The sequence below is a fragment of the Ostrea edulis genome, chromosome 5, assembly GCF_947568905.1.
Source record: "Ostrea edulis chromosome 5, xbOstEdul1.1, whole genome shotgun sequence".
Lineage (NCBI taxonomy): Eukaryota > Metazoa > Mollusca > Bivalvia > Ostreida > Ostreidae > Ostrea > Ostrea edulis.
The window spans coordinates 51,051,028-51,195,206 of record NC_079168.1 but is presented as its reverse complement, the minus strand read 5'-3'; the positions used below and the strand labels follow the sequence as shown (position 1 = coordinate 51,195,206).

Genomic DNA, 144,179 nt, shown 5'->3' with positions numbered 1-144,179 from the left:
TATTTCAAAATGGTGAGCGTGAGTAAAGCCCATGCCGGTTCCATTTTATTCATAGTATAGAGAAAGTAACATACATGGTGGTGCAGAAGGTTTAAAAAAAATAATATTGAATGAAAACTATATTTTTAAAATAGCATAGAAAAATGGTTAGTTACTAATCGAAAATCGATCGGTTTTCTACTCCCGATTACAAAACGATTATCGATTATGATTTTAAACCAATTGCCCATCACTAGTGTTTACTTAGACACATCAGTATACAGGAAGCAAATTGAAGATATACTTTAATTAGATTGCTATACACATACTACTTGTGCCATGTATTTGAAAGTTTTACATGTAGAATTATTAAACCAAGTATTCGGCCTAAAGATTGATACTGAAATTGGTTAAATACAGTTTTTATATAAATTCATTGTATTGATCCTGTTTGTACTGTAGCATTATCTTGATGGCTATGCATTAAACACTCACTTTGTGGATTTCAGAATATTAAGGGACCACACTGATTCTAGTGGAGTACATAGTCAAGCTCTGGATTCACTCCAAGCGAAACTGTCAGAAGTAGAGGCTGCGCTACAAAGAGAACAAGGTGCTCTCAAACAAGTGCAGGTGTGTACGCTTACTAATGATGAATGTGCCCTTGTGTACGTGGGTTGTTGTTCGATAAATTCCTTTCACTCGAACAAGTGCAAGTTAATGTGTAACTGACCAATGATTTCTGTGGAAGACTCCTCTCTGTGTCTTTGGTTATACTTTTGTTTATCATGTTTACAGCAAGAAGCGTCGGATCGACAGAGTCGACTGGAGGAGGAACAGAGGACTTTAGCTGATGCCTTAACAGCTGCAGACAGAAGGGCAACAGAGGAAAAAGGTATATAAAGAACAGGATTTATATTTTTGGTTCAAATTCTAAATATACACTGTATGCAGTACTGAAAGTGCTATGTTGATTTTTGGTAAAGGAAGTAAACAATCTCACAATTTTAAACTCTTGTATTAAATACATGTATATTGTGCATTTACATGTTACTCTCTGTTTGTGCTGTACAGGTAAGGCTAGTGATCTTGCCAATCAGCTGATAGCAGCCAAGCAGAATGCAGAGAGCACTAAACAAGAGTTGGCTGACTATAAAGAGAAGGCAGCAAGGATTTTACAGGTACGCTTGATTAGATCATATTCATTCCAAGCATTCAAATGACTGTGGAATAGAAAATACTGTCACTTGTTTGTAAGATATGAAGTCTTGATGTTTTTTCTAAGATTGTCTTCTAAAAATGTTCTGAAGACAGGCCTTTTTTAAATATTTAGTCCAAGGAGAGACTAATTGCCAGTCTGAGGGAGGGATCAGGGGCCTCAGGGGAATCTGCGGGTGTGTCTAGTCTGGAGTATGACTCAGTAAAGCAGGAACGAGACATGTTTAAGGAGGAACTACAGCAGTACAAGATCACCATTGAGAACATGAGGATGGAGCTCTTGGTAAATTGTGAATTCACTATTATGTGTAGGATTTACAGATGCTAACATTGAAGACTGACTATATGTTATAATTTGGAACTTCTTTGTCTCTTGTTTATAATTTTTAAAAGGGTATTGATGAGGTCATCATTTCATTTGAAGTAATTGAAATTTCCAATAATGGATAATGAAGATCTTTTTCACTTAGGATATGGAGACCCAGCTTCAGCATGACAATGACACTGCTAATGAACAGATCCGATCGATGGAAGACAATGTCCGCAGCGAGAAGCAGAGGAGGGAGGATGCAGAACAGGAACTTTTAAAACAGAAACAGGTAAAGCACACTGATCAATCAAATATTTCACATATGTACTCACTTGCGAAATGAGTACATTGATAGCTCATTTATCAGGAATGAGAGACTATACACATGTGTAATAGGAAAATATCACATTTTACAGCAATGCAGAAGTAGCATGTTTTGTTTATCAACAAAAATTCTACTGGTGGCAGTCTTGTCCAAGTACTGCCTGGAGGTTATAAAACTTTTACAGTACTCATACTCAAACTTAGCCATGTTTGGTTTGAGTACAACTCTGAGCAAGCTCCAAAGCATACTCGAAAATCTTGAGCATGTACTCCATTTGAGTATGAGAACAATTTTATAAAAGTTTTATAGCCTTCACTTTTGAGTATGAGTACGATTTAGAGCACGGAGTTTGAGTTTGAGTATGAAAACGTGCTCAAAAAAGTTTTATAACCTCCAGGCCAGGAAAAAATTCTCAAAAAATATGTGCAGTCTCATAGAAACTTTTTGTGCATATTATTTTGATAGATATGGAAGATTAGTGGAAATCTTTTAGGTTTGATGTGGTCAAGGTGTATATAGAGCGCAAACCCACAACGTCCCATTCATGAGTTTTGAAGGTTCATGATGTGATACATGTTTTTTTCACTAAAAACTATGGATATCAGAATTGCTATTTTCATTATTCTATTATATGATTACTATCTTTATTCAAAGGATGTTTGATTATTTGGTAAATTTATTCGATGTTGATATTTCTTGTGTACATATACTTGCACATGAACAGTGTTTGTACCAGCAAATGAGGTGAATGTAAAAGCATGCTTGATATATGCATAAGTAAAATTACCGGCATGTAATAATAAATCTATACCTATTCACCACATCACTGATGTAAAGCTTTTAATCATGTTTATTAAATGTACAGGAAGACAGCTTATAATCAAAATCCACAAATCATCTATGTAATAATCCATGTCAATGTTACAGAGGATAACTGAGTGCGCTAATTCTTTGTAATTATTTGAAAACAGCATTCATCAGCATCCATTTTGATTATCCAGGCCAAATTAATCCTTTTGCAAGGGCGAGGCCTGGTTGTTCTGTCGAGGTCAAAGTTTCTTTTTCCATACTTGGCGATCCAGTGGATTGATCGTATCCCATCCTGTAGACTCTAGGTCTTGTTTTACTAGGTCTCGCATTAAAATTGAATATTAATCCACATTCCCTAATAAATAATACGAGAGCACGATGTTTGACAGTTTACATATATATGATTGTGTATTACATTAGTGTGAAGTACAACGCTGCATTATGGCTGCACTAAGATATGAAAATCATGTCATGCCAGATAGTGCAGCAGGTCTAACTATGAAGGACACATATTTCACCTGAGTTGTCTGAATTTAACTGCAAGGCAACAATGAACTCATATAAAAATCACCAGAAATAAATGTATGTGAAGTATTAGAAATAATAATGTTGACCTTTGATGAATATTTTTGGATAGGAGCTTCAGTACAACATTGAGGAATTGAGGAAAACCAAGATGTCTTACCAGACTTGTATAAAAGACAGAGAGACGGAGATAGAGAAACTCAGAAATCAGGTAAATATTTCTGAATTTACATGATCAAATGTAACATTTATTAGGTCACCTGAGTAAACTCAGGTGACCTATTGCAATTGGTTTTCGTCCGTCGTTGTCCGTCGTGCATTAACAATGGAACATTTTTAACTTCTTCTTGATAACTACCAGTCCAATTCTTTTCAAATTTGGTATGAAGCATCATTGGGACAAGGGGGGCATAAATTGTAAATTTTAGGACTCCAGCATCCCTGGGGCCCTAGGGGCGGGGCAAAAACTGCCCAAAATTGACCAATTTTCAAAAATCTTCTTCTCAAGAACCACACACATGTAAGAAAAACTAAATGCATGGTGATGTAGAGCAGGAAGGCCTCTACCAAAATTGTAAATTTCATGATCCCCGGGGTTGGGGTTCTGACCCCAGGGCGGGGCCAAACTTGGTATATAGTGTTTATGTGTAAAACACTTGAATAACATCTTCTTTAATACTATTGATATTAGATTAAAAGTAAATAGATATTTAGAAAGAACAGGTAGTCCTTTACCAAAATTGTAAATTTGATGGTATCGGGGTGGGGTCAAAATGGTCAGTTATCAAATGTGTAAACAATAGACATTTTTAACTTCTTCTTGATAACTATCATTCCAATTCTTTTCAAATCTGGTATGAAACATATTTGGAACAAGGGGAACATAAATTGTAAATTTCAGGACTCCTGCACCCCTGGGGCCTTAGGGGTGGGGTAAAAACTGCCCAAAATTGACCAATTTTCAAAAATCTTTTTCTCTAGAACTGTACATGTATAAGAAAAACTAAATGCATAGTGATGTAGGGCAGGAAGGCCTCTACCAAAATTGTAATTTTCATGATCCCCGGGGTAGGGGTTCTGACTCCAGGGTGGGGCCAAACTTATTATATAGTGTTTATGTGCAAAACACTTGAATAACATCTTCTTTAGTGCTATTTATACTAAATTGAAACTAAATGGATAGAGCAGGTAGTCTCTTACCAAAATTGTAAATTTGATGATCCCCAGAGTAAGGGTTCTGACCCCAGGGTAGGGCCAAACTTAGTATATAGTATTTATGTGTAAGTTTGCTGATACTGTATAAAATTTAAATGCGTACTTGCAGATGTTTTAATGTTAATACACCTATTCTTTAAAGCCTTTCATCAGTGTATGCACTTTTGAGAGCAGTGTTGTTTTAAGAACACATCTTGTTTTATACTGTTGCTGAACATTAGAATTTAGCTTAGATATTCAGAAAAGGAAATTTTTTTCTAGATTTCATAGCCCATGGAAGTAGTGATACTTTTTCACTAGTATTCAGGTGACCGATAAGGCCTGTGGGCCTCTTGTTGTAATGAGGAACTCTTTTGATGAGAAACTTATGCTTCATTTTCCTATATAGATACCACAGAATGGATTTGGAAGGCATTTAATGTAGAATTAACAAAAAAATATGATAAAAACTTTGCATTCGTAGTGTACAATTTAATATGAATCCTGCGAAAATATAAACTTTACATACATAGGAACAATTTGATGTGTGAATCTTTAAAAAAAAAACCCAATGTGTATGTATGTACTGAATAGATCACAGTATGTACAAATCTGGAAATCTGGTTCTGAAATTCTGTTTTATTTTTAATCAGATAATGACGAAGTCCATGAGCTCGTCTACCGAGAATGAGCTGGAGGCTCGAGTGAAAACTCTGACAGAGAGTCTGATTCAAAAGCAGACAACTCTAGAGACATTGAGCACTCAGAAAAACTCACTGGCCTTACAGCTGGAGAGACTTGAGGTAAGAATCGTCCATAGGTTAAAGTGCTACATGAATTTCCCGTTGATTGAAGCATTCTACATGAATTAACCATTTATTTACCACAAAAAACTCTTTGTTCTTATCACTGGAGAGAATAGCAGTACATGGAGAAACCTAGGATTACCACATTTTGTAATCAGTATTCTAAATACATTTAAGTATTGAAGATAGATTGTAAATATCATAACTTTGTGGTTAATCCTGTAAGGTGTATTAGTACTGTCAACATTTCAATCCTGAATCATTCAATCTCACTCTTCTGATTTCTTATCACAGCAACAGTATAAGGATGTCCAGTCATCTTCATTGAGGACAAACACAACTGTTGTCAATGTACATGATGATGAGGAAGGTAAATATCACACCAGTAAAACACTGCCCAGTCACAGAGAAGACCTTTTCCTGTAATGGCCACTTTAGTTTTACCTCTCAATAAATACAGTGGAGCCTCATTAATCTAGGCACTTTACAATTTACACTTTGCTAAAATTTTCTGAGACTGGCTTTCCAAATACTTTACTATCTGGATTAATGAAACAATTTTTAATGAATTATAACGTCTTGTAGTAAAAACTGGCAATCCAGATTTGGATTACAATTTTCTGGATTAACGATACAAAATAACATTTTAGATTCAGGTTTCCCCAAAATATGGTCTGGAAGGTGAAGCATCTGGATTGTTATGAGGATTACAGAGCCCCCACTGTACATTCACATGACATATTTTTGTATATACTTTGGGCAGTGCATGTTTTCTGAGAGTGTCATTCAACTTTTCTTGAAGAATTTTTTTTCTTTCATTTTGTTTTGGTGTAATGTTATCCATTAAGCCATACGAAATACATGTGTCTACATATAACCTCTGTACTTACAGTGCGACAGAGATACCCTGGCTTTATGAGGGAGACTGCAACAGATCATGAAGTCACCAAGAAAATGAAAAGGGCTGCCAATGTCATTGACAAATTCAGGCAAGAGATAATGCCTTTTTATGTGTACTGGTATTGTAGAATGGCTGACAAGTTTTGAGGGTGTTTTAAAAGTGTGCTTCTAATTTATTTGTTTCAACATTATCTGTTTGACAGCATAAGACTTGGAGTGTTTCTCCGAAGATATCCCATAGCCAGAGTGTTTATCCTCATGTACATGGTAAGCATTTTTAGCTCATCTGAGTCAAAGAAGTAAAACAAAGGGGGGGAGGGGGGTTATGTGGGTTTTTTCTGTCATAGGAATGTGCCTGTTGCTGGCATTGATACACAGTGTCAAGTTTTATGCCTGGACTGTAATTCATTTCTTGATTTTTTTTCTTTGTGCATGTGAAGGAAATATGTGATAACAAGTTTATTGTGCTGTGCATATATACACATCATTCACACACACACACACACACTCTCTCTCTCTCTCTCTCTCTCTCTCTCTCTCTCTCTCTCTCTCTCTCTCTCTCTCTCTCTCTCTATTTACTGAGTATTGTGTTACCTGGCAGTAAATATGCTTTACAACCTTCATTATGTCTTCTCTCTTTCAGGGGGAGACATATTGTTTTTGTACTTTCTGTCCGTCTATCTGTCACAAATCTTGTGAATGCTTCTCCTCGTATATGGCTTATCAGATAGATCTGAAACTTTGTACAATGCTTCAATGCCATATGTAGATGTGCATATTGTCGGGACAGGAGGATCCAATTATTTTCTTAAAAGTTATAGTGGCTCTAAGAGGGGTGAGGATGTAAAATAGCTTGTGAACACTTCTCCTCCTATATGGCTTATTGGATAGAATTGAAACTTTGAACAATGCTTCATTGCCATTTGTAGATATGCATATTGTCGGGACAGGAGGATCCAATTATTTTCTTAAAAGTTATAGTGGATCTAAGAGGGGTGAGGATGTAAAATAGCTTGTGATCGCTTCTTTTATATGGCTTATCCGATATATACTTGAAAATTTGTACAATGCTTCAATGCCATTTGCAGATGTGCATTTTGCAGGGACAGGAGGACCCAATTGTTTCCCTTAAAGTTATAGTGGATCTGAGGGGTGGAGGGTGTAAAATAGTTTGTGAACACTTCTCCTATATGGCTTATCGGAGTTCATATTGTCCATGTTCCTACTCATGCTTTCTCCTCCATACGATGCAGTACATTAAAGGGAGGAGGTTTCATTTGGAGCACTTCCAATTTGGGGAGCTGGGGAGACATTTCTTTTTAATAAAAACGATCTCCAGTCTTTATCTTTCTTACAAGGAAGTTTTAGGTTTGTAACTATGGTAAAGTTTTAAACTTTATTAAAGAAACCTATCTTTTGCATGAAAATCGTTTTGAAGTTGATCAGAGAAGAATATGGTTTGAACACCTTCAAGGACAGGCAGGACAGTCTGATCATGTGCTGGAAATATATTTTGTCAGAGACTCCATGTCATAATAGTGGCTGTTGTTACTTTAATAGCTATATGGCATAGTAGGCTGTGATGTTATAGCTGTTGGGTACATTGTGATGTCACAGTGATAAGGCTCTCAAACCTGAGCAAAGTAGAAATCATTGAGATGTGATTTTTGGAAGTTTTTCTATTTTACTTGAATTTTCTCTGTCAATTATACTCCATCAAATTCGATAAAATATTCAGAATCAATTTGATTTGTATTATTCATTGGTTTTTGTAAGTGCTAGCAACTTTAAATATATTTAATAATCCCCCATTAATGTCTCATTTTTAATGATTAGCATCTTTGAAAATGTTTTTAAGGTGTCTTTGTGGTGGCATATATATTTTCATTCTGTGTAGGGAAAATAATTTGATGAAACATGTGATTTCAGGTGTTGCTTCACCTGTGGGTGATGGTTGTACTTCTGACATATCAACCAGAAATGCATGGTCCAGGGAACCATGTCCAGCCTGAGCCACCTGCATAGTAGCCACTGGTCACTGGGCAAATTTCATCATTTCAGCTGTGATAACATTTCTCTGTACATTCATGCATGAACAGACATTGCAAAGAATTATTGATATATAGTTCAAGTTCACTATAGTTTGCTGTCAATACAAGATGCATTTTTAGACTTTAAGGTAAAATACTGAAGAAAGCATTTCCTTGTACATTAGTGTCTACAGAGGCACAGTGGAAGATCTGCAACAAAAGAAAAACAGAAGGTAGACAGAACTAATTAAACTTATCAAAACTTCCATGATTATCGTACATCTTGAAAAGAGTCGGAGGGGATATATAAACTGTAGATTTAGTAACACGATGGTTTGAGTGAGTGCATAATGCTGATATAAAATGGATTGAAATACAAGGTATGCCCAGTTATGAAGGGATGCATCACACTGCGATGCTCTTTTTTCATTACCTGCCAAGCTGTTAAATGTGTACATGTATAAGTATATCGCTCCTGTTAAAACAAAACTTCACCATAATTTCTCTTGTTTTTGTACGTTATGCTGTACATGCTTTTACTATTCACAATTCATGTAACCAAGCAATCAGATTGTCCAATATTTTCATGCCCTAGAGATCGAAGATCAGAGAGCATGTTAATTTTAGTCCATTGTCTGTCCACATGTTTAACCTTATCATTTGAATTATGCAAGAGGGATTCATACATGGTAGATTAAAGGGCCATTTCATTTCTCTTCTGAACAGCCACTTGTGACAGGGTTAATGGATTCAAACAGTTTTCCATTAAATTGTTTTTTTTGTGATGTTTTAATTGTAATATACATGGCATATGAAGGAGTAACTGTTCAATTTTTGCCATTCGTTTAGAGGTGCATTTATGTAAAAAAAAAATATATATATATATATATATAATTTATTGTGCTATACATATTTTTTGTGTTCATGAAAATTTTACATGTACATGAAGTAGACTTTTATGTTATGGAATTATTTTCATCATATAAAAAACATGTACTTGTAGAATGCCTTGGAGTGGTCAAAAATATTTGTGGTGTGTATGCATGTACATGTAGATCTGAGAAAGTAATGTCCTTGCTGAAACGAAACAAAGAAAGTTCAGTCTGAAGTAGAGAATGTACCTGCACGACAACAGATTGCAGCACAAGAGCTTTTCATTAAATTTCTGAATAAATGTTGTATGAATTGGAACATTTCTATACCATTACACATGTATTTTATTGATAGTAGGGATCAATGGTCAAGTTTTTACTACGTGTAAAGAAATATTTCTTGATGAACTCCTGTGATAGAAGTTGCTTCATAGCAATTTTTACAATGCATTGCAAAAAAAAGGGAACTAAAATTGTTGTGCACTTTGTTTATATGGTAATGAACTTAATGCATTAAAACATATAAATGGTGTATTGGTTTTTTTTTCTTATTGAAAGTAATATGAAATTCAGTGCATTTTGTTCCACATAATTATTAGAACCCAAACAGTAGTTGAATCAGTGAGTAGCACAGGGTTGGATTTCGAGTTTCAATGATATTGTGTATCCAACTTGGATTGAAAATTAAAGAACCATAAGGCACATTATCAGCCTATAACTAAATAACCTTTTTGTTGTGTAAGACAGTAAAACCAAGCACCAAGTAGCCACAGAGTCAATAAGCTGATTCAGTGCAGTGCAAGACAGTAAAACCAAGTAGCCACAGAGTCAATAGGCTGATTCAGTGTAGGCTTTTTAGGTCACCTGAGTCACTCCAGTGACCCATTTCTATTGGTCAACATCCGTTAACACTTGCACAATTTTATCTTCTTTTTGATATCTACCCTTCTGATTCTTTTTGAATTTGGTATGAAGAATCTTTGGGACAGAAATTGTAAATTTCAAGACACTTGCACCCATGAGATGGGGCAAAACGTGCATGGATGGGGAGAATGCACTTTGAAATATGGGTAGTCTCCCATAGATGTAACTTCACTTTTTACTAGATTCGACACCTAGCATCTAATAAGGGTCAGTGGAGCTAAAATTATAACTGGCATGGTCTCAGCTCCCCTAGGGGCATGGCCAAAACTTTATAAAATGTAATCCAACAGAAAAACTGAGCTTATAATCACATAACAGCTAGGGAGTCCTCTACAGAAATTATGAAATTGATGTTCCTTAAATCGGGTTCATTCCATAAGGCAGTTCTAAATATGTTATATCGGTGAAAATGCATTAAATATTCTTTGTTGCTTTTGCACGGACAAACTGTGTGCTTAATTACCTCTACCAAAATTGTAAAATTTCGATTTCCCGGTGGCTGCAGAACTAGCTCTCTGAGATAAAGTTTGCATTGGATCATTTATTACTTTAAAATTCCCATGAGCTACAGTTCTAAAGCTAGGGTTTAGGCTCCAAGTTGGAATGCATGTACATGTATGTCTCATATACTGACTTTAAACAAACATGTTGCCTAGCTATAACTCGCGCTGACATGGGAAGATTCGGAATTATTACATTTATACTAGTATATTTCTGTAAAAATTTTGCTGCAATCTACAAAAATAGGCCTTAATGAATATAAATGATTCCATAGTATATGTTACATCCCACTGTGTGTCTAGTCCATCAATCCATCCCACTGTGTGTCTAGTCCATCAATCCATCCCACTGTGTGTCTAGTCCATCAATCCATCCCACTGTGTGTCTAGTCCATCAATCCATCCCACTGTGTGTCTAGTCCATCAATCCATCCCACTGTGTGTCTAGTCCATCAATTTGTAGTAAAGAGACAAAAGAAGTCTATGTTTAATGGAGAGATTGATTATGATCAGACAATGTTTAAGGTAGGTCATTTGACCTAGTTGAAATTTACCAGTTGAACAGGAGCATTGGTCTGGGTCATAACAACATCAAAAGATCATATATTGACCAGACAGCATACTGTGATCCTGAACCTAGGTCATTAAATCAAGGTCAACGGTAAAAAAAGTTAAATTGTCTGAACCATAAGTTTGTAATGGAGATAATATAGACTGTACATGGCACAAAATTTGCCCATAAACAAATGGTATGTCATGACCCTGCACCAAAGTCATTTGTCTAAGGTGAAGGGTAAAGAAAAGCTAGAAATATATGTCCCAGATCATAACTTTGTATTGAAACATTACAGTAAAAGCTCATACTTGGTACAAAGGTTTCTTGTGACCTTATTGTATGGGCCACCTTTTTAGATCATCTAAGCTGAAAGCTCAAGTGAGCTTTTCTGATCGCCTGTTGTCCGTCTCCCTTCTGTAAACTTTTCACATTTTTGACTTCTTCTCCAGAACCACTGAGCCAATTTCAACCAAACTTGGCACAAAGCTTCTTGGGTAAAGGGCTTTCAAGTTTGTTCAAATGAAGGGCCATGTCCCTTTCAAAGGGGAAATAATCACAAAGATGTAAAAATAGGGTGGGGTCATTTAAAAATCTTCTTAAGAAATAATGGGCCAGAAGAGCTGAAATTTACATGAAAGCTTCCTGTTATAGTGGGGAATCAAGTTTTTTTTTTTTAAAATCATGACCCCCAGAGGTAGGATGGGGCCACAATAGGGGATCAAAGTTTTACAAATATTTAGAGAAAATCTTCTCAAGAACCAATGGGCTAGGAATGTGCAAATTTACAGGAAAGCTTCCTGACATAGTGCAGGTTCAAGTTTGTTCAAATCATGGCTCCCGGTTATAGGATGGGGCTACAATAGGGGATCAAAGTTTTGCATACAAATATAGGAAAAATCTTCTTTTGAAGAAACACTGGGCCAGGAAAGTAGAAATTTAGATGAAAGTTTCCCGACATAGTGCATATTCAAGTTTGTTAAAATCATGACCCCCGGGGGTAAGATGGGGCCACAATAGGGGATCAAAGTTTTACATACAGATATATAGGGAAAATCTTTAAAAATCTTCTCAGGAACCACTGGGCTAGGATTTAAGTACAAATTTACATGAAAGCTTCATGACATAGTGCAGATTCATGTTTGTTCAAATCATCCCCCCCCCTTAGTGGTAGGATGGGGCCACAATAGGGGATCAAAGAGACAATCTTTAAAAATCTTCTCGAGAACCATTGGGTCATAGAAGTTTACATTTACATGAAAGCTTTGTAACAGTGCATATTCAAGTTTGTAAAAATCATGGCCCCTAGTGGTAGGTTGGGGCCACAATAGGGATCAAAATTTTAAATGCAAATATATAGGGAAAATCTTTAAATATTTGCCAAGGTGACTCAGGTGAGCGATGTGGCCCATGGGCATCTTGTTTGCAATACAGGCACTTAATTTTCCAAGTGTATATAACACTAGAAAATATTTTCATATTGGCAATAACTGGATCTTTACAGCTAGCCATTATACATACACAATGTGTTTCAATCAAGCTGCTGGATTAAAATTCGCCCACTTGCTATGTTCACTGCATTACCCAATTTGCATATTCTTGTGCATGAGCAACTCGGCGCCAGTATGAAGGAATGGCAACTGGGTTTCAAACAGAAGAAAATTTGATAATGAAGTCGTCTGACAACTGGGAGTTTATTGAATTTGACGGTGTGATTCAGATTTATTATTACTGAAAAATTGTTGTTTTTAGTATTACAATTATTGTAAAGTAGATAAATTGATAAAACCAGTCATCTAAGATGACATTCACCATGAAACAAACCACCCATAAATTGTAATCAATCAGAACAGATATGTACGTATGAGAAATTCGTTTCCTGCAAGTACCACCCCATCATGTATCGGTTTTATTTCAATCGCTTTTCTGGGGTACAAGTACTAAAACTGGAACAGCCATCAAACAATTTTTTGCCTATTTGGGAAAAAGTGCATACAATGTGGCCACTTTGACCTACACTTTATTATACATAGGGCTTTTGCACTGCCTCGATTCCTACTTCGACATCTGTCATGATATTCAAACTGAATGTAATTTTACTCAACACCTGCATTCTAATTTTGAATTTGAAAAAAAAACCATCATGAAAGAACATTAGGATGTGTTACAGCAAAGCGATGTGAGCCTCGGGCTTTCTGTTCTCCCTTAATTAAGAATTGCTGTGTACCTTCTATGTGGAAAACTACAGGACATGATAAACTTTTATTGTTGGCCATCCAACTTATACTAACTTCTGCCCATTTATGTGATGTCAGATTGTATGTACTATATGGTTCATCAATTGTTTAACTCCTCTCACAGTTGGCAAATCAGGACCTTTTTAAATTAATATTTCTGAGTTTTGAACATGTGCATGTTGCATGCATTTTTATTTGTAGGAGTTGCAAGTTGTTTGAACTTTGTCATTTCTGTGAATTTCTATATACAGCATCAAAGAAGATGCATGGTTTGTCTTCATAACCTAAATTTCAGTTTTCAAGCTTTAATTTTATTAAGTCATTGTCTTGTATAGTTATTACAGATCTGCATATGAAATGGGCATTGAAGATGTGCATATTACATATGGGCATTGTAAATGTGCATATTACATGGGCATTGTAAATGTGCATATTACATGGGCATTGTAAATGTGCAGATTACATGTGCATTGTAAATGTGCAGATTACATGGGCAATGAAGATATGCATATTACAGGGATTTTGACATGGGTATTGCAGGTTCTTGAACACAAGTCCATTTCTTGGGATTATTAAAAGATATATGGTACATAGCATGCCTAGGTTCGAGTGTCATAGAGTGATTCACATACATGTATACATATTTAAACATTACAATACTTTTCAAACACTTTGAATTCTTGATGTATATGCATACTCATACCACTGCATTACAATATAGTTTTGACTTTCTTGAATGTCCAGAGTGATGACTCTTTGATTATTTACTTGGTTGATTTTAGTGTTAGGTTTCTCTCTGTTGTCATTTGGGGTTCTTACACAAAATTCAGTTTTATGGAATGAATTATGGAATTGCACTTGATAGAACTTGTATTAAAATATGGATCCTATGGAGACTGATGTATTTAGTACCGTTGATGGCACTCTTGGTTTTTATTAAGTTGACTCGGATTATAAACAATGCAGTTACATATAAAAATGACCCCTAAATTTTGAATGATGCATTAGACACTTAACAATTGGTCAGGTACTTGACCTATTAAACATTGCATTATGAATTTCTCTAAAGGCAAAAATCACTGGATACCGCACGGTCATACATGTACTAAAAGTAACACCCAAAATATAATACCATTATCATGAAAATAAAAGAAATGGTTCTTAAATACAAATAGGTATATCAAATACAAGTGAAAGCATGAGTTAGTAATATTAAAAGCCTTTCTTTTTTTTTCAAATCTTTTATTCAATTTTCAGTTTAAGCTTAATTATCTCACAAAAAAACCAGACAAGTACACAGTACATGTATACTGAACATCTACATGCATCTTTTTAACACCTTTAAATATATCTATAAAGTCAAACAACAGATTGGGTAAAATTTTACGAAATGCTGTTGGACACAATTGCAAGTACAAAATTTACACTGTAGTGAATCTTTAATAATGACGTTATCGATTACAACAGTTGGTATGTACTGTTAAGAATGTAATTAGATTACAGTATTTCTCAACGTCCAGCTCCAAAGGGTAAGTGTACAAGGGGTGGAGTACTATAATCATGATGTCCTATATACACAAGACTATCTCCTGGATCTATACCTATACGTGTAAACTCGGGCATTACACTTTATCTAACGTTAATGCATAATCTAAAATAAAAAACCAACAGAATCAAAGCATTTTTTTGATAATCAACAAAACTTTGATAATTGTAGTTCGACAGTCACAAGTTTTATGATACTGATAATATTCAAACTGTATTCACCTAAAATCAGTATAATATATGTTTTTTTTCTTCCAACATTATTCCACAGCATTAATTACGACAATGCTAAAATACAGATAACTTGACTTTATTGTTGAACCTCCAGAAAACGCTCCTGAAAAATATGTCAGAGGTAATGGGAATGTTGCATATATACTTTCATAAACAAGTTGACATTTTAATCAAAATTGAACTGAGGATTTGACACAAATCTGAGTATGATGGTAAAAAAAATCCTTGACAGCTACAAGTGTACAATGTCAAAAATTTAACATCACTAAAACCATATCGCTACACATCCTAAAGAATGGGTGTCTGGTGCTCATCGAAGGTCCTCCCCACTGATGTTCTTCTTCACTCTAAGCAGCATGGTGGTGGTCCACTGGTCAAAGCGAGATATACTGTCATAATCTTTGACCGTGTCAGTAAATTTATCAGCATCCTCCTCATTTATTGCACTTATGAGACTCTGTAAATAAAAGAGTTATCAATAACATTTCCATTACTCTTAGAGAGAAAGAGAATGAAGGAAGCACATGTAATAAATATAATTTCCCTTTAATATCACGTACTGTACTCAAACAAGGAAATGTGTAGAAAAGCAAATATTCTTTCTATTTCCTTATTTACACAGCACATACTTTATGTCAAACAGAGTGAATAAATGGAGATATATCATACCTTGAGAAGCTTGCATTCTCTGGCGTCCCCAAACTGTGGGAACATTTCTTCGTATTTTTGAATGGCTTGCTCTGCATTCAGTGTATCAACACACAAATGACACATGGCTGCCTTGAAGAAGTAGTCCTTAGCACTGTACTTCAGCAACTGATTGTCCATACATGACATACCAACCTAGAAATGGGGATCATTTTTCTGTTACTTTAGTTATAATACTGTGTAGAGTGTTTGATATGTATTTTAATTTGTTAAAACTACAAAATTGATATACAGCATTTGTTTATAATCAAATTTTGAAGTAACCATCTCATAAGATAAAATTCAAAGTTGTTCTTGCTTGAGATATGCGCACGTCTTGTATCTATCTTGCTGTCTTCATCAGAATTTCATTTCAATATGATATATAAATTCAGTGTTCCTTGCTGTATAATATAGAATATTTACATTTCCAATGTTTTTGGTTTTGATACATCTTTACATACAAATTGTAATGATAGCCATTTCTCCACCAATGCATTGTAGTTGTAAACAATGTGCTTATGAATACAGATAAATATAGCACCATGTACAACTATTTTAACAAGTGGAAATTCTAACAAATAGAAAGTAAATATAGCTCATGTGAGCTAAATTTTTAAGAAAATTTCATAATTTCACAATTTATACACATGGTTTCAAGAGAGAAAAAATGTCAAAATTGATATGAAAATAGATTATTGATATTCAGTAAATAGATACCACTTTTCTCTTACATTTCGAAATTGGTAATACTGTAGATGTAAATAATAAATATATACTTCACAACTTTAAAAAAAAACAACTTTCATACTCAGAAGCCACTATCCTAAATCACAAATATACATGTATTTTAAAGTACTCACTTCTTCATAAATAGCTATGGACTTCTCATACTGTTCAAGCTGTGCTGCATATTGTGCAACTTTAACAAGACATTTGTTTGCAGAGCTGTCAAAAGATAAACATATAATGTTTCTAAACATGCTCAAATATCTTGCATATTAGTAGCAATCTAACAATATTAATTACTTTAGACCTTTAATAATGTTTTCAGAGTGCATTTCCCTCATGATTTTCCTTTTTTCCAAGAAGCAAAACACACATTACACTCTAACCCAGAAAGGCAAAACAACATTTCAAAAGACCTTATAAGTATTGAACAACTTCACCAACAGTCTATTTGAAGAAAATATTTGAACTCTATATTCTATAATCTACAATAGTCCATTGGACTACCCAGAGTGTACAATAAACCAGTCAAATGATATTTTCACCAGCCGCAGACAACAGTACTTTATGTCGTCTAAGAAGACATTGCAGAACTTGAATAACAAACAATCTTACTAAAGTAGTAACCCACCTGTTAGACTCTTCTCCTTTATAGTAATCTGCTGCATGTTCATAACTTGTAATTGCCTAGACAAAAATAAACAAATGCATAAATAAAATATATTGCATACACATAAATACTTTTGAAATATACATGTATATAAAAGTTGTTTGTGTGTGGATAACATTACAAACCTTCTCAATGTCCACCATTTCTGTTTCATATATTTCAGCAATGGAGACATGGTGTTTAGCTGCTATGGTAAATCTACCCTGTTAAAAAAAAACCAAAATATAAATGTACTAAATGTGTTCCATTTTAAACACATGCATTGTAAATCACTTACTGTACATGCATACTTCTACAACAATATTTATATGACCTTGAATTGTTATATTTTTAAGAGGGACATAAATAATCAGGAATGGTAAAATTGTTCATCATTTTGTCTATATACAAAATCATTCATGAGAACATCATTTTCACATCAAGAAAACCTAATGAATTCACACAAAAAAAAAGTTCTGGAGAATGAAAATGAATTTCGGTGTACTTACACTGATGTACTAGCCAACAGTGTCTGTCAGAGTAGTTGTTGTATCATGTTATTCATAACCTTACACTATTAATTTTAATCAGAAGGCACAGTCACTTACCATATCAGTGTAAATTTCAACAGCCTTCAGTAAACAGTTGATTGCCTCTGGAAATATATGCAAAATATCAAAGTAATTATACAGTATATTTTTTTTAATGAAATACATGATGGCCTCTTCAAAGTTATCTCTACTTTGTTATCAGTGATTTTTTTTATTCATCTGTCTGATACTTGTAAGCATCAAATCATCAATTTCTCTCTCTGATCTGTCCCAATCTTTTCTCAAGGAGCTACAGTTTTGCAGCTATATAATTTAAGAATGACATGTATATTTCTTTAACAAATATATTTTTCATGGTAAGAGCACATACAGAACATATCAAATTGTCTAGTGTGGAAGAAAGTTTTTTATGCCTACCATTTGGGTCTGCCTTTTTATAACACGTGCCAGCATTGACATACTCTGTAGCAGCCTGGTGTTTGCTGCCTAACTGCATCTGTAACACTGCTGAGCGACAGAATGCTTCACCAGCAGCTACAATAAATATTACCATCTGTCTAAAAGCCACTAAACAGTTTAAATCTTCTTGATAGCTTGTTTTAGTTGTAAGATTTTGTTTTCCAGTGCCAGCAATATCAGATGCAATATTTTGAAATATTAGGCTAATAGGCTACCTGAAACTAATAGTTCAAACTCATTAAAACACAATATTCTAAAATACAGACTCAATGAAACACCTGTAATAAGAAGAGAGAAAATGACAGTCCAGACCAGAATTTGAACCCAGGCCCTTTGAATATCTAGTCATGTTCACTAGAAAATGACAGACCAGACCAGAATTTGAACCCAGGCCCTTTGAATATCTAGTCAGGTTCACTACCAACTGAGCTATTGAACCCAACTAGCTATCATATTCATCCCTCATGAAAGGTCTTTGCCCTGAAAACTCAAAACCCAGTATCTTTATCCCCTAGCAGGCTTCTCATCTGTCAGTTACTGGGGCTGGTATGTAGCATCAAATGTAACAGGAAAAGAGAATAATATATGACCAACCAAATTGAACCAAGGCCTGTGAATCCATACCTGGCAACCTTCCAGCACAGAACCTCTTGCTGCTTCGAAAGTTTAACCCTGACCTACACTTGGATTTCTCGGATCTTATTACAGTAAAACTCGAATATAGCGAACACGGATATAGCGAAATTACGGCTATAGCGAAGTGAAAACGATTTCCCCGGCAAATTCTTTATATATTCTATATAAAAATCTGCGTCTATAACGAACACGGATATAGCGAATTTACGGGATATAACGAAGTAAATTCCTATTCCCCTTGAATTAAAACTGAACGTAAAAATCACCTTTTATAACGAATTTATTTTTTTCATTTTAAACTCTTTGTGATTTTTAACAATCGTTTTCCATTGACATAAAGGATTCAAACTTATTACAAAATTTCCGTTTGTATTTTTTGAAAAAAGGTTGTTAACGCAAAACAATACTTACACATACGTTTAGGAAATATATTGTCGGTATTGTTTACTATTCTCGTTAATTAAATTTGATTGCATTTATTTTTTCGTACACTCCTTTATTTGTGTAAAACAACAAGTAAATGACAGTTGCAATAGACTATACATGTATGTATTGTGCAAAATTGTGTTGACATTTCTCTCTCGACATGTTCTTGCATGACTTAATAATCCATCAAGATAAATTATCATATATAAATCATTGCGTATATTTCTTGTGTAAAAATATTTCTTCTCGAAAATATATAGGCTTCATTTCTCTTAAAGACAATACAAACGCAAGTACATCGATTGCTGCTTTCTTATATAACTGTTATACATGTAGAACAAATCAGTTTTATAACGAATTCGTTATATTTGAATTATGAATTCGCTATAAACATATAGCGAATTACGCTTATAGCGAATTTTTATAGAGGGTCCCCAGAAATTCGCTATATCAGAGTTTTACTGTATAGTGTTTTTAATTGCATGCTGTATCTCAACATGGCATAATCCATTGTGTCAACATAAACATGTGTAATTACACAGACAATAGGCCACAATAACATCCTAGCCACCCCCCCCCCCCCTTAAAATACCTAATGTCATTGAAAATCAACAGGTTTTTAAAGTCAACATTGATTCAACTCAGTAGCTAGATCTGTCCTTGTAAATGTTTGCATTTGGGTCCATGAAGGATTGTGAATATTAATTGAAAGTACAGGCTGAAAAACACAGTTGAAAATAAAATATCAGAAAAGAGTAGGCCTAAAGTTCTCAGCATTTATCAAACCCAGTAAACTTGTCATTGGTTGTAACTAACTTCATGCTGTGTGAATTTCTCAGTTGCTTTTGGGAGCTAAATTACAAAGTAAAAAAGCATGTTAAAATGGATTTATGCAAATGAAAGGAACTGATGCCTGACTATTTTCTGAATTAGTTCATTCTTAATCTTGATCTAGTCAGATGCTCTATATTTGCCAAATGACCTATCTGGCCACCACCACCTGAAACTGGCTGACCAACTCAGACCATTATACTCTCCAGACAACAAACATGGTTTTACTGCAAACAAATTAAGTGGAGTAAGATTTGAATATTTATACACTGTATCAAACATGATCTTTTATAATATTTAATATCTAACATATCCACTTGTTAGAATAATCTAACTGAGTCTTGGGACAGGCCCTCACCACAGTTAGAATGCCTTTCATATACTCGTAATACAGCAGAAAATTGCACACTCACTTCAAAACAATTTTAAAATCGCCAAAGAATAAACATGTAAATTTAAATTAAAATTTTAATAAAACTAACCTCATTGATAGTTTGTAAGTCTATAGTATTATTTAAAAATTGTAAAATAATACTGTAAACTGAACATTTTTGAAATGTCACTTTTTTCCATTCAAATTTTATTGACTGCCATTTTCCCCGATAACCATCGAAACACCCTGCAGTTTTCGAAAACATCTGCTTACCCAATTGGCAAAGAACTGCCCACTACCATATAGGCTTATGGAAACCTTTTGCAAAAACGGCTTTAATACAAACAAAAAGTGTATGATGTGCTGTGGACCAATAAATACCCTGTACAGGCAGAGATAATCCGTAAAAGGTCAGACTTCCTTATTTGAGACCTTATGCTTATTCGATGACAAGTTCCAGTAGAATAATGAAGCTGTAAACAGCAGAATTCAAACTCGTAGGTTTTAGTTCTAAGCTATTCAGAATGGAATTACTGGTGAGTGAGTCATGAAGGTAACTTTTTCGACGTATTAATGATATGTGATACACGATTTTACTGAAACATGTACCGATTACATTTTTCATTTTTGCGGGTGTATGGAATGCATGCTATCATCCATCGTCGCAAACCACGGGTTATTGTTTCATTCTATTTCACAATGTTTGTGAAATAGAATGAAACAATAACCCGTGGTTTGCGACGATGGCTATCATCAAACAGGCCTTGTTACAGGGTCCATAGGACATCATCATTACTTACCAGCCCATTTTTTAGCCATTTTAAACATATTGGCTGCTCTAACAAACAAATCAGCAGCATCTTCTACTTTTGATGAACTCCTGCAAATAAAAAAAAAGATGGAAGTTCGTCTGCCATGTTTTTGAAAAGAAATAAAGCCAACCCCCTTTATAGCAAAGGCGTTTGAACGAAGTTCATTTTCTTAATTTCTACTGTCATCAATTACCCAAACAGTGAACTAAAGAATCCTTTAGAAGAGGAAAGCTTCTTATCTGCCTCTAGCATCAATTCTCGCCCTTTCGCCTCGTTGTCAGCCATAGTGAAATACTTAAAATTGACATAAACTTGGTACAAAATATATTTTTACGTCTGTGTCACACCACTATTTACTATCGACATCATCATCATAATCAAAGTCACAAAATCCTTTACTACAAGGCACTTTACTATTTGTTGTGAAAGCGTGCACAATACCTTGACGATATTGTAAAAATGAAATATATAACGGTCAATCCGAATTGATACATGTAATGTAAAAACTAGATAATGCATTACACTTTCACTATACATATGACAACTTCAAATCATATAAAGTTCCATATAGACGACACCACATCAAACCGTAATCATTCGAGGACAGACTTCTTAGATCCGCGCCACAGAGTATGTGTATACGGCGCGGATCTAGAAGTTTGGAGCGTTCGGAGATTTCGCAATCATCCGAACCAAGAATCTTCTGTAAGTTGTAACGAAAAACCAAATTTTGGATGTAAAGTTTCCTATCAATCAAGAAATATATGTATATACACATGAGTTTGCATTTCAACGTGCTTTCCTTTCAAAATCTCAAATGCTATTACACATTTACTTCCATTTGGGTAAAGCTAAATTAATGATTACATATGTTGTATTTTATAATGCTTACATACTTCAAAGAACTTTATCAAGGAAGCGAAGCATAAATTTGTATTTTCTAGTGCAGGCGTTGACACAATAAATAACCCTCACTGCCACGGCCCTGAGCACAAAGCATAGGTCTGAATTTGTGACATCTCAATATGAGTGAAAAGTTCTTGACGAGACATAAAAAGCAAACACTCAATCAATCCAACTATAGCGTTGTCTAAGAATCACGTATTCTGTAGGGAGTTGGTTGGTTCGCTGCCAAAGGTTCTGGTTGCTGATCCATCGTAGACGAGAATCTAAAAATCTGGACTTTCTTGACTGTTGCCACTGTTGTCCTCCAGGTTTCAGCCTCGTAGAGAACTGACTTGACGTTTGAGTTGAACAGCCTGATCTTGGTCTGCAGAGTCGGCTTATTGGAATTCCATATCTTCTTCAGTAGTAGGAATGCTGGTCGGGCTTTTACTGACTCTTACATCAGCGTCAGTTTCGCCAAGCTTGTTGACGATACCTCCCAGGCATGTGAAGGATTCCACCTCTTCTAGTGCCTCATCTTCCACCTTGATTGGGTCGCTGCTGACGGTGTTGACCTTAAGGATCTTGGTCTTCCCTCTTTTTTATATTTAGTCCTACTTGTTCCGAGGGGGATGCTACGTTGTTGGTCTCCTCCAGCGTTTGTTGTCGGGTATGGGATAGTAGTGTCAGGTCATCTTCGAAGTCCAGATCGTCAAGTTGCTTGAAAGGTGTCCACTGGATTTCTGTTGTTGTGTTGGCCGTCCACGTCTTCATTATCCATTAGATAGCGAGCAGGAAGAGAAAAGGGGAGAGCAGGCACTGATCCCGAAGAACTCTGGTTTTCACCTCGAAGGCCCCTGTAAGCTGGCCTCCGTGGACTACTCTGCAGGTCATCCCGCACTAAGAGTTGGTGATGATGTTGACTATCTTGCCTGGTATCCCACAGTGCCGGAGTAGGTTCCAGAGAGTTTTGCTGTCCAGACTGTCGAAAGCCTTCCTAGTCTACAAAGTTGATGTAGAGCGACGAATTCCATTCGAAGAACTGCTCATCTATGAGGAGGAGGGAGCTGTCTGGTCTATGCAGAATCTGTCTTTACGGAAGCCTGCTTGCTGGTCCCTTAGGTGAGCGTCTACTTGGTTCTTAATTCTTCCCAGGATGATCCTGTTGAACGCTTTCCCTGGTATTAACAGGAGCGTAATCCCTCGGTAGTTTGCATAATTGCTGAGGTCGCCCTTTTAATATATTATGATAAGGTAACCCTCCTTCCAGTCTGTTGGTATCTGTTCCTCCTCCCAGATCCCTTCAAACATTGGGAACAGCATTTCTAAGATGGTGTTTAAGCCCGCCTTTAATACTTCTGCTGGGATGCTGTTTGGGCCTGCTGCTTTGCCGTTTTTAACTGCTTTATCGCCTTACAGATTTCCTGTCTGGTGGACGTGTTGCATTCTATGGGGAGGTGTTCCTCAGCTGGTGGTATGTCTGGCGTATTGGGTGATGTTGGTCTATTCAGAAGCTCTTCAAAGTGTTCGGTTGCGTTGTAGTTCCTCTCCCATAAGTGTTTTCACTTCTTTGCTTTTCACTGGCCTCTCTGGTTTGCAAAACTTTACTGACAATTTCTTTGTGGTGTTGTACAAGTCCTTCATGTTTCCATTTCTCGCTGTCTCTTCTGCTTCTGATGCTAGATTGTTGATGTAACTTCTCTTTACTGTTCTATTTGCTGGAATGTATTACTCTTGTGCTCTTGTTTTTTCGGCTCAGGTTCTACTGTTGTTGACAGCTGCTTTCTTCTCCCTCCTATTCTTGGATCTTCTTCATTCTCTCTGCTGAAAGTCACTCTCTATGATGGTACCTAACGGGCCCTAGAATGCTACTACAAGTCCCTGTCACTCCTTCCTGCACTTTATTCCATTTTCTGTCGATAGTCTCTTTTTCGATCCCTGCAGCTTATTGTTTAGGGCCACTTTGAATTCCTCTCTTTTCTGTGTATCCGCAGAGAACATGTGTTGTACTTGTGTCTCAGTACTGATGGTCTTGCTTTAGTTTTAGCTTGAGACGAGCTACCAGTTGATGGTGGTCCGACCATCGGGTCAGCTCACTCGCTTCACTCTGACATCCCGTAGAGACCTGAACTTCTTAGCGATGCAGACATGGTATATCTGGGTTTGGGTACAGGTTTCCAGTGAAATTCAAGTTGACTTGTGTATCTTCCTTTATGCGTAGACGCTGCCTCTGACCGATACGTTATTGAGAGCGCACGTGTTTGCAAACCCCCTCCCCATTCTCATTCAAGTCGTCCAGTCCACAAAACCCCATCACCTCTTCATACCCGGTGTTATCATTTCCTAGTTTCGCAGTGAAGTATCCCATCAGGATGTTGACATGTCTATTTGAGAAACTTTTGAGGATGGTCTGTATTGTAGAACCGATATTTAAGATCATCACGCGGTCGTTTGTAGAAGCACAGCACTGCACTACATTAATCATTATTTTCTTTGTCCGGAAAGATGCTGTGATAATCCTTGGGCCATGAGCTTCCCATCCGATTAATGCTCTTTGAGCTGTTTTAGTCAGCATCAGGGCAACTCCTTAAGTGTGTGGGGCATCTTCCTTCTTATGTCCTGAGTACAACAGCATCTCACCAGTCACAAGTCTTTTCTGTCCGGACTGTGTTCATCGCGTTTTGCTGAGTCCTAGCAGGATCAATTCGAAGTTCCGCATCTCTGCAGCTACTTGCGCGGTCTTCCCTGCCTCGTACATGGTCCTCACGTTCCATGCCCCGGTGTTGGTAGCGCTGGTGAGAGAACGGTCGTGGCCTTGTAGCTTTCAGATCCTGATTTTCACCACACGTCGCCATATTTCTTGATGAAGAACCATTTCTTCCCAGGACTAAAATGTCTTTATTTTTCTTGGGTATTTCTGTAGCTTAAATTTTTTACGAGGTGGGGTAGCTGGTCCCATGTACAACCCTCCTTTTTCAGCCGGGCTTGGGACCGGCCCTTGCAGAGTTATGGTTGCCTATAATGATGTAGTAATTAGGGCTTTACGAATCGTGGATATCGGCCTGGGTAGTTCAGTGGTTGGAGCACCGGACTAGTAATGTACGGGTCCTGGGTTCAATTCCCGGTCCAACCATAAATCTCCTCCTCTCTCCTATATACTACATTTGGTGCCGTTGACCACCCCTGCACTGCAGGTTGTCCTGTCAGTGGCGAAAAGAACCTGGGTTGTGTGTGTCTTCGAGTGTGAAGACAAATTAAGGAGGAGGATATAATAATTAGGGCTTTACGGACCGTGGATATGGACCTGGATAGCTGAGCACCTGACTAGTAATGCAGGGTTCCTCGGTTCGATTCTCGGTACAGCCGCAAATTATCTCCTCTCTCCTATATACTACAATGATGCTTATTTCTGAAAGATGACAAAGTAGTTGTCAGGCAGGGATCCAGGATTTTGCATTGGGGGATATTAGATGGTGAGAGGTCTGGGGACCGCCGAGGTTCTCAGCGGTTCAGTGCTGAGCCCTGGTTTGGGCGCAAGGGGCTAATCCTGAAGCTCTTTAGAATTAGCAATTAGAGAATCATATTTTCATACCTTTATAACACAGTAAAACTATATCAAAATGAAATTTAAAAAAAGATATTAAAACTAACTTTGTAAGGTAGAAATAGATCGAAGTGCCTCCAAGATAAAATCGTATAGAAAAACTTTTTTTTTTTTATAATTTTCTATTTCCATACAATTTTTAACAGTTTAGCCCAACCTTATGCCCATTGACAGTAATGAAAGGTGAAGATCATGAACAGGGATCAATCTCATAACTCCCACAAGGAATCCAAAATAAAAAGTTACAAACACGGACCCCTGGATATACCTGAGGTGGGATCAGAAGCCTATAATGTAATTGGATTGTCTACCATCTAACAAACAAGTAAACAACCGACGTGAAACTAGCATAACACAGCCAGAACACCAAGTACATTTGTATTACTGAATAACTGAAAAAAAGTTATTTTTAGATTAAAATCGTTGTTTTCATTGTTTTTATGGATTCACAAGCATCATTGTCGAGGATATTTCGACACAAATTGTCAACATTTCTTTTTCATTATCAATCTGTATGTCCTTGTAAACATATAACAGCAACAGCTGATTAAATCTGTCCTCTCCAGCTGTACTTCTGAGGGATTCTTTAGGTACTTAATGAGGAATTGGCTTTCTTAACGGACAAGATGCAACAGATGTAAAAAGCAAGACAAAAAGTATTTGATAATGTTTGGATCTACATATCAAATGTGTAACGTCGATGGAACTAGGTTTTTCCTCCAGACCTTTCCACATTCGGCTTCAAAGGTGTAGCTCCTGAAAGAATGTCGCTGGAAGCTGACCAGAATCGAATCAGCTGATTTAATCGATCGACCAACAACATTTTATACCATTATCATTTAGAAGCAGTGTATCATTAGAACAGATAAAACTTAAAACTTGAATATCTAAGTTTTCTTTGACATTTATAGTCGGATTACTAGTACTAATATCCGTTTATTTATACCCCCAACCATAATAAATTCCGTAAGATGTGTATTTCTACTTTTAAATCTATTTCAGTGTATGATTTCGAAAGTGACTACAAGGTATACATGAAAAAAATATTGCAAACTTCCTGAGGGGGCATGAACAGGCAGCTCTTCATCACTAGTAATTACTGACATTGGAAATATTTAATATAGAGCTATAGAGCTTTTCTAATTAAAGAAATTTATTTGGAAATATCAAAGGGACTGATTCACGAGTTTTGGAAAAAAAAAAAAAAGTTTTTCATTTCTTATGTTAACCATTAAAAATATGTCATTTAATGTTGACAGCCAAAATTTTGACCTTCTTAATGCAAGAATAAAAGCAGTATTTTAGCACTAACTCTGTGTTATATAAACAAAGACTCGAGTCTTTTTATGTTTCAAAGCAAACCAGTGAGATGTTAATTAATTTTGTGATATAAAGCATCTTAGTCACAGTCACAAATTTAACTTTTAGATGACACATTTTACTTAAAGAATACGTAGTATGATTTCTACATTGTTGGATCTCAGCCAATTAGAGAGCTAGGAATTATTCAATCATATAATAATATATCTTATTCTACTACGGCTCGGAAATATACAGCCGATCGTTTTTCAATATAGCTACGAATTACGTCACTGTGACTTTATGACAGTTTCCAAGATGGTAGGGTATTCTAGATCTATTTTAAAATATTTCAAGTATTTGATTTGATGTTGACGGATTATATCAACTGCTTTGAATTCACAGTCCAAGGAAACTTGTTTGTGCATCGCCATGTTTACAAGTGAATCGATTGATTTATATCGAATGATAAATATTCTTCGGTCATTAAAATTATGAATTTGTAGTACATGTACAACATATATTGATGAATTTCCATGATTATAAAGTTGAATTACCAGTTATCGACTTTATTGTATTAGCAAAATACGAAGTACAAACGAAATGGGTATCAATTTTCTCATAATCTGTTATTACGTATGAAGGTATATCGCAGAATAATGACGGCGGTATTCCTTTGATCTTTGCAATAACCGTGGTAGAAATTTCAATAACATAACATGCTACGTTAAGTATTGTGACGTCATTAATGCTTGAAGTTTTTGTTTGAAATCCATTCTAAATTCATAATTAAAACCGTATTTATTTATCATGAAAGGTGAAGACAACGAACAGTGATCAGTCTTATAACTCCTGTAAGCAATTCAAAATAGAGAGTTGGGCAAACACGGACCCCTAGATATACTTGAGGTGGGATCAGGTGCCCAGGAGGAGTAAGCATCCCCTGTTGACCGGTCACACCTGCTGAGAGCCCTATACCTTGATCAGGTAAACGGAGTTATCCGTAGTCAAAATTAGCGTGCCAAGAACTGTCTGAAACAAGTCAGCATTTGACCCAACGATAGGTCGTATTTGCAAAGTAAATCAAATCACACAGAATGAATTTAAAAGCGAAGTATTTTATTGGGTTATAATATAAGCATTTTCTGCAACAAGTACTCGGCTATATCTGTAACAGCAAATAAATCACTAATACCAGTGGCGAATTTAAGGGGGGGGGGCGCAGCCGGCGACCCCCCCCCCCTAAAAATTTGCAAATTTAAGGTAAATCGTGGTATCTTGTTTAGGAAAATGTACTAAACGATAAACGAAGCAATAATTTCTTCCACTCCCGGAGAAATAAATAGCAAAATCTTTTGGTTTCTTGAAATACTTTATTGGGAGAACTTAATTTTTTTCCAAAAACCCTTAAAATTTGCGTCATTTTTATTAATTTCACCTTATAAAAAAATGATAGAAAATAGTACAAATGACTAAATAGGAGACATATTTCAAGCTCTATAAAACCTGTAAAATTTAGGAGATTCCGGGGGCTTCGCCCCCTGGGCCCCCACCAGTGGCCTCAAGGCGGCCCCCAGACCCCCTGTCTCATAAAGTGGCGCCCCCATAACCACAATTCCTGGATCCGCCCCTGAATACCACTTTTAATTTCCACTTGTATGTTTAAATATTAAAGTAAGATTTTAATGATATCAAAACTGAATTTGTTATGAAAATTAATCTTAAAAATAACACATTATACAGGGATTCGGTTCCTTTTAACCTCATCCACACCACTGAAAATTAAGCTATAGACCAATAGCATATCGTGGTACTTAGTCTATCAAATTTAAGTATGATGCATTACAAATACATGCGTTATCAAAGTTGAATCTTTAAAAAAAAAGTAACATCATTTAAACACAACAGCTCTGAGCCAGATAAACTTCTAAGATCAGCGACACACAAATGTAAAATCTAAGTAAACGTTTATTGCAGGCGAATACACAATGTACAACTAAAGGCACTCATACACAATAAGGGCAAACGTTTTAATATTTTGATTTAAATCAGAAGCGTTTAATTCACATGCCTATTACAATATCTTTTTTAGACTTGCAGAAATGATACCTTGTATAAAGTACTTGGGTTTCTATTGATTTTCAAGGTTACAAGTCAAAGGTCAAGCTAAAAACAAAATTCCAAACAAGATTGAATCTTGATTTGTAACCATTTTTTGATCAAACTTTAATTTAAATAGTATTTTATTATGAATAACAATATAGATATGAAGTAAAAGGACAATATATCATTCAAAGCATAATGATAATATAAGGAGTATGATTAATTGATATGTATATACATAATTGAAATAAGCTAACAAAAGATAAATGAGGGGTGGTTAATGGGAACTAAGGGACACACAAAAGAGAGAAAAAAAAATGAAATCAAATAAAAATAATGACAGAAAAACGAATAAAAATAATGAAAGATAAACGAATAGGTACAACAGGAGAGAACAAAATTTGAGAGTATCGACTCAATAGGATAAGAACAGACAAACATTTTGTCAAACTTTAATGAATAGTACTTTGCATACATATCTTAGTTTCTATTGTTTTCAATGTAGTGTACATTTCTTATTCGGAATTAAAATTCTAAACTTGTTTGTGATCTGATAATCAATAGAATGTGCTTAAATGCAATCTTAGAAAATGTCATTTTGCTAAATGATGTCCTGTCTGTGAGCTCTGATATTTTTTATATGAAGTATATTTACATCAAAAGTGACACAAAACCTTAATTTTACTCAAAATTAGTTTAAATTCTAATTTCATAGCAATTTTCATGCAAAAAAAAAAAAAAACAAACAAAAAAAAAGAATAGAGCGCAATTTTGGACAAACTTCCGTCACTGTGGTGTATTGGAAAAATAAATCTATGGCATGAAAAAATTTTCCAAGCCCGAGTTCTAGAGAAAAATTTTAACGGGAAAATCTCATATACTTGTAGATCCTTGAAGTCGAGTTGGGAAAGAAAATAGAACTAGAACTGTCCTTTCGGGACTTATACTCCTTCCCCACGCCAACAGAAAATGGATACATAGAAAATGGAAACATTCATGTATTCACTGTAAATCAAACTGTACACTTGGTAAATGTTATTTCACTTTGATAAAAAATGTATGTAGAAGGTCTGATTCAAACCTTTTAATTTGGTTTTGATATATTCTCCAGACAAAGAGACCCATCCCTCTTTTAAGCAAAATATAGGAATTAGTATAACTTTCTGATACTTTAAATATTTTAATTCAAAATAAGAAATGCATAATTTCAGTAAAAGCCTATAAATTGAAGAAAAATCGTCCAATCAATCAACACATGGGTGTAAAGGTCCTAACGAACTGTACGTGTTTAATCAAGGATGGTGTTTTCAGCAATTAGTACGTTTCTTGAAGGATCGTGAAGGCATTCGTATTTGGGTACACATGAAGCACCCGGCCATCCGTAGCCTGCTGTCGTGATTTTGAACGCAAATATCCAATGGTGGTCATGGACACGATGCTAGCCAGCAGACCGATCCCGGCAAGGATGATGGAATACGGCGTCTCGATTTCCATCGACATGTTCTCCGCTGTCAGAAGAGTTTGCGTAGAACCAAGAAGCACCGATACGTCTACGTTAGCTACAGACATGCGCATAACCACGATGGCTTCCACTGCCGCTGTAATAAATTCGGTAATTGATTAAATTCAGTAATTTAATTTAGATGTGTTTGAGAAACACACTACCCCCAATGGTGACCACTTACAGATTCTTTTGTTACGGAATCCATCCGATCTTCCATCTTTGCTAGCCAAGGATGACAATCTCTATAGAGAAACACAATGGATCGCCACTTTGGCTAGCCAAGATGCAGAGTTCCGTGCGCTACGAACACTACAAGTGAAGCTTGCGTAAAGCGCCCTCTGGTAAGATAATGCTCACAGAATGTTGATTTGTATAAATGTTTTGTTCAAAACTTTTGTACGAATTATGATTGATATACAAAATAATATATGATGGTGTTTTGAAATTTCACCTTGAAAGGTGGCTAAGTTATTGTGATAGTTTAAAATAAAACAAGAGATAGACTCATCACTTATCAGATTCCTATAAATGGTCAACCATGGGTACACAACATAGAGAAACAATGGGTGAAACTGAACAGAATTTGTGTGTGTAATGGTTATAAATTATTACCAGCAATAAACATGAGGATTCCTCCACACAAAAGTCTAGAGGGAGACCCGAAGTTCAACAGAACAATGAAAAAGCTGATCACGCAGAAGGACACGGCAAACACAGTCTCAATTTGTATTTCCGTTAACGAAGCTGAAAGAAACGAAGGCAAAACACCATAATCAAAGTTTTATCAGAAGCTTACGTATTACAAATCTGAAGAACATTAATCAAGACAAACCACCAAGGCTGAATGTAGGGAGCGACAAATTAACATAAACTAAATTAATTGAAGATATCTTATATTATTTGAAGATATCATCAATTCATATGTTGTGCGCAACAATTCAATAAAATATTTCTTAGAATAATTAATGATATCTTCAATCCCGAATGATTGCACATGAATTGAATTGTTGATAGCATTAATTCTTCTGTTGAATTGATGCGCACAATAATTAAATTGTTGCTCTCTTCATATGAACATAAATTTTTATCAGCAATTAAATGGATGAGAGCTATGATTCAAATGAAGAGAGCTGTAATTCAATTGAAGAGAGCAATAATTCAATTAAAACGCGCATCAATTTAATTCATGGGAGCAATAATTGATTTGATGTGCTCATCAATTGAATTATTAGTGATATCTTCAAATGATTAATGATATCTTCAATGTTTTGAGTTTATGTCAATTTGACATTCCATAGAGGTGGGTTGTTTTACAAAAATCAGAGCATGCATATTCTAGAATTTGAAGAAAAATATATCAAATTCCCATACATGAATAACTTAAGGAAGTTAGCTCCTCATCTTTTGAGCACAACTGTGCAGAATGATATAATTTTATGTAATGATTGATTTATGTAGCTTATGTTGTGTTGACACCAACAGAAAATTCAAGTTTAAACGAATAAATCTTGGGTAAATGCAAAAAAGTAAAAACACTGTAGCTCAGTAACAAGCACTATGACCCCAATTTTTCATTTTAATTTCGCAATTCTATGTAGAAATCAAAGGTACACCCCACCCCACCCCACCCCACCCCCAAATTGACAACACTACAAAACTAATGTATGAACCTCTTTAAAGATACTTTGAAAAAAACTCTGAAGCAACACTCTACAAAATTCTGAGTTGTAATAAAACAGAGCTTCAGTGGCGAATCTAAAAGGGGTGGCGGTGCTTACGGGGGTTGCATCCCCTCTCTAGGTGGAAATGTTTGACAAAAAAGAACCACTGTGAGCCATTGTTAGGTAGGGTCTGTAAATCCCTTTTGGGGGTCTGTAAATCCCCTTGTTTATGAAAAGGTGCCATCTTGGTCGTACCCCTTTTTTAAGTTTTCAGGATCCGCCGCTGAGATTTCTTTTCGTTTGTCGGATCCCCATTCTTGGCAGCTGCCTGATTCTTTAGATTGGATTGTTATTTGGTATAAAGTAGAAAAATGAATATAATATCAGAAAAAAAGAGGCTCATGGGCTCACCTTCGACATCTTGTGTAGATTCAAGCCCAGGACACAATAATTTAACTTTTAAACTTCTAGTGTTTCCACGCTTTGACCTTGGATTTATAGTTAAATTTGAATTCACACTAGGTGAGGATACTTGCATCAATATGTGGATGTTTCTTGAAAGATTTATGCAAAATTTTAAATCCACATGGGGTATACACCCTTACCACAGGCATGATGGAATGAATGTACACTATATGGGGATACGTGTCTTGCGTACTAACTTGAAACAATTTCTCTATGTGGTTCTTGATGATTTTCAAAGATTCTTCCAAACTTTATATTTACATTCTTAATGTTTTTGCCTTTGATATTTTTACAAATCATAATGATAAGTATTTTCTCACGAATGCTCTGTAGTTGTAAACAACCCACGAACTGCAAAGCAATGATCTGGAACGCTTCACGCTGGTATACTTTTCATAAAATATGTCTTTGTGAAGCGTTGCAGTTCATAACCTCATTAATGCATTTTCAAAAATGGCTTATTTCTCACACGGAAAGAGAAAGAATGAATCTACAATACGTGATTGCAAAGATTCAATGGTCGTCATGGACACGATGCTGTATAAAACAGGGCTTGAACAAACTTGAATCTATATTTCAAAACAAAGGTATTATGAAACGTTTGCTTTTCTGGTCAAAAGGTTGTTTAGAAGAACGCTCAAATCTCTTTTCACTATTTCAAAATTATTTTCTCTCTTTATCCATGGATGCTTTCTAACAAGATTGGTCCAGTGACTCTTTAAAAGAAGTTAAAACGTGAAAAGTTCACGTGACAAAAATGACAAAGATGACGATGAAGAAATGCGAGGCAAATTTTGATCAGAAAATCTCACTTGAGCCTACAGCTCAGGTGAGCTAAAGAATTAATTAAATATAACCTACGAAGATTTTCCATTGTCCTTTTGGAGTGTGAAGGGAGTTTGTCGAAGGGTATGTGATCACACTTGTTGTTGTTACAAACATTAACGTAAAAAATGCTCATCCGAATGCTCACCGATACCTAAAATAACATTAAACAATGCAATTGTCACCTGAAAAATACATTCATCAGTTACTTTCGGCTTTATAAAAGAAATGTTTCATCCGACTTTCTATATCTGAAAAGAAATTAAGTTCACAAATTTATTGTGGCATATTTCAGCCTTTAACATAACTTTTGGTCAACGTACATGTAATCATCTTGTCAAGTCAAGGTAGCTATCTCACCAAGTCCATATGAGGTGCAGCTTGATTTCGACACATAATTTTAGTAGTCTTCATCACTTAACCCAGCTGTGAAACTGGTAACCAACACGATATGACGAGATGAGTATCTGGTACCTCTAACAATTTTTATTTAACCTCTGTTGAACACAGCTATAAATACTAGTCAGAATTTCTAACCTGTCACCTAAGATTTATCCACTCGTGTCAGACACATGCTTATTCGGGTCGAGTGGAAGTCGTTGATATTTAAGAAGTAAGTCTTATTCACAGCACGTGCATTTGGGTGGAAAGTGGTGCTCACTTGTTGTAATAATTAAACTTCAACTGTACATAGATTTTTTTTTTTTGCATTCTTTCTAACAGGCTGGTGCTATAAAACATACACCTTTTACAAGAAATACGCTGCATATCAGTCAAGGAATGCGAAATATTCAAGACGACAGCATCGGATGCGAGATCGGTTTTGTAATTTTTGAACGTGTTTCGGGGCAATTGTCACTGCACGAAGTTTCTACTTTGAAACATTTCATTAAGAAATTGCTTTACTGTGTGACCGTCATTGACAATCCAAATCACGTAGGGAAACTGGTATACTTATGAGTGCTGTTTCGTATTTATTGCCATTTAGTGATATAATCCATTAAAAAAAATGTAACATAACCTATTCCAATGGATGATATTACCCATTTGCATTTCGTACTACATCAAAATGAATGGTCCTTTCTCAAGGCAATGTGACTTAAAAAGAAATATGGCAGTCGCCGAAGTATAGGATGAACTTTTAAATTAAAACATTCAAAGAACACTTCTATCTTCTTAGTGTGGCTTCAGTAATGATGATGTTGATTCTGTTACTAATTCACAAAATTTAGAAAATGTAATTCGATCAAAATTCTGCACTTGTTGAATTCTGGATACAGTCGTGGGAGCAGTTGTTATTTGTTGAATTCTGGATATAGTCGTGGGAGCAGTTGTTATTTGTTGAATTCTGGATATAGTCGTAGGAGCAGTTGTTATTTGTTGAATTCTGGATATAGTCGTGGGAGCAGTTGTTATTTGTTGAATTCTGGATATAGTCGTGGGAGCAGTTGTTATTTGTTGAATTCTGGATATAGTCGTGGGAGCAGTTGTTATTTCAAATATGGTTGGAATAGGTGATATCACATTTTGAATAAGTGATATCATCTATTCAAATAGGTGATATTACTTATTCAATTTGAATTGGTAATATCGTCAATTGGTGAAGTCACTTATTCAGATTATGTCACATATTCAAACAAGAGACCCATGGGCCACATCGCTCACCTGAGTCACCTTGGTCCATATCAGAAGACTTTCCATATATATTTGCATGTAAAACCGTAGTCCCTATTATGGCCCCAAACTTACCCCTGGAGGCCATGGTTTTTGCAAACTTGAATCTACACTATGTCAGAAAGCTTTCATGTAAATGTGAACTTCTTTGACCCAATGGTTCTTGAGAAGAAGATTTTTAAAGATTTTCCCTATATATTTGTATGTAAAACTTTGATCCCCTATTATGGCCCCATCCGACCCCTGGGGGCCATTATTTTAAAAATTTAGAATCTGTACTATATCAGGAAGCTTTCATATAAATTTCAGCTTTTCTGGCTCAGTGGTTCTTGAGAAGAAGATTTTTAAAGATTTTTCCTATATTTTGTATGTAAAACTTTGATCCCCTATTATGGCCCCATCCAACCCCCGGGGGCCATGATTTTAACAATTTAGAATCTGCACTACCTAATAAAGCTTATCTATAAATCTCAGCTTTTCTGGCTCAGTGGTTCTTGAGAAGAAGATTTTTTAATGACCCTACTCTATTTTACCTTTTCTTGATTATCTCCCCTTGGAAGGTGGCCTGGCCCTTTATTTTAACAATTTAGAATTCCCTTTACCTAAGGATGTTTTGTGCCAACTTTGGTTGAAATTGGCCCAGTGGTTTTTGAGAAGTCAAAAATGTTAAAAGTTTACAGACGGACGGACGGATGGACGCCGGAATATGGGTGATCAGAATAGCTCACTTGAGATTTTAGCTCAGGTGAGCTAAAAAGTTCTTTCACCTATTCCAAGGATAAATTCAGAGTAATAAAAGGAAAACAAAATATTGGGCCGGATTTGGTTCTAGTCTTTACAAAAAGCCCATCTACATTCGTTCAAGTTTATGACTTTATGCCAAACAAATGCAATAAATTGCTTTTCAAACATCACAATGCCTTTGTGTTGGTATAACAGGGAAGTTTTAACTTACTGTAACGTAGCATGATGCACATGAATTGTTTACGTTACGTTTTATCAGCTCGTTACTTCGAAATGATATTTCATATTTTTGTTATGGTAATATCTGGTTTTAAATAAGCATGTCACTGGTGCATGATATTAAAATTATAGGATAATAGAAATCCGAGGGAGTGTAGTTACTGTTGTGTAACCTTGCAGATTAAACACCTTATCTAAACTTTGCCCGTTGAATTCAAAAGTATACGTACAAAGTACATTGCCAACTTTTGGCATAGAACATCGCCAATAAACACATTTATCACCAGCAAAGATATACACCTGTTCTTCGGTATTTCTCCAACAACAGAATTCTTTCCGAAAGAAGTTCTTGATTGGTAAACACAGCGATTTTGCTTGGCATGCTTTTATACGTGGCACATGTACTTGAGTAAAGTAACAAAATGAATGATTATTGTCCACGGAACAAAGTCTGCTACTTCGAGATACAGTTCCTCTTCATTGCGTTTGTGTGCAGGGAATTTACAATTTGCTTTCATTTAAAGGCCTTTTAAATGAAAGATGGACATGTATATTAACTAGATTATTGAAGGAAGATATATACATTTTTATTAAAAGAAGAAGAAGATATTTTAAAAAAGGTGTTGAAAAGGCGAAATTAAAATCATAATCTGAATAGGTGATACCAACATTTCGAATTGGTGATATCGCTTGATGGCAGTAAATACTGTAGATTTCTTATTTTACACGAGTACTTTTAATATGGCGAAATGGTTCGTATACGTCAAATCGCGTGAACTCGAATTCGCATGTCGTCTGTTAAATCAAGAGTATTTGCATGCATTTTAGCACCAGAAAATTAAAAGTGAGTAGTTTTATTTCGCGAGTGATGCCTCTCGCGAAATTACACGATAACAAATTCCTCGCGTATATTCCGGAATTTACAGTAACTAGATACTGCCATAAGACAGTAACACCTGCATACAAGTGTTTGGCTTTAAATATACTCTATACCAGATATATTCTTGTTGCATATGTCAAGAATATTCTGATAGGCAAGTGCCCTGGGATCATCCCATTAAAACAAATATATTCTTGTTGGACGTGACCCAATGCTGGACCCAGTTGCTCAAAACCTTGGTTAATCTTAACCAGTGGTTAAATCCCTTGTCCACCGGTTAACTTTTAGCCAATTGTTAAATTCTGTTGCTCAAAGGTTAACCAGTGGTTAATTTGCCTAACCAATGGTTAAATATTGACCAAAGTTAACCAAACTGCAGAGGTGGGTTAAGTCATTTAACCAGTGGTTAAACATGACTCCTTGCTTGCTTTTTGATGTAAACATGAGCACATAACACAAGAAACGGGGAGTTTGGAGACATTTTAATCATGATTTCACAGAAATAGAGTAAAAAGGAAGTTGAAAATTTTCTAAAGAATCAGGCAGGTACATCCCAGATCTCATAGAGCCCCAGCTGTGCCGTCTCACCATGTTTTCATTGTAAGATATTGTTTGGTTTCCTACAACATTAAGAAACGTTATAATTATCATGTAATTCAATCCATCTCTTTCTTAAATTTAAAGATTTAACAAATTCATAAACAGAATACATAGGTGAAGTCACCGGGGTAGGGGAGGGAGGGGGGGTCACGGGGTAGAGGGGGAGTAAACTGAGTCCCTTTATCCCTAAGTTTACTACCGCAGTGCACCAATTCCTACCATGCCTTTATGTTTGTACCCCCCCCCCTCTACGCTAAAGTCACCTGTTTATTTATATACCCATTTCATGCATTTCATCTTATTAAATTTTTCAAATCATATTATCATTTGTTTATTTTCAAAAAAACAAATACAACTTTAAAAACTACACAATTTTTGATAAATTGATAATTAAATTAATTTCAGCTAAATGGAGTTATCAATCATGTACACACATATTTTGTATTGTACATAAATATTTATTTATTTTACCTATTCCATTTATTTATCTTAAATATTTAAAAAAAAAAAATGAATATTGATATTCGGATTTTATTTATTGTTGACTAAAACGTATTTCAATTCTCAGTATTTGTATTAAGAAAAGTGCAGTTTTAGTTTAAATAATAAGATTTATAGAATTAACTATAAATCCATTTATTTTAGCCAGACTTAAATATATTTTATTTCTGAGGATTTTTTCGGAAACACTATTCCGGAATCCTACCGGAAATAAGTTGGCAAATAGAATAGCATTTCCTTTTATGACGAGGCAATTTCGGGAGAACGGTGAGATAACAGTCGAGACAACATTTTAATTTCCCATCCCACCCATCCCAAAAAGTTGTAAGAATATGTACTGCGGAAAATGTTTTCAATTTTTCAGGTGAGCTCGATTCTTGGATATAGTTCTGGTTATGGGAAAAGAAACAAATACAATGGAGTGTGTTTGAAAAGACTGTCTTGGCAACTTGGGGCCAGATAAAGTACATTTTTGATTACGGAACACAAGAAGAATGCGCGTCTGGTTCCTGTGATTGGACATTGAATGATTTGATTGGACAATATTGTATGTATTGAATTATTTGGTGACAATTTGGTCACATATATATATGATACACTTTGATTGCCGCTCACCGGAATCATAGTCATATGGTTTTTTGTTTAATTGAAAATTGACATTTTAATGATTGATGTTTGGGGGTGATTGCAAATCGTCTCATTGCCGTCAACCGGAATGAGAAGATCTGCGAAATTTGTTGCTTGATTTTATGATATAACATTAGGCAATGATGTGTTTTTGGCCTGTACCATTTGGGTGTCAATACACAGGTGTAATTTACATGGTAAAATTTTAATGTAAAACTTTAAAATTTTACTCATTGCCTAGTTGCCAAGACCAACAACAGCCACAATGGGGAGGGGGGTGTTGTTATAAAATACAATAAGTGCAAAAAATAAACTTGTATATAGGTAAACATAATGTTATGTCTTTATTTCCATCCCAGGACAAGGTCAGCTTACAAGTACAATGTACACTACAAACTGCTATCATTTTGAAGTTTTGCAAGGCTGGTCTATAATAATACAATAATGCAGGCTTACCGTGAATATCAAGGCCTCCATCCTCAAGTCCTCGTGAAATCCCGATGAATTAATTCACTGATTCCCGGTGGATCTAAATAATTTTCTATGAGACAGGGTTGAGTGACAAAGGAGGTGGACCCCCTCCAGTCTATATTCATTGAGTTTTCTGCATACAGTTTCTTCTCCTTTTGCTTTCGAACAAGTCTTCCTGTACATCTCTTTCACATTCTCAACTTACCCCCCCCCCTTTTTTTTTCCTTTTCGAGTTAACGGTCTCGGTTGACTTCATAATATAACCTGTACAACTAAGAATAGTGTCTCATTAGGTGAAAAGTTCTCTGTCCGCTTCATTAACATTTTCAGTAGCCATTATTGTTTACATGTCCATACGACCATTGTTGAATGATGGGATACTAACCACTGGTTAAATGTACTTAACCGTTGGTTAGTATGCCTCAGATGAGAAAGTGAATGACAAAGGATCTCAAATATCTTCTAAAGGTTGGCTATACCATTTTATTATGTTAAATACTGTTACAGATTCTTTCAAATCTCGCATTGCTAGTTTGGATGAACAAGTATCTAAACTTGTATCTAAAGTATGTTTTAATGAATTAAACTTTAGGATTTCTAAAACAGAAATCTCTGAAACATTATGCAAATTAAAATGTAACAAAAATCCAGGATTAGATAGAATAACTAATCACATGCTGAAACATGGACAAACTGCACTTATCGATAGCTTGCATAAACTATTTTTAAAATAGCTGTTTATTGGGAGGTATTTATCCTAATCAATGGTCATCTGGTATTATAACTTTACTACATAAGTCTGGCGATGCTCACGACCCAAACAATTATCGTGGAATAACCATAACTAGTGCAATAAGTAAATTATTAAATAGTATCCTCAATAGGAGGCTTGACAGATTTCTTGAAAAGCATAAAATAATTAATGAATGCCAGATTGGTTTCACAAAATCTGCAAGGACATCAGATCACATGTTTATTCTTAAAAATATCATTGAAACTTATTGCCATAATAAAGAGGGGCGAGTATATGCTTGTTTTATAGATTTTAGAAAAGCATTTGATACTGTCATACACTCGGGTATCAAATACAAACTACTCAAATTTTGTGTTGGAACCCAATTTTATATGCTTATTAAAAGTATGTACAATAATAGTAAATCATGCATTAAGATAAAAAGTCATCATACAGACTTTTTCCAAATTAAACTCGGTGTAAAACAGGGAGACAACCTCAGTCCCAACTTGTTTAATATATTTATCAATGACTTACCAGAGTACTTCAAAGATGCAAGTGACCCAATAGTTCTAAACAATAAAATAATACACTGTTTAATGTATGCAGATGATGTAATATTACTGTCACATTCAGCAGTTGGCTTACAATGTAACCTTGATAAATTGCAAAAATTTTGTTCTGATTGGTGGTTGAAAGTCAATATTGATAAAACTAAAATTTTAATCTTTAACAAGGCAGGAAGATTTCTCAAGCAAAATTTTATTTTGGAGAAAAGGGAAATACAGTGTGTCCCCTCTTACAGATATTTGGGAACATATTTCAATACAGCTGGAGATTTTTCTAATGCTCAAGAGGATCTGTACAAAAAGGCAATGAAAGCATATTTCAAATTACATAAAGATTTTTTATCATTACAACCTAGCATTAAAACATCCATTCATGTCTTTGATCACACAATCAAGCCAATTTTACTCTATGGCAGTGAGATTTGGGGAATTTTTAATCGCCCTTCTTTTTTCAATCGCAATGATATCTCCTTGTATGATTTTTACTCTAGATTAAAATGTGAAAACCTCCATGTGAAATTCTGTAAATTTATTCTAGGTCTTCATAGAAAAAGCTCAAACTTTGCAACACTATCCGAACTTGGCAGGTTTCCACTACATTTTGATGTAGTGAAAAATATAATAAAATATTTAAGCAGATTAGAAAATCTGGGTACTTCTTTTCCTCTACTAAATGCTGCATACATGCAAAGTAAGCATAATGCTTGTACATTAAAATCGCAGTCATGGTATGGTGTCGTACAAAACTTATTTGGAATTGTTGGAATTAGAAACAATCATATTGCAATCATATAACCTATCAATTTTTAAGAAAAAATGTAAGGAATTGTTATGCCATCATCATTTGAAAGAATGGGGATATGTCAGAAGTTTACAATATGGAAAACTTGAAACTTATGTTTTTAAAACTAATTTTGTTTTTGAAAACTACTTAACACTTTTACCACCTGCACAAGGTAAAGCACTTGCAAGATTACGTACATCAGCGCACAATTTACCAGTAGAACGAGGTCGTTATTCAGGAATCCCTAGACATTTAAGATTTTGTACAAAGTGTTCTTCTTGTAAAATTGGTGATGAAATTCATCAAATTTTTAAATGTTCAACTTATAACTCACTCAGGCAGAACATGTATAGAATTATAAAACAACAATGTGAACACTTTTCCAGTCTTGACAACATGAATAGATTAATATGGTTACTCAATTGTGAAAATACTGATGTACTTGTAGCCGTTTGCGATTTGATTAAAGAAGCAATATAAAATGAAGCATGTGAAAGTTCAAACCAATATGTTTATACATAATTATGCACTCATTGTAAACATGACATGTTGACTTAGTACCAATGCACCGTCCCGTGGTATCTTTTGCATTACAGTCAATCATATGTACTTGTACTACGTGCCTTTTACTATTATTATGTGTCATTGCATATATTGTTATTATTTTCTTCCTGTGTGCATTTCTGACTGTTTTGCATTAGGATACACGGTGGTACTTACATATATTACATCAAGTTATGTCTCATGTTATGTACATTGTCTAAGCTCATACTACTAGTATTACTGTATATTATGTGTGAACCATATGAAACCATGCATATTGCACATATGCACTCATTATAAACATGACATGTTGACCTAGTACCAATGCACCGTCCCGTGGTATCTTTTACATTACAGTGGAGTTAATCATATGTACTTATACTACCTTTACTATTATTACATGTAGTGTTGTTATGTACATGTATACATTTTTTATTTTATTTTTTCTGTGTGTATTTCTGACTGTTTTGCATTAAGATACACGGTGGTACTTACATGTAATACAAATAAGTATTATCATGTTCAAAATGTCTCATGTATGAACATTGCTCATACTAACAGTGCATATTTTGCTCTTGTTTTGTTCTTTTCTTTTTATCATCATTTTAAAAAAAAAAATAAACATTGCACATTGAAATGTTAACAATCATGTATGCCGTATGCCCGAGAGGGCCCTAATTTGGAAATAAATCATATTCTATTCTATGCCCTGGGGCTAAACTCACTTTCAGTAACAGAATTTTGACCAGTGGTTAGTTACTTAGTGGATAGTAAATTTAACCAGTGGTTAGCTTAACCAGTGGTTTAATTTAACCAGGGTTTTGAGCAACTGGTTTCTGTTCGTCAATTCTTCACCCCATTTGTCCCTCAAGATGAAAAAGAAAGTTGCCAGCAACCTGACTTAAGGAGATAGCTGTTGTGACTTGCTGACCAAACGTTATGTGGAAAGCAGAAATACGTCACCATTTGTATACAAGCAACTTTACTTGTATATAACATAGGTAACATTAAGCTTACTTTTTCAGGAATCTGATAATTTGTGTCCTCTAAAGAGTTCCCAAATAAAGATTGGTCATTCTGTAAGGAGAGTAAGTGCATGTGTTGATGAACATGTATACGGATGGAAAAAAAAATATTTGTACATATAACCATCCTACAATAAAATTATGCTTTTAAACGAAATCTCAAAGTCAATAAGGCATATTGTATTTCTAATATCCAGTTTGTTTGTTTTCATAGTAATGCTTACGTTTACGTAAAATGTGTATTGTCTACGCAAAATTTTTGTAAACTTTACTAAACACTGCCGCCTTACCGTATAGATCGCAGGAGGCTTAGAATTGGCAACTGATAAAATGAACCAGCCTGGTGTTACCATGGCAGCCAGCCAAAGGCCAAATGTAAGAGCCACCGAAACCAACGCTGCCACTCCTACACTTGTTGTCATCTTGATATTCTTAAATATATGAACATTAGTGAGTAGTTCATACTTAATACAGATCTGATAACCATCACATGAACATCTATCTACAATCATGATACATACTGAACCAGCAAACTGTGTGAAAATACCTACCAAAGAGTAGAAGTATTGGATCCAAAATCTGAATACGTCTAGATCTTAACTAGGAAGTCGCTTACTTAAACACAACAAGATGTACCTTTAATGGATGCAATTTTCATTGTCCCTTTATTTTGTTATTCTTCTTTTGCGTCATGGACCGTGTCAACCTTCGAGTCAATTATGCAAATAACTGGGATTTTACGTCGAGGGATTTTCCCTGCATTTAGCTCGCCTTTAAAGAACAAGGTACGATTGTATACATGAAAAGGCCCAAAAAATTTCTCTCTATAAAATGTGTCTGGAATTAACCTTAATCAGCGATTTAAGAAAGTAAAATATATGCCAGGTATACTATGTCAACAAAATCATTATGGTATTCCTAATTGGATGGCATTATGACATCATGAATAAGACATTTCCCGCCTTTTTTTCAAAATAAGCCTGAAAACTGCCAAATATCATACATATTATTGCTCAGGAAAAGATGTGCGCATTTGTCGAGCAAAATGAAAATGATATATATTGTGTATTATTTTAAGATGAAAAACATACTTGAATATGAATTTGCTCGACGCATGCGCTGTATGTTTTCTGAAAGGAAAACCCCCTGAATTTGTGGCTATTTTTATTGAAAATGGCATTTCTGCAATTTTTTGCCAACTTCTAGCTCTCATCATATGACACAAATCATTTTGCTGATCAAACTGAGCGGATTTTGGGTTTGCTAATCTATTTCTTATTTCAATGTCAGTGTTTAAGCTCCAAGTGAAATCATCGATATTTTGGGCCAAATTACTTTAGAAACTGTACCTACTCCTTTCATCACCTGCTGATACGGAATATAACTCGTATGCTAAAGAAAATTACAAACTCTTTATCAAATTTTCCCCTTATCTAACTAATTATTTACTCAGGACTGACTACTTCTGTGAACGTGTACTATGCGCTTGCTTTCAGTCATATTGCAGATCTGCAAATTGATATCATTTTGACATTGTAATCTATCATTCAGGTTTTCTTTTTGTAACTTTTATTGCTCATTTGGTGAACCAAATTGGGTTTAAAGTCTTGTCAAGTTTTAAGGTTAATGCTTTTCACCGAGAAATAAGATACAATGAGACAACAAAGGTTTACTGCTGACAAATCATTGGTTAACATAACTTATGCACATGGTAAGGTGTAGAAATAAAGGAAGGTACTTTTGATATTGTCTCCATTACATATTTCTAATTGCAGATTGTAGAATATCTTGATGGTCATAGTACATACCCCCCCCCTCCTGTGTGTACATTCTCGTACATATTTTCTTGCGTGTTACTGTTATGTTGTCGAATCAGACTTTTTTCTTCTAGAAACCTTTCCATCACAAAATAATCCGTTTTCAAACCTTTATTCAGCGGAGATGGTTACATATTCTTCGTTTAAAAATGTTATAACAATGAACGTATAATAGATTTTATGTTTTTAAAATATAATTATGAGTATCAGTCTGGCCTAGATCGATCATCTACTATAGTAGTTGTATAGTTGACTTCCGAAACTTCATTGCGCATGCTTAGCTTGCTTCCGAACCTTCAGTGCGCATGTATGGTTACTAAAATTCTACCATTCTGTCAATCTCTACCCAGAATTGTCGTTCCTTGCTCTCACTTACACCTCTGTTAACGTCTCAAAATAAGCAATGTTATTCCATATGTAAATCCACTTTTTTTACGGCTAATAAAACTAAGAACTATTTTATAAAATATCGGGAAAATGTAGGACAAGCAACAATTTGTAGATTTTTTTCCATTACTATATATTATTCATGTACCTATGTATAGGCCTGGTGCAATAGAACTACCCAATATCAGGGACCTATATAGTATATAGGTCCCTGCAAATATCCACGTTTCAACCCAAATCAATGCTTCTTGTGTCACAAAAAGACGAGACATCTGCTTAATATTTATTTATTTACGTATAATTTTGTAACTGAAGTCAAAACCATACTTTATATGAGCATACGTGCCATTTTACAAAAATCTTGTAAAACCCTTGAGACGTTGACAGAGGTGTAAGTGAGTGTAAGGAACTATAACTCTGGGTAGAGATTGCCATTCTGTAAGTTGCTGTGTGGTAGACCAGACATGCGCAGTGACACCCCTTCTGGTTTCTACCAAAGGCAGTTCGACCATTTGGTTCAACTCTATTTAATTTAGTTGATGATCGAACTAGGCCTATAGAAATCAAATGTCATGTCTCATAACAATCTCCACCAGAGGGCGCTCTCAAGTTCGGAAATTGAGAGTACCTCTGGTAGAAATTGGTCCTATGTACCCAACTAAATCAAAATAGAGGGGACATATCTTTATCATACATCGTGAATCGGTGTGGTGCGGTTAACATTTTATTACAAAGTACCTCTGCCCATCCCCACACTCCTAATAACTATTAACCGCTACCTTAGAACTGCTCCACAGACACATGAAGGTTTAAATACTGTGTGACCGGCCCCTTCTCCTCCCCAATTGGATTTTGTCGACTGTACAAATAACCCCATACTTCCATTCTTTATATGCCCCCATAACAAACAACTTCAGACATTTCGTCCTAAAATAAATTTATCCTTTAAAACCGGGTGAGCTTATTGAACTATGCCTCTTTCCTTTCAGGCTTGTTTTTTTTTAATATTAACATAAATCAAGAATCTTCCACTCCTTCTAATCATCTGATGTGTAGGAAAATCCATGCACATATATTTAAAGATATGACAGTTCTAGTAATATTTTTATGTCATGCTTGAATTATCTTGCCACTGACACATTGTACATAACTTTCGCAAAGCAAAGCTTTCTTGTTTAATCTCTTGTGATACGATCACGGATTGTGAAGTATTTATCGTCCTTTACACTCTGAGGTTGATCTATGGGTGTATAGCCTGCTGGAATCTTCCTTTGCAAATACTTGTATTTCTTCTTATGCCATTTATGAATATAGTTAACCAGATTTTATCGTCGAAAAGTACTTTCCTTCAGTGTCGTCTCCCAATTCATTCTTTTGATGAAGTCCAGCAATACCAGGCGAGTGTGAAGCGAGTATCAATGTTAATTGTGAAGAGGGTATCAGTGATAATGACGTGAAGCGGGTACCAGTAATATTGATTGGCGCTTTCCCGTTTGAAGTAAAGCAAAGTGTTGTCCTATTCCAAGATATATAGTTTCAGTGTTTAATTAAATACTTAATGTAAGGTCCATATTTTTGACCCCCTTCAATTTTTTTTCTGGATCCGTGCATTTCTTCATCAAACTGTACAGACATCATTTGAGATTTATGACTTCCGTTCCAATATATTATTTTCACACACAATATAATCTACATAAATCAAGCCCTTTCTTTCATTCCTTAATTTGGGTGTCAAGTTTCGCAATTTATTAACATTATGTCATGCTTGAAATATTTTTATATTTTGCCCAAGTACTAAATAATGTTACCTGGTTACACAAGGTTTAGATATGATTAGGTGCAATACTCAGATGCGTACTTTAAAAAACAAACAAAACAAAACGCAGATAGATCTAAATGATGTCATTGTCACTATAACAACAAAACGGATTCATTTGATGGTTTTGGCAGGCGGTTTGTTAAGTTCCTCGGGGTTGACGGTGACGGTATTATCTAAAGGTGAAAAATCCTAACTTTAAAAGTAAATTCTATCTAATTAATACTAGATCTTTTGACACGGATCTAAAACGCACGCACGCACCTACCCCCAACCACACATTTTAAGGAAAACTCAGTCAGAAGTTATATTGATATAATTTTAAAAATGAAACTTCACAATAAAAGTAAGTTTAATATGTTATTCTGAATTTAATTGACTCATGGCTACTGCGGAGGCTCTTTATCGGTCTGATTCGCAGGACGCACCAAGGATTTGAAACTGGTAAATACATTTTTGTAGTTCTTATCTTTTGACGCGGAAAAACAATTTTTTTTCTTTTTGTTGCATAAAACGAACTCCTTAGTTTTAGAATTGTTCTCCTGACTGAAGTATTGATACTTAATATTGATTATGATGAAGACAATCAATGCCTGTATCGGACAACATCAAACAATGCCTGTATTGGAGTGCTTTGAAAAGAAACATTGGTTTTTACACTCAAAATGATTGAATTTGAGGTAATTTATTCTAAACGTTGTCACATCGGATATGGTGTAAACTATTCATTCACAAAAATGACCAGAGAAAATTGGAATAGAAACATCAACATACTGTTGATAATTTTTGTTGCAACTTTTATCCATTTCTCAATTTGTTTTTATACGAATCATAAATGCGCTTGAAATCGATAGTTATGTCATTACTTAATTGGATCCGATCAATATGAATAAAAATGAGGAAATTGAATGAGTTTGCAATGCAGCAACCACTATTATGAAACGAAACATTGAATGGGTATTTCTCGCAAATGAAAGTAATATAGAAGAATATTTTCATTTTAAAGTTCCATGACTATCCCAAGAGCAAATACCAGTACTGTGTGGCTCTAGCATTGTACAAATCTCCCAAGAGTCAATGCAGGTATTGGGTGAATCTCAATGGCCAATGCAGGTATTAGACCACTTAACAACCAATGCAGGCATTTTGCCTCTCTTTCAAGGGCCAATGTAGACACTGGACTACTCTCTTGGGAAGTTGGAACCAATGCTGGCATTGAAATACTCTTTCTTGAGTCAATGCAGGCAATGGGCAACTCTGTCAAGAGCCAATGCATGCATTGGGTGACTCTCAAGAGTCAATTCAAGCGTTAGGCGACTCTCCTAAGAGCCAAACAGGCATTGGACCACTCTCTTAAGAGCCAGTTCAGGCATTGGACCACCATCTCAAGAGTCAATGCGGGCATTGGACCACCATCTCAAGAGTCAATGCGGGCATTGGACCACCATCTCAAGAGTTAATGCTGGCGGCTTTGGAGCACTGCCTCAAGAGCCAACGTAGACATTGGACGACTCTGTCAAGAGCCAATGTAGGCATTAGACCACCATCTGAAGAGCCAATGCAGGCATTGTATCACTCTTTCAACAGCCAATGCAGGCATTGACCGACTTTAAAGTCATCCAATGCAGGCATTGGTCGATGCTGAAGCCTTTGTTTCTAAGGTATAAAGAGTTTCTGATATATATACAAATTTCTTTTTTGTCAACACAGTGTGTGCTAGTTTGGTGGATCTGAATGACAAAATCTTGTTGATGTGAAAAATGTCATTTATTAATGTAAATGACAGATAATATGCAATGGTAAATACAACCAATAATAAACAAGATATACATGATGAAACATCACAATCAACATACATTTAATATCCACAATTATATGGCCCACCAAAGATGGTCGATGGGGAACTTAACACCCCCCATATCAAACATTAACTAGCTTCAACATCATCTTCAAGTTTCATCGATCAACTGCCAACTAGACTATTAGCATATCTACCCCCCCCCCCCCCAATTAACAAATCATGCATCAGGGTGGGAGGTGAGGAAATTTTGTTTACTCTGGACTTGTCCAGCCATTAAAAGAAATTTCTTGAATGCGCCAATATGCGCCCTCTATATGCAAAGTTGCGTAACTCAACAATCAAAATTACCTCCCCTTGCGCTAAACATGAACAGTACAAGAGAGATAACTCTAATAAGATATACAAGCCTACAGTTTGCCAAAAATTAGTTTATTTCATATTTCATAAACTCTATTTTGTAGACACAATATTGCGAGGATTCAATAAACAAGATACAGAATTATTATATATTTTTGAATACTTTTGCATAAAGTGCGATCAAGTAAAAATGTTTTTCATCTTCAACACTGGTCTTACAATGGTAGCAAAATCTGTTTTCTCCAGGAATGGCAGGATTACAATATCTACCTGTATCTATACATAACTGATAACAATTATTCTTAGTTTTCTAAGATAAAAGCGTAGGTTTTTGTGAACTGGAAGACACAAATATAGTTGTATTTCTTTTTTTAATGCTTTATTTTCAGAAATTTACAATAACATATACACACATGATATCACACACAAAATCTCACACATGCATACAATCTTTCATACAAAAGCACTTTCTTCATAACTATGATTATGATATAGTATTTGACTGTAATCTGTAAGAGCCTTGACAATAAAATCCCATTCCAACGAGCCAAAAGCTTTTTTCAAAATCTAGTAGGAGCAGTCTAAATTGTTTTTCTTTTCTTAGACAGTTAATAAGGCCATATACACGAGTATTTTCACCAAAGAATCGTCCCTCTCTTTCGATTGTCCCTTATGTCATTAAGAACCTTTTGAATACGGTTGGATATGGTACTGGAACCTATCTTATAGACCAAAATACAAATGGAATACAAGTTATTATTCCTTAGGAATAAGATAGGCTTCATTCAATGAACAATAGATAAATACCCCAAAATCCTTCCAATTTTTAAAAATTATAATTCTACTGTAAAACCAACTGAGCCAGGTGATTTATTGATTTTCATAATAACTTTAAATACTGAACACTCTGATAGCTTCAGAACTCCTTCAGAGTTTTATTTGTGTTTCTAGTTTTTTTGTCATTGTAGTTGAATAATGTACTATGGAATGAGAGTTTTTCACATTGGGTGTTATTAACATGGTTTAATTCATCAATGGTTTTATATACTAAGAAATCATGAAGTTTAGAACCAAAGAGTTGTATCACAGGTAATATTCAACATTCTTTGTTCTAAGCTTTCATTAAACTCTATTGTCACATGATTGTACCACTTCTATTTGCACGTGCCACTGTACAGGAGCCCTGTACGCTTGATTGGTCACTGTGTGGCCGTATTCGAGTAGCTGGCTTTGGACAGTAGTCAGGTTTAGCCGGTCGAAGACAAACGTGTGCCATTGACGACCTATGTTGAGTGAACTTGGGCGTTGTTTTAATATCCCTTGCTATTTGATTTAGGAATAAAATAATATCCTATGTGGACGTCTGAGGCACCTACTCATTTCTGTATATATGATTGTATAGTTTTGAAATGCGACAGCTCAGCAAGTTTTATTTCTTCTATACAATATTTCTGGCATTTTCTGCATGGTATTCAATGGCATTGTCAATGTTCGGTAATTTTTAAATGTAGTAAATAAACGTATATAGTATCAAAGCTTCTTATGCGTATAATATATTTGTAAGACTCTAAAGTGGGGTGGTCACGCCAAAGGCGATGTTCACTGTTCTGTTCACTGGTACCATAATTCGCCGGGTCGAAGGGACGCTGCAGTGACCAACGCTGCAGCAACTGGCTCCACTTGTCGCGGTTGTGGGCAAGTGTCTGGGTTGTGGAGTTCTTTTTGGTCTATTCAGTGATATTGTCTGCCAATTTCTTCCTCTGCGCCGTTCCTTGTAATATGGTGTTGGAGAGCCCATCTGATCTTGACGCATGCCCATACCATCTGAGGTTCCTCTTCTTACCTGTGGTCAGTAGGTCTCAATAGTGCATTACTTGTTGGGTGAAGGTTTGTGGGACTTCTTCGTTGATAATTTGGTTCGTGCCAAGGAGTCATTTGAGGCATCTCATCTCCACTGCCTGCATCCTCCTTTTCAGATCTGCATTCAGTGTCCAGGATTCGCACGTATACAGGAGAATAGAGGTAACCAATGCATACAGTAGCTTGACCTTGGACCTGAGAGAGATGTTTCGGTCTTTCCAGATGCTTTACAGCTTTGCCATTGCTGCTGCTGTTTGTGCAACTTTTGCGAAAATTTCGGTCTTTGAGCCTTCTTCACTGATAATTACTCCAAGGTACTTGAAGTGGTCAAGAGTTTCAATTTCTTTTCCACTGACTGTGATCTTAGTAGTGATTGGTTGGGCACTGTTCTCCATTCCGTATCTGGAGGATGTTTCATCCAGGTGGTTTACTAGGTTAGCCAGTTCCTGCTCATTTCCTACCAGTCCGTCGATATCGTCAGCGAACCTGAGGTTGGTGATTGTCCATGCTCCAATGCTGACTGTGCCAGTGTGATCTTCTAAAGCATAATTCATTATGCGCTGAAGGAAGATGTTGAACAGTGTCGGCGACAGGAGGCAGCCTCGATAGACTCCCGCTGAAGTATGGTACCATTCTACCTTGAACAACTACTGCGCTGGTGGGTTTTGTGTATAGATCCTTGATAATCTGGATAAGCTTTTGTCCTTTGTTACACTTCCTCATTGTGGCCCACAGACTGAATATCTGTTCTGTGGTGATTCTATTTGAGCGAAAACCTGCCTATTCTTCGGCGATGATCTCTTCCGCCTGTGGTTTCAGCCTGTTTAAGATGACTTTCTGCATCACTTTACTAGCATGGCTTATGAGGCTGATCGTTCGATAGTTCTGGTATTGCTGTATATTGCCTTTCTGGGCAGTGTAATGATGAGTGATTGAGTCCAAGGTGTTGTCCAGTCTCCGGTATGCCAGATTTTGTAGCAAATTCTTGTGAGGATATATGTCAATGGTGTCCCCCGTGTTTGATCAGCTCCACTGAGATGTTGTCAATACCTGCTGCTGGGGCCTCCGTGGCCGAGTGGTTAGAGCATCGCGCTAAGAATCACACAGCCTCTCACCTCATAGAAAGTTTCTCAATTTACTTGCGGAAGGTCGGTGGTCTCTTCCCAGGTACTGTACATTGTATCTGGATTGTTGAGTGTGGCGGAAAACATCAATCAAGCTTATCTGCTGCTGTTTTCCCATTTTCAGCGATTTGATTGCTGCCTCAACTTCTTGTTAAAGGATTGTGAAGTCATCCTCCTCCGACGAGTCCTGACTTGTAAGTACGCTGTGGTCACCTTGTGTCTGACGGTTGTAGAGTTCCAAACAGTAATTTGTCCATCTGTCAATGATAGGTTTATCTTCTGTGAGGCAGTTTCCTTCTCTGTCTTCGATGTTATTGACTCTTGCTTGCTTTCGCTGCATGAGCTCTTTTGCAATTTGATAGACTCTTATGTTGTTCTTAGATATATTTTCTTCAATTTTTGTGAATTGTTTCACAATCCATTCTTCTTTAACCTTGTTTATGACTTTCTTCGATTTTGTGCACTGTTTCTCAATCCATTCTTCTTTAGCCTTTTTCATGACTTTCCTTATCGCTTTGTTGATCTCTCTGTATCCCTTGTTCCTTTTGTGTTCTTGACTTTTTAAGGTCTCTTTGTTTGTCACACATATCCAAGATGTTGCCTGTGACTCATGGTTGTGTTTTCCAGCGGTACTTGCCAATTAGTTCATTTGCTGTTTCTATCATCACTGCATTGAAACTGGTGGTCATGTTCTCTACGCCTTCATGGAATACAAGCAGCGCAGCAAAATTCCCTCCGATTTTTGCTTGGAAGGAATCGGCGATGGTAGGATCATACAATCTGTCAAGGTTGAACTTGAGTCTGATGTTCTGTGGTTTGATAATCTTCAGCTTGTTTCTGAAGTTCAGGAGCACCACGTCGTTGTCATTGCCCACGTCTGTCCTCGTCATAGCTCTGTTGATGCCAGATTTATACCGTTTTGTACCAACATGTAATCAATTTGGTTATGATGAATTTTGTTGGGTGTATGCCACGTCCAGCGCCGGGACACCTTGTGCTCCAAATGTTTTTTTTTAATTACCATGTCGTTATAGCTGGCAAATTCCAGTAATTGGAGTCCTCTCTCGTTTGTATTCGCATTACAGGAGGGTCCGCAGAAATTGATAAAGTCTCTCAGTGCGTCACAACCCACCTTTGCATTCCAATCTCCCTGGATAATCGGGATCTCTTTCGTGTTGACCTTGTCGAAGATGCCATAATATTTCCACTTCTTCATCTGATGTTGGTGCATAAGCTTGTACCACCGTGATGTTGAAAGGGGCTAATCTGAGGCGGATAGTTATAAACCGGCTTGATACTGGGCATCATCCGATCACTGAGTTCCTGATATTCTTGTTGACAAGAAAGCCTTTGCCGTTGGTGAGTTTGTCAACTTCACCTCTGTAGTAGAATACATGTTCATCCTTGGTAATATGTTCACAAAAATTCCTCCTACCAGTTATACGTGTCCAGTTCTTGAATGGTTATTGTAATTTCTCTGTTTGGACAAGTGTTCTTACATTCCACGTTGCGATGGTAATGCGATCTCTTCCAAAGATCCTCTCTGTTGGGGTTCCACCAGTAATATACTTGTCACTTCTGCCCTGATGGAAGATAGGAGGCGCAGTCCTTGTTGACCCGGGCGACGACCAATCCGGTGTAGTCATTGGTGTCATGTCCAACATCATGTAGTGTGTCGCCTGACGGAGCCTATCCCTCTGCAGGCCTGACCTTAGTTGATGTCATCCAATATCTGGTGGCTCGCCCTGATCACGGAGTTCGTCTTGGAGTCCTCAGCCCTGGCCGGTGACTTCCTCGTGGAGATCCTTCGCCCAGAGATGCAGTGTCAACATCACCCCTCACATGATTTAGCACGCCAGCTGAGGCGAGATCCCAGGGTGTGGCACTTAGAGTCAACATGTGAGAGATGGCCTGCGCCAAAGTACGGTGGTTTGTTGATGTTATGGGAGCAAAAAGTGCTTTGGTCATGCCAAAGTCCGATGGTCCCTTTCCTATAGATATTCTACTGCCAAAGTCCGATGGTTCGGGGTAAAGTAATGTTTGTGTCGTCACGTTATTATGATGTCATTCCTAACGTCTTTCAAAATCAAACCGAAGAAGTGAAATATCAGTTTGCCCCAACGAAGTTTTTTTCATGTATGAATTGAAGCGGGAGATGAATAACCACAGAACGGAACAGTATTGGTCTGTCATGAGAGAAATAAATACTCAGATTCCTTGTACTATCTGAGGTAACGATTTTTATCAACTCAAACCAAATTACGTGTACATTGCACAAACAATTCGATTAATGATTTTCAAGTGAAAAAATAGCTATCAGAATATTGATCACTGGAACAGTGAAGTACATCCACTGGAACTGTTTTCCAAAAAGCTAACAGCACTACAGGTATCCGACCCCGCAGTGAATGACGTCGTAGATTTTAAATCCAACTAGTTTCCTTCTGCTGGCACCAACGTCTTCGGGATACCGGAGGAAGGGACGGGTAATTAAGATTGACAGGACGATAGAAAGGGCAAGGTTTACGCTGTTGAAGACTGTGAAAACAGCAAAGTACATTTGAAGTCGAAAGATCTGCTTCGCCCAAATATGCTTTAATCCGTGACTATGTATTATTTTCTCTGCACTTGTTATAAATTCCATAACGCAAAACGTTCTATGCAATTTCGGGTTTGAAAATTTTGTGTTTAATAATTAAATAAGTTATCACCTTTCTTTCTGTATTATCGGTTCAGGTTTTTTGCATGGATTTTTTTGGGATGAAACATTGGTATTGTCTGTATCTAAAAACTGTATCCATTCAACTTTGCAAACCAACGGACGGCGTGTCACGCCATCGCGCTTTGGCGTATCATACCATCGTTCGTCCCACACCATCGCAAGAGTGGGGACCATCACACTTTGGCGTGTTATATCATCGAGGTTTGGCACAGACCATCGTACTTTTGGAGTCCCAACACACTCTGGAGTCCTACATAATTATATACCGATACGAAGTTTGTTGACAATGCAATGACTTTTCTTATTACCGGTCTTATGTCCTTCATATTTGAACCCGTATTGTACAAATTGTAGGTGACCATATTTTTTATTTATCATCCATTGGTATGGTCGATTGTGCGTATTCAACCTGATCATATCTACTCGCCACAATATATATTAGACGCTATTCTTGATTTAACGACTAGTGTTCCTGGTTAACTCCGTGAAAACACTGTTTGGGCGTTATCAGGTGTTGTCATCTGGAGTCTACATGTGACAGTCATGGATTTTTCTCTCGATTTTCTTAATTTTTGTACGTATGTAAATAAATTTATATTGTTTCGTTCCCCGATTGACGGAGGTTATCCCTGAGATTTACAACATTTAGGTAGCTATGACAAAGAACCTATTTAAGAACCAAGGTTTGGTTGTGACATCTACCAACATTATTTATCTTCATCGGTGAATTTAATTCAAGAATGTATTTTTCAGATTAGCCTTTGATTTTGCCAGATTGTCCAATCTGAATCAGAAATTAGATGCGAGCTGATATATTTTGACATGTGGGGTATGCCTAATTCAGTTTTTGCAGCTAAGTTGGATGCTTTATTGTGTACACCTAGAATGTTCTTCATGAGGAAAATTTCAAATGGTGCTTTTCCAAAATTGCTGTTTGTATTAGATTAGGAGATCCATGTTTCTGAGGGGTATGTTAAACCTGGAACAGTAATCGATTCATATAGTTTTGACCACAATGTGGATGGAAAATCTGAGTTAAAGGAGAGTTTATATTTCAGGGGAATGCAAGTCTTTCTAGTTGTAACTGTAATACCATCACAAGCAAATTTTAATCTACCATTTGATTATAATGATATGCCTGTGAGAGATTGCCTGTGAAAAATCTAGCTTTAGTAATGGCACATTTCGTGTCGTTTGCGTTACTGTTTACCATGTTCTAAATGGGATGTACACGACCTATTTTTAATTGATTGATATTGCAGAATTTCAATGTAGATTTGGAGTGACAATCATTGACAAGATATTCATTTTAGCTATTGTTTACGGATTTGTTAACAATTCGTTTCAAGGTTTCTTTATCCGGCATTGTTTGTTTGATGTTGAGTATATCCGGTACGTGATATTGGAGTAGAAGTTTTTTAATGTAGGTGTAGATAAGTTCATGTGAAAGCAAGTACCTGTTTTTGAGGTACTTGCTTTCACATGAACTTGGCATTCTAAAATATGATTGAGAGATGTGTTTTTTGATCTGATGATATTCCCAAGACATGTTACAGCTCTGATGTGAAATTCTGCTTCAATTGGCTTTGCTCCTAATAGTAGGTAAGAAATGCTCCTAAGAGTTCGGGAAGTTAAGCTTTGAATAAGTCGAAGTACATATCCGTAATATGATTCGAGAACACTAATCTGCTTCTGTTGTAGCAGAGACGTTTCCATACCTTAATCTGGGTATCACATAATTATGTGGAAAAAAATTTGTAACAATAATCGTGTTAAAATAGTTAACATAGACGTAGTAGTCTGTAAATATAAAGCAAAAATATTAAAACAGATCAACGAGGTTCCAACTAACCGGTAACCTAACATGACGTAAGTACAAGCCAGTTTTACTGAAGTTGTCTTTAGTTCGATTGAGTCTTTAATACTTTGTCAAAATGTACCTTCAAATATGTTTGAAGGCATTTTTTAAATAAATAATTCTCTTTGCTAATTTTTTGAGACGACTGTTTATAAAGTCATAGATATAAGACCTGAATCGTGTGCTGAAGTTGCGCTGTAAATGGATGGTTTTATTAGGAGTTTATCCCGCAGAGTTGGCCTCGGGGCCACCACCAACATATATAAATGTAAACTCGGGGCCACCAACAACATATATAAATGTAAACTCGGATTCCATTTCACGTTTCTCACTTCAGCAGAGATTTTGTCAAAATTGCCATGCCACCAAACTTTCTCAGAGTCACTCTTGAATACTAGCAACGTGTCTGCAAGTGTCAAATAGAAGGATTCCGTTGGAAAATACCGAAAAACAACTAAAACTTGATGTAGTGGACTAATGGGGATGTTTCGTTGACTTTGATATCGCATTTGATCTTCAAGTAGACCCACAATGAACATAATTTTCTCAGGTGTTTTTTTTTAGTTCGTAAAGTTTGGTTTCGTAAACAAATCAGAGCCATATATAACCCATAGATGATTGGTTATCAGCAGCCTGACACATTTATTGAATTACTAGTATTTTAAAAATAAACGAAAATTGACCTTATCTTAATATTAATACAGAAAGACCTTTAGCTTCCTTGGTTAATAAGAACACACTCTCGAAGACCCTATCAAACGTAACATATCTTATCGCACCACATGACGCATTCACAGGGCCACTAAGAATTGCTATGTCCCCATCTAGCATGCTGGGGACAAAGAATAGATGTGAATATTTACCTTGTGACAAAATATGAGAACACAGAAGGATGTAAGGATCCTCGTATTGTTTTTTGCCGTGTTGGGTGTAGGGGCAGGGGGTGTGAGTGGTGCTTTCGATAGTCTGACGTCACGATACCTGTGCAAGTTACAATGTTCGACTTTACTCGCCGACAGTCCAGTAAGTACAATCGTAAATATCATAGTTACATATTTGATTTATGATATTTAAGAGTTTTCTTAGATGTTATCAAGATTGAACTTTAAAATCAATACCTTATGAAGACAAGGAGTGACAAATAATTTTAACTGACATGCCGAATGATGAATGATTAAAAGCACTTTGTTACGCTTCTTTTCAAATGTGTACGTAGTATAACCATGTTCTTATACGATAATAATTTTCCATACATTTGAGTGTACTATTGTTTTGACGTTATTGATGATAATAATTTTCCATAGATTAGAGCGTACTGTTGTGTTGATATTGATGATGATAGCGAGCGATGCGACGAGCTTGCTCCAATGATTACACAATTGAGTCACGTGATTTGCTCTTCAGCTGAAAATAGTCTCGTTCAACCAGACGCTCAGCTGTCTCCGCAAATCAAGACTCATGATAATAACTGTTACTGCTAGGGAGTGCTTGCTTAGTTTCCGTTTGATTCTCTCTGACATAAACAGTCATTTCCGAGATTTGACGTTAATTAGTTGATCCTTCATCAGTGATACTAATGGGGATATCAATACTACATGTACAATTGAAAAACTGCGATCCTTGTCAGCTGGAAGTGGTACTTTCACCCCACCCCCCAACGTAATTTTGGTAAAATTGAATACAAACGGTTTTACCATATCCCGTGGGTAGAACAGCAAATAATTCCTTTCCCTTTACACCAGTTTTCATAAACACTCTAGTTGTAAATCCTTAAGCTTAAACCGCAAATTCAATATATTGCAAATTTCATTAGTAGTCGTTATTTTGGAGTTGTGTTGAATCAACCAATCAAATTATAAACCGATATTTTGGTAAGCGTCGTTCTGGCGTTACAAACATTAAATAAAGAATTTTAATTTTTTTTCTCTTATCATTTAATCATGTTTTTAAAATAGAAAAAACAAATAGTTTCTCACATCAAAAAGCTTCAATTAACGTTTTTGAAAATTTGAAAATTTTGAAATTGCGCGTAGGTTTAATACTCATACGTAACAATGATGAAATCAACAACAAAACTGGCCACGTGTTCATGTTAGGTAGAGTTACTGTGCAGAATTAAATGATGATACGCCAAATTAAAGGTGCATTGGTTAAAAGCTGAATTAGATATAAAGGACGAGAACAAGTTGTGACTGGATGTATGCTGCATTGCGTTCGATGAGACGTTGAACACTGGTTTTGTCGATCGTAGAAACGGTAGAATGCGACTCAGCTCCATTTCAATATCAACCGACAAGTAAAAAGCTCAACACCTCTTCATTTAAATTGTCCTCGATGACTGAGCCCCTTATAACGCAGTTCAATTTCATTAATATCTCCTAGATCAAAAGTCGCTGCTTGCTCCGTCATGTTATCGAACTCGTAAAGCAGACGATACATATCAGGAACTCGTGTTTACAATATGTCTACTTCTACCAGTCAGTGTCCTACGTCATCTAGTTGACTACTCTGCCACGTCATCACTAGGCCTATGTGTGTTGTTTCTTTAAATCAATTTGTATTTTATTCTTCTCTTTCGTTGTTTATTTTTGGTAGCATCAAACGAATACATTTAGTTTACAATACCTGTGTGGAAATTCCCGTTCTATAAATAATGCTAAAATTAGAACGGGGAAGACGCATTCCGGAGAAAAGTAGTCCCACGTGCTTAGTGCAGATGGACTCCGGACGGAATTTGTTTTACTAAGAAATCAAAGGAATTTTCCTCCAATCAGCATCGTTTTTAAGTCATCACTTTAGAAGTTATCAAATGATAATAATTTTCCACATATTTTAGCGTACTATTGTATTGATGTTGTTGATGATAATGATTTTCCATAGATTTGAGCGTATAATTGTGTTACTTGATGTTGTAGTTAATGATGATATTCCAGACCTTTGGGAATACTATTGTATTGACGTTGTTGATGACAATTTTCCATACAAGTTGTTGATGACAATGATTTTCCATACATTTAAAAATACGTTGTTGATGATAATGGTATTCCATACATTTGAGCGTACCGTCGTGTTGACTTTGTTGATCATAATGATTTTCCATACATTTCAGTACGTTTGAGTGCACTGTTGTATTTTCGTTGTCAATGACTATGCGTACTTTTGTGTTGACCTTGTTGATTATAACCATTACTATGATGATTATGACGATGGTGATATGATGGTTAAATATTTTTCTTTTACGTTTGTAGAATATTTATTCTCGCTACTCTTCACTTTGTACACAACCAAATCAACAGTTTTCTTTTGGGTGTCAGGTAAGTAGACAAAATATTCTACATTTATATACTGACTTTACATGCTATTTACAGGATGATCATTCTATCAGATTTCATTTTGCTCTTTACAGGACCTGGGATGCGCTGGGTCCTGCGATTCCATAATACTGATTATTCATAGTAAGTATACGAATTTTCATTGACGTAGTCATTTGAATAATCGTTATAAAGTTATCAGTACACAGTTTCTCTATGTTCTACTATATCACAGTATCATCTTATGCATTACCTCTAAATAAAAGAAATTTTGAATATCAAATATATTTTACAACACGTTACTTGAGATTGGTTAAAGATAACATGGTTACATATTTTATGATAAAAAGGCACATTGCACAAATCATACAGCTCATCCCTAAACAATATGTTTTCATTTGATTTGTAAAACCAAGTGTACTATTTCAAAATTCATTCAAAGGGATTATTGATGTTACCTTTGTAGACTTACTCCAGGCAATATAAGGCACAGGTACTTGACGTTTTGAATATACACTTTATATGATAAAACTGAACTGTCTTTCTATATACAAACTATTTAAAAGGTATATCACGCCACTGTCTTGTTTTTGTTTTACCAGCTGCATCGCTTGCAGTTTTCGGCAAATAATTAGTCATCTACCGTCTAGCGACAACTCGATCAAGGTCTTATCTCTCGAATCGTCATGGTGAACTGGAAATAAAGTCAGATATCGTCTGGTGCTTCTCATTGCAAAAACTCGATAAAGGGAGGGCGGAAGATGACATCTTTTCGAGATAGTCCATTTCCATTGGTCGATAAAATTAAAACGTAATTGAAACATTAGTAAATAATATTAGCGGTAAAATTTGAAAGGAAAAGATGTGGTAGCGAAGAAATGAATCATAAACATCTCGATTGGTACTATATATCTTATTTTTTTCACAAAGTTAAATATGATAACTTCATTTATTCATACATTCATTGTAGTTTAAAATGAGTTGAATGTAAATGTTATACACAATAAGAAAAGTTCACAATTGAATTGACACCCACTCACATGTATGTAGGCATACCCTCAAACGTTCACAGTAATATTTACATTCAAATGTCCTGTCCTGTTTCAGTCGTGTCACAAATGGGTGACAAAACTTTGTGGGTTGGAATCTATGCACAAAGTTCAAACCTCCGGGGAGGGAGGGGGTGGGTGTCATGTGCAATATCCACCTGAACATTCAAATGTTAGTTTGCGGTAGATTTACTAAACTCCCCGAGCCAGCCTGTCCCAAAACCACACAAAATCTTATCGTTTGCAGAGGTGCCACTGCCTTGCATTCAGCGCCATGATCCTTTCCCCCCACGCACAAGCGTCAAAGGGGACTTCCCATTTGTGCTTCCGTCTTTCCTTTATCAAGTTTTTACATGACTTATGAGAAGCAGTATCCGATATCTGACAGTTGATTGATTTTATTTCCGGTTCAGCAAGACGATGCAAAAGCTAAGTTGTTGCTAGACAGCAGACGTCTAATTTTTGTTATAAATCAAACTTTTAGCCGAAAATTACAAGCGATGCTGCTGGTAAAACAAATATATAACAAGATGGCGGCGTCATATACCTTGTGAATAGTTTGTTACAGAAAGACAGTTCAGTGGTATGATATATATTTAAAACGTGAAACATCAGTGATATAAGTTTATGTCGGACTGAGAAAAACATAACGAGTGAGCACGTAGCGATAAATCATTGTACTGGCCTCATCAAAAGGCTAGAACAGTAATGAAGGAATAAAAGTGATCAATGAAATGAATAAAACAACTAATTAATTTTGATATGATGACAGATGTTAATAAATCCGCCAGTTTTCCACTACTCAGTGCCCGCTACATCAATAAAACCGAAATATTGCTCACGTGGTCCTCTCCGCCCACTCCATATTACACAAGATACCTACTCCAGTATCGAAGTTACCAGAAATGGACATTTGTAACCGAGGTACATCAGTCTACTTGACAAGTATTTTTAAAGTATGAATTCGCGGGAAGAATTTTTGTGGTCTTCTCAACAATATTTTTCAAGTTTCGTTGGGATGTACATGTAATTAAATGTTTTAACTTAATCAGATTTATTTAATATATGATTTAATGCAATATATAAACATAGCGATTTTTGTACATTGCAACATTGTATAACACGCCTTTTAAACTTAGGTATTAAAATTATGGGTCAAGGGATTACAGTTTACAGTTACAGCTTCCTATAAATTGTTACACAGTATCATGTTGCTTTACATGGTATTGTATTGTAATTCATGTATATATAACTGAAGGATTTTTACTATTTACTTTCCCATTACGTTATAGGGTCCTGAAATGAACTACACCTACCACAATCCCAATCCCTGCAGCCCGCAGCAGTTCCGTGTGATCGCAGTCAATCAGTACGGGACCAAAGGATTCTCCAACTCTCTGACCGTGTCCGGTAACCTTAAAAATTTCGCATAATCAGAACTCCGTAGACTGAAATACCTTGGGTTCTTGACAATGAATATTTTGCTCCTGGTATAACACATTTTATCACTGTTAAAATCTTTAGGTAACGCAATAAAAGTGGTACAAGATTTTCTAAGGAAACCTTGTGGCGTTCAGAATAAGAATCAAAAGTTTTACCTGCAAGAAACTACTGAAGACAGTTTGTCAGCATAATTGAAGAACCATGTTTTTGCTTAGCTTGCAGAGAGTATATTTAAGAGAACATATCAGTCAGCATTGAGCTTTTTCGTGGAAAGTGCAAAAATTTATATTTACAAGAAACATGTTTTATTTTGTTGACCTTCGTGGTATATTTAGTTTTTCGAATATGTTTCATATTATGTGAATTCTGGAGTTCACATAGTTGCCATGACAACCATCATTCAATATGTAGAAATCTGAGGCTTTTATGAAGGAAATTGTATCTGTAAAGTCTACAATAGCAAAAAGCTAAAAGGCTTTAAACAGTTCAGGAGATATTGCTTAGGTCAACTTTTTAAATGTAGGTCAAAATCCAAGGTCACGGTAACAAAATAAAAAATCTTTCGTATCAAAAAGAACGGTCTTGTCACGAGGAATACATGCGTGGAATATGAAAGATATACCACTCACCATTCAAACGTTATGAGTACAATTAAAGTTTAAGTTAAAGTTAAAACTTCGAACTTTGGGTCAAACTCCAAGGTCAATGTTACAAAATCAAACAACATGACATCAAATGAAATTTATTGCCCCAAAGAATCTATATACAAAATATGAAAACCCTACTTTAAATAGTTCAGGAGATATTGTCAAGGTTAGGTTTTCTTAAAAGTAAGGCAACTCCAAGGTCAGGATCACAAGGTTAAAAACTTAGTACCCAAAATAGGTCTTGTCATAAGGAATACTCTTATGATATACAGACCTGATTTTGCAAGCAAATAAAAAAAGCTGATTTAAAGATCACCCCTAATAGGCCGGGGGCCGGGTCTGAGGGCCGCCTAGGCCCCCCAGTAGCTTTGGGGTAAATGGTGCAAAATCCTGCATTCTGAGCATTTCCTGGCACTTCTTTTCACTTTCAAATTGTCTATTTCTTATACAAAACTTTTATGTTACATATACTTTCTTAATTCTTACATATGTTTTCTTTACCCCTAGATTATCATAGCAATATTAATTGATATGAATTCATGTTTCAATGTAAAAGGGGATTTCAATCAACATAACATATTACATAGACACAACAAGTTACATGCATTTACAAATATGCGTGACTGTATTAGTTCTTGCAGCATTCCAATTCTTAATCCATTTTCTAGTTTGTTTCCTAATTTCAGCCAGTGTCAGTACAGTGATCTGACATGTTTGATGTGAGTCAGTCTAACCTTTTTTGAAGCTTTGTTATAGTTTCTTAGCCTTCCTCTTGGTTTAGACAACTCTTAAGTTAACTGAGAAAGTAAAAATGATATCATGAGCTATCTTCATAGCAATTACCATAACTGAGGAAATTAAGAAAATTCGGGTTATAAAAGTTGGGAGATGTTTACATAGTGCCTTTATAACATATTAATCATGAAGTATTGCTAAATGAGGTGAATAAGGGGGATGACGGATGCTATGACCGTTTTACTATGTTTTCTCATGAAAGGTACTGACACTTATTGGAGGTAAGAATAAGACTTTAAAAAAAATATTAGGGAGACGAATTTCGGTTCCCGCGAGAAGGTACTGATAAATCCCTGTTAATTGTTATCGTAAATCAATGGATTTATATTATTTTGTAGTTACCAGAAAAGCTTTGATTGGCTCTACTAGATTACATGCAATGTTCTTGTTTATGTACTATTCCAGTGCCAATCATCTACGTGACGAGTAATTGATTTCTTTGTGGCATAATTGGCAAAAGCCCTTCCCGCTAACACTAATCATCGTTCACCTTTTCTCCAATCACTCCCATCTCCACGGGGTTTTGATACCTTATCGACTTCTTGAACACTTTTATTCTCCAACCCAGGTCGTAGAATTTTGGCATCCATTACGGATTTTTACCGCGACCAACATTCTCAAGTTAAACTACCAACGATTGGTTAAACATACACTAATAGCTTCCAAGAACCAATGAAATTGCGTGTTACGTCCAATGATGAAAGATAGTATAAAAGGATCTAAAATAGATTCACCGGACAAAAACGGTCATGTATGTCTTTTTTAAAAAAGCGGAATACAAATTTATAAACGGATTGCACAAATTTAAAGAGCGGAATTAAAAATTGGAAGAAAATCAGGACTGGATATACAAGAGGTCTATTCAAAATTATGAGCAAATTAAAATTTCGAACGGATTACCAGACAGAACAAAAACAATACCCCCCCCCACCCCGCATTTAATCAGGGGGGGGGGGGGGGGGGTACATGAAAGAATTGAATCTACACAACTTAGGAACGTTTATATTTCGATATATTTTAATGAGGCCCTGCTACCTTTAAATAGAATTTGTTTTAATTAATTTTCTGTATATTCTCATATAAAACTTTGATCTGCTATTGTGGCCCCATCCTACCCTAGGGACTCCGAATTGTGCACTACCTGATGATGCTTATTATATTGATATGTCTAATCGTGGACGTGCAGTTCTTGAGAAGAATTTTTAAAAAAGAAGTTTCCCTATATATTCCCATATAAAACTTTGATTCCCTATCATGATGTCACTCTACCCCTGGGGTCAATCTGTACTACCTGGGGATGTTCGTATGACTAATCATGGCCCTGCTGTTGCTGAGATGAAGATTATTAAAGATGCTTCCCTATATATTCTTATGTAAAACTTTTATCCCCTATAATGGTCTCACCCTTTCCCCGGGGTCATGATTTGAAAAAACTTCAATCTGCACTATCTGAATATGCTTGCAGATTAATATGAATAATCATGGCCCTGTTGTTATTATAAAGTTTTTTCATATATATTTCCATGTAAAACTTTGATCCCCTAATGTGACTCTACCCTACCTCCAGAGGCCACAACTTGAACAAATTTGAATCTGCACAATCTGTATACACTTGCATGTTGATATGACCCATTATGACCCTGTTGTTGAGATAAATATTTTTTATCGATTTTTCCTATACAACCGCAAGGAAAATTGTAATCCCCTATCGTGGCCCCATCCTACCCCTGGGGCCATAATTTGAGCAAGCGTGAAAATTTTCATCTAATTTTGAACTTTTATGGCCCAGTGGTTCTTGAAAAGATTTTTAAATTACCCCACCCTATTTTTGCCTTTTCTTGATTATCTCCCATTTGAAGGGAGAATTACCCTTCCTTTCAAGAAATTTGAATCTTCATCCAAGAATAATTTGTACCAGGTTGGATTGTAATTGACCCAGTGGTTCTGAAGAAAATGAAACTGAAAAGTAAACGACAACGACGACACCGGACGATCAGAAAAGTTCACTTGAGTCTGTGGCTCAGGTGAGCTAAAAGCCTGCAATAGAAAACATTTTCTTAACAGTTGTAGTATGAATAATTTGTTTCATATTGAAAGCTGCATTTCATGGAAGGCAACACGATTTATACAATGAAATTCCCCAGAAATCACTGTGGTCTGTTTAATTCTTTTGTGTGTAGGTTTCCGCTTGAACCATGCAGGTACCCGGAGATGCACTTTAACATATCCTATGTAGGATGTGTAGCAAATATTGATACAGAACACTAAACGATTCAGTTTCTTTTTAGAAATTTGCAATTTATGCCCCCGATTTTTGTCCGAAAGTTTCTACATGCCAAATTTAAAAAGAATTGGAAAAGCAGTTATCATGAAGTTAAAAATTGTTAACGCACGACGGACAGCGACCAACGCAGACCAATAATAATTTAATATCTCACCTGTCAGAGTGACTCATGTGACGTAAAAAAGTATATTTGTTGACATAATTGGTCTTACCAATTTGGAAGCAGGGTAAAAGAAAGATATTGGTATTTTTACACATTGTGAAAATTGTTAAATTAAACGCTCAAGAATAACAATTCAAAGGTTTTTGTGAGATTCACTATTCTGCCCTATTGGTCATTCAAAATACAATGTACTGGTTGTCATGGTTCACCAATATGACCTGTTTTAAATTTGTATAAACTCCTTTTTTCATGTTTTACCAGATAACATATCTTTGAAATAGGATCCCGATTTTGTACTTTCCATATTTATATACATGTATACGAAGCTCAATGCTTACTAGTATGTTCTCTTAATATCCTATGACAATGGCAACTTTGCAGCCCCAGCACCACCTTCTGCCCCACAGAACCCACAATTGATGGAGGACGCCATGTTCTACAACCCCCATTCAAAAGAGTTCGCTGGTGTCTTACAGGTGGAGGGAATCCAAGGTGTAGTGACCAAGTTTGTTGTTTAAATTTTAAAGACTAGATAATGTACAGATAACAGTGGCTACTAGAGTAGTTTAAGCAACAACAAAAAACACCAAAAAACCAAAAAACACCAACCAAAAAAAAAACCAAAAAAAAAAACCAACAAACAAACAAACAAACAAAAAACCCGCTATTTTGTAAATATAGTATATAGTATACTAGTGTGATTAATATACTTCCATTAGTTGATTTGATTTTTTGTATCTCTTCATTATTTAACTATCAACTTCGTTTTACTGAAGATCTAAGCTTGTCACATAAAATCCGCATGGCTATTTTACGTCCTTTTTGATGGTCCTTGCGCAGTCGCACTATTAAAATTATTGTTTATCAGAATGGAAACAAGAGGATATTGACTATTACCAATGGAACAAGCTGCCTACCATTTACTGTAAAAACATCAACAGTTTTGTAGTGCCAATACTCGATGGGTTATCCTCTAGAGATGCCGTGAGTATCGGTTTTCTTAGACCAACAGACTATATCTGATAATTTTAACAGTTCTCATCAAGCATTCTTATAGAATTGTTGCAAAATTATTACTGAGTATAATTCTTATTATTTAATTATAATGCTTTCTTATCATTTTTTTTAACGTATTTGCGAAAATCGTGATTTTAAAAAGTGTGTGTGTATGTGTTCATTCTAATCATTCTTACTGTCCTATCTATTTGATGGTTCCGACACTATTAGGCTATAAACATAAATATGTTGTTGGGTTTTTAATATTATATATATATATAATTTTATTTTTATGTTAAATCCGGATCCGGAAATAGGATGTCGGTACACTCCACAGGATGGGAATCCGAATCCATTTAGACGGATTTGACTGTGTTTACACTATACAGGTATCCGTTCAGTGTATTTTCCACAGGAACCTGAAGTATGGATATTACCCCCCCCCCCCTTTGATAATTTTCTGAGACAATAATTTCTCTGAAATGTGTGGATTTTCTGTCTATCTCATCCCTCTTTCGATTTATGTAATCGTTTCACGCTTTTTGTAAGCTGATAGTGATTGGCCCTCTACCGGTATAGTAAAATACATTGTAAAACACAGTGTATTTTATTACACCGGTAGAAGGCCAGTCTAAAGCTTACAAAAAGCGTGAAACGATAACATAAATCGAAAGAGGGATGAGATAGACAGAAAATCCACATATTTCAGAGAAATTATCGCCGCAAAAATATTTTAAAAGGTGGGGGTAAACAATATTTATACTTCAGGTGCCTGTGGTATTTTCCGGTTCCTAAATGTCCCTTCATCACATCCATGTCTCTCCAAAAATCTTATCAAGAGATCATCTATTCGTAATCTTTTCATCTTATGCGTAGTCTTGCTAAAAAGACGAAAATAACAAAATCAAAAATCTATCCACTTGACATATTGAAGAATGTTTAACATTGATCAGCATCATCCCAACGTTTGCATATATCCCCACAAACTATAACATAATGTGCTTTTATTCATTATCAGGTACGCGCTGTTTCCAAATGTGGAGTACCAGGACCGTACAGTAACATCACCATCGATTTAACTGGTAACACTTAAATACGTTTTCTTGCTCGCCTAGATATGTAATATTATTGCTCCATCATACCACCGCCGCGATAGTTCGATGACACAGGCAATTCAATCTAATAAGACTGACATACGATTACATGAATAATATGGGTAATATATAAAAATTGGATACATATAAAAGACCTACAGTGTATATGAATGTAGTTCCACCCTACTGTGACGTCATAAGATTTCGCAAAGTCAATGATTTATTAAGATTTATGCATGACAGGAACATAAATTTTGTTGGAGTCTTTTTTCAATAGTTATTGTAAAAAAAATCTTGTTAACAATAAAATATTTCAAAAGTCTAAGTTATATATGAATAATCAATTATATGTTTGAAAATATTGAATCCAAGGGCAATAACTCTGTTTTCATAGAATCCTTTATCAAGTCCATTCTGCAATAGATTTCCTTTATTTTTCACAAACATTTTGTATATATTTTTAAAGAAACAGTTTCTTGAAATTGTTATGAATGCTATTATATCGTTTTAACCAGTTTTTGTGAAATTTTGATAATGCTGTTTAAGGAAAATTGCAATTTTCTGACGTTGATAACAAGTATCTGTGTATTAATTGATAAAAAAAATTATTAATACCGCAACAGACTTATTCTATCATTTTTATTTGTTACTAAGATGTATAATCTGAAGAATCACCAATCAAATATAAGATTGAACCTATAATTCTTATGCACTAAATATCTATGAGGAATATATACAGATAGATAAATATCTATGAGGAATATGTACAGATAGATAAATGTTTGGGATTCGGAGTCCCCGGTATTTCTTTTTCATAAGAGCCATAATATTTTATGACATTTCTAAAGCTTGGTGACAACTGACAATATTCTGGATGTTTATGTACATAATAATATCATTATCCAGAAGAGCAATACTTCACACACTAAAATGAAGTTTTAATATCGTAATTCAATTTGTGGTCAACTCTTTAGGTATGCTGCATTCTTACATTACTGTTTAGATATACCTGTGAGTCGGGGGGTGGAGGGGGTGGTAGGATCGTAGTGGCAATTCCAACTCATAGTAGCAGTATTTATTATATTTTCATGGGAAGCTTGTAATTTTATTTTCCTGTAGCAAATAGTAAAGAAATTTTCACGGTCAGAAAAAGTGCTAGCCCTCCTACCTCCAGATACTACGTGCCTACTTTTTTAAAATAAAAAATCACAGACAATTGTAAAACGACATATTGCAAAAAAAATATGCTGGAGATTCGAATCATTTCTTCAATCACGCTTCCTCTCATGAACGCACGTGCATTTAATCGTCGCATGCATAAACACACATATCAAGGATGACGGTGGCGATGGTTCGATGGTAGCCATCTTACCATTGTATCATCGTGACATCGCGGTGATGAGAAGATGGGGCACATAACAGCAATAGGGTTCGATTTTTAAAACTTCTGAACTTTTCTATTACTACGCTTCTGTACAATAAAGGTTTATGTGTTCAATAAAATTTGAATTTGAAATTTCTGCAGATTGCTCCAAAATCCGTAACTTTAACTGTCAAGCATGGAGAAACAGGATATGTAAGTTCATATGCAATACAAAGATATTTTTCACTAAAAATGTATTTCTATAGTTTAGTCACATTTGTTGCTTAAAATTCTCAACATTAAAAAGTTAGATTTTGTTTTTAATGATCCAATTTTGGTGTGAAATATGCAGAGAGCGTTGATAATTATTCACTGATCACTATCATAAGAACGGCGAACAATAAGTGGCAAGAAATGAAATATATAGCATTCGTGATGCTCATCTGAACACATATTACAGTCAAAACATTTGATGTCAAAAGCGGATGCTAACTCAGCGTGGGTTGAAAAGATCTAGAGCTTATCGCCGCGCATGAGTAAGAACATTTTCAGCACGGACTCTCTTGAAAACATTGGGTTGAAATTCCAAATTTTAAGTTGATTTTCAATCCACTTAGTTTTACTCTCAATGAACTATATTGTTAAACATTTTGTAAAACGTATTAAAAACGAACGTATGAGATATGTATGAGAATAAAACCACGAGGAACATGATTATAAGTTCAATTTATAAAATCCATCTAGTAGTTACGATAATCTAACAGTGTCTCAGGGCAGGCCCTCCCCACAGTTAGAATGCCTACCATATACTCGTAATGTAGCAGAAAATTGCGGATTCGTTCCAAAACAGTTTTAAAATCACCAAAGTTAAACGCGTAGATTTAAAGCTAAAGTTGAATACAACTAACCTCATTGATAATTCGTAAGTCCTTGATACTGGAAAAAAAAAACATCGTAAAATAATATTGTAAACGTTTAAAAATGTCACTTTTCTCGATTCAAATTGACTGCCATTTTACCCGAAACTGTCATCGGAACACTCTGCTGTTTTCGAATACAAATGCTCAATGAAGAACTGCCCACTATCATATATGGAAAACAGTGAACCGTATAACTTTCGGAAAGAGCTTGAAGACAAAATGAGTTTGATATGCAGTGAATTGAAAGACGGAACAGGCAGAAATAATATCTGCAGTACTAAAGGGAAAAGATATGTGTTTGCCAGTGCAATCTGATTAATTTTCTTCATTCAGGCCGAAAAGCAATTTTTGTCAAAAGAATATTAAACCTTCATATTAATTTAATTTGACACAGCAATGTTGACTTAACTTAAATTTCTTAACTTACAGCTTTTATTTGAAACTATAAGTTAATTTTTCTGTAAAATAACGGCGTAGTAAAGATCGTAGTAACATTTTCCGTAAAAGGTCATATCTTCATACTTGGGAGCTGCTCGCGCACGCAATGACAAGTTCCGGTAAAATGGAAGCTGTACACAGCGAAACTCAAACTCGTAGGTTTTAATTCTCTTTCTACACTAATGAAAATGGAATTAATGGCGAGTCAGTTGTGAAGGTGACTTTTTGGTTGTATATTAATGATGTGACATGATTTTACCGAAACATGTATATGTACAGTGTGCAATTTTTATTTTGCTATATTGCGGGTATATGGGACGCATTCTTTCGTTAAACTGGACCCATAGGACATTATCACTTTAACGTTGGACATTCTATTTATCCATCTAGCTGATCACAAAAACTTGATCGGGTTTCTTTTATCTAAAAAAAATTTCCCATTTCGTGCTGAAAATTGTTCTCATTCGTGCGTGGTGATAAAATTATATATGTACAGTGTAGATCTTTTCTCCGTCCGCCCATTGCATTGTGATGTCAAATGTATTGACTATAACAGATGAATATCACGACAGCTGTATATTTCATTTCTTGCCACTTAATGTTCGCCGATCTTATCGTCATACCCATGTGGTTGTCGCGCATTTTATCCAGAATTACATCTACAGTACTATGTTTTTCGTAATGCGACGTAACGATTCTCATGGACACACTATTCCTAATAAATATACGTATAAACGAGAGGGATAAATATAGTACGTCTACTGGCCAATATTTGTGAATAAAATATTGATGAAATAAAACGTTGAAACAGAATAAACTAGAATGAAATATAAAAAGTGTGTTCTTTAAAAAATTATAATTAAAAAAAACAACAACACTTTGATTGTCATTATAAGAAAATGAACGATATTTTGAATATTGATTGACATAATACAGTTTAGTCCGTCTAGATATGGAAATAATGATAGTCTTAAACATTTGAAATGAGCTAAATTTTACTTTTTGGTACACGTTAAGTTTCGGGTCCGTTTTCCGGGGAGTTTTATACAGAAGGGGGGTGGGGTCTATTCTACAACACCGGCGCGAAGCGTTGCAGTTCATACATTCATTTACTTTCAAAACAGAAGTTTCCTTTTTAATAAACTAGTATATTAACTGTTTCATATATCATATAAGTCAATAAACCTGGAAATGTTGAAAACGTCACCCTGACAATGGATCTACACCACCCACACATCTGGTTAAAAGTCGACTGGGAAAAACCTACGGATATGGGTTCTATGGGGGTGATATCGCACTACGTCATGAGGTGGGGAAAAGTCCGGCTCCCAATATTTGAACTGGAACAACCGGAGTTCACACACGATCCTTTCAATACAACGTTACCAAATGTAAGTTCTTCATTGTCCTACTGTTCACATATAGCAATTTGTTTGAATCTGAGAATGATTTTTATATTCATATGATCTTTAAACAGAATATCGTTGAATTTGGAATTCAAGTTCAAGAGGAACCTCACACAAGTTATGGATTTCAGGTGAGCATATGGATGAGTGCTATATGTTTTCGAAGTGGATTTTTATTTTAGCAAATAAGACTTAGTTTCAATACAAAAATATACAGATGACCTTTACCAATGTTTTTATCTCCACAGATTATGCCGATTGCACCCACTCAAGTCTTGAGGCCTAGTGAATATGATATGTATCAGATTTTTGATATTACCCTTAAAAATCGCACATCGTGTCAAAACAATAACATACCAGGTTTGCATTTTCTTGAACGCTTCTTTTCTTTTTCTCCAACTGAGATTTAGTTTTAGAGTTTGATTTTAGAATGTTTGTCAAGTAGAATAATGACAATCCACAGCAATTTTCTCAATCCTGTGATAATCATTCATGTTTGCTGTGAGGAGCAAACGATTCATCAGATTTCCGTAGCATCTCAAGAAATACTAACAAAACATATCCCTATCGAATATAGTACACAGTGATTAAATACGTTTTTCTAGCATCTCGAATATCTTGTGACGAAGACGGTGTGACAGTCGTCCACTTCAGCAACACCCTGGACATCACTGTCATCTGGCGCGTGTCAGGTCACTCCAAACGGGAAACAGACGACAAACAAGGCTTCGACGACAAGGAGTTCTATGAAAAGTATGCCATACAATTAGGGGAAGTGAAACACGTCCCGCCACCTGTCGGTCTACAACTTGTCAAAGCTAATGTAACCGTTGTGGAATCTGTAAGTGATCTTCAAGCATCTTATCTTTGTTTGTTTACCGGTATTTGTTGCTCAATTAGTTTGCGCAGCTTGAAACAAAAGTCATACAGGTCTTTAAAAGAAGGACTATTTATAGTTATGACAGGACATAATTTGACCCATTAAATTGACTTTCATTTTCTAAGTTTTACGATAACGACTGTCTATACCGATTCCTGATACATGTTGTGTATAGAAAAATGCTGATAAATTTAAGATCTAACATCATAAATGTAAGACCTTTCCTGAATATTTGATCTTCTGGTTCCCTTCCGCTACCATAGGAGACCATTATTTACATTATAACTACATACTGCCTCTAAAAGATAACTTATTGGTAGTAAAATAAATAATGTTCTCCAATACGCCCAAAGATAAGCTCTAAACGTGACATTTTCAATGGAGATTTAAATTGCAAGACACAAATCGTAAATACTATCATGTTTTTCCCCACATAGAATTAAAGTTTGAAATAGTATCTTCAAATACATGTATCAAAGTTTGTTATCACATAAATCCTCACAATTTAGAGACTAAATTAGGCTCTTATCATATGAAAAGGTGAAGATAACAGTGATCAATCTCAAAACTCCTATAGGAAATACAAAATTAAGAATTTGGCAAACACGGACCCCCTGGATTTACCAGAGGTGGGATCAGTGTAAATGCCGGAGTCGGTGACGGTTTATACTTCGACCGACGTTTCGACTCAGATGTGCCTGGATTTACGCATATAGACAACTTGTTTTCAAATATTTAACAGTAATGCACAAAACTGTCACAAGGAAATCAAAACTTACTTGCTTTTAATCCATTTTCAACATGTCCCCTGTCCCGGGTTTACGTTAACTGGTCTTGGGAGCTGTCACCATAGGGGACCAGTTAAGAGAAAAGCAGACTTACGTAATCAAAGTTGTGATTTAAACCCGGGACAGGGGCATGTTGAAAATGAATTAAAAGCAAGTAAGTTTTGATTTCCTTGTGACGGTTTTGTGCATTGTTGTTAAATGTTTGAAAACAACTTGTCTACTGCGTAAATCCTGGCACATCTGAGTCGAAACGTCGGTCGAAGCATAAACCGTCACCGACTCCGGCATTTACACATTTTCCAGAATCAAAACATGAATGATTGCGAAGAGAAGTCGATGAAGGCTATGCCTTTCGACTTCTGTAAAGAGAATAGTGGGATCAGGTGCCGAGGAGTAAGCATCCCTGTCGACCGGTCATATATAACTAGTTCGGCTTTTAAGCTTCTGCAATGTGGTCATGCACGGATCCACTGAACTCAAAACGCAAGTGATGTTCTGAATCAATTTTCATTCAGTCTGTATGATGTATCAGATCTCAAAGTGTCCATCGTCCTTAAAACAACACTAGGGTCTTCAAAAATTCCTACATATACAAAGGTTATAAGAACTAACGAATACAAGGACTATTTTCTTTGAATATCGACGAATGTATATTAATCCTGATATTTTAATTGAAGTGTGTTCGAAGAAAATATCTTCATGTATTCTGTCCGTGTATAAGAACTTGTGAAACTTGCAGACGAATGCATTGTGTCTATTAATTGTCCCTTAAAAGAAGACAAGTATTTTGATAAATTATACAGCATTTGAAGTGAATAAAAGGCGATAAAATTGTGGCATTTTGATTTATGCAAGCTGTTAGAGGACCCTTCATTCAAATAGCATGGCTTCATTTGGATCTTTATAAAAAAAGTCATTGCTTTGCGAAGTTGACTCTATATGTTTCGTCGTTGCAGGAACGCCGCCGTGTGTCACAGGTGTGAACATCCAAACGAATGTAAAATATGACGCAATGGAATGACGTAATAAAGATTTTTTTTCATCCACTGTTGTTGTCGATTACCCTGAGACACACGGTGGGCAATCACCTGTAGCGTCATCCGCAGATACAGGAAATGACATCACGGTGTTTTCTTTTCATAATAAAGAGATAAAAATGCTCATTGACATCTACTTCATTTCTTGTATCCGCAAATGTACGTTGTGTTGTCTCGGATCATTTTGACATAATATTCCTTTCTTGGGAAAGGATTTTGTTCCGTTTTGAACATAATGTGAAAAAGCAGTTTCCTTGTGATATAGATTTTCTAAAGCAAACCTTTCAAGTTCATCCACAAAATCCACCCTTTTATCCACATCGAAAGAACCTGGTTCCAAAGTTTGTCATTTAGGAAACTAAACACCAAAACTCTCCTTACGTTAATTTTCCTGTTATAATCAGTAGTGGAAAAATATTTTTGGCAGACGATCATTGATATATAGCAAAAAGCATGACCGGTCTACAGGGGATGCTTACTCCTCCTAGGCATCTGATCCCACCTCTGGTCATCCAGGGGTCCAGCCCAACTCTCTATTTTGTATTGCTTATAGGAGTTATGAGATTGATCATTGTTTGTTATCTTCACCTTTCATAGTAGACAGATTTTATCATGTGGGTTTAAATGACCCAACATTGAAATGCATATACACTCATGGAGTCTTTAACTTTTTGGGTTAACTTTATTACACTTACAAACTAGAGGATTTGTTAAATCTAATTATGAAATAGTCCCTTGATTTATGATGATGTTTTCTCTGAATAAGTGAAGATAACGAACAGTGATCAAATCTCATGAATCTTCTAAAGAATACAAAATTAAGAGAAGGGCAAACACGGACCCCTGGGTATACCAGAGGTGGGATGAGGTGTTTAGGAGGAGTAAACATTCCCTGTTGACCTGTCACACCCGCCGTGAGCCCTATCTCACGATCAGGTTAACGGAGTAAACCGGAGTCAAAATCAAAGAACGGCCTAAAAATTGGTATAAAACACATCAGACAGCATTTGACCAGTGATAACTTGTATTTGCAAATTAGATCATTTTAACAACCATAAAATTTGCAAACTTGCTGACTTTAAACGAGACTGTTGAAAACCCCTGTAACATCAACTTATTTGTCAGTAGCCTGCCTCGATTTTATGAATGTGTTCGCGTGTCGAATAAGTTGAGATACATAAACACATATTATTTCGGTGTTGACATTGTTGACACTATAGATATTTCTTTGTTTTTCTTCCCCAATTCTAAAGTTCTGTAATGTGTTGAGATTGTAGGGGTGTAATAAGATTGTATAGAATGCCAAAATGGACTGATAGATTCTTCAAAGATGTGTGACTATCATCTGAAAGAGAAATTCACGATAAAGTATAAATTCTAACGTCTGTCTCAAGTTTTTCTCGCTGGATACCATATCTATGTAAAAAAAAAAGGTGTAACATCTGTGCATACAAGTCGTTGACAAAAGAAATGGACTTTTGAAGGTTTGTGAAGAGCGACGTCCTTCATTCACGCTATGTATTCCTGAACGGGACACCATACAATACAAAAATCTACAACCAGAGGTTCTCTATGGAATCAGGGTAGGGTGCCAAAACACTGGGAACATTTTTTAATTATAGATCAATATATAATCATTTTATAATTATAGATCAAGAGCATACGTATGTTTCCCCGAGGAGCAACACATTTAAAAAAGTCCACGTATCTTCTAATTAGTAAATATAAATCCATGTAAAAGATTTTTAAAAAATTCTGTAACAGAATATTACAAAAGGATCAAATAAGGTCAACATTATAAACAGGTCATTGGATTGAAGAAGTCGGAGGCACTGCCTACAGAAAAACGATGGAGAATGAAGAAAGTACACACATTTGTTTTAAACAAAACGACAGGTTAGCCGAAATACACCTTTCAAATATCGAAAATTTGATTGATTTCCTAGTATCTTTTTTGTGAAGTAAAAATTTGTCTTGAAATGTTTCTATTTCCAGAAGTATTGAACACAACATTATCAACAGCTATATCGAGAGGTAAGTGTCGAACAGCGAGTAGACACTATGACGTTAGGAAGAAGTACTATTCTTTTATCTAAAATGAATAAGTTTGAAACAAATATGAATTCCAGGCATTTATGCTAATATGGTATGTTGATTCAATAAAACCACGATAACCCAGAGGAAAAGTATATTACTAAACTCTTCAAATAAAAGTTTCGTATAAAAGGGATTCTCGAAAAAGGATGGACTGCTAAATTCATTTTATGAACACACAGTGATGAGTTTGCTGTGAACAATTACGCCCGTATTCTTGTTGAGGATTTACAGTTTTATTACAATTTGCAAGATGCTAATGATATCTTGAATGGATCATTTAACAATGTTATAACAGTCTGAAAATAGAATTGATGGCTAAACAATGCTAACTGTTGACAAACTCGATTTATAATTAGACGTTTAAAGTCTCTCAATACAAAATTGACCCAGTTCGTGATCGAATGGTCATATCAGCTTGGTCATGAATCGCTTCGTGTACAGTCTTGACCCAGGTCCTGATTTTATTCCGTTGGCATGATTATACGGTGTATTATTCATAGATAATACTTATAATGTACATCTTAACGTACTGTGATCATGTCAAATTACAATAAATATCTTGTTTCATATTGTACTCTTAAAGAACTTGTCAAAACAGTTTGGTATTGTTTGGCAGTAAAATATTCTCCATAGAATGCAATCTTGGGGGAGGGGGGGGGGGGGAGAACTCTTTAATTTTGCGATTATCTGTTTTGTGTATTGTTTCTGTCCACTGGTATGGAACAAAACTATATTGAATGACTTAGGGTCTAACACATCAGCACGGAGCATGGAGCCTCAAATTAACATAAACTCAAAGAAATGAAGATATCTTTAATAATTTTAAGATATCATCAATTCATTTAATGTGCACAACAATGTAATTAGAGATCTCTTCAACTAATTAATGCTATTTTCAATTCTGAATTACTGCGCGCATCAATTGAATTTTTGACAACATTAATTATTCTGCTGAATTGATACGCGATATAACTGAATTGTTGCTCTCTTCAAATGAATTGGTAATATCAACAATTAAGATGATGCGCTCTATAATTCAAATTAAGAGAGCAATAATTCAATTAATGCGCGCATCAATTCAATTTAAAATGTGCGCAATAATTCGAATCATTGCTCTCTTCAATTAAATTAATTATATCATGAATTCAATTGATGTGTGCCATGATTCTTTTAGAGAGAGCAACTATCTAATTAGAGATATCTTCAATTCAACATATCCACAATTGAATGAAGATCTCTTTAATTGAATTGATGCTTTCTTTAAAAGAATTGATGCGCGCATTAATTTCTTATCCAAAATCGTTGTAAATAATTAAAGATATCTTCAATTGAATTAAAGAGATCATCAAATCATTTATAGCCGAGCAATAATTCCACCACATTGATGCACTCATCAATTGATTGAATTCATGAAAAATGCACGCATCAAAGCCATTAATTGAATCTCTGCGTGCATCAAATCAATTATTGCTTTCCTTTGAATGGATGCACACATTAATTGAATTATTGCGCGCAAATGAATGAACTAATAATAATAATTATTTATAGACTGAGGAGTCAACAGGCTAGTGATTTTTGTTTTCATTTCTAAGAGAAAGATCAGCTTTTTAATTCATTTTTATTTAATCTAATTACTTTTACGTAATATGTATCCATTGATAATCCAAACCTGTGTTATAGCAGTACATCCGCTAATCAATAATGGACTTTTTCCATCGCATTATTTTGTGTGACTCGGACCGTAATATAGTAATATATTTGTATCTTGAATAGTTAACATGCACTGATCATATAAGGTTTAAAGAAACAAACAAAAGAAGCATAGGGTAATTTCTGAAAAATCTCCATTGCTGATCATTTTACCCAGACTTACGTTGTTTCATCATTTTCGAATGAAAATAACTGATCTATGAAATCCTTGCTTTATTTTCTTAAAGCCCAAATTCGAACCATGACGGCAGTTGTTGAAAAATACTGATAAGTCGCACGTTTCCATTTTTCAGATCACGTAGACTACATATTGGTCATAGTTGGTGTGCCAATAGCCCTGTTAGTTGTTCTCCTCCTGTTGTGCTGTATACTGAGGAGGCGAAAAAAGAGGGAACTGTCCTCTCTTGACAGCCATTTGTTGTTCGGCGAAGCTTCCCCCGACAACCCTTACAACCAGATAGAAAGGGCAATGCGTACAGCGTATGTATTAACATACACAAAATTCATATAGGTTCGCTTGTAAACAGATTTTAAGTGATGATCTATCATTTCTCAGCTTCAGAGCCTGAACATCTTGTCCTATAATGCCTGCAATGTGGGTATTATTAAAAGGATTCTCAGGAACGATGAATTTTAGTAGTGACAATTCTAAAAAATTTTTATGGGAAACGTATAAAGTATGGTTAGATAATTAATGTAAATGTGTGGAAGAGAGATTGTGTGGTTCTTTGTAACGTCCTTTCGAGATTATTTTACTTATATTGCAAACTGTCAGGGCGAAGTGCCACAAATTTAGACCTACACTGTATGCTAGGTGCTCTGATCCATGTCGCAACCAAGGTGGGATGTCGCGCCAACGCCTACCATGACAATATAACTCAATCGTGAAGTTTTCACCGCCTACCATGACAATAGACCTCAATCGTGAAGGTTTCACCGCCTACCATGACAATAGACCTCAATCGTGAAGGTTTCACCCGTATCACCCTGACAATAGACCTCAGTCGTGAAGGTTTCACCCGTATTACCCTGACAATAGACCTCAGTCGTGAAGGTTTCACCGCCTACCATGACAATAGACCTCAGTTGTGAAGGTTTCACCGCCTACCATGACAATAGACCTCAACCGTGAAGGTTTCACCGCCTACCATGACAATAGACCTCAGTCGTGAAGGTTTCACCGCCTACCATGACAGTAGACCTCAGTCGTGAAGGTTTCACCGCCTACCATGACAATAGACCTCAGTCATGAAGCTTTCAACGCCTATAATGACGCCACAATAGACCTCAGTCGTGAAGGTTTCACCCGTTTTACCGATGCTAAGCGTTTGGCGAAGGAACAGCTGCTACTTTCACCACCGACAAAGACCTGTCCTTGTCGAGATTGGAATCCATAACACATCAGAAGATTTACCTATTCAACGACAATATAGAGCGAGCGAGCGAGCGAGAGATTAATTAGCAAATGCAAAGATTAGAGTAATTGATCTCATAAAGATTTAAACTACCATGTGACATACATATAAACTGAATTAGATTTACATAATAGTGGATATTGTTGTTGGTATTAAAATATAAATTGGCAAATGGTCACATTATTTATTCAATTCGCTCCATAATCCATTGTTATCGAACCATGGTTGTGCCTTCAAATTACGGAAGTTGTTCCTTGGACTTCTTTTTGAACATATTTTTGTATAAAACCATAAACATGAAATATATTTTTATCTCATGAAATAAACAAATTTCCCCTCTCATTGAAAATAGAATCATGATAATTACAGGTGGTAACACGTAAAAATAATCATCCACAAATTAAGAAATAACAAAATTTAATATCAGCTACTTCCTCACTAGGTTTTCTGATTAATTTTTTTGGTCAATCGTTAATATTGGTAACGTTTTACATTCTTCTCCAGAACCACATGTGTACAGTCGGTCAAAGTATCTAAAACTCCTTCTGATGCATGTTTGAGTTTGTTCAAACATGACATCCACGACTGGGTGGGGATAAAACTTCAAAGTCAAACACAGAAAAGTCTTCTCAAGAATGACAAAGGCACAGTATGTCAAACTGATATGCAAGTATTCTCATATAATGTACATGTAGTTTATCTAAAGTCTTCTTTTCTGAAACCACACTGACACGATTTGAGAGACTGGAAATTCAAACTTGGTTGAACCATACCCTACCCCCTGTGGATAGGGTTGGTAAAGTAGGAGGTTATATGTAATTTGATGTAAAGATGTATAGGAAAACTATAGACCCTTTCTTGAAAACCACAGAGATTGATGTACAATTTGTCAAATAATCCATTTATACAATGTAGTTAGTGTAGATTCAATTCCTAAGCAAGTAGCCCCATTTTCCACTTTTAGTATATAAACTTACGCTGAGGTGAGCGTTACGGTCTACCTTTTTCTTTTCACGAGTTATTTTCAATGCCTTATTTAAAATCATCATTGTCAAGATGTCAAAATTCTTTTTCAGAACTACTCTAACAGTTGTTGCAGACAAATGGGAGATACCACATGACTGCGTGCGCATCGGCCGCATGTTAGGAAGCGGTGCGTTCGGTTATGTCGTCAAAGGCCGTATCAACAGAAGCATATTAAGGCACAGGGGTATAAAAGAACCGTTTGTTGCAGACAGAAAGAATATGTATGTGTCTGTGGCAGTTAAGTTAATACAAGGTAAATAATGTCAAGAATAAATGCAAGGTGAATAATGTCAAGAATAAATTCAAGGTGAATAATCTCTGTGATTAGACCTCACCACGCATATATTTCGTTGAATGCATTTAAGAATATGTTTGAAAAGAGATTTTATAGCTTATTACGGCTGACTATCAATTATCACTAGATGCTTATTTCCACCACCCAGCCTATTCCGCGCGAAATGTTACATGTACACTTTACTTTTACATTGGTAGTCTGTATGTTTAATTTCTGTCAAGAGAAATCATATGTTGACTTCATTTTGTACAATTAACTTAAAATGAATATACATTGTGAACCATGGGAGTCTGACAAAATAAGTCCTTGCTCGAACATATATGTTACTGTCGAAAGTTAGAAAAACCGAAGCATCAAAACCGTAGTGTTTTGTTTGTATGGTTGGTTGTTTAACGTCCCTTCGAGAATGTTTTTTTAAATATTGAAACTTCACCAACTGTAGGTGAAGTACCACAGATTTAGATCTATGCTTAGCGTTCAGGGTCGTAGCAGTGGGGGTTCTTTAAAGTGCTAACGTCTGCCACGGCACGGGACCTCCGTTGTTGGTTGCCGAGCGTTTTGCGAAGGAACAATCACTACCGAGGTTTAACACAGCCATGGTACAAGCGGGGTTAGAACTTACGACCTCCCACTCACAAAGCAAACGCTTCACTACTGAGCAAAAACGTGGGAAATTTACAGCTTTGTACAGTGAAATTGAAAGTAGAGGGCAAGAGTACTTAATAGCAAATTGTACATTGTTAACAATGACTTGGAGAATGTTTTTCAATCAAAAAGAAGTGGCGATAATTAGTAATCACATTCAATCACCAAATTCCCAAATTCTACGATTCTTGAGAATGTACACCATTTGAATTCTTTATGGTCATCAACGTTAGTCACCTTTGTTGTGATATATTATGACACAGTTTGCTGTTTAAGATAGAAGAAATAGTTAGAAAATGTGGGAAAAGTGACAATATTTGGTACTCAACCAGAACATTCAATATGCTAGTATTCAGTCTGGAAGAGCACAGCTCATATGAACTAGTTGTGAAGCGTCGTCTTTCTCGGAACATTTGCATCCGATCCAAATCGCATCCTTTGAATCACACTGAATTGCAAACGGGCGGAAAATATCGTTTATTTTTCCTATCTCGAGCAATCCAAGGAAGCAGCCATCTTTGGTTAACAAGTGTATCCTACTGAAGTACTCATCCGATATCAATATGTTCCCTTTGCTGTCATTCGTAACAGCACTGAGATCACATCGAGGTGACTCTGTCATTTGTTGTCCATTGTATTCAAATCTTTTCTCGCCATTTCTGTCAAAGACTAACAATCGACCATCATGACTACCATTGATATCAACAACGCAGATATCTCTGTTTACATTTTCGATGACGCTTTGTGGCATTGTGAAGTATCGTTTTTTGTGCTTGTCCTTTTCAATAACCATGGCTCTCTCCCTATCCGCTGAATACTTGACAACTTGTCGAATGCTAGCTTCATTTACAGTGTAGGTGTAATCACTCAGTAAACACACATAAATCTCGTCTTTTTCATTCACGTACATACCCAATGGAATCAGGTGATAGGTATCGATGTAAAGCGAGGCTTCCTGCATATTATTCATGGTCGTTATCATATTTTGACCGGCGCAAGAGAAAATAAGATCACCAGAAGACAGAACCGAGATGTTTATAGGTTGAAACTCTGTCAACCTGTAACGGCCTTTTTTTCGAAGATAGCCATCTTTTTCTTCCAGACGATATATTTTATCTGTTCTGGAATAACCAATCCAAACCTCAGATTCATTGATCGGGCATATTGTTTCAATTTTGCCCAAACGGATTTGAAATTTTGACATTACTTGAGGTTCGGGAAGCAAGAATCCTTCAAAGTCTGATGAAGAACTAGGAATGTCGTCAAACAGTAGACGCCCTAGAATGATTTCTTTGTTTTCTTCACTAAGGGAGAGTTGGCGGAATTTAACGCATCCTTTCTCGTCATTTCTTGCTGCATCTACTTCCACCTCGAGATCAGCTTCCAATTTTGCAACACTTTTCGTATTTTTTTCAGCCTTTAGATTTGACAGCAATGATTCTATATTATCTTTCCTTTTGGTTAATTTAGCAACACGAGTATCTACGCTAGCAATATCGAGGCTTTCTTCAGTATTCAAACCTTGATCTAACAGCTGTTTTTCATCCATTAGTCTTCTTTCAATCTGTTCAAAGCGATCGTTGACTGTTTTTCTCAAATCTGATAATTCTTCATGCCTTGATTTTTTTAGTTCTTCTAACTCAGCAATTTTTCGTTGGAGTTGACTCCTTGCCTCCGCCGCGCACTGTTTTATTTCGTCCTCACCACCATGCTTTTCTTGATTTTTAAGACTTTGGAAGAAATTTGAATGGTCTCTATGCTCTTTCGATACAGCACATTCTCCACAAATATCTATGTTACAAGTACCACATGATAAAACAGCTTTTCTTTTGTCGGAATGATTTTTCCCCACACATGTTTTGGACGCCATTTCTTGTAATCGATTAAGTTTCCTTGCATGGTTTACCCAAACATGATTTAAACTTGGTAAATAAATCCAGTCGACCGTAGTAGGTAGTTAAAGGTACACCTATGAATTGTTGATCGTCCTACACTAACCTTTATGCTTAAAATTGGTGAGCATACATATACGTACACTGTAGAACAGAAATGGTAAATATACCTATTGATTTCGCCATTTTTAAATGCCAAATCGCAACAAAAACACTGTGCCAGTTTCGAACGTACGTGATGCCGGGCAACAAACGTATTATCATGACTGGGATTTAGCAAAATCAAATAAGTTTTATCTCCTTTTTCAAAACAACTTTTTAATCGACATTGCACTTAAAATATTTTCCCATTGTTTTAAAGAGTGAATTGTTTTATCGTGTGGTACTTGTAATATAGATATTTAAGGGGACTGTGTTGGATCGAAAGAGCATAGAGATTATTCATTTACAAAGTCTTAAAAATCAGGAAAATCATAATGGTGAGGACGAAAGAAAACAGTGCGCAAAGGAGACAAGTAGTCAATTCCAACGAAAAATTACCGAGCTAGAACTGAAAAAAAAAAAATCAGGCATGAATATTACCCAAACTCCCATTTTGTTATGATTGGAAATTATCAATAAATTAACGTATTTTTCTGCTTTAAAGAAATGAATTAATGTTGTACAACACCATTCATTACACCACTGCAACTCTCAAGACCACTTGTTTCTGCAATCGTTACAGTCGTCTGGCCATTGTGATCATATACTATGATCGAACATTGAATTACATATGTCACCTACGTATAACAAGAGTGGTTCATTTAAAATTATTTGACAAAAATGAAACCTTTGCATCCCCAAGCTCCATAAACATACTTTTAAGAAGAGGTGAAGAAAAATCTATATGACACTCTGGTTTGTCTTCAACTCAAGTTTACAAATCAAAAAGTACAATTAAATTTAAATGTACATGATCAATCAGCGAACCAGAAAATAAATTTAGATATTCAAGGACTAGGAAAAAGGGAAGGTGGCAAATCATCCTACCTATTAATAAAAATCATGATTTATGCATATTCATATTTTACACGAAGGAGGTGAGATGCAGAATTTTCATTCCTTGCCATTTTGCAGTCCACCCAAAGATATCCACTTGAATCAATAGCGAGTGCAAAAGGGAAGTAAATACCATCGGCGGTCGTCATCAAAAATTGGATAAAATGTCCATCTGGTGACAAGACGTGGATTCTATGGTACACAAAGTCTGACAAGAAAAGGCGCCCGGATTGGTCATTACGAACCAGACCAAAGTCACAAGGCTTTCCGCCATTCCTTTTATCTTTGCCGTCGTAGGTAAAGTGTTGGTCAAATTTGTTATTGAACACCATAAGTTGAACCTTACCTCCACTCTGCATATCAAGAACACACAAGTCTTCATTGACATTTTCTATAACACTGTGTGGATAGCTGAATAGTTTTTTGCCCTTTGCATCGAATTCCAAACGGGCTTTTTCTTCTCCTTCTACTGTCATCCTAATTATTCGAACCGGACACTTTGGATGTCGATTTGCATGAACCTTACCAGCAAGAGAAACGTACAAATCGCCGGATTTGCAAACGTACATGCCTTGGGGAAACATTGGCTTCATGTCGACAGCAGAAATGAAACTTCCATCGTTGGCTATTCTCGTTATAGTTTGTCCTTCTTCATAAGATATCACTAATTCTCCATTGGGTAAGGCTACAACATCTGTTACTTTATAATCAAAAACAGATGTGTTGGATATTTCATTGTTTTCTATCTCTATCTGAAATAATGAGTTTGATGTTACATCTCCAAACCAACACCTGTACTCGTTTACTGGACATATGGCATTTATCCAATGCAATTTTGTTGGAAAATTGGACAATATGGTTGTTTTTAGACGAGGGACTTTGGGTCGGGCCTGTCTAGCGTTCTTGTCGTTTTCTTTTGGTAGCCTATTTACACCAAGAAAGCTAGAACCTTTAGTAGATGATGAAAATGTTACCCCATTTAGGTTCTTTCTTGGAACTTGTTCAAATATATTCGAGGGTGTTTGATCATTCTGTAGACTGCTTCCAGCTTGAAATGTTTGAGAAGTTCCATTTTGGTTGCTACCACCCTGCATTAATTTTATCGGAGATTCAAGAGCAGACTTGTATTCAGACAAAGAGACACCACCTCGTTGCATCTTCATGACGTCCCCACTTGCATTCAATCCCGGCCATATATCCTGATCGACGAAAGGGTCTCGAATTTCAGCCACGCGTCTTCTTTCTCTGTGTGACATATCAGCCAGAAGATTATTGTCTAGAACATCTTCTACCGTGACTGGACTTCCACTGGAAGTTGATCCATCTCTGTTATCTATCCTAATGTTTGTTACTTGTGGAATCAAACTCCCACAAGAATCTGGTGCCTTATCTCCATCATCTATGCTTAAAGATCGACGTCCTTTTACCAGTCTTCCAGAATGTGTCTTTCTCGGTTTGCCTTCTTTTGGAAATACTTTCTTCCCTATTGATAAGTCGGTCTCGTTTTGCAGAGCCTCAATTACTTCTTGATCTTTCTCTGTGTCCTCTGAAATCACTACTTCTACAGCTCCTTGAATTTTTAAAATCTTATGTTTTCCATACCTGCGTGATTTTTGATGGATGGATTTGCAGCGGTCACAAGTGATCTTATCGCAGGCGACACACATCCATTCTACACGGTTACTATTCGAACAGAAGTCACAGGTTGTAACTTTTTTGGGTTTGCCTGAATACGACAACATAGTTACACCTCAACACAAGAAAGATTTTTATCACTTGCTGTAAAACACAAGGGGCCTCAGATCTCAATCATATCTAAAAGTAAACATAGTATTTGCACGAATCTTTACCAGGTTTAACTGCTAGTCGATTACCAAAGGTACACACAATAAAATTTCAGTTCATTTACTGTGTTCCAGTCGCCTGTAACGCTCAAGTACAATCGACGAATTCCCGAGCACAAAAGACGGTGTATATTTAGCTAATTAACCCGGTAATCCCATTCTTTAAATCAAAAGTCATCTCGAAACATACATGTTTCATGCCAGGATTTGAAGAATCAATAGTTGATCGTTGATGATATTGAAATTATCATTATCCATTTCGTAAACAAAACTTTTTTTCAAAACATTTGCTATTGTAATGTTCATGCATCGCGGCTTATCGTACACGTACCGGTAATAAAATATAAGACGTGGGAAATGTATTCAAATGAGACACCAATGTATTTATCGGATACGAAGCTTTGTGGATTTTACCAAAGTGTAATTCATTGACAGCACGATCAAGCTTACTATTAATGCATTGAAAATGAATTGAAGGCAAGCGATCTATCGATTGAAAATGGAAAGGTTATGTAATAGATATTGAATAAACATCTCATTTCATGCGTTCGATGCGTGCAAGTCTGAGCTAAGAAAGATAACTCGATATGTTTCAGTATGTAGAATATGGTTTTCATGTTTTTATACGCCCATCATCAGATGTCGCGTATTATTTTATGTTATGTTATGGCGCTGTCCATGCGTCTGTCTGGCTGGCTGGCTGGCTGTCCGTCCGAGGTAATGTTTTCCGTACTTTTTTTTCCGTAACAGATACATGTATGACTTTGAAATTTGGCCACAATTTCTTTTTCAAAAAGTGTAAGAGCAAATTTGCATTTCCGCTGGATTGGTCCGTCCGTGACCTACATTAGGGCTATAAGTAGGTCAAACAATTTTCCGGACTTTTTTCTTTACTGATACAGATATTGCCCTGAAATATAATAACAGGCTTCTTGGAGGAATACAAGTTCGGTTTACATTTCAGCTGGATTGGTCCGTCCTTGACCCCAATTTGGGCTAAAAGTAGGTCAAACAATTTTCCGGGCTTTTTTTCTTTACGGATACAGATATTACCCTGATATTTAGTCAAAGGTTTCCTCTCGGAGGAATACAAGTTCAGTTTGCATTTCAGGTGGATTGGTCCATCCTTGACCTACTTTTGAGCTAGAAATAGGTCAAATAATTTTCCAGGCTTTTTTTTCATAACGGAGGAGTACAAGTGCGGTTAGCATTTCAGCTGGATTGGTGCACTATGACCTACTTTAGGAGTAGAAGGTCAAACTGTTTTCCATATTTTTTCCCGGCACGATCACAGGTATTGCTCTGATATTTTGTCACTACCTCCCTCTCAGAGAAATACATTTCAACTTAATTGGTACAACATGACCTACTTTAGGGCTAAAAGTAGATCAAATGGTTTCCTGAACTTTTTATCATCATAGATAAATTTGCACCGACATTTTGTCACAACCTCACTCTCGGAGAAGTACAGAATCAGTTCAAATGTAAGATGGATTAGTACACCATGGCCCACTTTAAGGCTTTTCTATTCAGAATGCCTGTTGTATCAATTCAGAGTGCATAATATGCTTCCAGGTTGAATTTCACTGTCCGGCGGGCGCATATTGTACCGTTTGATGTACTCTTGTTTATTCCACTATGCTTTAACTTAGAAATCTGAAAGGACTAAGACCATGTTTAGCTATATCGGCCCTGTGGTGTGTTAAAAAATAAAGCAGAATTAATTGAAATAAAATTGTTATCATTTGATAATATAATCTTTATACCATCGCGACGTGCCAAGATTTCCCCGCCAAAACGTCAGCTTGTGGAATTCTATACAAGACAAAACCGGTATCGGTCTGGTTTTCTGCAGAAATCTCCACTTTTTTCAAATTTAGTCATATAATTCCTATAAAACACGACCTTCGATCCAGAAACTGACTGTAGTCTATCAAAATCTATCAATACAAATAAATTTTGCACGAACGATTTTTTGGATCGAAAGGTGTGCTGTTGATGAATATCAACTTTGAATTAAATCGAGAGCAATCCGGAATTATTTATTTTTGTGAGAGTTGTGGGTATTTTATTAATTATGTTGCTTTGAAAAATTAAAACAACATACTTATGTGGAGTCTACATCATTTCCATGCAGAATACACCCCTATGTGGTGTTTTTATCAAAAGCTATAGAATTTTGATGCGTAAACAAACGAATCTGCTGTCCGACAAATCGGACCTTCAATGCTATAGAACGTTTTTATTTAGACGACACCAACAGAATTACTAAGATCAAAATGAAAAGAATTTATAGAACATGCATTGATATAACTAAAACTATTGCCGATATATCGAAAGTATAACGTTAACTAGGGCAAGTAAACATATAAAAGATTTTTAAGGGTGTGACGTCATAGATGTCGTGGCTTAGTGGTAGAGAGCCCGTCCTTCAATCGGGAGATCCGGGTTCAATTCCTACCCGTGTCAATATTTTATTTTTTTTTTAATTCATACTGTTAACTACATTTTTCTTGGCGTTATTGAAAAATTAATTTCTTTCAAGACACTGAAGATGAAATTATACCTGAATACAAATAAAAATAACAATCACAGAACACCAAGGAAATATGCAAGGATTACAGATTACATTTTTAAAATTCATTGAAAAAAACCAAACCAAAATACTTTATTTTCGGACTTGATTTTATTTCAAAGAATGAACCAGCAAAAGATAATGGAAAGGAAAGTTTTTCCAATGCATCTAATGTACAGAAGAAAAGTCAGAAAAAATGTGAATCCATTAGCTATTCGTCATTTCCTGCAGAGTAAGAACTTTCTTGTTGAAACCACCACATGCTATATTGTGTAGCAAGTGTAGACATGTGTGTCAGTAAATTCACATCCAACAAAATTGTCACAATCAATCTCGGCCACTTCCTGAGACAAAGTCTCTACAGAGAATTTCAATACCTCTCGACAGAACCAGGCCTGGGGTAATGGTAATTAAATGACAACCAGTTTCAATGTAATGGGGGTGTAATGGACCATTTTTGCATTACAAGTAATGGTAATGTAATGCATACTGTACTGTACATTATTTTTCATTACATTTACACTACTTCAAATATTTGATGATATTTCGAAGATTTAGAATAATTCATTTTATTAGTGATTGACTGAAGCATTTGAAACATTGATGACAATCAAATGCAATGAATAACTTAATAGATATGTTTCCTAACATTGCTGAATATTTTGTGTTCTTATGTTAATGTATAATTAAAAATCATAATACAGAAAAAAATTTTCTGCCATTTCTTTAATACCTGACAGTATGTTATGTAAATGTGTAATGTAAATTCACTCTCAAGTAATGTAATACATTATATTTCAAAATAGGAGTAATGGTAATGTGAAATTTTCTAGGTAATGTAAGGCGTTACATTGCTATGTAATTGACCTCAAGCCTGGATAGAACACCTTCTCATGCATATATGCAAGTGCCTTGGACCCAAATTGTCATTTCCTCTTTTGCAAGATTTTCAGCATTTCTTCATAGAGATCATAATTCCAACTGCAAGGTGTCCAAGATGATGAATTCAGACCTGACCAGTGTTTTTGACAATTTGATAACTTTTGACTCTACACTTTTCATCATTCAAAAAGTGCATTATGACATTCATAATTCAACCTGCAGATTTTCATTTGAATCATCAAATATGAATTCTTCCAAATAATAACCCCCCCCCCCCCCCCCCAAAAAAAAAAAACCCACTTTAAAAACCTCCACAGGTATATTTCAAATGACATAGAAGTGCCATGGGTTAATAAGGGTTAAACTTTAGAGTCGACATGTTTCTTCCAAGCAATATAGTCTTGTTTGGATCCAGTTTTTCCAGTTCTGATATAACTGCTTGATACTGTACAATGTAGGTGTCAATCTGGTCCCCCTATTGTGGGAATCTGTTTCCACATAACTGCTGTATAATCTGGTACCTTGCTATTGGCAGGCACAACAAGGAAGCTATTCCTTCAGTGATGTCCAACACTTATCCGCATGTGTCACTGATGCCACTATCATTGATGAGTAGGAATATGGATTCTTGTCAATCTGATTCATGTCACCCTTGCTATCAATTTTTGCTGTACATATTATATCATCCTGAAATTCAAATTACTCCAGTATTATATCATTATCAAAACTATATCATAAATGAAAGGTGAAGATAACAAACAGTGATCAATCTCATAACTCCTACAAGCAATACAAAATAGATAGTTGGGCAAACACGAACCCCTGTATTATAATATTCATATAAAAGTTGTACTTTCATGCCCTCATGTATTTTCATTGATACAGAATTCAGAAAAATTACATTTATGTATTCGGTGGGAGATTGACATGTCTCCAACTAAACAATAGAGGACAGTTTAGTTACATGTACATTTCTGCATAAATAATTATATACACAAACATTTCATTTGAATTTGATTCCCCATCTAATAATTTTTGTTGTAGCTAATGTTGATATATTACATGTATCTTACTTCACAATTATCAGCAAATTCACAAAATATTTTTATCTTTCATGCTCTTTCTTGTGGTAGATGTATGGAAAAATTTAATATTCAATAATATAAAGGAGATAAGCTAACAAAAAAATATATGCTTAAATCATGGTAGTACCCATGAAATTCAACATTCTCTGAGTGATTCTATATCTAATCCCAATGCAGGCATGTAAGTTGTAAGTGTAATTGTTGAAATTAAGTTTGACATGTTTACAATTTATCTTGAAATAAGGCATATTTAAATTATAAAACCAAACTGTTCTTATGATTTTCCTGGCTTAATGGTGCTTTTAAGTATTTAAAAATTATTGAATGTAAAAATCATTCCGACTTTTCTAATCCATGTTTCTGCGTAAGGCCAAAAAATATATATATGTTAATTGGTTTCCACTTTCCCGACTACCCTAATTAAAAATTTCTGTTGACCCTAACACAATTTTTTCTATTCTCACAGATTTTGCAAATGTCATCACTACAACAAGAATATATTTATTGACTAATATGAAGTTATTTATTATGCACTAATACCAGACAGATTCCAAACCACAGAAACAGTTTTTGTTTACAGTAAATTGAAAAAATGTATCGATTCATCATATAACTTTTATTTGATTACTAAATAATCACTAAGTTAAGTTTAAACATAGTAGAATACTCATTCGAAAATTATTCAACCTATAACCCCCCACAGGCCTACATGTTACCCCAGAGACATATATACCATTATGGAAATATACATCTATATACAATTATATGTCTCTTTAACCTATACAAATACTTTTTAGACCATACAATGATACATGGAAAGTTCAAAGTGTGAAGTGAGTCAAACATCATGTAAGAAAATTCAAATAGACCCGAGAAGGTCATGCACTTGGAATTGAAAATGGCATGATCGTGAAACAGCTGATTTTTCTGATCAGCTGATATACATACCATTTTAAATCTTAACAATATATAATTATAATAGATAAACAATAAATATATGTTGACAACAGTTAACAGATTTGTTGTGGGATTTCCAACAGCCCAATGCGTGAATATTATGTGTTTGTCAACACACCACAGGCGCACCATACTATTCGTTCCATGCGACTTGTTTATTATTTTTAAGAGCAATTGGTACCACCTATTTGGTTATACAGTTTAACAAGTAGAGGTGAAGTATATTCATATTTCTAAAACTTACGTTGAAATGCGATGAGTACATCCTCTGCAACTTCCACGAACAGCACAAACAGGCTAACGGCGCGGCGTGTGAAAATGGCCGAATGAAGGCAGGATTGAAAAATATGGTGTGCCATTCGGGCTATAAGTAAAATAACCTTATTGCGTATTTTGAAAGAAAATTTCTTTTTCAAGATTTTATTATATATTAAACAGCTCATTGCATAATTATGTTTTACAATACGTTACCACTTCTAATAATATATAGCGACGTTGTATGACGCAATCTTACAAAGTAGAGCAAATTATAGGATTTATACTAGTAATGTAACCCTAAAAATAGTGTTCTTTCACGAACTCTACATATAAAAACCAGTACATTATAGGAAAAGAACATGTTAGAGAATATTTCTAACAAAAAATTATTCACTTTGGACGTTAGGCCGAATTTTGATAAACATGGTCTTAGTCCTTTAATCTGTTGTTCCCTAAAGAGTAGATACATATCAAGTTTCACTTTTGTTACGGTTGACTGCAGTTTTATGGTTGATTGAACTTTATTTTTTGTTTTCCGGACTTTTCTCTCAGCATGCTTTGATTTAGGAAGCTGACATTCACTGTGTGTTTACAGACCAACTTTAAGTTTTGTCACAATTGGGTGATTTTTACGAGATGTTCGGGATTTGTGCCGAAAGTGCTTTCCCGGACTTTTCTCTACAATGCCTTAACGACACCTGCTACAAATAGTTTGTTTTTCTTTCAAAAATTAAGTTTTTAAATGAAAAATGAATACAATTTAGTGTATGGAATGTAATTTATTCCCATGATTTCTTAATGAAGTCCAAAAAACAGTGGAAAAAGTTTATATAGAGGTATATAGGGGGGAGGGGGTATGATATATTTCAACTTTTGAACATCATAGGAATTTTACAAGTCCCGTGGTTTTTTAAAAGGCAGGGCCGTAAATTAACCTTCTATTTGGAGGAGGCAGGAAATTAGGCGGGGGTCTGGGGGCCGCCCAGGCCCCCAGACGCTGAGCACATTTTGTGCACACTGAACACGTTTCGTGCAAAATCCTTGATTCTAGGGCCTTCTAAGATGTTACTTGACTAACTCATTCTAAAAGAAAGATTTGGAATGCTTTTTAAGGGAGGTATCATGTTCTTAGTTATTGGAAACAACATAAATTCTAATGAACTTTAAATTTTAATTTTTTTTGGCTCAAAAGTTGGAGGAGGCAGCTGCCTCCTCCGCCTCCATGTAATTTACGGCCCTGAAAGGAATTTCATATTTGTACTAATTACAACCAAACTAAGCCAAAAAAATTAATATCACCCCATACATCTATTCATCTATTTTATAAAGTGTCCTTAACTTAGGAATCTGAAATTTGATATGTGGTTATCGAATGGGTATATACACATTAGGTTTTACTTTCGTTACAATTAAATTATTTTAAGAAATTTGTAAAACTTAGTCTCATGGTTGACTGAATTCGTGTACTCTGTCTAGTTCTCTGTATTTTTCATTGTGTGAGATCGATATATAATTGAAGGCACACCAATTTGTAATCGAGTTCGTCTGATCCGCCGCATATTTTTTACAAGAGATCGAAATTACAATGCATAATATTTCCTGGTATTAAAAATTAATATCCTTCCGATCGTCCAAAAATACCCGATTAAGAATTTTTCGATTTTTTTTCTCTATTCAAATACACAAAAGATCACGTGATGATACTTATAGGGGAAATTAAAGAAAATGCAAAAACCGATACATTTGAAATTTCAAGGGGATCTGTAAAGCCTGAGTTCGAGTTCAGAGGGGTTATAATTTTTCCCTAGATTACTTTTCATTTCATTTCAACAGTATTTCATTCATGTATATATAGAAAATACATACATAAATAGGATTAGGCAGCAGGCACAATGCCCATATAAGCCCTCTCCATAGGTCAAAGGTCAGTTATGACAGAATAAAATTAGTATAGTACATGAAAATATAACAAAATGATTGAAGAAGAGGAAATTTACAAATAAGAGAAAAAGATTACTTTTTTCTAAAACTGTATTTTCAAGTAAATAAGGCAAAATTGAAAGTTTTCAATTTCAAAATATTATTGTACATATCCTCCATTTTTCATCCATATCAGATTTTTTGGTTGTGTTATTTTTTTATTTAAAGTTAATAAATTCTAAGTCGAAACGATGTCCAACAGGTTGTTTGAAATGTGACGCCTTTAAAGCCTGGGAACTCTGACAAATAACACTTGCGTTGTAGGTAAGAATGGCATATATCCGATTTATTTGTTTGAGGTCAGGAAGTAATGTAATAATCATACCGTATATATGCAATTTTCATTATTAAGAATTAAGATTTTTAACATTATGGAAACTATAAAGATGTTCCAGATAATCATAAACGTAAAAATTAAACAAAATCACTTCTTTTTATGTACATTAAGATATCAAATAATTAATGATATTTTTAGCTCAAGTGAGCTTTTCTGATCAAAATTTGTCCGTTGTGTCGTCGTCGTAAACTTTTCACATTTTCGACTTCTTCTCAAGAACCGCTTGGCCAATTTCAACCAAACTTGCCACAAAGCATATTGCAGATTTAAGTTTCTGCAAATCATGGCCCCCGGGGGTTGGATGGGGCCACAATAGGGGATCAAAGTTTTACATACAAATATATAAGGAAAATCTTTAAAAATCTTCTTCTCAAGAACCACTGAGCCAATAAAGCTGATATTTACATGAAAGCTTTCTGACATATATCATGGCCCCCGGGGGTAGGATGGGGTCACAAGGGGGGATCAAAATTTTGCATACAAATATACAGTGAAAATCTTTAAATATGAACCAAGGTGACTCAGGTGAGCGATGTGGCCCTTGGGCTTCTTGTTTATGTTAGTACAATGCTTTAGCTACTTGAGATGTACAAAGAAGATTGTGATAAGAGACACAAGTTTATGTTAATTATTAATTGTACTAGAGTAAAACCTCGTAACCAGCTACTAAAGCTTATTATCTCTACTACCACAGGCACCTGAAGTGTAGATAGCTTGTATAGATTTTATGAACATACCCCCCCCCCCCTTTTTAGAATGAAATTATTTTTATACAGAACCTATAATTTATCGAAAATATGTTATTTCCCCCACCGATCACCCTCATAGGTCGTTCTGAATAGTCAGTTTCTACCTTCTGCAAGCTTTTGAGATGACCACTTGTGAGATACTAATATATGTACATACATGTAAGATCTATACAAGCTATCCACACTTCAGGTGTCTGTGCTATTACATGCTGTATCATGTCAGGGTGAGAATAGATATATTTTCAAAATTGAGAAATTAGGCAAAATTAGAGAGAGAAAATTACAAAACAATGTGATTGTGAAATAAAATTGATGGGAAGATAATCTAGAGTAAATAAAAAAGGGGTTATTCGGTAATATTTGTTTTATGTATACGTCTCTTGATAAAGACGCGGGTTGCGTCGAATTTGAGGTTCAAATAACCATCAGTGTCGTAGACTTTTCAGTGCTCTCTCTCTCTCTCTCTCTCTCTCTCTCTCTCTCTCTCTGAGTTAGTGATATGGAAAACGTACACATACATTCTTCTAATTACATCAAGGGCGTATCCCTTCCGTAGATCAAAGGCGGAGTGTTCAGAATACTAAGTGTCCATGTTAGGTGTGATTTATCGACGGACTCGTGTTTGCAGGGGAGTAGCGTCATGAATGGTAGCCCAGGTGTTTGCAATCAGTGTCTGATGGATGACCCTTAATGGTTTACAGTAATCGTCTTGTCATGGCTATTAATATGTTAATAAACATTTCCATCACCTAGAAGTCATTTACACCCAAGAGAGTTCCTGTCAATTATCAGTACTTTTTTTCACATGTTTCATTGTCATACTCTCGGGGCACGCAGAACAACTTGATTTTATTTATTTTCCAAAGGAAGGGGGGAAAATAAGGAGAGGAAAATTGGCATACATCCCCTGAGATAATTGAGGAAATGAAATCCTCTAGCCCTATAATTATTCTGTACATGTGCATTTCGATATTGAATTGGATTCTTTAAAGATGTCTTTATTGATCGAGTCCTATATGGTGACAGAAGAATCGTGTTCATGCACATGTATATAAGATCAGAAACAATTTATAAGAAAGGTTTCGATTTTTTTTTTCCAGAGATATAAAAATGATTAGTAAGAGGGTATTTTTGCCATAATTTCGATTATCATTTTTTATTGTAGAGGAGGCGTCAGAAACAAAAAAGGAAGAATTCTTAAGAGAAATCCGGTTAATGAAGGGGATCGGATATCACAATAATGTTATAAGTATGTTGGGCTGTTGTACGCTGCATGATCCAATATGTTTGATAGTAGAGCATGCAACTCATGGCGACCTACTGTCTTATCTTAGAAATATCAGGCAACGAATCCAACAGGTAGGACTCCTTTGACTGCCATACAACTTACATTTGTATGATAGCTATCATCAAGACATCTTTATTGGAGGCAACAACTGTGAACTGATAAAGCATTAATATACCAATGCATTCTGGGGGGGGGGGGGGTGTTAAGGGGGGGGGGTTTAAAAGTCGAAAGCAAACTGCCTTCCAAAGATATATTAACTGAATCAGACACATGTACCGCGTAGACAAATGAAGCAATGGACCAAACTAGGAATTACAAAAAATGTTTATTTAAAAACCCAAAATTAAGATAAGGGTTGAAATGCACCATAACTTTGCTGTTTCTAGTACATTTTCATGGAGAACATTAGAAATATTCAGTAGGTATATTGAATCTACAGCTAACGAAATTATTTTTACAGCCATTTATTAGCTCGCCTGAGCTGAAAGCTCAAGTAAGGTTTTTTGGTCGCATTTTGTCTGTCGTCTGTCTGTCTGTCCGTCTGTAAACTTTTTACATTTTCAACTTCTTCAGAACCACTGGGATAATTTCAAATAAACTAAGCAAAAATCATCCTTGGGTAAAGAGCTTTCAATTTTGGTCAAATGAAGGGTCATGCCCCCTTCAAAGGGGAGATAATCAGAAAAATGCAAAAATAGGGTGGGGTCATTTAAAAGTCTTCTTCTCAAGAACCACTGAGCTAGAAGAGCTGAAACTTACATGAAAGCTTCCTGACATAGTGCAGATTATAGTTTGTTAAAATCATGATCTCCGTGGGGGGTAGGATAGGGTCATAATAGGAGATCAAAATTTTACATACAAATATATAGGAAAAATCTTCTTTTCAATAACCACTGGGCTAGGAAAGTACAAATTTACATGAAAGCTTCTTGACATAGTGCAAATTCAAGTTTGTTAAAATCTTGGCCCCTCCGGGGGTAGGATGAGGTCACAATACGGGATCAAATTTTAAATGTGAATATATAGGTAAAATCTTTAAAGATCTTCTCAACAAGAACCACTGGGTCAGGAAAATGGAAATTTACATGAAAGGTTCCTGACATAGTGCACATTCCATTTTGTTAAGATCATGACCCAAGGGGTAGGATGGGGCCATAATATGGGATCAAAGTTTTACATGCAAATATATAGGGAAAATCTTTAAATATGGGACAAGGTGACTCAGGTGAACGATGTGGCCCATGGGCCTCTTGTTAAATTTGATACGGTTCGTACATGTTTTCTGTGATAGAAGAATGTTTGTAATACTAGGGATTTTAATTGGGTGGAGACAATTTGAAATAATGTACTTGTTGAAAAGTTTATATGTATTTTAAGATATGTTTGAGGAAATATTTAAGGAAGAACAAGGAACATTTAAAAGCAGTATATCATAGTTTTGAAATATGTATTCCATACGTAAAATTCTTTAATAGTAATGTATTCTTTGGAAGTTATATTGGCTCAAGTATATTGATTTGCAAATTGAATTTTCATTTAAATCATGTGTTAATGTTGGTAATTAAATTAGCATTAAAGTTTGCACAATCATTGTCATCGTTTTTCTGTGAATAGATTTTCATTAATATGATAACGAATTTTATAAGGAGAAACCGAAATGGACGTGGGGATATTCCGTTCAGTTTAAAAGACGTTCACTGAAAAACCAAATCGTTAATGTCACAATGTCTAAAATCTTTTTAGATATATAAAAATGAAAACGATGTCACTGTGTCAACCAGGAGACTTAGATATTTAGATTGGCATTTATCACAAGAAGCTAGGACAGGCCACAGTAACTTTCGTTTCTGATATGTTTGCTATAATTTCTGTGTTTTTAAAATATGACACCCCAAAACAGACACCTGTGCAATTTAGAACTATTTAACGGCAGTTTTATACACACTCTTACGCACAGTTATAAGACTGTCAGAAACATCTGGAGTATGTAAATGAGAGAAAACCTTGAACGGTTCATGTTTCATTCATTAAAGCGCAATATTATTACGTTATAGCTTAATTCTGTCATTTGGTTTTATTTTCTTTGAATTTAGAGTAAGATCAACGCAGAATATGTTAATCAGGAAATTGAAACAGTGAGTCCTCAGGAGCTGTTATCGTTTGCCAGACAGATCTCCACTGGAATGGTAAGTAAAACTTTTCTTCGGCAGTGTCTTTCTTGGTGAACGTAACGCTATTCTGATTCAATAGAATAATTTCCTTTATCTAAGTAAAAAAAAAATATATGTTTGACCAAAGAATTGTGGGAAATTCACATATTTTAGCTTATTTTCAATGCAAGTTTTCTTGTAGTGTTCTTTCGACCAAAGCCACTGTTACAGGTTAATTAATACATCTCCGGTAAAACTCAGTTGGCAAATGTCAAGCCAGAACTAACAGCTTATAAAGGCAGAAAAAGTTATTCAATGATTTAACAGATTTTCACTTACTAGTATTATATGCAAGTGTTTTTTTTTTAGTTTTAATAATATGTACATGCATGTATTTATTTATTTTTTAAAACATAAAACTAAATAAAAACTGTGTATATATTCAATGTTCAAACTTCCCTCCTACGGACGGACTAGTTCCTATGTGAGTTATCTTTCGTTTCATGTTTGTGGTTGTGTTTAATTTCTGTGTAGGTCAGATTTGTGCGTTTTGAGACAGTTACTGATTCTTGAGAGCGTACAGATGAACACGCTATTAATGGTACTGATTCATTCTCCAATTAAATATCATTTTCACTGCTTTAAAGTCCGACTTCATTTTAAAAATGTCAGAAAAATGCGAGAGTAATATAAATCCATCGATTAAAGAAAATTGTAATTATTTGCATTTTGCGACTCGTAGATTGAATTTCATGTTATTTCTACCACAAAAATGTTGTAGTAGTGAAAGAAGAAAAATTTCTTTTGGTAAGCCAATCAGATAGTAGATTTTTATGGCAATCGGTTTGCCGTACATATCAAAGCTTTAAAAAATTACATGATTAACAATTTTTGTTCACGTTTTATTATTAACCTCTGATTTTGTTGATAATGTAAACAGCAAATAATTAATCATTTGCAAACGATTATGGAAATTACATTAAAAATGTATTCCTGATTAATCTGAATACGCTTAAAGTAACATTATACTTCATGTCTGTACAGTAATGTAATAAAATCAATTGGTTGTGTGGTTATAAATGTAGTAATAATATATTAAAGAAAGATAATTCATTTTTCTGTTTTTATAATGAATTTTCTGATGATTTTTAAAATTCCATTTTGATCAAACGATTAACTTACCCCCCCCCCCTCCCAGTTTAACACGAGGGTATTCATTCGAATCTCGAATCTTCGCATTTTGAAAACAAATACAATTAAATGCTTATGAATATACATAGCTAATTTTATGGCAAAGCGAATTTAAATCTAAAAATACACTCAGATGGTCTTTTAAAACAAGCTTGTTTAGAATGGAATATTTTCAAAACAGTTAAACTTTCTCTGCACACTATGACTTCCTAATTTGGTAAATTATTATTGCTCTGAAAATGACACATGAAAAGTTTGTTTTTTTAAATGTTGAAAATGTCTCAATAAATGTTACGAAGATTAATGTATTTTTCTTAATTGTTTTCAAATGATTTTCATGTATTAGGAAACACTTCACGTAGATTGATAAAGACGTTGAGGTCTTACTTGGTTTCCTTAATTAAACTCTAACCAAGCTGCATTGTATGTTCAATGATTCTTCGAATTGCTAAGATATTACGGTTAACGCAACTGGGAAATAATGTTACAGTATTTTTCGGGGGGTTGGGTTTAAATCTTAAAATCGTACATAGATTTGATCAAAATGTTTTCATGTATGACTGATAAATTTATTCCTTACAAGTACCTTGAAGAAAATACATGTTTGAATGATTTAGAAATTTAATGATATTGCACCCCGTTTGCCAAACATGTAATGTAAATAATGAATATTCACTTGACATAATGGATTTTGTTATGCCTCTCTCTCTCTCTCTCTCTCTCTCTCTCTCTCTCTCTCTCTCTCTCTCTCTCTCTCTCTTAGTTTGTTGTTGTTGATATTCTCCTGATTAATGAACCCTGAACACAAAAGAAACTCAAACTCGCAAGTATGCAAATTCCTTTAATTATTGAAAGAATTGTTTGCGTGAATTGTAAGTAGACAGAGTAAAAACAGAAGAAGAATTTTATGCGTACGCCCTGTTAATTGTTTGGGAGAAAGAATTTTCATTCATAGATCTAACACTACAGGTTCTTCATAAAAATAGATATAAGATTACGTTGGAACTAGCAAAAAACAGCTGGCAATTTCTCAAACATAATTATTGTTTGAAAAAGATTTATTTACAATATAATTGATAATTCTGCTAACATTCCACGTGAAATTTTTCGGTTTTTTGTTTTTGTTTTTTAAAATCGTGTCAGACATGTTTCGCTGTTCCTCAGATTTCGACTTTACTATGATTCTTTTATACATGGAACATATATTGAATGATTTTCTTACTTTTCACGAAACAAAGAAATAGAAAGTTGTCATGAGCGACGGAATCTCGGTATTGACGAAAATAGATATTAATTTGTATTTTTTATCACCCTCCCAAAATAATTCAAATATTTTACTTTAGTCAGTAATTCAACTATTTTTATTCAATAAATTGCAACATTTATACATGTATGAGAAGAGTCTCCAATATATATTTATCAATGAATGAAAACACGAATTACTTTGCTATTTATGTAAAAAAAAAAAAAATCTAAAAATTTCTGTTTAGTGAACATTTGTGTTTATTAATTTCATGATCTCTAGTTTCGTACAAATAACGCTATACTGAAAATTAGTCGTTTGGATACTGATATGGTTACATAATAATGTCAGTGATACACCAGTTTAAATGAATCTACATGTTTTGTTATTTCATCAGACCATGCCATCATGATAATTCTTCAATTTGAAAATATATATTAACACTGACAGTTTCAAATGTGTTAGAAAATGATGTTAATATTTTAAAAAATTTACACAACTAAAATACAAAATGTGCATAAAAGTAAACGATGAATATCGATGCTTCCTTATTATTGGAATCCCCTACCATTTTGCCATTAGTCGGTGTGGGGTAAATACATTTTATATCTATGTGTTATATCATTCGTCAGCCGAAGAATAATGTTAACGCTCACCTGTACCAATTTCCCAAATAAAGGACGTGTATTCTAGTTCACGATTTTCCATGAACAGACATAGTTGATAATCAGTACTTATTTTTAAAAACAATTTTAGCATTTTCATTGATCACAAAAATCAGACATTTTTTTACGAACAATTTCAGGTTTCTATACTAGTTATTTATTGTGTGTCCTACATGTTACTATGTGACTGTTTATTGACCGCGCGCATTGATTCACAATATGTTTACTTTCACATGAGAAAGTAAAAAGTATAGTCACGGGCATCTCTATTATGATCACAAAGGCCCAAGTTGGGACTCGCGGTGAGACGAAACCATTAAAGCAATAACTCATTCTTAATTGTGCTTTTGAGTGTTAGCAACAAAAAAATGGGGAAAAACAATACAAATAAAACCGGTCTAATAACGATTTGTAATGGGTGGTCTCTCGGTATGAAATATAGGCATTTAACAGCAAAACAGCATTTTCCTACCATGTATAAAAGACAACAAAATATATAATCATCTGCGTTTTTGTTTGAATGGCCAGGCTCCTTAGACACAAAAAATTGTTTTGTGTAATGCATAACGATTCATTTATTTATCGCTTAACCTTTCTTTATTCTCTGGCTTACCAGATGAAAGTGCATTCGCACTTTTTGAGAGCCAGTGCCATTGAAAACGATTAAAGTAATTTGTATGTTAAAACGCTCACAAAGAGTGCAGATGCTACGTAAGTATTGGACTAAGGAGTTCCCATTGAGCGAGAAAAAAAGATTATTTTAATAATTGTAATTAACATATTCTAGATCATAATTTGATCAATAAAAACAACAGCGCTGGATATTTTAGATATTTGCCACTTGAAACTCTGTCTTAATACCCATCCTTCATATCAAGTACTATTCTTTGTAAGTTCAATGGGAAATTTGGAAATTGTTCCTCATTTCAGTCTTGCTTTTCATTACCCTGAATAAAACATGTAGTGCATGAATTTTACAGTATTCATATGAAAAAGGACGTCTAAATTAATTACTTAACTGAATATACTTTTTACATGAATTATTTAAAATCTTAATTCTAAAAATAAAGTACTTCAAACTGTTCATATGAATATTATTTTCCTGATGATATCTGAAATTATACCCCCCCCCCTTAAAAAAAATTAACCAACCCCACAGAAGACATTAATTCATGAATGATTATGTTGTGTTTTCATAAAATGCATAAGTGATGACGATTTGTAAATATTAAAGAACATACTGCATATTCAAATACAGTCTAATTAGACTATATTATGATGGTACCTAGTCTAATAGAGTTTCACACAGTACGTTGATCTCCATTCTCTCTGTTGACATAGTGTTAAAAATATAAGTTGACATAAATTGCAATATGCCAAAACTGTATCAAACAAAACAAAACAAAAACAAGTTTGATTTTCCCCTTAGGAATTCCTCTCCCAGAAAGGTTTCATTCATCGTGACTTGGCAGCAAGAAACATATTGGTGGACAAGAAAAATCTGGTGAAAATCGGCGATTTTGGTCTCACGCGTTACACGTACGACAACAAAGTTTACGTTAACCGGAAGGGTGGTCGTCTGCCCCTCAAGTGGATGTCAATTGAAGCCATCAACGAACTGACATTTTCTTCTGCCAGCGATGTGTGAGTATGCAAACTGTTCTGTAACATGGTTACCAGTCAACTCTGTAGTGGTCTGATCAAAGAATCGCACGTGTAATTGGGCAAAGCTTAATTACATGACTTCAGAACCGAACAAGTACCTAAAATCGCATATCATTATCAAACACACATAATTATGCGGCTTATCTTTTATTGACAAAAAGGTTGAATCGGTATACATTCTTTAAATGTTTTGTCATCATTATAGATCTGTGAAATGTGCAGTCACTTTCCTTCAAACAATAAATTACAAATATTTCTAAATAATATTTTAAATACCCTGAAATTAACACACACACACATACACACACACACACACACACGCACGCACACACATTCTTTCATAAATATCTTTTTTCTGAGTTTTCTTTAAATGTAATTTAATATATATCCTAAATCACATTTATTATTTTCATGTAGTATCAGTAAATGTCCCTGTTTTCTTTAAAATTCAACAAAAGATCTAGATCCATGAATAGAGAGGTATTTTTTGGGGGGATGTTTGGTGTTTATATTACTTGTTCACAGTGATATATGTATTTCATATTTACCGTAGTCTAACCAACAACAAAAAAATCATAATTTGTTGTTAACATTGATAATGGATTAATTTTATATTTCTATGTCATCAGTTCATTTTGATTAAATGTAAATAAAACAATAAGAAAATAAGTCAAGCAATATTTAGTAATTTTGAAAAAGTATTGGCCTATTCCCTCAATTTCATTTACAATGCTTAATGAATAAGTAAATGAAACGATAAATAAATATAGTAAATCAACTTGACCACCTCTTTATAACGGAAAAGCCACTGAAAATAATTTCATTAATCAAAGAAGGAAAGAATTGTGAAGTCTATATTCAAATTATACAAATAAGTAAATGTGTGGTCACGTGACTCTGGTAGAAGCAGGACAACGAAGAGATAGCATACAATCTAACAAGGAGTGTGGTTTTAAAGATTAATTTCTTGTGAATTAAATTTTTTCATTATAATAACATGTACATATAATTACTGTCAACCAGACGTAAGGTCGCACAACTGTCTAAAATTATTGCTCCCAGGTGTGCGAATCCTTCATGTCAAGTCCTCTAATCACGTGGTTTACATTGGAATAAGCCCATTGTAAGTCAAAGATTTTGAACATTTACATTTTGTGTATGCGTGTTCACGTATGTCTTGCACATGCATGGCAGTCAATCAACAAGCTAAGGTACCCTACACTAATGACCCATGCTCAACTTAATGACATCATTCCATAACTTTGTATCTGTACTAAAATGAGGAGAAGTGAACTGCTTTGATCTTGAAACTTTGATCTTTTATCCAGTGTGGGTGTCCAGGTATTACATCAGCCGCTACTTGCATCTGTAATCTGGTTTCGATCAGTGTTTGTATGCAGCGGAGATATAGATGAGCCCACCCCACTATAAAATACAGACATATTCTTTCATTTTATGATGCCACAAGTTTGTCTTCAAAATACTGATCAGAGTACACCATGTTGCTTATTTTGAATTTAAAATTTTTGGCGGCAAGCTCCAGAATCTTCATATAGGGATCAAATATTGCTCAGAATTCACCATCTTGTGTCCTATAAAAAAAAAAAACATATATAGGTGTCAAAAACTGCTCAGAATCATTGCTTCATTTAAACCAAATTAAAATAATGAGGGAAAGCCACCAAACTCCCTGAAGGGATTCATGGCATCACAATTTAAATCTTGCCTTCCCAGCTTAATTCATCCTTGGTTGTGTCCTGGTCTACCTTTTTGAAAATATTGGATCCTCCACTGGTATGTGTGAAAGTTCGATGGTTTGGTGGTCGCCCGCTCATACACGTGGGTTTTCTCTGGGTACTTCAGTGTTCATCACGCCAACATATCTGCATTTCTTACCATCTAAGCCAAATAAAGATTTAATTATCATTTTTACAATATTACTACAAACTTGTGTAATGCTGTAAACAGTTTGAGAAATGTAAGGAAGTCTTAATTTAAAAAAAAAGATTTCATGTCAACCAAAAGAGGTAGGTAGTGGTAATTTTCACAATTATAAGTGGGATAAATTAGGCTTTAACGTATATACATGTAGTTTTCTCATATACCAATTTTTACTTTGTAATGTACATTCATATCATACCTTATTGTTTAGCGCCTTAGGGTAATTTTTATTTTATAAAGCGATCCATAAAAGTTTTATAAATATCATTATTATCAAATGTTTCAAAATTTTAAACAATATGAAAATATTTGATATTCTAGAAGATGCGCCAAATTGACTTTGATTTACGTAAAAGTACATGACTTGTGTTGACTAAATATAGCTTGAATGATGTGAGTTTTGCAATAATCGTTCAGGAATAAGTGGTCGATGGATAGGTCCTTTGTGGTTAACCTCTAATCATTAATGTAAAAATTCTTAATGTGAATGATAAAAAGTGGATTGCTCGCATGAAATATGCTTATTTGGAAATTATTTGAATACCGTACATATGACTATTGCAGCAGATTGATCCAGCGTCTATGAAGGCACATGATTTCATAAGTTTTGCAGTCTGTATATAGTGTCGAGCGCCAGAAATGGAGGACAAGTCCTCCATATATGTGCTGCCTTGTTCTCATTTGTCTAAATTCAAGTCATAGATACACCAAGATCCGTTTCATCCCAAGTTTTCTAGCAACTTGTCCCTTTCGTAAACTGCAATCCACACACGCGTACAATAAGTCGTAAAGTTTACGCGTACATACGACCTTTTCTAAAACTGCGTCCATTTTTTTTAAATTCGTAAAGACTCATGAATATTGACAGAGTAGATACTATGTATTGATATATCGCAAGAGAAAGTCTACCAGTAAAGTGAAGAATAATGATGTTTTATCTCGTAGTATTTTCAGTGACAGTATACATGTAGTGAGACAAATCAAATAATGTAAACGCTAGTTTGTGTGATTAAGGATATATACTACATTGCCATAATGGCTGACTTCCTTGAAAACATTAATGGAAATATAAATATCAGCAATATTTGTCTGTTCCGTTTCGGTTTAATTGACTAGCTGAGTGGCTCAGTGGGTTAGCGTGTCGACTTCTGATCTTTAGATCGCGGGTTCAAGTCTAGCAGGTGTTTAAGGTTGATCGATCCTCATGTGATGTCATAGGTTTTTTGCAAAAATCTTAATAAATTAAATTTTGCATATGATAGAAATATATCTTTCCAAGGAATGTTATTCACTGGATATAATAAAATATGTGGTAAACTAATAATACTGAAAAAGTTTATATTTTCCATGGATAATCAATTATTTATGATTTAAAAAATGTTGTCAAGGGCAATAACTCCTATGCTGGAATTTCCTCTACTGGATGTCCATTATACATTGGTTTCCCTAATCTCCACAATTAATCTATACATATTTATGAATTAGCAGTGTTTTAAAACTGTTGATATTTAAATTTTGTCATTTCAACAAGTTTTTATCTATTTTTAATATTCTGTTTAACGAAAATGTGTGATTTTCTGATGTTAATGTATACTTCTGTTTTTGTATGTCTGACATCTTTAAAAAGGTGGTGATATATACATTTTCTTTGGTTATTAATTGAATTAAACTATACTGAGTGGAAATTAATAAAGTTTTTCCACTTTTAACCATTAATATTGATAAGTCACATGAGGATGGAGCTACCTTAAATGGTTTTTTTTCAGATTGCTTTCTATCAAAACTGATTTTATTGACTAAATACAGTAAATTTGAAAGTTTTCAATTTCAAAATATTGTTGTACATATCCTCCACTTTTCAACCATATCAAGTGTTTCTGGTATAGTATTCCTCCTTAAAGACACCATCACCTGTACTTAATACGTCCGTGACGGCATGCACTTCACGTAGGTGAACATGTTAATCTACACCGCTAAAATTATTAAGAATAATTAAGTGTTACAATGCAGTATTTAATATATTTTCATAATGGCAGACATAAATGAACAAAAATGTAGTTGTCAAGAGCGGTAACTCTGAGATAAGAATTTGTCGACAAAGCAACTTGTCAATTGTCATACTGATTACCGAGACTCGTCTAGAGCACATTAAGGCAGAGTAAACATGTAGCTAATTATCAGATAAAATGTAGTGTTTGATTTAGTATTTGTTTTCTTTGGTTAAGGATTTAAAGACAAGATGTGGTGAATTCCTAAGATTTATTTGTGTTTTTACTTAACGATTCTGCGCACTGACGTAATTCCCCGTTATGAAGGGTTCCACGTAATAAATTTCCTTTCAATTATTCACATTTAATCTCCTGTTTGTGTGTACACTAACCGTAGAGCTATCTGGCCTCATCGGAAAGCTATACATCATCGCCGGACAAACTCACACTGCGATTTATAAAGAACATGAAAAAGAAACTCTTCTTTTTATCAAAACCGTTTAAGTTCGTGTTAATGCTGTTTTCCTACTTCATGCAAGTATGTTGTCCTCTTATCTTAAGTTTCGTCTCAATATTTGTGAAAATCTAAGTGATTCGATTTCAACAATTCTCGTTAAGTTTGTACCCTTACAATCTTTTGTGATTCTTTGCTCGTTTTGAAATAAAGCCACGAGATTTTCAGAGATGACTTGATATCAAACGACCAAATTATTTTCATAAACTTCATCCTTGACATTAAGCGTAGATTTGAACAAACTCAGAAGTCCAGTAACTCAGGAGAATTACAAGCTTGTACATTGTCCGTTAATTTGGACGGATGAACATTTTCACATGCGCATTACAAGGACTCACTGTGACTAGGAAATATTTGTTTCCATTATGAGTTAACTAATTTTTCGTAAACAGAACGGTCAATATGAACGATATGGGGAGAGAGAGAGAGAGAGAGAAGGAGATATTCATATTAAAACCTATTCTAGCGTTTTACCTGTAGTCCGTGTAACTTTCTGGTGTTTGTGAAACAACGCCCTTGAATTTGGCAATAAAAAGGTTTGTAAAAAGACAGAAAATTAGGATATCCATGTAAATTAAAGAAAGACACGCTTGTTTTGGTATGATATATTACCTGATCCTTTTCCTTGTCTCGTTCTCATATTTTCACGAAAACCACATTTTTTAGAGGAAGAGCAACACCTGTTATTTCTTTGATCTATTTGTTTTTATTAAATAATCAATTACGCATTCATAATCCCATAAACTCTCTAGCGCTGATACAGTCCGAGGGTAATCCTTTTTGTATACCTATGTTAGTAAACCAATCGATACATCTTATAAAGAAAGATGAATAACTATTGGAATGGGAAACGGACAACCTGAGGGGATTCGGTGGGAGACCCGTTCTCTCGGCTCAGCTCCGTTGCTGGACACCTGGCGATTGTCACCTGTCGACGAGATCGCATTCCCTGGCCCAGCTTTGTTGCTAACATTGGCTTGTCGTTAGGTGGATGGCCGCTTTATACCAAATGACAAACCCGGCTAACTTTAGTCTTAAACAAGGACTCACCTTTACTAAAGTGTAATGGGAAAACGATTAAGTTTTGATTCTTCCGCAGATAACATTTTATTCCCCATACCCTCTATCTTACTTAGAAAAAATTTCAAAGCTGATAGAACGAGAAGGATTTAGTTTGACATATGCTGTTAGAAGCACCTGCGAAAAACATTTGTGAATTTATCTACCTTTCTACCTTGTTTCATTCACAATGGGAGAAACTCCAATCACCTATAAGACCATATTAGTCGTTCCATTGATTATATGTTTTTACTTCAACAGTGTACATACTCTGCCACCCACTTTAGATTGAATGAGATGACATGGGGCCCCTCTCCCATGGACAGGTGCTTTATTAGATTAAGAAATGTGCTTTTATTTCTACGCTATCGATCGTATCTATTAGACATTCTCCAACTTTCGATCTGATAATAGATTTAACTTGTTCGGCTTTTTAGTTTGAAACCTTCAGGCGGTAATAATTACTTTGTAAAACTAAATTAAAACTGGAATCAAACGACTCTCAGATCCTCGATCATCTCTCATTTCTGCTTTTCCCCTCTACATTTGGTTACGATTTGTAAATACCACTCAAAAAACATCACCTGCATAGTAAAAGGACATTTAAAATATTGATGACAATCCTTTATCTTAAAAGTAAGACACCTGTTTGGTGCATATATTGTGGGATTTTTTCTGAATTACTCATTGTTTACTGGTGTAAATTAAGAGATGTCACTGCTGTGTTCAAATTTTTATCCTCTTAAATTTCGTGTAATTCATTAAAAATTTTCTTTCCGCAAAGTAAACAGAATTAAAGAAATTAATGCGTGTTTTACGTTAAAAGCGAAGTATGTATATGTATTAGGATTAAAATGCATATTTCTAAGTAAACTTAATTTTTATTACCAAGATTTCCCTCTTTATGATTATTTTGGTAACCATAATCATGATTAACGTAATTTGTAGTGTAATATGTATTGTTAATGATATATGACGGCGAATACTTAAATGAATAAAAGTATCTATGTATTTTATTTGTGAAATGGAAACGTTTAAAGTAATGCTTATTTTTCTTAAAGCATATTGATTAAGAAAAAGACTTACGTGGGCTTGTACTAATGCGCCTCTTGTTCAGACTATATTTTTCAGTGTTTAACTTACCTGAGCTGAATGTTCTTACCAGAAACTGTCCGTAGTCCGTTTGTCTATTGTCTGTCTGTCAACTTTCACATTTTCGATCTCTTCTCAAGAACCAAAAAGGCCACTTTCAACAAAACTTGCCACAGAACAGTTTTGGCTACATGGAATTATAAAGTTTGTTCAAATGATGGTCCATGCTTCCTTCATGTGGAAAATAATTAGGAAATTGAAAAATGGTATGGTGTGTTTAAAAAATATTCTTATGAAGAACCACTTAACTAAAGCTTAAACTCGGATAGAAGCATCATCTCCGAAACCAGGGTGGGACGACAGGGGAGGATTGCAGTTTTCACAGAAATGTGTAGGAACATCATTTAAAATCTTTTTCTCAAGAACTACAATAATATAGTTCGTCAATGTTGAATTAATATGCAAGCATCCTTATGTAATATAAACTCCATTTTTCAAACTATGGCCTCAGGAACTAGAAACAGCAAACTTCATCGACATTGGTTGACAAGATATGCTTACTCATCTTAAGCACCTGATCCCACCTCTGGGATGTCCAGGGTCCGTGTTTGCGCTACTTTTAATTGTGTATTCTTTATAGGAGTTATGAGATTGATCACTGTTCGTTATCTTCACCTTCTCATGAAGCGCGTCAGTGTTATTTTGTTGGAATAGTCCCTGCCGTTTAAACAGTCGTACTATATTTATCAAGATTCCTACACACACTGTTCACATTCATGAGGAAATGACTATCATTTCAATTAGTAAAGATATCGAAGGTAAAAACATTGGAAATGTAAATATGTGTTGAACTACTACATTGATATCCTCACGTGGAGTAAATTCAAGATTTTTTAACACAGGTTGGGTCTTGATGGGAACATAAAATGAAATATATATACAATAGGGGAGTTCTTTAAAATCTTTTCAAGAACCACAAAAGTACTATATGTCAAATTAATATGCACGCATCGTCATGTAGTGTTGAATAAAGTCTGTTCACATTATGACCTCGGTGCCTTGACAGAATCACAAAAGAAGTGATTTTACATTGGTATATAGGGAATTTAGGAAATAAAAACAACTCGTATACAAGATCCCCATTTAGTGTAGATGTTCTCCAATGTTAAAGGGGCACATGGGATCACAGCAGGGGTTAAAAACTTTACGTAGGAATGTATTCAATTATTATGATAGACCCACAAGGGTACGGTATGAAAGGTGAAGATAACCAACAGTGATCAATCTCATAACTCCTATAAAGGTGAAGACAACGAAAAGTAATCAATCTCATAACTCCTATAAAGGTGAAGACAACGAACAGTGATCAATCTCATAACTCCTATATGCAATACAAAATAGAGAGTTGAGCAAACACGGACCCCTGGATGTACCAGAGCCTAGAAGGAGCAAGCATCCCCTGTCGACCGGTCACAACCGCCGTGAGCCCTATATCCTGATCAGGTAAACGGAGTTATCCGTAGTCAAAATCAGTGTGTCAAGGCGGCCTAATAATCGGCATGAAACACGTCAGACAGCATTTGACCTAATGTAGGTTGTATTGACAAACTTGATTGTTATAACGACCATGAATTTGCGAACCATGAATTTGCGAAATGCTGACTTTAAACGAGACGTGTATGTCATATAACACGAAAGCGTTCTTGTGTAGTATAGATTCATGTTTGTTCACATCATAGCCTCAGGGTTCAAGCCAGAGCCACAAGAGGGGTTCAGATTGTTACATAGGAAATCATCGGTAAAATTTACTGTTCTAGAAGCCAGAGTCACAAGAGGGGTTCCGATTGTAAGATAGGAAATCATTGGTAAAATTTACTTCTCTAGAAGCCAGAGCCACAAGAGGGGTTCCGATTGTATCATAGGAAATCATCGGTAAAATTTACTGCTCTAGAAGCCAGAGTCACAAGAGGGGTTCCGATTGTTACATAGGAAATCATTGGTAAAATTGACTTCTCAAGAACAAGGTTACAAAATGTCAAATTAATATAAAACCATCCTCCTGGAATGTTGATTGTGTAGATATAGGTTTGTTCACATATGTATTTAGGAAGTAAAAATCTCCAATAATCTTCTCAAGAACCAAAAGGGTAAAATCAGATATTCAGCGTAGATTCAAGGATGCTCATACCATGCGTCGCATGAATTGGTCGATGTTTTAAATGGGAAAATACCATTGCTCAGATGAGTGATGTGGCCCGTGGGCCGCTTGTCTAGAGAAAGTAATAGGTTGAATTGGAATTAATGCTTGGACAATATGTAAATGCATTTCAGTTAGAAAATAAGGAAAGGTTTTGTCATCGCACAGAAGCCTATAAAACTTACCAGAAGGTGGTCTATACGCCACTACAGGGTTGTGGTCACTTAAATAGAATAATAATCCATCAGGTTTCATTAAAACAACCTTTGTGGTATCCGGTTGTCTAGATAGATAATATTGTTACAAGTTATCTCGTTAATCTTTTCTATAACATGAAACCCTTTTCTCAACAATCTGTGGTATCCAAATGTCTGGCTTGGCCTAAAATCCGCAGCGTAATCCCGCGTGTTTAGGGAAAGTCATTGGAGCAAAGTTGATATCAAATAGAAATGTTGTTTTATTCATTAACTGGTATATAATGATAAAGAGATGGTTGACAGAGATATACAGGAAAAATAAGAATAACATGAACGGGGATGAATACAATTTATCTGCATCGGTGCGAAAAATAAAACGAAATTCGGCTAATATTTCATCCCTCTCTTGTTATGTGATCCTGTAAAGAAAAATACATTGTTTATTTTGTGAAAAATAATGATAGTTTTATGGATTAACCGGAAATTATATAGAAACACGACATCGGATTGATATAGTTAGTAATATATATACACATTTCCACACGGTATATTTGACTAAAGTCACGTAACCCACATCAAAATGCAATACGTGTATCTAGTTGGAGCTGTACATATATACTGATGATGAAATAAATATCAGTTAGCTTATATGTAATTTCACCTATGATTACTAACCATTCTGCGGTCAGCTTTTATTAGTAGTACGGTATATGGTAGTGACCAAAGGATTTATATTGAGTATATGTAACGCTTGCCTTGTATAATACCTCTCGCAATGAGTGGAAATTGTCATCATCATCTCTGCTAGGTCTACAATCGAAAATTTGACATCTTTGTCGCCATTTTTTTGGCATTTTTAATTTGTTTTCATGATGAAAATTATTTCTCCAAAATAGACCAGTTTGTTACATGGGTCTACCTTGAAAAGTAGGTTGAAGTTGATAAATTTCTTCTAAATTTCTTATCAGACGTAGTGTTTTTGTGACAAATATTGTCAGACTATGAAACATATCTAAATGAAGAGCGGTAAATTACGTGAATTCCAAATAATGTGACATTTCATTCAGAAATGAGCATCATCATCTAGAATTAACTCGTGTAATAATAACAGCTTTTTAAAAAAAATTATGAATGTCACCCAGTGATGTTAAAAAGTACTTTGTGCCAGACGATTGTAAACAGAAGAAAACGACACTAATGTCAGTCAAAGAATAATATATATTGTTACTCAGTTGATTTTGTTAAATCGAGAGGCTAAAAAATCTAAAAGAAGGTATAGCACAACTTATTAAAAATAAACCATTGTCTGCGAGCAATACAATGTAAAATTTTGTCAGACGAAATGACTCTATAAAGATAATTAATGTTAAAATGGTCAGATAGCAAGATTCGTCTATTCCCACCATCAAATGGAGGGGTTTCCCAATATTTCTTAAAAGCTGCATTTTCGAAACAAAACAGAAACGAAAAATGATTTTGTTTTTCTTTCATCACTTTTCTTTTTCTTTTTCTTTTTTTTTTTGCTCTGTGGTGCAAATTTTTGTTTTTAAGAAATTGATCATGGTTATTTTTGTCTATTTGGATTATGAACAGTATATGTAAGATTCACATCTAGCGACAATATGGTCCATTGGTGATATTGCCTGTCCAGCGCATAATTTGTGAACTCAAGATTAAGAAATCTCATGGTATTGACATAACGGGTATATATATGTACAATGTAGCAAGCAATTTCATGATACTGATATACAGGAAATACTAAGTCGTCTTGTGGTACCGATATAATGAGTATATTAAGTGATCACGTGGTACCGATATAATGAGTATATTATGGTATGTACGTTAAGTAATCTCATGATACTGTTATAATGGATACTTAGTATATTAAGTAATTCTATGGTAATGACACACCGGACATATTAATAACAGTTTGTATTTCACATCCTATCGCAGTTATTGCAAAGATCAAAGGAATGCCGCTGTCATTATTCTGCGATATACCTTCATAGGTAATAACTGATAATGAGAAAAATGACACACTTTATGTTTTGCTAATACAACAATAAAGTCAATAACAGGTAATTCAATCTTATAGTCATAAAAATTAATCAATATGTGTTGCAAAACAGATTTATAAATGACTTAAGAACATTGTCATATTAAATACTTACTGTTTTCATATTATAAATGTGATTTATGAATATACTTGATATTTCAATACCATAATATAATACAATTCTTGTCAATTTTTATGTCAATGCGGTGCTTTAGCTACCTGAGAAGTACAATATTCACCGAGCGAGGTGAATGTTGTACTTGGAGGTTGCTAAAGCATCGTATTGACTGAGAAAATGTCAGTAATTGACTTATTATATATGATTGAATAATTCAAAATATCGAAACTGGCTATTAGAGCGTACGAAACGATACCTGGTGAGCCATCTTTGTATACAGCTAGACTGCAAGACCTAAGTTGAAAGTGAATAGAGAAGCGAATTTGTGTTGATGATATTACTAAGTAATATAAAACATTGAAACTGGCTACTAGAACACGTAGAACTTACCAAACGATACCTGATCGACCATCTTTAGATCGGGATTAGTATGCTTTTCTCACACATAGAAACCGAGCTTTAGGAAAATTGTCTTACAACGAGAGATTATACCATAATACCCAATATGCATCTTCTTGTGAGAAACTGCCATTCTTCATGATATGGTCCATTAATGCTTAATTAGAATCAAAGTAACGGACAGGGGAATATGTTTCCATATAAAATAGGAAGACAATCGTATAAACTTATTTGTTCACTTTGTTATGAAATTTAAAGGTACATACTGCATTAATTTCTTTATTTTAAGATGGCAGGGATTTTGAAATTTTTGTTAGTCAAAATGATGTGCATAATTTATCATGCCCCATTTGGTTTCTTTGAGATAATTAGATAGGTACTTTTCTTTGTATCTATAGAGCATGTGCACTATGCATAACCTTTTGGTGACCATTATATAACACTAAAATCGGATTTCAGTATCGAAAAAATCCATCAGATACTAAAATAAGGCAGTGAATAATTCACTCAGGAATAGTATACTGTAACCAAACTTGGCAAACTCCTTTTAATTTTCATTCACTTTTCCTCTGTCCCCGATGTACTGAATTTCAGTCCCGTGTTTCGACTATCCAGTCAAAATAGCCTTCTAATTAACCCGCAGAACCAGGTGATTCTTGCCCGAAGACAATTTATTGATTTCTATCTCCTGTTTGTCTGTTCTCACATGAGCTGGTGATCTGTCTTGATGAATTTTATACCTCGCGTTGATGCATACACACCTAGTGACTCCCCAAGTTCGGTATCGCACGAAAAAATATTTTGGATCGTCTGAGAATTTTTCTCCGGACACGTTTTATTTATTTTCTGTCACTTTTGGTAAATAATTGCCAGTAACATAATTTTCCGCCCTCTCAGTCATGATGTCAGGGGGCGATATCTTTCCTACAAAAGTAACACAAACATGCTACTGCCAGACGACATTTAATGCGGTAGATTAGGTACAACGGGAAATGGTCACGTGGTCAGAGTTCATCTCTAGCAGTTTGTCCATATTAGTAAGCTGTTTTCATCAGAAAACTTTAACTCATTGCAAGAATCTAATTTTAAGACTCCTCCAGATGGAAAGTTTGGATATCTTACTACAAAAAAAGTGGAATTGCTAAATTTCTTGAATGTTATTGAGACAATTCTTATACGAAATTCAATTTATATACATTGTTACAAATTGGTTTTACCTCGTTTGAAGTAGGGAAGTGCGAACGACATCACATTGAGGATATGTCCAGACAAAAAAAAAAGCGAAGCAACCATGGATAAATTCTGAATAAATTAAAAGATAAAAATTATTATCTAAGTAGTTATGGAACTCGAAGGCAGGCTGAGGACAGTAGCTATTTTTTTTTAGAAAGAGAGACAGTGTGTGTGTGTGTATGTGTGTGTGTGTGTGAGAGAGAGAGAGAGAGAGAGAGAGAGAGAGAGAGAGCATCAGTTCAGTTCGCTGAATGGATCTCCTTGTCATAAATCTTTTTTTCAATATTCAGGAATTTCGAGCAAGTGGGAAAAAACGTCAGAATTTGTGAGGAAGTTTCCTTGTATTTTTAACAAATGTAATAAATAATAATTAAAGGAACATTTGGGAAAGATACAAGTGAACTCTGACAGGCGTTGTCATAACAGACGTTTGGTAAGAGATTCCTACATGGGTTTTTATTTTGCATGATGGACGGGATCACATCGCTTTGATGACAGCGTTGATGACGCGTCAATTCTCTAAAGGGGACCCCCAGACCCAATCAAAGACCCCGTTTCTTCATTTTCTGTTGGCCAGTTGGAAAGAGGTCATCAATCACTAAAAAACTAAAATAATGATAACAGGATTTTTCGCTCAGAAGTATGCATGTTTGATTAACTTTGATTAAATTGGAATATTTTAGTCAGTTTGTATAGATTTGAACAATTCAAAGTACTTTTGAAGGAACCCGATCAAGGAAAGCTGATCAATAATGAAGAAAGAATCTTGCTTGATAAATATTCTTGAATACGAAATTGTTTTCAACACAGTCTATATACATATGTATTGCGTCATTTATAATCATTGTTTGTTATACGCAATATACTATGATAAAAAAATATCTAACGAAACGATGAGTGCAGTTAAAGCATATGTTGACCCTTGCTTGATGTTTTACAAAGGACCAGCTTCCTCCCACACGTTCAAATGTTTCTTTACGAGTTGAGTTCAAAGGCAAGACGTGTACCTTTTCCCCTGTTTAAGAAACTCCAGCAACTGTTTTCTTTGGCGTCTCGTGTTCATGTAAATGTATAAAATAAATTCTATGACTTTTAAGCAAAGCAATGGTAGTTAGCACTCATTCTTTATGTGCATACAAATTAATAATCAAGTGAACGTTCTATGAGAAGGTCTATGAATATCTCCCAAATACAGTGTTGGCTTTTTAAAAAAAAAAAGTTCAAATAAAGTCTGTATTACGCTCATATTTGCATACAAGTGCCAATTTGTGAACAGAATATTAATTTTTTTCATTACAGGACTGTTGCGGATTCCTTTTGTAAAATAGTATGTTTCATTTTGCCAAATTTCATACCATTCCAAATTGTTTTGACCACCCTAGGTCTAGAATAGACGGTGTTTCTTCTGAGCAAAATATGTAGACATATCGCATATGCTAGAGTACTAATTATGAAAGTGAAAGCAGAAATGGCTGTCGAACATTTGTTTTTCATTTTAGACCGTGGAAGTTACACTTGGATGAATCGCTATTAGGAAGAGGCGCTGTTGTAATAATTAAGCCAATCAGCTAAAGACGCAAATAAAGAGCCAGATGCGGCTTTATAATTCGCTCAAAGAGTATTTTAAGAAACATCCATCTATACTTATGCGATGGAATCCTTGTTCGCTGTTTTCTCTCTTTAAAGAATATGTTTTCCCATTTTCTCTCAGGGAGTGTTTTTGCAAATAATTTTAAAAGGATATTTTGAATCCTGTAATATTCATGAAGATTTTTCGACAAAATGTAATTAGTAAAATGTGTTCTTACCAAACATATGAAGGTATCTGTTTCCCGTGAACAAAGAATGGAAAATAGCAAGAAATATAAAAGGACTTAATTGAAAAAATGTATGAAAGGACGATGGGTGCACGTGCTATGGTAACTGTAAAACGCGCATTTGCGGTATTCTTGCGTCATAGTTTGAAGTACGTGGTAACTTTGGATATAAACTTTCACCTGCTATTTTTTGGTTTAAAAGATCTATGTAAGAAAGAGATCATCTCTTTACTCAGTGTGTCTTTTTTATGACTATTGTATAACACAGTGAATACGTATTTCATTGTCGATTTTTTTTTTTTTTTTAGATTTATAACAAAATTCTGAATATAAAAAGCCATCATATGACCAGTTATAAATCGCATGTAACGAAAGGATTCATAATTGTTCTATGTCTATCACCTATTGCTGAGTACAGAAAAGTAAAAAAAAAACGAGAGAGAGTTTGATAAGGCCGCTCTGCTGCATATGGAATTCTAGAAAGAGGAATTTTCTGCTTAAATCTGATACAGAAAATCGAAACAGAACAAGCCAATCTCCCAGGGATGTGAAAGTATCGTACATGCACCATCGAACGCATTTACTGACCCTATCTTTATAAAAATATAGAGGGTGGTGTTCTTTAATCGCATGCTAAACTATAAATGTATAAGGACACACAGTATACATGTATTTCTTTAAATAGATTACTAGCCTATATGTACAATACATTACATATGGAATAAACCAAATAGTATCCATCTTTCCTGGGGTCAATAGGTGTAATACAATACGGAATTAACCAAACTAATCCAAAGAAACATGAAAAATGTGATAAAGAGTCGAATACTGTTGGTACATCATACAGACAAGCATAACAAAATCATGTATATTTATCCTAGGATCATGTCGAACAGTTCCGACGACTAGTGAAAATTCCTATTGAACGTAGCATTCCTCCTTTTTTGCAATTTTTAAAATTTGCTTTACAGCATTTAAGTGTTAGATCCTCTAATAGCTACTTAAAAACCCGAAACTATATTGTTCTAAACATACACAATATTGCCCCAGTTGAAACTGATTACTTCTGAAAGTCACTAGTGACAGTTGTAACCTACAGGGTGTCTATAAAACTTCTGAATTATGGAATTCCTACTTGGGCCTGTAGAGAGAAGAATTCTGCTAACGTGGAGTATTCTCTACTTAACACTCTGATTTAGCAGCAAACGTCTAGCCAATTAAGCAAACGTGCAAAACGTAGATTTCCACGTGTGTTGTCGGTATCTCAAACACGGGCTTTGTATGCAGCAAAAGTCTTTTCATTGTAATCATATTTCATACAAATTACATCGGTATTTCATTTACAAGAAATTTTCTTTTCATGAACCCACAAGTGTACTGTAAAATATTTTCATAATTGATAGAAGGGATTTTCAGAAGGTTCAGGCATCGATGGAATGATGTTCTTCAAATTCCTATAAAAATAAAAGAATGTTTTGTCTTCATTCAAATTGCATTGACTTTCCCCTAAACATTGCAAAATAACAATTTCTGTTTCTAATTTTGTATATAGCGATACGTATATACTAGTTCTAAAGGTTCCTAATGTGTGACCAGATTCCGAAAGAGTCGCAGAAATTTGTTTGACCTATTGTAGTTCCTCAAAAAAGCGTGCTTAGAAATCCTTGACCGATTTCATTATAGGATCTTCTTTGAATAATGTTAGAGTAACGCCTATTGCTTATACGATTGAAATATATGATTTGAAATAGCTCACCCGAACCGCAATCTCCAGTGAGCTTTTCTGATCAAACGCTGTACTTCTAGATTTCAATCCGTAATTTTTTCCACAATTGAACGTCTTCTCCAGTTCCAAGTCATTGTTTTTAATAATTTATAAGATGTTGTGGTTACAATTTGTTAAATGGTGGACCATTTGTAGTCAAGATTTGGTGTTCTTTTCAAATACATGTACTAAAGTATACGAGAACATTTTCATGGAGGATTTGTTTCAAGGTATGGATCACGAGATTTCAATAGGATCACAACAGCTGTCGGAAGTTTTCATATTTAAGAAAATCTCAATATACAACAATGTTTCAAAAAGACAAAGAACGATGAAAGCATCTTTTTGAAATCTAATATTCGAAGTCAAAGTTGTGACCCCGTGATCAAGTTAGTTCCCAGAAAACAATTTTCAACAAAAGAACAAGTTTAAAAATATCTATGGAGAATCTTCAATGTTGTACAAATTATACCATAGCTAAATATACTGAAACACAAGATATACAGCCGGTTTTCTCAGGAAACCAATGAACCTGTTCTGGGGACATCCCTGTACATTTGGGTTCTGATGCTGAAGGAAACAAGAATATTCAGATTAGTGCTGTAGCATATGGGCCCCTGTTTTGTATGTGAAAATTATTGAGACCACTTTCTGAAACAAAAATAAAGAACCGGTGACAGCAAATCGTTAATTACTTAAAAATTAATTTTTGAATTCTTGGAAGAGCTCAATTCATCTTGGCTTTAATGCAAATCCAGACCTTTAGACCGACAGAGAGAGATTGCTTGACCGTATTGTTCACTTAAACAGTTCTCATTCCAGTAACAAGATTTATTATTTTTTTATGCTGATAATTTATTACATAAAAGCACCATTGACAAATTGTTAATTATTATGTGGGCCTTGATATGTGTAAAATGTTGTTCTAGTAAAACTGTGGTTGTCTTTTTATCTGAGATTTTTTATATCATAGTTTTCAATACTATTGTCTCTGTCTTCAATCTGTGTTTAATGGTGGCGGTTTGGCATAACTCAATTAATCAATGTGACCTGAAATCAAAACAATGTTATTTTGTCTTTTAATTTGTATACTATTTGTAGTTACATCCTATTTTTTTTTTATTGGACCAACTTATCATTATAACACATAAAACATTGCCCAAAATAAATAGAATGTATTTTTCACCATTTCGTCCTTGGTAATAATCATACCATCTTTTAACCTGAAAAATGTAAACACTGTTGCTTTTTATTTTTTCCGTGGCTTCGATTTGTAGAGAATACTTGATTTGAAACGAACGTAACCCCAAGTCTTCTAAATTAGGTTAATCATTCGTTATTGGTTTTTTTAATAATTGCTGTACTAAAATTCTGTTCACGCAGAGTCTCACACATCACTCACCACATGCCATAGAGGGCGTTGGATAATCATATTCTTTAGGGTCATCACTTTTGCTGATTATTTAAACAGACAGTACGGTTCATTTTGCGCAAAAGACCAATAAAGATAATTTTCATGCAGCTTTCCCAAATTTTGTTTCATTGTTGAAAATATGAATTTTGTAAAGATCACAATTCTTAAAAAGTTAAGAAAATGTTATCGATATAATTCATATATATATATGCCCCCCAACTTTATTCGCTGCGTCATGCGCAGATAATGTAAACTTAGAGGACTATGATTACAGTTTGAATGATGAAAGACGAATCTGATTAAGATGCCCCTGTTTGACGTCTTTTTAGCCGAGTTGCGTAGCAAATCTCGGCTTTTAAATTGGCGAAGGATGGGCGTCCAGTCGGGCGGGCGGGCGGGCGGGCGGCGTCCTCAATTAGCTTGTCCGGTCTCTAACTTTCATACTTTTTGGTGCATCTTTTTGAGACTTACATAACATGATCACATCCAAAAGAGGAAGGTTCCTATTTATTTTGAGGTCAAAAGGTTAAAGGTCAAGGTCTCTTTTTTACTATATACTGTAGATTTGAGCTTGCCTCTAACTTTTATACATGTACTTGCTGGTGCTTGTTTATCAGACTTCAAATCCTGATGACATTCAAGATTCATGTTACTTTTGAAATCCAAAGGTCAAAGGTCAAGGTCATTATCACACTAAATACATATTGCGGCCATTCAAAGCTTCATACGTATAGACTATATTAAATACGTGCATGTTTTTACTTCGTGAATGCAAGCGTGCATAATTTTCCGAACTGCAACTCGGCCATACGCATCTTTGATGCGTTTTAGCGATTTTTGGGATGATGTCTAGTTACTCCCATTGTCGGTTGTTTGTTTCGCATTATCTAATGACGTATAAATAACAATCACCGGAAATATGAACTTATTAAGAATCTAGTGGGCATGAAACAGTATGAATATATCTATTGTTTAGCGTTTTAAATATATCATGGATACTGGTACATAGCGTTTATCACTATCGTGGATACTGGTACATAGCGTTTATCACTATCGTGGATACTGGTACATAGCGTTTATCACTATCGTGGATACTAGTACATAGCGTTTATCACTATCGTGGATACTGGTACATAGCGTTTATCACTATCGTGGATACTGGTACATAGCGTTTATCACTATCGTGGATACTGGTACATAGCGTTTATCACTATCGTGGATACTGGTACATAGCGTTTATCACTATCGTGGATACTGGTACATAGCGTTTATCACTATCGATGTACAGTAAAGATAACACAAATAATGAAGCTGATTTTTTATATACTTTAATCATAATTCGGTCACTCTATACTTACATAATGCATTGTACTTGATGCAAGTATACCTATGAAATGGATTAGGTCTGTGCTTGCAATAGACAAGCTTTTCGTAATGATCCTTAAACTTTAATATTCTGTATGAATCGGATCAAATCCAAATATAACATTCTAAGCACTACAGATATCCTAATAAATCCTCTTCTCTTTGAATGTAGGATTCATCGTTTATAAATTCATCAGCTGGATTTTTCTTTATAGATGATCGTATATTCTTATAACCGATGATAGTATATTCTTATAATCAACGATAGTATATTCTTATCATCAAATGTGCGTTTTTGCAGGTGGTCCTTTGGTGTCTTACTATTTGAAATTGTCACCCTTGGTGGGACACCATACCCAACTATCGACACCCGAGAATTGCTGCGAGAATTGAAGAACGGATATAGGATGGAAAAACCGGAGAACTGTTCCGAGGAAATGTGAGTTACAAATTCATTTTATTTCATAAATTATATCAATTTCTGATGAAGGTTTAGGAGATATGAGCTTAGACGGACAGACGGATGAACATACATGACGGTGACTATATGCTCCCTCGAATTTTTTCGGAAAGCATAAAAATAAGATTTTCTCTAACCGCTATCTAATTAAAATAAGACTTTCTCTAACCGTTCACTGGAGAAAGATCTGACAGCAATGCAATTGAGGGCATGTTATTACTGATAGGACAGCAATATTTTTTATTGCAAATGTATCAATAAAAAAGAATATGAAAAATATTTCAAACTTTTAATTCAAATCCTAGAACTTATCTTTCTTATAAACAATAATACTGAATTGTATGCATGCTTTATTTCATGTCCAAGTTGAATATACTAGAGACAATTAAAATAAGATACCGGACTTTTGTATCTAATATTAAAACATGTAATTAAAAATCACAAAATACATTGTAAGTCTTCAGCTGTGAATAAAATTGCAAAAATTACACGCAAGTTTTGTATAGAGTATGGATTTCAATCAATGGTATTTCATGTTGGTCATAACTTGAAAGATTAAGTCTAAATATATTTTTAATAATTCGATAAGAGGATACTGAGATGTGAAAAATACTTGTATGTACACGAGACAACAATTCAGTAAAACAGAAATTTAAAAAATATGCAAAATGTAAAAAAGGCGAAAAAAAAATAAGTTGAAAATAATGAGATTTCTAACGTCACTAGACAAATCACCGAACAAAGTAAACAAAAGTTTTTCAGGAGCTTGAATCCCTCAGCTAATATAACAATGGAGAGAGAAATTTTAAGTGATAATTATTTTAAAAGAACTCCAGAGATTTTTAAAACGATGACTTTTTTTAATTATCTTTAAAATTTCTAAAGTCCGTCATAATTAGCATTTTTGCAACATCATATAACCAGAACTGCAACATTCAATATATTCTATACAACCCTAACTTTAAATGCATGAGTTCAAGGACTATTATATATGATCTATAGCAATGATAATGTAGTAGAATTGTTGTTTAATCATACTATATATTTATTTATTAGATAGGACATGCACTTTTTTTTTAATTACACATCTGATATAGGACAGCAACTTTTTTTTATATTCTTAGAAGATAGGACATAGTTTGGTTTTTTTTAATGGTAATATGGAATGCATCGGTCCCCCCCCCCCCCCCACCCCCAACCCCCAATAAATATTGACCGGTCCCTTATTCTCCCGTGCTTCTCGGTATTTATTTATATGCGTTTATCTTATCTCTCTTTTAACACAACTGCGTAGGGGCGAATTTAAAACGGAGCGAAATTGTCAGCAAATGCAGAAAGGCGAAAATAACACGGGGCGAAAATAACCCTGTATATAGTAACAGCAAAACTTTCATGTTAGCGAAAGTTGTCATTTGCTTGAAGAACGCCTCTTGTTAATCCCACCCTTTCTAAAGAAGTTCGGGCACATTGTTGCTACCCTGCTCCGTCTGTCTATCACATTTTCTTCTTCCTCAGCCCCCTCTTTTAATTTAAGCAGTAACCAATCAATATTTGGAATATGATAGGTGGTGTCCTATATGTGTGCAATAAAGTTTTGGAATTTTCACCTTGGCAGCCAAACGCAATTGGAAAAGACGTCTCTCTACGAAAACCTGTTTCCAAGAACCCCTCTTACGCATTAGCCAAATCAACTTTGGGAAGATGATTGGTGGTGTCCTGCAGATGTGCAATAAGATTTCGGAATTTTCATTTTTACCTAGGGGCCCAAATGAGGGTCGAAAAACGATGTTTTTTCTATAAAAAAAAACCTGGACCAAAACTCCTGTTACATTTTACGCGTAGTCAAATCATCTTTTTAATGGTAATTAGTGGTGTCCTAGAAATGTGTAATAAGGTTTAAGAATTTCCATTTTCACCCTGATGCCAATTGGGGGTTTAAAACAACGTTTTTCTGTAGAAAAACCTGGTTCCCAGATCATCTCTTACATTTTATGCAGTAACCAAATCATATTTGAGAGGATGTTGGTGGTGTCCTTTAGATGTTTAACAAATCTTCGGAATTTTCGTTTTCACCTTGAGGGACACACAGGGTGGAAAACCCTGGTGCTCGGTGCATTGTGTTATATACCTGGTATTTAAGGGTTAGAATCTCAACCATTTTGATAAAGATATTTGAGCAATCAAACAATGGAGGATGGAATGACCTGGGACACTTGCCTATCTGAATACGCAATGCATCAGGAATATATATCACATGTGAGATACTAATATATATATTAATCACGCCTCAGACAAAATTGTTGAAATCTAATTGGTCAGATCTTGGTCACGTGACGCCGTGGAAAAAAAAACCGTATCACGCAAGAAAAATCTGTATGGAGCGAGTAATTTTTTGTCGGGTTCGACTTGCAGCCGTGACAAAATTGACGAAGCGATAAGTTGTATGATATAGACCCCCACATATACAGTTAGAGGTCTTCGACGTGATAAATTCGTTACACAGTATCGGGCGAGGCGAAGTGTGTAACAAACAGTACATATATTACTCGTAGTATCTCACAAGTGGTCATCTCAAAAGCTTGCAGAAGATAGAAACTGACTGTTCAGGCCACTTAGGAGGGTGATCGGTGGTGGAAATAACATTTTTTGGATAAATTATTGGTTCTGTATAAAAATAATTTCGAGTCATTTTAGAAGGTGGGGGTATGTACATAAGATCTACAAGCTAACCACCCTTCAGTTGCCTGTGGAAATTACAGTTTGTTGAACGTAGTCAGTTTTGAGGAAATGTTACATAAAGAGTAAATGATATTTCCATCTAACTCCTTCCACAGTTTTCAATTGAAGACCTTCTTATTTTACAGAGTTTTTGAGTACTGAAGATGTACTTGTGGCAAGGATTTTTATTTTGTTTAACTTCTGAGGAAATTGCGAGTTGTTGAACTTCAGTCAGTTTTGAGGAAATATTACATAGGGAGAACATGGTTTGTCCGTCTCTTTCCTCACACAGTTTAAAGTTAAAGTCTTTGTAAACTTGCAATGCTATTTACAAGCCGTTAACGTGATAATTGGCTCTTTTGGCGATTAAATCTAAATCTGTTTATGAAATGGCTCACAACTGTTTTCAAACCTCGCTCGAGGTCACATATGACGTCACACATAATGGCGCGTAAAATACCGAAGTAAAGATTTGAATTTCATCGCTTTCGAACTCGAAAACTACGCAAACATTTCATTCAAAACACTTAAAGTAGTTTTAGGCAAGAAAAGAATTAATTTGGCCTAAAAAAATTAGTAACATGCGATGTGTCCTTTAAAGATGTGCGTATTGCAAGGATGTTGATTCCTAGCAATTTCCTAATTTTCTTTGTTTAAAAAAAGAAAGAACAACCGGTTGTTAAACTTCCTCAATTTTGGGGAAATATTTTAAATACCTATCTTGGGATGTCTTTTTACCTCCTGTCACAGTGTATAAGCTAGGGTCTTTTATCCATACGTATGTCACATATGTATGATGATGGCTGATACTACCTTGAATAAAGTTCTCCATCTCATGGCTCAAGAAAAATACCCTACATACGCTTGTGACGGGCGTATTATATACCGTTTCCGATATTTTTGTTTACATGTACCAACATTTTCTATTTTTATTGTTTTGTGATGACACAAATCTTGAAACTAAGTAATAAGTCGAAAACTGTCCAATATGTCAGATATCGAATGGTCCGGAACTGTTCCTGGAAGTTTGCGCCTTGTAACTTTAAAGTCAAATAATTTTACCAAAATTATGTTGTACAAATTAGGTTGGAAACTGGCAATGTCCAAGAAATCAGGTCATTGTTTACAATGTAACAGTTTATCTGCTTGTCATCCATATAGTGCATTATGTTTTTGATTATTGCGTTTGACGAGAAGAAAACATGTGTAATAATAATTTTGCCCTTAAACTTACGCAATGGACATAAATTACCATTATAAAGACATTCACAAGGAGTTTCAAATTTTTAAATTATGAACGACCGTTCATTTTGTCTTTGGTCAATTTACGCGGGGTTTTATATACTAATAAATTACAAGGAATTGAGTCCCCTCTCCATTTGATTTGGTCATATCGAAAACATAGGTCAATTGCAACAGCATCTGAATGACGCCTATATTTCTCGTGTGTCCTTACAGATTTCGCGCATACCAGTTTCTTCATTTTTGAATATATGTATATAGTTATTTAAGAAATAAATTTCATCTTTGAAAAATACATGAGGATATGAACTGTACCGCTTTACGCCTGTTTAATGCAGCGTGTAACTAACGCTTTATGAGAAGTATGCCGGCATGAAGCATTGCTGTTCATACCCTCATGTATTTTCAAAAGTGGAAATTTTTTATTTTACATTCAAATTTCATTTCTGTCAGAGAATTCCTAGCCGTTAAAATAGTTATTTTATAGTTCGTTACTATATTTATCCAGATCCATACGCACGTCGTTCATCTTCGTGAGGAAATGGTTCTCAATAAAATGGTACAGATATTGAAGGCAAAAGCATTGGAATTAAATAATGTATTAGGTATTGTACTGCCTGCGACTTTGTCTGGTACGGATTTCCCCGAAATTATTTGGAATTGTTGTATATTATGTAAACATATGACACTTAGTATTTTTTTCAATTTAAAGACGTTTATGGGTATTCTAAGATTTGTCATTTGATATGTCCTGGCACCAGCCTAAAGTCATTTGGACACTATCAAGGTCATAGGGGAAATCATGTAACTCAGATTTGGAGTAGAGAACTACCTTTGATGCAAAGGTTACTTATTCCTTAAGGATATGTCCGGATCATTGATACTATGTCAAGGTCACTTGGAGAACACGCATATAGATATTTGTGTATGTCATGTCTTTACAGCGGATAAAGGTAAGCTTCTCATAATTGGCAAACAGTTGATTGTGATATGATTTTTGTGTCCCGACCGCAGACTATAGTCATTTGTACAATGTCAAGGTTGCTGGTAAAAATCATGATGCCATGATGCATGGACGGTGTATGTTATATATAACCACACTCGGCACAAAGGTTGGTTACGTCTTGTGTGGTATTAGAAGGTGATTTGTACAATGTTCAGGTCACTTAGAAAAGAAGGTACTCAATTCTCGTCTACATCATATCTTATTTGAACAATGTAAAGGTCACTACGAGAATATTCTTAGGACAGAAAAGCTTTAGACATACAAACTAGATGCAAAGGTTGTTTGACCATCTGTGTTGACCCAATGCCAATATCATTTGGACAATTTCAAGGTCACTTGGAGAAAATTGTGTAATTCTTGTTGAAGTGGTATCTTTTACAGGATTGAATTATTAGATCATCAGTCTTAAATATGCCCTAAGATCTGACATCATCCAAGTATTTTTTTTGTGGTCAGTGTCATAGAAATTCTAGTTTTTACAGACATATATTACACTGTATTGTATCAATCTGTAGAAATGGTAAGAATGTATAATTCTTAATGTTACCGTTTTCAGTTGTCTGTACCCAATGAACTTAATTGTCACCAGAAACTGGTGCATACTTTTGAGATTAATTGTAGGCAAATGAGTATAGAGCGGTTCTAAAATACAACAATACTCCGGTTTCCTGTGTGATGTGTAACCAGCCAGACTAACACTTAGAGCCGTGTTGTTAATTTCTGTAAATAAATGACTCTTGAAATTAGTTATCTTTTTCCCTATAATTATTTGTCTTCAATTTACGTCGATCAAGCAAAAGTCGACGACATCTTAAACAAATATTGATTTAATGTTAATAATTCTGCAACATTCGTTATTTACATATCGCGATTGAATTGATCCTTGAGATAGTTGACTTTCAGAGGGGGCGGGACGGTCAACTTCTTACATGCGGTTTGAGAAGGGTGTCACATTCCTTGTTAATAGATTCAAGACAGATACAAAGAAGTATATGTAAGGCGCAAGTTGTCTTTAGAATATCTTTTCATTACAACATTACATTCAAGTAATATACAACACTAATTGAAAGCACGCTTCTTTATTTCAGAAAAGGACAAATTTAAGTCTAAAATTACGTGTCATGTGAAAAATCGTCTCTTGAATACGAATTTTTTCATTTGATTACCACATTTTTAAGCATTCGAACTTATCGTAAACAATAATTGAGACAAATAATGAAATTGATGAATTAAGGAATACTGTTGAAGAAACCATGAAAACATGTCCTTATGGAAATAAAACAGCGGCGGTGAATCCAATGTTTTATTAAATAAACTTGAAAATATGACTGACGACTGACCCCTATAAGTCAAGTTATTTTGTCTTTGTGGAGCGGGATAGGTGACCAGATATAAATTAGACTCTCCCGGAAAAAATGCATTGAGGTCATTTCTGAAAATTGTGAAGACAATTACGTTTAGGTAGTTGAAAACTTCTCTTTTGAGAAGGCAACAGCAATCCGCGGCACCCTGTAACTCTACCCTGTCAACAGCGGAAGATCGAGTTGGTATTTTGCTGACATATATTGGTGTTTACCCTTTAAGGTGATCTAAAAAAAATCTCATCAAGGTGTTTTAGGAGATGTCGATGGTCTCCAGAAATTATTTTGTGGATATTTAGTGGGTAATAGTGCTATCAAAAGTCATGTTCTAGGATCTTTAAACAACTGATACACAGACATTAACGTAATGAGACAGGTCTATAATACCCTGAAGATGAAATGTTTGGAAGTAGGAATCTGTATTTTTGCTCGAGGTAATGCCAAAACCCAATACGTCTTAAACTTTTTTTTATCATGCACATTGAAACATTGGAAATCCAAGATTCATCTTAAAGGGAAAGGCAACCCAAAATATTTTTACATGATAAATAATAGGATTAATCATATGATAAAGATTTGTCATACAATTCTGTTGATGTATGGCCTAGATAAGCTTAAGGACTAATTTGAAAACGTCAAAAATTGAAATTCCCGCGATCTATAGAGGCTGCCATGATGTTGAACTCTTTTGTATTCAAGACCAGAAAAATCAATAATTTTGACGTCACACCGTCTGTTCCGGTTTTGATGAGATTCTCAGATCATCCACAGGTGCTTGGGTTCAGGACACACACACACCCTCCGAATAAGCTACATGAGTTGATTTAATTATTATTATTTTTAAAAATATTTCTAATGCATGTCAACAACGTCTTGCATACCCATAAAGTCCAAAATAATTCAAAATAAGCCCTTTAAAAAAATACCCTCACTGGTTATTATAACAGAACTTATAATAACCAGTGAGGGTATTTTTTTTAAAAGGGTTTATTTTGAATTACATGTATTTTGGACTTTATTGGTATGCAAGACGTTGTTGACATGCATTAGAAATATTTTCAACAAAAATTAATTAAATCAACTCATGTAGCTTATTCGGAGGGGGGGGGGGGGGGGTCCTGAACCCAAGCACCTGTGAGATCATCAAAGATGTGCATGTGGTAGATCTTACGAATAAATAGGTTGATGCCTTCCTGGCAAGCAGTTTTAAAATTACACTACTGCGAAGGGGAGATGTGAAAAAAAAATTCTCGAAATTCCCGACTCAACAAGTCATTTGAAAAGAAAAGACTACGTAAACTGTGGATTCATCATTTGCGTAATGACAAGTTGAGGTTCAAGACATTTGTATGAAGAAACGTTTACTGTCTGCCTGCTCTGCAACTTGACTGAATGTCTTCTTTTCTCAATTTCTTCTTGCGAAAGAGCGGGCTCAAATCTATACGGCTCCAAACTTAACTGTTCGTGATTTGTCATGTTTACAGTGCTGCTGATGAAATAAACCGGAATAGACGGTGTGACGTCATAAATTAAACTTCAATGGCCACTCTCTTAGCGGCGGGTAATTCAAAATACATGATAGATTTATATTGATTTAATTGTTAAGCAAGGATTTTTGTTGTTAAAGACTGTCAATTACGATATCAGTAAGTAATATTTTTATCATAAAAGCAATAATGTGGTTAGGGTTGCCTTTCCCTTTAAAAGATGATGCTCTTTCAAACCGATGAAAGGATTAGGTTCAACAACAAGCAATTTCTGGCCCCCAAAACTTAAACTACCACTGAGGTTTTTGAAATATACATGTTGAAATAGCCGGGGGTGTCTTTTAGAATATAGTGTCACAAAGTTGGTGATTTTCTAAAGATACCCTTCAAAAAATTATGAAAACTTGGTCACTTTTCGAATAGAAATAATAGACAAAAAATTAAGATCCAAAACAGATGACCTCAATTTGATAGTGGTTAATTAAGGAGGATGGATACACTAAACCAGGGTCTGACGTATACCATTAATAAACGACACAACCGAAATTAAAGTGGGGATGCTACTTGCTTTCAAGAGAGAAAAAATCTCTCAAAATTTTTGTTTTCAAAATAAAAAAAATAGGGTGAATTGTTATTCAATGAGATTCGAACTGTCTACGCCAAGATCATAAGATAGCATCTTGTGTGGAAAACCCAAAATTTCCCACAGGTTTTCGGTATTTCTCTTTATCAAATAAATGACTTTTAATTGCCTCGTCGCCCTGATAGGGGGTAACCCATAAACTGATAAAGCTTCTAGTTTACTCGTGAATTCCAGCGGTTTGTTAAGGTAGTTGGAAGTATAAAGACGGGAAAGGTTGCTTTTTTGCACTTGACCACTGATGGCTTTGCAAAGGGAAGTAACTCAATTTAAACTGTACCATCGTTTATAACGTGTTGGTATTCTCATTTTATGTGGGATTAATTTTGTGCAAACTCAGAATGGTCTTACAATAGTGGTTCAAATGTTTCTCATAGGAAGTTTTAAAACATTTCCTACAAATTAATTGCAGTTTGTTAAGATAGTATGGAAGCATCCCCATATATGATGTGTGTAGTTGTTCATTACAGAATCTTGACTTGCTGTGGGGCCGATTTTAGGGTTCCATTAACTGAATATATCCGGTTTTGTGGCCCGTGAACCTCTTGTGAATTTAATACGTAATGATTAATTTCATATGTATAAATTGTCAATATTTTATTAATCAGTAGAAGCGTGAATATCCAAACATGATGGCAGGGCCGTAAATTAACCTTCAATTTGGAGGAGGCAGGAAATTAGGCGGGGGTCTGGGGGCCCAGACGCTGAGCACATTTTGTGCACACTGAACACGTTTCGTGCAAAATCCTTGATTCTAGGGCCTTCTAAGATGTTACTTGACTAACTCATTCTAAAAGAAAGATTTGGAATGCTTTTTAAGGGAGGTATCATGTTCTTAGTTATTGGAAACAACATAAATTCTAATGAACTTTAAATTTTAATTTTTTTTGGCTCAAAAGTTGGAGGAGGCAGCTGCCTCCTCCGCCTCCATGTAATTTACGGCCCTGCATGATGGTGTAAATGTTGAACAGCGAAGAGAATTCGCTGCATGGTTTATTTCCCTTGTTTATATATAGAAATCTTAACCCTTTTGTCTGAAAAAGGAAAGGTGAACATTCCAAGACAATTTAATGTTCAAAAAGTAGACAGGAAATTTTTCAGTGTATGCAAATATTGGTGAATCAGAATGTAACGTATCGAATTTTCCCTTCACAATGTCCGTGAGTTGTGGGCTTTTTTCTAGGTTTGGATTCTGCCTTGTAAAACAACGCACGTAAACCATGTTTCCTGTTTTAGCTTTCAATCAATTAATCAGTTTCATCTCAGTAGTAAAACATGACGAATAAGCAAAGATGACAAAAGCCTAAACAATAATTATGCCAAGTCATGTCGGTATCATTGTCATGGTTACGGCAACATTTATCTGTCAGGTAATTTTTTCTCTCTTTTTTGTTGTTGTAAATTTCTGAGTGTCGTTTCTTACAGTGTAAGAACAATATTCAACACTGCTTTGATAGAAATGGGAATAGCGAGTATGTTAGTTACTTTCTTCATCAGAGGCAGTGGTCTGTATCAAGGGCATAGATGAACTGTATAGCAAGTCTATATGCTGAGATCGGTGCCCTTATTGGATATTTATAATGCAACACAGAGAGTATTAACAACATTTTGATTTTTTTAAATTTCGATTCAGATGAAAGTTGAAAAGATTATATTTTCTGTGATTTATTCATATTTCTAAATATAGTATAAAGTAGTGCGGAAGAAGTTTCTAAAATATTTCATCCTCGAGTTGCTTGCTGGTTTATATCTTTAAAAAATTTGCACTTCAAACAGATATTATCATAAAAGAAAGCAGAGCATAAAAAATACGTTTATACCAAATTATTTATTGTTCTTTGTGGTCAAACATGCATGCAAAATGGTGTAATTTGTTTAAATTCGTATCCAATATTTGAATTTATTCACTTACTTAAACCCTCGCTTGTGGATGCAGCTGGATGTACGGACGTTAATTATGCACACAGTATTTAATTGTATGTACGGGTCCCCTTTTTGTGTTTGTGTGATAGGTTAAAACTGAAAATCATCTGTAGTGGTTTTTCTCGGAGAAAAGTAATATGCATGTATGACTGACACGTTTCTGTAACACCGTGTTAAACCAAATCAAAGAAGAAAGACAAAACCTCAATTGTGGGACTATATATTTATTAAAAAGCCTCCTTCCGTGCAAATCTTTGATCAGGTCATGATCATGTACCAAGCATAAAAGTGATAGTATGTAAAGTGTCACAAACGTCCCCTCATTTTTAACCGCTTGTTTGATTTCTCCTTATTTAGTGCTGAACCGACATTAACGTCAATCGATAAACTGCTGATTTCATTGTTCTGGAAATGACACAATATCACATGCGCAGGACGAAAAACATGAAAATGCAGCAGAAATTTAATTAGGCAAAGAAACAGGCTTAAAATAGAGTATAAATTCTTATTCCATTGCGCTTGAGAGGAAATTTCAATACAAGGTTTGCAATTGACCACTGCAATCGCATGCAAATTAAACTTATAATAAGAATATATTTTGTATTTCATCCAAATTAATGGAAAAAGTTGTATCATTTTACCTCTTTCTATGGTATACAGTATATTCAATGTTTAGAGATTTTTAGGAATTATTAATGATACGATAGCAGTCTCACTGAGATTATCGCAACCTTATGGTTTTTGTAAACACTGAAAAACTGTTTACTGTTTAAATATTACTTCGGACTCTGTAGTTCTAAATGAACATTGGATGGCACTTTTGATAAGTGAGGAAAATTTGACTAATAGCCCTAAATCGAATCCTCATCGTTCATAAGGTGGGTGGTAATGGATATGTTGAATTTTCCTGTTCCTTCCTGAAAATTGTTAGTCGCTTTATTGACATGTAAAATATTTATGTTGATAAATGTTTTTTTTTAATTTCTGTCTCATAAACATAAATTCAAATTGTTGTGTGGGACAAAGTACACATAACATTTAATACTCAGACTTGTGGTAAACGTTGGATACCGAGGTTGATTGGTCTAGGCTTTGCATCAAAGTGTTTTAGCCACATGTTAAAGGTTATGTCTTGCTTGTAGTCAGGGAGGCTTGGTTTTGAATTCTTTCTAATTGACTCCCGGCCGATTGGTACTAAATTTCGACAGTCACAAACTGTCCACATCAACATCTGATGTGTATTACGTTATTGGCTTATTTTCGATCTTTTAGTTACTATGATAAACTTTTATATAAACAACTAAAGGTAAATTTATTGTTTTAAATAAAAGTATGTACTTCTGGTCAATTAACCCATACGACAAAAGTTAGTGCTTTCGGATACTATATTTTAATTGTTTTGTTTTTCTTGAACGCCTTACATGTACTTCTTTGGAGTCGACGATGTATTCGCTCTATTGTCTTTCGTTTGACACGCTCGATATAAGCCTCAATCATTCCTTTGCACTTGACATTGTTAAAGATAGCAAACTATTCATAATTCGCTGAACTAAAGTGCCAAAATATTCTAAAAGCCCTATTGTCACTCCAAGTTACTCATACTGCGACTCGATGTAGTGATACATCGGTCGCCATGACAGGGGTGATGCGGCAGGTCTACAGGTGCGCGAAAACAATAAAACGTGATAAACTATTTTATCTGTCATTCCATTGTCTTGTTGAGCTGAACTAGTAACAAAAGAGGCGTTCTCTGATAAATGTCATCTGACAGGTCTTTTTGATTTTCAACTGACCGCGAGAGATGACCAGAAAATGACCAATATCAAGACCCTGTTAAAGAGCAGTGTGTCAACTCCCCCAAAGTGCAAGTTTTTTCTATCGCCTTAATTCGTGTCTTATTGATAGAATGATACACTCCATAGTATGTAAATGATAAATTTTCATGGACACCCTATAATTCATGAAATACCTGTCATGATTTATGTCACACAGCGCTCACACAATAAGAACACGCAGTTATTTGAATTTGACGTAGATTCTAGTAACCACAAGACTCCTTATGTAATGTAATTTATGTCTTAATATATCGTGAAATATGCGATTTATAATTATATTCCAAATACATATATTTGGATATTGGGTAAATAAGTTACTAGGTCGTGTATCTTCAAATTCTGATTTAAATTAGATGCGCGTAATTCAATTCTGTGAAATACGTCAATGATGGATATTCATGTGAAATCTCTCTCTCTCTCTCTCTCTCTCTCTCTCTCTCTCTCTGTGTGTGTGTGTGTGGGAATATATTATAAGATAAACATCATGCAATTCCATTATCGAAAATGCATTATTATATGATCTCTGAGATATATAACGTTATATATGTATGTATGTATAACATTTGTCATATATTTAATTTCCCCTTCAAAGAAGCACCATTAACGTTACAAAAAGTGTTAAAGCATGCCCGCTTGTGCTGGGTTAGAGCTATGTTATCGTGCTGAATCTCAAACACCCGATATACACTCGCCCAACACTTTCTCTCTCCACCGCGGATCGAATGTCGCCTTGGGTGGCTGTTTTCTTAAAATGAGAAAGGATGACATTTCAAGAATGAAGTCACAGTATTTTAAAACAAGACACATCGTCTACTTCTCTGTCGACTTCACGGATGTTTAATTGTGAAAACATTGCTCTTGAAACTATAGTTCTATAATTAAAAATATATCGTTTGATTTGTTCGTATTTTTTTTACAAAACATTCCCTCTCTGTAACGTACACGGAATACAAAATATATATCAAACATGTATATTTTTCTGAAAGATGTAAATGATTGTTTGAATATGATTATATCAGAATTTCAACAAGAAAAACAATTCTTAGAAATCAATGAAAAAGAAAAGTCGTCACCAAATATCCTTTTATCGAGTAGTCATCTTTCACACCTAAAGACTGTCAATTTATACGAAACCGCATGCTTTGAAATTGAAGTGAACATTTATTCTGCAAAAACTACGTTTCGTACATAATTGAATTATAATAAAACTTCATCTTTTCAAGCAAATTTTATTTCATTTTCAGCTCACCTGAGCTTTTCTGATCGAATTTGCCACGGGGTCTGTACCCGGCTACAAAAGGGGTTCAGACGTTTACATAAGAATATTTAGAAAAAATTGAAAATTATTTTTGTACGAAGATGCATTAAAATTATATGTCAGAATCCTTATGTAATATAGCTCGTTCACACCATGAACTTTGGGGCAAGGACGAGACTACAAGGTCGAAGTTTTACATAGGAATATCAATGGAGTTTCTTGAAAAATCTTTTTCTCAAGAACTACGTCTAGGGGGATAGTTTGTCATATTAATATGCAGGTATCTCATGCGGTGTATATTTTAAGTTGTTAGACCTTGACTCTGGGTTCGGCCACAGTAGGGGGTGTTAAAGTTTTATATGGGAATACATGTATATGGGAATATATTTTCAACATCTTCTTGTGATCCACAAGAATTCAGTTTCTGAAATTCTTATCACATTAATTTGAAAGCTTTTTCGTAAAGTGTAGATTCAAGTTCACACCACACCATGGCACCTGGGCTAAGAACAGAGCTAAGATGGGCTTTCAAATTTACATAGGATTCTGTAGAAAAATCTTCTCAAGAACCACAGTGGTACACTTTCAAATTAAAATGCAAGAATCCTCACGTAATGTAAATTGAAGTTTGTTCATACCATAGCCTATGAAGCACAAGAGGAGATTGAGATTTAATAATTTACATGGGGAAATGAAGTGTCTAAGGTGAGCGATGTAGCCCATATGCTTTTGATAGACTAAAAGTTGTTCATATTAATTATGGTCAGTGTGGAAAATACAATGTATTATAAATAATGAGGTGCTTTCACCATGTCGGAAATTCAATCGCAGAAATATGGCACCCCACTGCATTGCGGGGGAAAATCGACCGAATTTTATGATTGTATCTATAATACACCTTGGTATGTCTTGTGTACCTTTTTTTCTAACATCTAACTCCGAATCGTCTCTCAAAGGGAATTCTTTTCACTAAATCCCTATCATCTTTCAATTTCAATAAATTAATAAATCATATTAAACTGTTCTTTCTCATTATGATATTAAACTGGATTTAAGTTATTTTTTAATTCAAAATCTTTTAAAAGATTTCGTTTTACATTCAAGGAGAAACGCTCTTAAAAAGGCTGGGTCCCCAATTACACTTCACATTTCTAAGTTCATTCATTGATTACTATCTGACATTTTCATCTTTGAAATGTCAATCAGAGAATTTATCGCATTTTCTCATCGTCTTCCAGGTGTTTGAAATGAAATAATCAAAACACATTTTGTAAATCTAGTTTTCGTTGATGTTTAAATGACTTTTCAATACACCTTGTATGTTATGCCTCCCTAAAAAGCAGTTTTAGGATCGATTAAGAAAGAAAAAAATCACCGTGTGTGTACTTCTCTTTTACAGTTACCAAATCATGCGTTCGTGTTGGCGAGAGGACCCGGCCAGCAGACCGAGTTTTACCGAGCTCCGCCTGACTTTTGATTCATTGTTAGAGAAAAGTTGTGGTGAACATTACGTTAATTTTGAGCTTGACGACAGCAAACTTTACTATCATCTTCACGACGACCTCAACAGTCAAAATACTGCAACAGCTTCAATATCTCCCTCGGACATTGAGTGCTTCGATAAATTTGAGGGAACGCATGAAACAGACAGATATCCTGACGTCATAAATCACGTAGAAGATGTCTGTACTTCGGAGAAACGGATTCCCGAAAACAAAGTGTCTAGTCTTGAGTTTTCAGAAATCCAAGATACTGAGGTTTCGACAAGGACAGGTAGTGTCAAGTCTACATTTGATGTATCTTGTTTTCCAAATTCTAGAACTGTGACATTTTGCAAAGACTCTTTAGAAACGGTTCCAGTTCGAAAGAGAGTACGACTAGGCTCGCCACATACCAATAAAAAATATTCAACAATAGCAACAACCAAACTTAATACAGACATTCCACGACAATATAGACACGATCCCCTGACCTCGAAAGCCAGCTATAGTCCTGACCTTGAAAGTTTACCAAGAAGCAGTGTCATCGACTGCGATGCAGATGAAAGTAGCATTGGTAGTTTATGCTCAAAATGTTCTACGTCATCAAATGGTGATGATGATGTATTTTACTCAGATAGTAGCAACATTACAAGAGAAGGACCAAATAACCCATATAAGCTTTCTGGAAGACCAAATTTGTATCGTCAAAGGGCCAGAACCGCCCCAGGCTTTACCACCTCGTTTTTATCCGACGATCTTCAAAACGACTCTGGTGTGTCCACATCCAGCGTTAATGATGACAACAGATTTTTCGTATTTCCGTCGATCAGTAATCGTCTTTCAAAGACTGAAAAAGAGGAATGTCAAGCTGAAACTACTTCGAGCGACATTGAGGTTAAAAGCTTGTCACATGATCTCGGAATGTCCACGGACACCTGTGTTTGGGACAGCGACGAACAGACTTTGGACACATACGTTTAGGACACCTTCAAAACTCTTTCTTAAAACAAACAAATTTTCTATAGTAAATGGCATTTTATGATATTGGATTTTATTTGAATATAAAGTGTATTGGTTTTCCGAAATCCTCTCTATTCCATTGTTATGTTCTTTCAATCAGATCTATCTTTTTAAAAATGGTTACGAAATATATTGCTAATTATTCAATTTCATCAAACTATATATAAAATTAGACCCGATGAAGTCAAAGGTGTCATTTGCAAATATAGCGCATTTGCACTAAAGCTGGTTTTTAATTAGCTCATGATAACACTCTCTGGATGCTTCATGATTAAAATATTACACCGACTGTAAGGAGAGCGCTGATCAGGACATGCGGATTACAATGAGTATATGACAGCTATCGGCGGTGTGTGCGTCAGGATTATAATTTTCACCGTACCAATAGATGGCGTGCCACCACAATCGATTTATCTTGATTTTCCGGGTGTTTTTTTTTTTTTAAATCTATTATATACTTTTTTTTTATTTTGGTTTTACATTAGTTGATTTTTTTAAAAGTTTTTTTTTTTGGGTTAATCAATACCGGAGTATCAGCCAATGTTGAAAATATGAATTGTTTCCTGCATGCAATTAAAGTCATGAAAATATTTTTGATTTGATATATTTTCCTTTGAAAAAATTGAGGAAATTGTTATTAACAAAATGTCAAGCAACTTCAGGTATGCCCGATCACTTATATTCACATGTCGGCTTCTGATGTGACGGTTAATTTTCTTCAAAGCCTGGCATTTGATTTCAGTTCCTTCCCTCTTCCATGGGCAATGACACCGAACGTCAACTTGTACTGAACATTGAGACTTTCTTAACGTATGTCTCGAGAATTTGCTTTAAACCAAATAACCCAATTTTGATCGCAAAGTTTGAAAACATCACTTCTTCTCTAGTTTGGCGATAAAAAAAAATCAGGTGCCCTCTTCTATGAAAATTTTACTCTTGTGTGTAAAGAGTAGTGTAGGGAGGATATGTATGTAGAGCTACTGCAGAACTGAAACATGTAGACCTTATTGACTTCAAACGTTATCCCTCCTCTGTAAAGGTTTCACTCCCACCTCCGGCGAGAAATGAAGGTCTCTTGGTTAACCATTATGTTTTTAAACTCACTTGGAATAAATATCCTGTAATTCAGATATATTTAGAATAAACGTTCGGACAATGAAAATTTCTGTTTTGTTGCAAAAAATACATTACGGGATATTGCGATAAATCTTTTGTTCGGCATACGTGATAAAACTTTCATAGTGTGATTTCAACATGGCTAATTATGAAAGTCAACCCATTCAATCACGCACTCCGTGTTAAATCTAATTTGATACCTGCCAAAACTAATTACTAATTGCAAAAGGATATGTTTTCTGGAATCTAAGCGTATATAGCCATGTTTGTTAAATTAATGAAGTTCTATATCGTGTCTATTAAGGAAGTTAGTTTCTACACCTCTTCAAGTATGTGCATGATCAATGAAAAATGCAGAAAAATTGACAACCTTCCGTTTGAGTTAGGGGGTGATGTTAGATTAATATCTCATTGCAGGATTGGTTGTTGAGAGGTTACCCATTACGACATGTGGGTACGTGTTTCTTGCTCCTGTCACTGCAATGCTTTCATCGTTTAGAGTAGTAGAGCGTTTGCTTCGTAACCGGGAGGTCATGAGTTCGAGTCCCGCTCGTGCCATGGCCGCGTCAAACCGAAGACGTTAAAATAAGTAGTGATTGCTCATTCGCCAAACGCTCGGTATTTAGAAAGGTGAAGATAACGAACAGTGACCAATCTCATAACTCCTATAAGCAATACTAGAATAATAGAAAGTTGGGCAAACACGGACCCCTGGATATACCAGAGGTGGGATCAGGTGTCTAGGAGGAGTAAGCATCCCCTGTCGACCGGTCACACCCGCATGATCCCTATATCTTGATCAGGTAAACGGAGTTATCCGTAGTCAAAATCAGTGTGCCAAGAACGGTCTAACAATCGGTATGGAACACGTCAGACAGCATTTAACCCAATGATAGGTTGTATTGGCAAACTATATCGTTATAACGACCATAGAATTTGCGAAATGCTGATTTTAAACGAGACTATTAGTACCCCTTCACCATCAACTTAGTAGCCTGCTTCGATTTTAAAACTGACCATATATAGAACAAGCTCTTGCGTATCGAATCAGTTGAGAGATGTAAACACCATATGCAGGTGATAATGGAATATTGCTACATAAATATGGGAAGTTGACGATGGAGAAGTTGAAATCATCCAGTTTGTTATAAGTTGAATTGTTAGGTTGCCGTCAATATCTATTAGAAGTGAGAATCACGGGTCTTGCGGATTTGACCTTAAAAACGGAGTTCCCGTTTCGCGGCAGAGGTTGGCACGATAAAGAGCATGAAGAAACCTAAATGCTATCGCTGTGGTACTTCACCAACATCAGTGAAAAATTCTCGACGGGGCGTGAAACAAACAATAAATCAACTAAGTTTAGAATTTTTTTCTCCTCTGTATCTACTATAATTTTTGATTTGAGATTGTTTTCTATGTGCACTTTTGTACTGCTGTGGAAATTGGTGTAATTCAAAGCTCTATCTTAATTTAACATTCATCTACAATTTCGATACCGATGTCACTCAATGTATTCGTTGATTACTAGTATGGTAGGGGGCGGGCTTTGACAGGTTAAATGACCGATTGTTTTGATAGCATTACATCATTAATAGCAAAGGGACACCGTTCATATTAATGACCATGAATGAGAATTCTAGTGGAAACTCATGAGCAACGTTTTAGTTTGATAAAGAAGTATAAATACTTTAAAATGAAAAGTGTATTGTTGAAGAAGAAAATTTGACTAAAATGAAATTAACTCGTGGGAAGGTCGGATAAGTTTTATAATCACATTGCCATTCTGTATGTTCTTTTATTCTCAGAAATACTAGGGGTATGTCGATTTCCACCAAACTTGACACAAACATCAATGGGTAAAAGGGATTTATGTTTCTACGAGTGACAGTACAGTTTTCCCAACAAGAAAAGATAATAAGAAAAATGTGGACATTTAAAAGTCCTCAGAGTTCATAGAAATGACAGATATTTTGTCCAGGCATCCTCGTGTAGATATAAACATGGTGTAAGGAGAGGAGAAATACTGGTGTTCAGTTTTACACATAGGAATATATAGGGGGGGGGTGTCTCTCCAAGAACTTAACAGTGTTTCGTAATATATATTGTTGAACTCCTTGCATTGTCTCGCGAATACTCTAGTACATTCATCATTTTTTCAAATTTTGCAGAAATTTTTTCTGTCTTATATAACTTTTTTCTCTCATCATAATAACAATAAGATTGTACATCATGCTTGACGTTACTATTTTATCGTTAGTGTATTATGGTGACATGTTTTATTTTGTTTGGATTAAGCCAATCCACCGGGTGGAATTTTCCACATAAATGACATGGACTGTTTTTCAGATTCAGTCTTGGTTTTTTTTATTCTCAGTATATTTTGTCAGGTTGAAGATTTTGTTATTACCGTGTGTCAGTGAATTCAAAATATGAAATGCATCTATTACAAATACGAGGTAAGTGTTGTGGCCCATGTGCATGTATATAGTCTTTTTTCCTGTGGCATGTGTTGATCAAAGACGCAAACTTCTGCAAACAAATGGCAAATTATATCGTATCATATCATAATCATATAAATCCATTATAACGTCTGCTACCTGATTGGAAGTGTCAGAATTCTTGGCCTAAATGCACGTGTTTTTGATTTTAAGAATAATTACTTTGTACTTTTTCCACACGTGGATTGAAATCGCAGATTTACAAAGGAGTTCTTTTAATGGCACGCATTAAAAAATAAAATAAAAACCTCAGAATTAATGCACTTGGTGCATATTTAACAGTCTGCAACCATACATGAGGTGCAAATGAAATCAGACCACTATAGACATGTATATATTATATTTACATATAAATTCTTTCGTCTAACGCGTGGTCTAAAACAGAGAAAACTTTACTGCATGCAGGTGCTCGTTTACTGTACACGGTTATTTTCAGGAGGAGAGCAATAAGAAAATGTGTGCCTCTGGAAGCTATAGTACCTTTGGGAGGTATATCGCTGCCACCCCTTTCCCTGTGATCTGAGTTTGCCTATTGTTTTGTGTTTAATCTATCTCTCGCTTAAGGTACACTCTGCTCTTTGATTTTTTTTCTGTATTTCACAGGTGTTCACCGTTAATGTACAAGGACCCATTAACCAAAACGTCATGGCGAAAATGTACCAGCAACGGTGAAACAGAATCGCATAATTAAATGATAAACACGGGCGAGCTAACAATCAATTTACTTTACCAATTTGCCGCTACCCGAAAGCGCTATTGTAATATTTTGAAGAATGGTTTTATGGGTGACATTTGCCTTGAACAG

General features: G+C 35.1%; 5 protein-coding genes and 2 long non-coding RNA genes across 8 annotated transcripts in view; 2 read left to right on the top strand and 5 right to left on the bottom strand.

Moving 5' to 3' along the window:
- Window positions 1-9,501, top strand: part of LOC125651814 (golgin subfamily A member 5-like) — a 12,372-nt gene extending 2,871 nt beyond the window's left edge. The window contains exons 5-15 of the mRNA XM_048880594.2: window positions 489-612; window positions 778-874; window positions 1,054-1,160; window positions 1,313-1,480; window positions 1,668-1,796; window positions 3,280-3,378; window positions 5,015-5,164; window positions 5,462-5,537; window positions 6,060-6,156; window positions 6,271-6,334; window positions 7,997-9,501. Of these exons, the coding sequence (XP_048736551.2) occupies window positions 489-612; window positions 778-874; window positions 1,054-1,160; window positions 1,313-1,480; window positions 1,668-1,796; window positions 3,280-3,378; window positions 5,015-5,164; window positions 5,462-5,537; window positions 6,060-6,156; window positions 6,271-6,334; window positions 7,997-8,092 (1,207 nt within the window). The 3' untranslated portion in view covers window positions 8,093-9,501. The remainder of the gene's footprint in view (window positions 1-488; window positions 613-777; window positions 875-1,053; window positions 1,161-1,312; window positions 1,481-1,667; window positions 1,797-3,279; window positions 3,379-5,014; window positions 5,165-5,461; window positions 5,538-6,059; window positions 6,157-6,270; window positions 6,335-7,996) is intronic.
- A 4,903-nt stretch (window positions 9,502-14,404) lies between these two features.
- Window positions 14,405-21,580, bottom strand: LOC125651552 (alpha-soluble NSF attachment protein-like). Its single transcript, XM_048880205.2, has 9 exons — window positions 21,309-21,580; window positions 21,104-21,183; window positions 17,996-18,112; window positions 17,636-17,682; window positions 17,174-17,251; window positions 17,010-17,065; window positions 16,513-16,597; window positions 15,632-15,805; window positions 14,405-15,419 (listed from the first exon to the last, which is right to left on the bottom strand). The coding sequence occupies exons 1-9, from the start codon at window positions 21,398-21,400 to the stop codon at window positions 15,273-15,275; spliced, it is 876 nt and encodes a 291-aa protein (XP_048736162.2). The 5' UTR covers window positions 21,401-21,580; the 3' UTR covers window positions 14,405-15,272.
- Window positions 21,581-28,853: 7,273 nt separating this feature from the next.
- On the bottom strand, window positions 28,854-43,538 carry LOC125650478 (uncharacterized). The gene is made up of 6 exons (XM_048878828.2): window positions 43,383-43,538; window positions 43,122-43,262; window positions 42,824-42,883; window positions 33,498-33,615; window positions 31,123-31,254; window positions 28,854-30,604 (listed from the first exon to the last, which is right to left on the bottom strand). Exons 2-6 carry the CDS (start codon window positions 43,251-43,253, stop codon window positions 30,321-30,323), a joined length of 726 nt encoding a protein of 241 aa, XP_048734785.1. The 5' UTR covers window positions 43,254-43,262; window positions 43,383-43,538; the 3' UTR covers window positions 28,854-30,320.
- LOC130054566 (uncharacterized) lies at window positions 36,119-42,816 on the bottom strand. The gene is made up of 2 exons (XR_008802859.1): window positions 39,163-42,816; window positions 36,119-37,598 (listed from the first exon to the last, which is right to left on the bottom strand). It is a non-coding gene; the product is annotated as an uncharacterized LOC130054566 (long non-coding RNA).
- A 13,791-nt stretch (window positions 43,539-57,329) lies between the features above and the next one.
- On the top strand, window positions 57,330-139,825 carry LOC125649973 (uncharacterized). Of its 2 annotated transcripts, none has more exons than XM_048877885.2 (24): window positions 57,330-57,596; window positions 59,822-59,887; window positions 59,980-60,028; window positions 61,706-61,857; window positions 62,226-62,343; window positions 66,647-66,757; window positions 67,134-67,249; window positions 67,579-67,650; window positions 68,280-68,343; window positions 69,881-69,931; window positions 72,253-72,467; window positions 72,554-72,613; window positions 72,731-72,842; window positions 73,088-73,323; window positions 76,672-76,770; window positions 76,993-77,083; window positions 77,183-77,221; window positions 79,288-79,474; window positions 81,486-81,688; window positions 97,138-97,331; window positions 99,354-99,446; window positions 103,939-104,153; window positions 123,631-123,768; window positions 138,659-139,825. In XM_048877885.2, the coding sequence occupies exons 1-24, from the start codon at window positions 57,450-57,452 to the stop codon at window positions 139,719-139,721; spliced, it is 3,891 nt and encodes a 1,296-aa protein (XP_048733842.2). In that variant the 5' UTR covers window positions 57,330-57,449; the 3' UTR covers window positions 139,722-139,825. The 2 variants fall into 2 exon arrangements, with proteins under 2 accessions (XP_048733842.2, XP_048733843.2); XM_048877886.2 differs by lacking the exon at window positions 138,659-139,825 and adding an exon at window positions 129,377-129,501 and having other exon boundaries at window positions 57,359-57,596.
- LOC125649974 (uncharacterized) lies at window positions 80,703-84,466 on the bottom strand. The gene has a single exon (XM_048877887.2). It carries the CDS (start codon window positions 84,243-84,245, stop codon window positions 82,728-82,730), a length of 1,518 nt encoding a protein of 505 aa, XP_048733844.1. The 5' UTR covers window positions 84,246-84,466; the 3' UTR covers window positions 80,703-82,727.
- On the bottom strand, window positions 89,817-93,341 carry LOC130054565 (uncharacterized). The gene is made up of 2 exons (XR_008802858.1): window positions 92,893-93,341; window positions 89,817-91,293 (listed from the first exon to the last, which is right to left on the bottom strand). It is a non-coding gene; the product is annotated as an uncharacterized LOC130054565 (long non-coding RNA).
- Window positions 139,826-144,179: the final 4,354 nt, after the last annotated feature.

Bases quoted from the DNA above. Each gene is read 5' to 3' on its own strand.
- LOC125649973 (XM_048877885.2), top strand. From the start codon at position 57,450: ATGAGAACACAGAAGGATGTAAGGATCCTCGTATTGTTTTTTGCCGTG. The intron at 77,222-79,287 runs GTAAGTGTCGAA...TCCATTTTTCAG, and splicing joins ATCAACAGCTATATCGAGAG to ATCACGTAGACTACATATTG. The intron at 99,447-103,938 runs GTAAGTAAAACT...TTTTCCCCTTAG, and splicing joins GACAGATCTCCACTGGAATG to GAATTCCTCTCCCAGAAAGG.
- LOC125651552 (XM_048880205.2), bottom strand. From the start codon at position 21,400: ATGGCTGACAACGAGGCGAAAGGGCGAGAATTGATGCTAGAGGCAGAT. The intron at 17,683-17,995 runs GTAGGCATAAAA...ATATATTTCCAG, and splicing joins TAAAAAGGCAGACCCAAATG to AGGCAATCAACTGTTTACTG. The intron at 17,066-17,173 runs GTTTGTAATGTT...ATTTTTGTCTAG, and splicing joins AAATGGTGGACATTGAGAAG to GCAATTACAAGTTATGAACA.
- LOC125649974 (XM_048877887.2), bottom strand. From the start codon at position 84,245: ATGGCGTCCAAAACATGTGTGGGGAAAAATCATTCCGACAAAAGAAAA.
- LOC125650478 (XM_048878828.2), bottom strand. From the start codon at position 43,253: ATGACAACAAGTGTAGGAGTGGCAGCGTTGGTTTCGGTGGCTCTTACA. The intron at 42,884-43,121 runs GTAAGGCGGCAG...CTCTCCTTACAG, and splicing joins AGCCTCCTGCGATCTATACG to AATGACCAATCTTTATTTGG. The intron at 33,616-42,823 runs GTAAGCTTAATG...ATGTTATTTTAG, and splicing joins ATTATCAGATTCCTGAAAAA to GTATCGGTGAGCATTCGGAT.